Here is a 144,179-nt window from a genome sequence, read left to right as displayed (position 1 = left end):
GGAGATGTGAAGAGAAACTGATAGGTAAATTCCATTTAGTCTTTAAAAGACATGCTGAGTGGGTGAGTGACTTAAACATGAACTAGAAACATCATTGTTTTAGTGCTTATTCGAACTGCATGAAACTGGTGCAAGTTTACTGATTTTGAAAGGAAGCCAATTTGAGTTTTAAATAAAAAGATATATGTTCCTCAGTTTAATCTATGTTACAAGCAGTCACACTGGTCTTGCAGAAAGTTGACCTGTTAGGGTTTCTGGAAGCCCCCTTCTAGAGATCTTTCATCACTAAACAGGAATCCTGTTGGGCTAGAAAACAGGTTTTCATTAAGCTCTTCCAGCTCCCTTGTTTGTTCCTCCTGTCTTGTGCCACGGCCACAGTGAAAGCAGTGCATCTGAGTATTTTAAAAATGCTCAGTATTAGTCCAGATCCACTCTGCCTGTGATTAGTAAAAAAATCTTACTGCTGATTTCAGAGTGAGCTGATTTAGGCTAGTAGATTGAAAAGAAAAAGTTATGATTTTTTGCCAGTGAAGTTTGGGGCTGAGCAAGAACTGAGGCACACAGTCGTTAATTATCTAAGCTAATCAACCAAGCTGTAGTACAGTGACCACTTTCTGCATCCATCCATGGAATATCACGCACACAGAGTTTAGTTGGGACTTGGATTTGAAAGGAAGGTTTTTCAAATCCCCCTAAGTGGCCTCAAAACAGAAATAGAAACATGAAAGGCTGAGGATTCTGAAACCCTGAGCTCTGAAGAGGAGATACATACAAAGGATTATGATAAATGAAATAATGAATGATATAGAGAATGTAAATCGGTCTATCTCTTTGTCCTTTCTCCTAGTAAATGAGCATTTTTACAAAATGTAGAGATATAGCAGAATGCATTGCCATAAGACATTGAGGCCAAGAGCTCAGCAGGATCCCAAGAAAGAAATAGGCATTTACATGGATAATGAAAAAATCTACAGTTTCAGTGTTTCTTTAAATAAAGTATACAATTCTTCATATTTCACAGCATTAGCCAACTACTGAGAATGGGAAAAAACTTCCCCTATGGCCAAGTTATTTTTTAATTATCCACTCTGGGATTTCTCATACTTTCCTCTAAGGCATCTTTTACTAGCCTCTCCCATTGCCAGTGCCACCAAAAGTGCTCTTTTTAACAACATGGCTGCCTCCAGAGGTAGGTTCTCTGAATGCCAATTGGGATTACTCTCTACATGTTCAGGTGTCTTATTTATTCAGACAGGGTTGGATTTAGCAATCTTTATTACAACTAAAACGCCCAACTTTTAAATTTACAATCAGTAAGACATTTTTATCAATGTGAAATAACAGTTGCATCAGAACTTCAGTTCTTTGTTTTATATTTAAGGGTGTTTTCTTGTTTTTTTATCTTCTTTCAGAATGCTGACCTGAGCAAAAATAGCTATGGTTGTCTTTTTCAATGCTGGTAGGTCTGAAAGATGTGAGAAACATTTTCTTAGCTCTTCATGTCTTATATATGTATACAAAATATAGATAATTGCAGCATCTGATTCTTGAAAAAAATAATTCAATGCTTGTTTCTCACAAGACATCAGAGAAGTTCAGTGCCAGTATTCAGACCTTCATGAGCAACCTCTTGGTAGCAAACCCATTTGTGAGATAACTTTCCATAAAAGGAAAGAGAGAGTTTCAGAACAAAAATGTTTTCAGTTTGCAGCTTTCACAAGACATTAAAAACAAAGGGGGGGAAAAAGTGATTTCTAAATACTTTGTCAATATCTTAATATGTATTCTTTAAAGAAATGTAATGGAAATTTTAAACTATATGTACATTTTACAAACATTTAAATTAATGTCTGTGTCTAATCTCAAGTGCATTTGATTAAAAAATAGGACAATTTTGATGTTCCATGTTCAATTATTAAGCAAAAATATTCAGTTATCAGATAGTTAATTAAGTGGAACTGACTGTATTCATTAAAATATTTGTTCCAAACAAATGTATTTAACATTCAGATATTATGCAGAATAGGTGACAATTGCATATCTCCATGGAGATCAATAATGGGATTCAGATCATTGTGTAAAGAGTCTGCAAGTTTAATGCAGAGAGAATGTCATTATTATTTCTCTCTTAATGATGGTCATTATGCGCAAACACTGATTGAATTCCATTTGTTACCTGCATTTGAGCTGAGAGGAATAATTACAATTTAAGTGTCTCCATTAAAATTCATAAAAGAATATGAATGCAAAAATTATACTTGAAACTGACAAAATATACTTTGAGGATATAAATTGTGTTTTCTGATAGGCCTCTTAAAAGTATTAAAAATAGCTTCATTTTAATAAGATGGCATATAAAGATCATGCATTATCATCACCTTTATGTTAATTCTCATAATACATGACTAATACTAAAAAGTGAAGAAATTAACTTTTAAAAGTAGAAATTAATGAAACAATGGACTACTTGTCACACAGCCCATTGGAATGGATACTTCTATATTTGGGTTATAGTCACCCGTCTTCATAATACCCAGTTAACTCATCAGCTGCTGTATATTGTGGAGATTACCCTGCCACGTTTTCTGTGACATGTTTCAATATGTTTTTTTGCTAATTAAATGGGATATTATTAGTGCAACCATTTATTCAAGAAAACCTTTTACATGTGCTATGATTTACTGCATTTCACTGACTGCTCATTGTACCGTGAGAGTGATTCAAGTGCATACTACAAGTACTGAAGGGCCTGATCCAGGATGGTGCTCAGCCTTTCAACAGTTCTTTGTGCCTCTTGACTTCTCACTGAGGTGTTTAGTCCTTTATAGGATTGGATCCTTAAGCTATAATTATTAATAGCAGCAATACTCCTGCGGAACTGCCTGATGACATATCTCCTGAAACAGTAAATGATACCAGAAGACACTTCTTGCCATCTTTGTGTACCGTCTAAGAGATGACAGACTGGCTGGTGGGAGTAAGGTCTCTTCATTGAGGGTATGTTAGTATGAAACACTTTTACCCATTACATTTTCCTGAGTAAATATGTAGGATCTTTCTGATGGGACCTTGAAATGGTTGTTTTCATTTTTACCAAATTTTTTTTTGAGTACAAGCATAGCTATTTTAGGTAAGTTTATTGAGTATATCCAGGCGAGTTGTTCTGGGTGGTCTTTTCATATGCGCAGTTCACTTTCTGGGATGAGCATGTGACCTCTGGCTGTTGGTATTAGAACTGAATTTTGTCTTCTTTTGCTGGGGGTGGTTGTGGTGGGGACTCAAGATGCCTTTTGGCAGGGCACATACATTTTATCACATTATTATTATTTAGGTTGACAGCAGAAATCTGTTAATTAGATTTCACGTGGATGTTCTGTCTTCCTGATTATTTGTCCCAGTTAAAAGATGAAGTCTTAAAAATAGTTGAAAAAGCTTTACAATGACAAAATACTCTGCTCAACCAGAACAAAAAATGAAACCAAAGAAAAATCCATGATATTTACAGCATTTCGACTTGTATTTTTTCCCTCTAATCTTTATCTGACACTTCACTATGAAAATTAAAAAAGAGTCTAGAATTTTATAACTATTTAACACTTGGTTAAACACTATTTAAGTATTTGTCACCAGGCAAATGTTTCCCTATTAAACAAAATTTATGCTAAAATGGTTCTGATTAAGCAGTAGTCATTGCCATTTACAGTTGGTAGACTAAACAGTTTCCCTGGAAGATATCTCAATTAAGTGGCTGTCCAAATGAAACGTGTCACTATTAAATGGTATTTGCTACACTATTATACTTTACTCTTCTGAATGATGTGATTTAAAATATAACTCAGTAACTAAACCGTAAGAACTGCTTCACATGTATATCACATTCACATTGGAAAAGACATGAACAAATCGTGTATACCACCTGGTTTAAAATAAAAGTCAGGGTTTAGCATTAATCGGTAACAACTGAATATGCATGATTATTGGCAGAGCAAGTTTGTAAAATTGGCTCTGTTGAACTGGGATGAGAGACACAGAGGTGACAGTGCACACAAAGTAAGGAGCGAGCAGTTTCATGTAAATAAGCTTTCTGTGTCCAAGCTAGAATCTGCAACCATGGAAAAATTGGATTCTGCAAACCGGTGAGTTCTTGCTGAATCAGTGGGCAGAGCTTCAGACATCCATATCCTCTCTGCAATGCCTCTTTCTCTGGACAGAATCCTAAAATGATTTTACAAGCATCCATTACTACTCAAAATCCTCACACCTTTGCTGTAACTTTATTAGCTTTTAAAGCACTTGCGATATAGCTAAAAAACATGCTATAAGAGTTACTAGAACTTTGATAGATATAATAAGCAATTATTATGGGACTGACATTCTAAATGGGAAAAAAGACCTCTGTCCCTTTTAAGGAGATGTAGAATACTTACCTTACAGGAGTATAACTGTGCTTCACAGTCTAATATGTGAATTTGACCTAAGCTTTTGATTCTCTCAGCAGCTACTAATGGCAGTTCAGATCAACTGGTATTAAATCACAAGTATAAAAAAGCATGGGGAAAATAGCCACCAATTGAATTTCTTAACTAGTTACTCCTGATTGACCTCACATTCTCCTGCTTGAACTGCTGTTTCTCAGGTATGCAAATCTCTCCTTGATTGTATACTTATGGATAGGCTACTTCCTAAATCCTTAGGGGAGTAAAAATCCTTTTTCACAAACGTTCAAGCTAATCAAACACTACCTTCTCCCATGTCTTATTTCTTGTTACTCTGACATGGCAAGAGAAGTTCAAGGCAACAATAATTGCCCTTATAATGCTTTTGGAACAATTCAATGCATGTAGGTCAGGCAATGAGAAGTGGACTGTTTCAGAAATGAAAAATCATACTTAATTGCTTTTTAAAAAAGAATTGAAAATGACTTTGTTAAACTGAAGTCATACGGTGCTGCTAGAAGACGTTTTCTTTCAGTGACATTATTTGATAGTCTTGTGGTTCAGTTAATAAAAACTTGAGAAATATAAGCAGTATACATTACAAATGAATGCAGCAAAATACCCCCCAAAAATTACAGAGTGAGATCACCCTCTCCCCAGCCACTGCTCTTTTCCATGTTAAGCAAACTTTAAAACAAAAAAATGTTCACTTTGCATGAGCACTGATGCGTCTGTGTCAAAAACTGAGGGCCCTCCCCTACACAGACCTTTAGAAAATAAACACAGTGGGATATACAAGTAACCAAATGGATTTAAAAAAAAAAAAATTTAAATTCCCAGTAATTCTGATGGCAAGGAAATCTGAAGTAACACAAGAGTATGGATTCCATACATTCTTTCTATTAAAAGCAAAATATTCTGCTGCAGAGGAAGAGTGAGTCCATACAATCCTTTTCCCTTGTTCCCAGTATTTGTAGAGGCAGTTGAGGCAGAATCAAGAATGCAGAATCGAGCTTGCTCTAATTTAATGCTGTGCACACCCAATATTTATCTTTACAGTTCTTAAGTATCATAGAGCAGCTCTGCATCACATTATATACCCTGGTTTGCTTGTAGTAACTCAGTTATAAAACTAGAGGAAAACAGCATAGAATACAAGAACTACTCTGCTCCTTGTCAGGTCTATGCTTACACAATCTCACAATAATGTTTTATCTATATGCATTGAGAATCACATCCACCATCCAGTGAAGTTTTTATGTAAGTCAGATGGTATAATTTGTATTTTCGCATCTTTTGTATTGATATCAGGTAAAGAGACTTTCTTATACTGCCTTTCTATTACTGATAGCTTTTTCTAGATGTAGTACTGCTTTTGTTTGGGGGTTCTTTGCCTTTTCCAACTGAAAAGAAAAGAATCGATCTGAACATTTACTACAAGCAAAATACTCCCCTACCTTGCCAAATCAGAGCAGAACATTTCTATATTGCATTTTACCCAGAGGCATCTGATTACAAAATAAATGACCAAATATTTCAATCCTTGTTGGAGCTTCTTCTAGTAATGCTATGCTCCTTTTCTGACTAGCTTTGTGGCATTCATGCACGTGTTTAACATTATGTCCAATTTACACAGCATGTTAATGATTGATCCCGTGTTAGGCCTAGGAACTCCATACTTCTGCATTAGGAAATTGAGGCTCCATTCCAGCCGTGGCTCTTGTACCTATGCATAAAATACATTAATTACGCTGATTAGGCTTTTAAACCCCAGCATAACCAAATAGCGAGCAGGAGTTGCACAAGCACCTGCATGTTTAGGTACCCCATTGCTAGGACGTGTTGTCTGTCAACAATTTATCAGTTGTAGGCATTTAACTTACACTCACTTGAGCAGAATTAAGAGTGTTTACTTTCCTCATAAAAGGGCAGTCAGATATGTACCAATTTTGTTTTAACTGTGGAGAGCAGGGAGCTGGGAGCGGAGCGGGGAAGGGATCCAGGAAGGCCTAATCAATCACTGACAGATTACAGCTAAAGCCACTTCCATACCCATTAAAGCAGGACAAATGCAGAATTGCAACTGAACAACTTCTAGTTTTAAGCCAACAGTGGGACTTCCTAGTTATTTATCAAAGTCATTGCTGGTAAGCAGCATGCCTCACTGCTCGATTGTACTTCACAGCAGACAGAGCTGACTGAAGCTTCAGCCATGAAAGAAGTGTTTATGCCCTCAGCTGTGGTGCTGTCAGCCCTCTGGAATTTACTGTAAATCACACAGCTTTTATTGCAAGATTTAGTAGCTGATCCTCTGTGGGCTCTATTCACTGCAAGCTTGTTACTATTTGGATGTTAGCCTCAGTCCATAAAGGGACTTGCTACACATCATCAAACAGCAGCGGAAAACCAAAGGTTTCATTTTTCAATTTTCTAAACCCTAAACTCCTCAACAGTCATTGAATTTCATTGCAGAAAGTGGAAGTCTACTTTATTATGGTACTCAATTTCCCCAATGGAGTTATACACTTATAACATTACTTTTATTTCCAATGACAGGATCTGGCCATCTGTCCTGGCTGTAATTTCATAACACACTCACTAGTTTTTATTTTAAGGGAATTTCTGGATATTACATCGAGCTTGTGACAAAATTGTAATGTAGATATAAAGGCCACAATAATGATAACTACATTCAGTGCTGCCTAACATCTTAACAAAGTAATTTTTTTTTTTTTCTATTCCAAGTATAGAGGCATCTGGATAAGCTTCTAACACAATTCAACTGACAAATAGAAAAAAAAAAGTTTTGAAAAGCTGAAAAATACAAAAGGATAAGGACTTTCAAGAGTGAGCCTCAGACAGGACAACGTTATTCCACAGGCAGTATGTATTTTATCAAAAACGATACCATGCATCAGTTTTATCAGCGTCATTCCTATTAAGATCAAACGAGGGAATAAAGGGGAATGCTGAAATGTTTCTTTGTAATCAGTGTCGTTATTCCCTGCGAGGCAGAGGGACCTGACAAGGCATTTAATTGTGTTTGTCACGCGGTTTGCAGGGAAGGCCAGGCCTGCGCCTTCCACCCTGCTCCGGGGGAAGGGCAGCCCAAGCCTCTGCCTTGTGGCAGAGGAGCCCAAGCACCGGGACCAGACAGGCTACGTAACCCTCTGTGGCTTTGCCCTTCACATCACTAAGAATGCAGGGTTCCTGCTTTTCCGTCACCAGATGGGCATCCTGCCGTCCCAGGCAGATTCCTCCCGAGGGGCCTGCGGCACAGGTGCGAGGCCTCCCTGTCCTGTGGCGTGGCACAGAGGACTGCCTTCTCCTGGGTGCTGGAGTAAAGCCAGCGGGTGATGAGGGGAGTGAAAGCAGTGCTCGTGCTGTTATTTCTCTCTTGGCTGAATGAAATAATTCATAGATCAACTTCTCAAGTAAGCGTTTCAGTGAGGTCCAGCTTGCCTCAAGTCAGAGCAAGTTTTGTTATTGGTTTCAGTTGAACAATGTTTCTTGCACTCTGTTCACTTTCAAAATTGCACTGTTTGTGCTTAATTTCATCAAAGTTACACGGAGTTATTTTTTTAACCATCAGTTAAACCTGCTCTGGTTCCTATGCTAAGAAAAATGTTACAGTGACCTTGCTCAGAAGAATACAGCAAGAGATTTACATCTGTCCCTTCTTTCTTCAAAACTCTTAGAAGTGTCAGGATTCACTTTCAGATTTAGGATCACTATTTCAATAAAGAAAATAAATAGCAAAGGCATGTATTAAAAAGATCATTCTATTTTTACCCAGTCTTCTAGTAATTTTTGCTTTATTATTGCTCTGGTTTCACAGAGAAAAATGTTTGTATAACTTTTAAATCTTAATCCCAGCAAATGAGCCAAAATGGATGGTTTATTTCCATTCAATGTACTATGTATCAGGTGATTTAAGCAGATTATCTTTTCCTTTTATACGCAAGGATCAGGCCTCAGTGTCATTAGCAGAAACCTATCAAAGGCCACAAAAAGACCTGTGTGGCTGTATATACTATGTGTAAACTGTCCTGTGCATACAATTAGAGATTATGTTTTAGTCTTAAAGCAAAAATTATTTTGCCAAAGTATTAATTTGCTTGTACTTCAAGGTCATGATCTCTGCTTCTTCTTCAAGATCATGAGTAGTGAAGCACTTGGTTTCTCCTTCTTCAGTGATATACCATGTTTTTAAACCCTCAGCATTTCTAGTCACCTCTCCTGTTACCAGACCTCCTCCCTCTGTGGGTTTTTTTTGTAATTTCAGAAAATATTCTTTTGTGATTGCTGAACTCTTGCAGTTAACCCAGTAATCTTTACTGCCAAATTCATTCAAGTGTTATGTTGGTGCATTTTAGTAAAAATTTCAGCCAAAGCTGCTGGCAGAAGAAAGTGTGCCTCGTAAATCAGTCCGAGGCAGAAAAATAAGTGCATTTCCTACCTGATTGTGTGCAGCTGCAGTGTTAAGGCAGAGTAAGAAATGTTCTCAGTTAGTACGTTCATGGGACCCAGGATATATATACTGCTGGGTGAATACCACTTGGAGACTCCCTGGGGTGCCATGTTGTGCTGGAGCAAATGGAAGAGCTCTTTTCACCAGAGCTGTGAGTGGGGTGTTGTGGTAGAAACTCGAACCAGAGAGGCACAGGCCTCTCCATAATAGTAGCATCTCCATCTGAAATAGCAAGTTCTTTTCAGGATACTCTGAAGGTATGAAATAATCTTCACTAAAGTCACTCTGTCTGTTTAATCTAAATTCTTGCCCAATACAGAGAGGTGATCTCTTTCATACGTTGCACATACACTAAATTGATTTGCTTCCAACATATTTAGGGCCTGAAGCTGAGCTGTTTCACAGAGGAAGGACTCAGTAACCTGCACACAAGATGCATATGGGGAGCTGCTGTACTGTCAAGAGCTTTTCTGTTTTTAAAAATAATTATATTCCCACTAAAGAATGTGAAGGGTCTTTTTTATTATTTGTATTGCTAAGTTGGGTTTTCCTTACACTGAGCTATCTTTACCTCCCTAACATCCCTTCTTTTCTTCTTTTTATTTTGGTCCCTCTTTTGCCCCTCCTGTGTTCATGAGTTTTGATACAGTTTTGATTACAGCTTTGATAACTTCTTTCTCTTTGCTACCATTTCTAGATACTGCAGAGGATGCTTCATAGACCTGGGATTTCCTCTGCAGAAAGATGGAAAGATTGGTCAGGCTAGAGAAAACAGTGAGTATGGTATGGGAACGCTGTTAATAACAGAGATTTGTCCAGTCTTCACTGCATATTTAGGGCCACACCATCTTTTCTGTGAAGGTAGTTCCTAAAGACCTAGGAATTATATATCAATATAGCAAATTGTGAACAGGCTCCTCTGTGAGGCCGTGGGTGTTTGGTGGGTGAGGTATAGATAAGAGGACCACCGTGACTACAGGGGGTTCCCATGTGCAGGGGCTTTGTGTTTTGAAGGTGACCACTAAGAGCCCTGGTACATCCAGAAACACCTGAGCCAAGAAGAATAATCAGCTCATGATAAGCCAATAAAAGGAGACCTGGTTTCAGAGAAAATGCTACTGATTTACAGAAAAGTGAGAATGCAATCAAGTTTGTATATGGGCTATGTGTATTGTGACTTGGATATTTTTCACATCACAGTAATCTGCTTCATAGTTCCTTTCCTCATGACCTCCATCTTATGACCATTAATTCTTTCCTCTTAAATCTAACTAGACTAATTCTCCTTATGATAATAATTACCTAATAGGTTTGTAAAAGAAATGGCTCAGTAGTTTGTTCCAAAATTGACAAAGATACTAAGTGAATGAAAATTATTGTATCCTAAATTATCAAGCTCAGAGTCCACAATAGAAGAATAATTTACCAATGTTGAAAGAATAGCCAATTTACTTTGACAACTTATCCCAAGCAATTCGGATGTGTGGGGAGCAAGAATGGATACATAGTAATTACTGTGGATGAAATTTAGAAAAACATATTCTCATCATTTTTTTGTTTCTCTGAAAAAAAATCGCTGGCATTTTAAAGTGAGTTGATTCTTGGCAGTCCCAATTTATCAGTGCTTGAAACTCACATTTCCATAGATTGGACAGACAGCTTTAACTCTTCTCAGTGTTTAGGAATTGTATGTGGGAGATCCCGTGGGATTTACTCATGCTGTAAAGCACATTGTGATCACATTTTGTGAGTTCTCTGTTCACTAAAGCCCCTCCAGCCTGTTTGCTGCTTTGCTGTGCGTTGGTCCTAAGGGATGTAATCTCAAATAAAGGGTAGTCTTGAAATATAAAGGTATTTTTAGCTTAGAGGAGAAATAAAACTGTTTATGTAAGGGCCAAATTCACTGTTGTTGCAAGTGGATCCACAGTCATTCACTTCAGTGGATTTGTGCCTGCTTCTGCAAGTGGATCAGTGTGTTTGGCTCTAGATGTGTACAATAAACAGCAGAAAGCATTTTAGAATAATGTTTGTATGAAATATAGGTATACAGGGGGAGTCTAACTTGCATTCTCTCCCTTCCATGGGGTTTTATACCATTCCCATAACTATGGATTTTCTTTCTCAGTACAACAAAAGCTCTGCTTCCCAGGAGATACACCTTTTCTAAGTATATATAGCAATAAATACTTCAAACAGTGAAGTTTCAGAAAAAGTATTCTAAACATCACCCTACTTAACCTTTAAAATGACAAATATACCAGTTCAGGTCACTTTCACAAGTAAACCTGGACAAGCATGCTAATACAAAAAAACCAGGATGTTGGCCTTAGAAGTGGGCACAATGACTAATTGTAATTGAAAAGCTTAATATACATAATTAGGTGCAGAATAAAGAACAAATATGTAACTGTGTAGATAAGAGTACAAATAATGTAGGGAAGAAAGTACCATTTTATACAGGAGACCTGAGTTAAGCAAAGAAACAGCAGTGAAAGAATCTCCTTTTAAATTAATTTTTCTGAAATCCTTCTTAGTTCTGTGACAGGAAAACAGGTTACTCTTCTGGTCAGGAATATCTCCACTGATTTCAATGTAATTGCTTCTGATTCCAATTTGGCCTTAGATTTCTCCTTTCTTGGCTTCAGGGCAATAATCATTAGTCTTATAACCATTAAAGATGACATTTTTTAGAAATATGAAGCAGTTGACATCCTTTTTGTCTGTTGTATGTCATTACATTTTGATCCTTCTGGAAGAGGACGGCTGTGCAGCAGAGAGAAAGCCACCACCTCTGTCCTGTCCTGCTTGCTGCAGGGAGCTGGGGATTTCCTGTCAGGGGAGAGGATGTGCCTCACTGAAGGGTAACTGACTGATTTCTGTAATGAGGGGATAAGGTGGGAGGAAAACCCAGCAAGCAGGACTTTATCAACAGGGGAGACTGCTGAGAGAGGCAGGGAGAGAACATCCAGGCAGTCCTTGGAGTCTGACAAAAAGGAGACTTTTTGTGCCCAGAGGGGACAAACACTGTAGAGTTTGCAGCTGAAAAGTTCCTGGCCTGAGCCCAAGCCTGGAGGAGAAGCCTCGTGTCACAAGGCTATGGCATACAGATGAGGATACTCCCCCTATGAGAAGGAGGTTGCTTTTAGTCTTTCTTAGCCAGTAGGGTTTACTCCCAGCCTTCTCACGTCCTAGGCTGGTGATCCTGCCCCTTCCAGGGCTCTCATCATCTTTCTGGTGCTTTTTGGGGTGCTGACTTCAATAACAAACTGAGGCAAGTCCACCTAAAAACTCAAGCTGATTCAAGGACTCATCACAGAGGGTAGCAAAGATGTTCACTATGTTATGAGTGCAGAGTTGATCAAATTATTCAGGTGTGAATAAACTACTTCCTGGTTATCAAGTGTTTGTGAAATTACTTGTTTGACTTTCATTTGTAAATTGGAAGGATTTTTCAACTAGCTTACAAAACTATTTTGTATTGATTTGCCATAAACCCTTGGTTCAGCTGTAAACTATTGTCTGTGATCATAAACTGTCTCTAAATCTGTTAGTACAGCATGATAGGTTACTTAATTCATGTCATGAGTTTTCCTTTATTTTTTTCTTAAAATGTGAGAATCTGTGTCCAGATCCTCATGCATACGGGTGCTGGCCAATAAACGTCCTTTAATCATTCAGTCAACTATTAGCAGACTTTTTCACGTTTACACTCATTTTAAGATCTTTTTACATTGGGGTTACATTTGTTTAAATGAGTTTGTGGCCACAAGCACCTGTGCATATACCATAAATAAAAGGGGGCACATAGATTAAATCACACAAACACCAGAGAAATTGCATGTACTTTGCTGAACTGAGCTCCCTCATATTTGAGCAGGTTTTGACTCTCTGTAAGTGCAAGATCGTGTTCACATGGCTGCCACGAGGCCAGTTTGCCTATTGCACCACTGGTGAATGGCATTTGCTTTAGCATTTCATATCAGTAAAATTGGCAAGCTATTTGCAATCAATGCTAAGCAATCTGACACAGCTTCTAATTGAGCAGCCTGCTAGCTGCAATAGAGAAAAAAAGATTTTTAGATTTATTCTTGTAATGATACTCTCCATATTTCCCTCTCATGTGTTTTATCCTCTCCAATATAGTAATTAGTTTTGACTATGTAAAGACTTCTGCCCAAATCAAAATCAGTGGGAATATACCACCGAGCAGGACATAAGTGAAAAAGTTAATACAGTATCAATGTTTGAGATACAGACAGTACATCCATCTTTGGTGCTCAGAATATCTTGTAAATAAATATTCCCCCCTTTTATTTTTTGTTTCCTCATAAGAAACTGAAAACAGTAGTACTTTTTCTAGAAACATGGTTTTGATTGTTATTTTCAATCCAAGCCTTTCTGTATTCTTTAACAGCTGCTTCCATGCCTTGAGACCTACCAGATACAGTATGTCCCTCTTCTCTCTCCCCCTTGGTCAGTCTCAGGTCATTACTTCTCTGTCAGTGGCATCCCTTAATCCAACAGCTCTCAGGTTGGGCCCTATGTTGTAGTTCTGTGAGTACCAATCAATGACTACTCTTGCAGGTCCAGGCATGGGCCCTCCTTTATCTTTTGAAGCCTGGAACAGTAGCTCTCATTAAAATGACCCCCAAGCAACTTTTCAGCATACCAAAGTAAAAAGCAAGGGGCCTACACCCACATCCACATACCAAAGTTTCCATGTTTATTCACAGTTCATTCAGCACCACCTTGTTCTTTACATGTAAGCCAGGAGGAACAACTTGCTTTGCTTTACAGGCTGTTCTGACTGCTGCTGAGTTTTCCAGGCTGACAGCTTTTTCTCACTCTGGACAGCTTTTTCTACTTCACCCCAAAACCCCTTCCTGTCTGTAGAACAGGGTCTTTTAACAGAACAGTGTTTTCTGATCTTCCTCTTCTCAGGCTTAGACACAAGAAGTCCCTCTTTCTAGCTAAAAACCCTGTGCCAGTGTTTTGAGGGATGTTCCTTATCTGGGCCATTCTTTCATCTTTCCTGCCCAGTTCTTTAACAAACCTTTTGCAGCTTCCTTTGATTGAACTCAGTTCATTCATGTTAAGCTGCAATAGAAAACTGAACAGGAAAAAGCCTCAATTAATATTCATATATTAAGTATATTTTTCCAGTTTGGCACCCATTTCTTTCAAAAATGGCCAACTTGCTAGTTGTTGATGCAACAGGCATGTGTTTATTTGCTTTATACTGTTTCAGATATGTTGTCATATTTCATGCATAAAACAGTGATAATCCAGGCATATTTATTATCTGTTTTGATTACATGAGGCCTCAGGTTCAGCAGGAGAGCTACCTGTTCCTCAGAAATGTACGCTAAAGATGTGGATACACAGATGCACACATGCAGAGTGGGACGCTGGCAATAGACTTAGTTCAGGACTATCAATCGAATAGCTGCTTATTACTGAGATGTCAGGAGATTGTATGAAATTCACTGGAAAAGAGCAAATTGTATCAAGTCTTAAAGATAATACAGAAAACAAGTAGTAGAAACATGTACGTACAAATTAGGAGTGATAAGTTTCTCCTTCTAGCTTTATTGTGCCCTGATGCTGATGATGTTGCATAAGATTTGTGTAAGCCTTTGTGATTATGTATGTTGCTGATGCCGATCTCTCCCTTTTGTGTAAACGTCTGAGTGTCACCATTTTCAAACATATTTGACTACCTTTGCTGCCTTCTGCATGCTTCTTCATAGTGTTTGGTTGGCATCCATGAAGCAGCTGTGCCTTGAAGGTTAAGAAATCCTTATGTGTGGCTCAGTTCACACATTCCCACTGCTGCCCCCGCACCACTCTGTGAGAATCTGTGGCATGGCCACAGCATTGCTGTACTCTCTCTTTTTGAAAGCTGAGTAACTTCTCTTACACTGCAGAACTAGCTGGGTTGATTTGTACTGTTACGGATGATACTACTCTAATTACTGTTGAGGGCAGCTCAGGGTTGGTCTTGGGAAATACGAAATCAGGCTGGGGGTTTGTGTGAGTGGGCACAGCAGACTCCATGGATGGATCTTGACCTAGGGAAGACACAGTGTCACCTCTGGACCTTGAGTTAATGGAAGCAGGCTCCAAGCAAATGGGACTGCAGCTGGCAGAGGTCTCCACACTCCCACTGGAGGTATTTGTCCCTTTATGTTAAAAAAGAGAAGATTTTGCCAGACTAAGTGGATTTTTGGTAGTAGTAAGAATTAATACATTGCTCAAAATGCTAAATTTTATGTGTGTAAGGCAGGCTGTTTCAAACGGCTTGAAAATTGCAAGTCCTTTTTTTTTTATGCTTTCTTGAAAGAAAAGTGGAGGAGGTGATTTAAAAATAAAATCTCCTTTAATTTACTTTGATTACTGGACTTAGACTGTCATGCTGACTTCTCTGTGATAGTTTCTTTTTGCTTTTCCCCTGTTACAATAGCTTGGCAACTGCAGTGAAATGAACCTAAAGTGACAGCTTGAGACAAGGAGGAAAGCTAATATACACTGTGGAGAGTGGGGACCGGCCGAGCTGGTGACGTCACTCGGAGGGGCACCATCTGAGTGTCAGAACTGCCACAATTCATTCTCCGCATATCAAATCTGCTCTGCTTTCTTGTGGAGCAGGAGCTTATTACCTTAGGTACTCGCATCATATATCCCTTTCATTTGTTTGTATTTACTCAAGTGTGTTTTGAGGAGGCTGAAACGAACTATGTAGCCACCAGTCATCAGCTAGGCTGCATGTGCTGGGCTGTGTGACCCAGCAATATGAGTGGCTGTCAAATGTTTGATCTTCTAATATGCACTCTTTTTTGCCTCTCCTGAACTGCTAGTCTTTGTGAGCGTCCACTCTACTTGTCAGTTGAAATAAGGGTACAAAGCCTGCATCGTGTATACAACAGTCTTTGGTAGTCAGACACATCTTCTCCTTTAGGCCATTGTCTTTTCAGCCTGACTGAAGCCTCCTGCTACCACACACACGATCAGGAGAAACCCTGCTTCTTTCTTTTTTCTCTTCTGACTATTTTTCTCTTTTGTTGAGTTCAGAGAGAATTCAGTGTTAGATGAGTGATAACATGTAGTGAAATGCTGTTAAATATATGGGATTCCAAACATTAAAATAACTCTCCTTCCTTGAATTATCTTTCATCGCAGGTTGTCTGAAAACCCAGAGAATTTAGCAATACAATGTCTGGGCAGGATACTTCTGTGGACTGAGATATAATCAGAACTCATTAGGGAAGAGCCACCAAAAGGACAAGGTGGGGGCTGCAGCATCACAACTATGTTAAAAGCTCGATCTACTCATACAAGGAGTAGTGGAAAGTATCAGAGAGGAAATTTCACAGTTATCATTCTCACTGTTTGACTGCTGTCACTTTGAGCTGATGCTGGTGTCCACACTCGACTGCGATGCACAAGGGCACAGCGATGTTGGTGTCTTCAAAATTGCCAGGTATAGTGTAGCCTGGTGAACCTGAGTATTGTGTCTTGTCCTGTTTCCTTTTTTCTAATAGCTTTGTATGACCTTTTCTGGGGTTGTGAGCAATCCAGGGTCCATGATTAGTTATGAGGCTGTCCTGGTTGCTTGCAGGGGGAAAAGCTGGGACCTACTTGCTCTAACAGTTAATCTAAAGAAGGTTCTTCCCTCCTCTTCCGAGCCAGTTCCTTGTTTGCGTACATGAAGCCATGAAAGCCCAGCTGTTGTTGTAGGCTGAACCTTTTGGACAGTAGAGGGCACTAATTATTCCTGTACCCTAAAGCATTGTTTCATTCTGAAAAAAGAATTGTCTGTGGGGCAGATACTCTTTTAAGTCATCTGGAACAGTGACGGGTGGGCCAGTGTATGTTTTTCTGCTACATACAGCTATATGTTTATCAGGACAGGGTCTTGATATGTAAAGGGAACACAGCCTGCCTTCTTATGTGGGATTCTGGTACTTTATCTCCTTCTTGTAGCTGTTTTAGGCCATGGCTACTTGCTCGTTAGCGGGGAACAGCTCTATCATATAATCAGCTATTGCAAAGCTGCAATGTTTTTTACAAATATTAATGTATTTCTTTGCCAGATTTACCCAAGGGTATCCTATTCCCTGCTCATATATGCAAGACATTCATGCTTTTCACAGTTATGTAAATTTCCAAATAAAATGGGAAATGTATTTGTGAGAATAATAAGATATCAACAAAGAACCAGAATTACACCCAGGCCTGTCCTGGCTTCCACAGCACAGTGAAGGCTCCTGTAGCAGCAGCTCTCAGCAGGAGCTCAGAAAGTACCACAACTGCCCTGCCTTTGGGATTTAGACAAAGGAAGAGGGAGGAAAGGGAGAGAGAAGAGGAGCAGTGACTGATATAAGCAAGTGTTGCTGATGGGGCAGAGGAAGGTTTAATTCATTCGTCCTCACTAAGAGCCCTTCACTGCTGCAAGCACTCTGATGCAGATTTTGCCAAGTAGTACCCATCCCAAGTTCATTTTTTCACCAATGCTTTTCTAATTTCTCAATCAGTTTCAGTTCAACCAAATCCAAATATACTAGAATAAGCTTTTTTTAAACTTCATTAACGTGAAATGTGTTGACATTTTAAATTCAATCCTACTGTCATATTTAAGGAACATATGGAAAACAGTCTGTACAGACTAATCTGAGGAGCATTTTAATGTGGGTTTCCTTGAGTGAGCTGGTTAAATTATGGTTAATTATGGTTAGATATGTCCTAACTTAAGAAGTGTTGAAACTGCATGCAAGTACTTTCAGACAAATTGATGTCAAATAGCAGAATACAATCATATATTCTGGATCTTGACCACAAAGGGGAATGTGATACAGTGCCTAACTAGTCTCTTATATGCTTGCATTCTTGTAGTGTGTATACTTACGAAAAAATAGCAAGATATATAGTGGCGCAAGCCAGATCACTCATATATATGGCCTGAAAGAGTTGACGAGTTTTCACAGAAATATTCAGCAGAAGAAAGGGAAGAGTTTCAAGGGAGAAGGTAAATGAAGGAATTGAGAGGTTTACAAAGATGGTCATCCCAACTCTAAAGAGGAATCATACAGGAAAAAATTACGTGAACTGACTGTTTCACCTCAGTATTGAACCTGGTAGTTCTAGATTGTTGCTAGTGAAAACCACAGCAGTACCTCTTTATAGAGCTTTTATGAGGATCCACTTTCTGTTCCTGATTAGGAAAGAATGAAAAGACCATCTCCCAAAAATCGATATTGGTGTTTGCATTAATACAGACTGGGACAAGAATTTGAAAGTCGTCTTTAAAGTTATCAAGCCATGCAGGCAGTATAGCTATGTTTTCTATAAAGCCATGGCTCTGTTGCCTGCCTTAATTCAGACTCTCTACAGATTAAATTAAAAAGCTTCCTGTTACCAGGAACACTGTATGCTTTATGCCCATGGATAAGTAAAGCATGCCAACACTGGAAGAATGAACAAATTAACAGACAGCCTGGAGCAACAAGTAACTCAAACTGTCTTGACAATAAAAAAAACTGTGAAAGGAAGTTAAAGTGCAATTCTTATCTATTGACTAAGCCTGGGAAAGATAATAAATTCATAAATTCTTAAATTCTAGGTGGACCTCTTAGAAAAACAGATAAGGAAGACACACAGTATACAAATCCTGGGAATCCCAGAGGGGGAGGAAGGTAAGAAGCTACCATATATCCTACATTATGCTACAAAGAACAACTCACTGTATATTGAGAGCTTATCATGTAGCTGTGAAAAGGGCACCATAGGAGACCAGCAACTGCAGAACTGCTCTCCTGAAGTTAATGGACTTGGAGGGTCAAGGGGAGAGTATTTTTGTCTGCACAAAGCATCAAGTACATTTAGTTTAATAAGTGGCAAATTTTGATTTTTTTTTTTCCCCAATGCTGGGCTCTGCACTCAGCAAAATTGTGCTCTTCAGTGCCCAGAAAACACGCTTTCCAAGAAAATAAGTGCTATCAGTTAGTGTAGTCTGGCTAAGTTGTGAGTCAAATAGCTTGGAAAATGTACTTATTCTAGATGCAGTTGAAGGCAAAATGTATGTGTATGAGACAGAAAGAGAAGATTCTTCAGCTGAAGGCTGCATAGTTGTATACAAATTATTACTTCAATGGGCTTTATTGTACTTTAATCATGATTTTACATTCAGCTGGTATCATGTTGTAAATAGTAACTGAATTCTATAAGCAAATGGCCATCCTGAAGCAGGCTATGATGACAAAGTGAAGGGGATGGATCTCTTTTTAGGATGCTAGAAAATCTATTTCAAGTTCTATTATTAGTTTAGTTTATCTCCCTGATGCCCATTTTTAAGAAAATATTTAATACCAGCAGCTTTTTAGCTGGAACTGAATATTTACCTGAGTTTTTGGGAGGGTTTTTATTTGCAAGTGTACATTTACATTGGAAAGTATGTTCCAGGCTGGGTGATGTGATGGTTTGATGTGGTACTCATTATTTTTCTTTCTTTGTTTTCGGGTAGCTGAGTCTGCTCTGTTTAGCCAGGTATAGTTCATTCTTGGGTTTATGCTAATGGATTCAATGGCACTGTAGAGCAAACATTTTTAATTTAAGCATAGGGGGTTTACTATAGTTTGAGAGTCATTGAAAAATGTGAATCACAATTTATTTAGTAATAAACAATTCAATAACAAACATAGACAGTAATAATGGAAGTAATGATGGTGTTGATCTAACCTGTACTCCCAATTATATCTAGACCATTCTTTGGTTCTTTCTTGTTCCTTTGCTGATCTGAACTACTCCACTTGCCACTTGGATGCTTTCTAATCATATTTGCCTGTTTGGTCCTGTATTGTCAAAGATTTCCCAATACTCTCAGCTTCCAGTGACACATCTTCAAATATACTGTTACCTTGCTATAGGAAGGAAATCCCATCTGCATTTGCAAAAGTGTCTTTAAGACTTTAAAAATCCGCTTTAAAACTTTCCTTTGCAAGGAAGCCTACAAAAAACAGATCTTTGGGTCACAAAACCAACTTATACTAGTGATACTGCTGATGAACATTGTCATGTCATAATTCTCCTTAAGTCCACACCCTTCCACTGCCTTTTGTTTAGTCCTTAGACCGAAGGGCATTCAATCAGGGATCATCTTTTTGTTCTGTGTTTGGACAACCCCTATCACAATGAAATCCTGCTCTGTGACTAACAGTCCTAGGTTATATGGTAATAAAAATAAACTAATAAATGTAAGCATAGTCTTACTGTGGGGCAAACTGTCAGTTATTACATCATTACTTCTAATTTGTTTATTATGTGATCAATAAAACACAAGGCTGTTCTGAATTTTGTTTGATGAACAATGGAAGGCATCAGTCACAGTCTGCAGCATGTGTCTTCTAAGTCAGTTTTCAGCTACTGTTTTTCTCCTTTATAGTTAGAAGTCCAAATCAGTGCCAGATATTCCTAAACAGGGACATCTGTAATGGGCTTCTTGTCCTTTACATGCCTCCTGCCCACATTCCATCATCACTCTTCTTCTTTCTGTGTTTTTAAATGATTGCATTTCTCATATTAGGCAAATCCTGTCCCTTACCTGGATGATGTCATTAATCTTCTTTTACACCATGATGTATTACTAAGTGACATACTGCATTGTATATGTATTGTTACCCCACTCACATGCTTAGTGAAGACATTGCTGGCATGTGGAATCCAAACGTCAAGTCAGCTGTGAAAAAGTTCTTTTTAAAAATCATGGAAAGTATGTGTGCCAGCAGGACAGACTGCCCTTTTTACTGCAGATTAAGACACAAAAGGATGAATTTTAAGAGAAGCAGGAACACTTGCCAGGATTATGATGATCAAATTGCTTGTGCATGATGCTTTATATTCCAGCCTGAGAAATTACTACAGGAGGAATGTGACTCTTCTGGCTCATTTTCAAATACTAATTTTAAAATTACAAATTTATTGGCTGCAAAGAGTTAATTCATTTTGCCCCTTGGTATTAAACTTGCAGTTCTAAAAGAGTTGGTCTTATTTATTGTTTAGGAAGCACAAAAGTCTCTTGACAGGCTCTAAGTGTAGTGAAACTCCTTTTTGTAACCAACAGAAGGGTGCAAGCAAAAACAAAAGCTATAATTTTGAGGACTAACTGGTATAAAGCAGAAGGGAAATGATAAAATATTCAGTTCAGTGGAATTTTTCTTGTTGCCAGCAAGATATTACTAGCTCTTGAATAAGACATGCCATTTCATTCAAAAAAATGGGGACCAACACACACTTTTTGGCATTCAGATAGCAAAGGATTTCATAAATTGAAATGCTTTTTGAAAGGTTGCAAACTGACCTCCCAGCATTGGCTTGGAGACTGTATTCTAAACAGCTAAATCCACCCAGCATAAATGAAGCATAATGTAGCCATCAATCCTCTTTCCAGTGGTGTCTTACACTGCCTCTGGCCTCTCTATCATGCTACATTTTTGCTCAGGATTAAGGTATCCCTGAACCATTGGGGAACATCCATCCCATACCCTTCCTCTCTTGGAGACTGTAATCTGAGCATTAGTAAAATGCTAATTAAGGGATTGAAGCATATAAATAGTTTGTAGAGAAGATCATAATGGGGACAGAATATTTTTAGTCTTATCATTAGTTGTCTCTACTGGATCATGTTTTCATAAACTTTTAGCCCACAACTGGCTCAGTTTTTAAACCATTGCTTATGTTTGATCTTTGTTAGAGCCAAATACTGCATTAAGAAACTCGATGACAACTGAGATGGAAAGCTCCTGCTCTAGAGGCCTTTTTTTGTTTGAGTTCAAGAGAGGAAAACAACTCAGTGCAGTTTAATGATGTTCTGGTAGATAGAAAGTGAAAATATTTTTATTGCTTTGGAGAACAATAGAGTTGGTCTAATTCGAAATACCACTTTCAAGTACTGAAATTCCATTTCATTTGTTAAAGCTCTAAATGTGCCTTTGATTACTTTCTTATTACCTATTGACATTGTAAAAATAAATCTATTATGTATTGTTTATTTTCATGAATATTTAAGCATATCCTCACATTTTATCATAAAAATATTTTTACGTAATTTCTGAATAATAAATTATGAACTATGATCCTCACTGTGCATAGCAAATGTTAAATGTTGTACTGTTTGCAGACATTAAGCCGTCAGTGTTATCTGAGATGTTGCAAAATCATGACCCCTTTAGAAGAAAGACAGCACTAAAGCATTCCTTCCATAGCAACTATATTCATAGCAGCAACGTACCAGAGTCACTCAAACTAAATAAACCTTCAGGAATTCCATGCTGGCGATAGGTCGTTGGGGTTTCCATTGTCAGGTTTTGTCTGAAGTCACAATACAGATAAGTGAAGTGTAATTTTTTCACTAGTGCAAGGCTTCTGATCGATACTACAGTTCCTTTTCTGTAAAGAGGAACATTAGTGTGGGTAGTGGTGCCAAATTTTCCTTTAAAATGCTGCTATGGAAATCAAATTTATTTTTTTTTTTCAACAGAAGCTGACAAGAAGCAGATTTTTTTTTTTTTTTCCTTTTTTCTTCCTTGCCTCAACTACATACTGTCAGTTAGGAAGCCCACAACTCTGTACTGAGTTGTGATTTCCAGTTTGTCTTCTGTGCTGGGATCAAACTGGAATGCATAGCATGTCACCATAGCGGCGTGTCTGATGGCATCATGCATGACAGAGAAGGCCTGCTTCCCATGAAAGTATTCTCTGAAGTGGGACATTCAAAGACAAAACTTTGTTAGTTCACAAACTCTAATTTTTAATATTTTTGATAAGTATTACTAGAAATTTTTATTTTAAACTAATAGAAAGCTCTGAAAGAAAAAAAAATATTCAGAACAGCTCATGAGAAAACCCTTTCTTGATTTCTTTGAGTCTTTTTTGGAAGAAACACAACACCCCTGAGGAGTGCCAGGAAAGTAGAATGTAAAGGCTTCAAACTAAAAGTTAAGTTTTATCTTTCCCTTTTAATATATTTAAGGGAGGAAAGATAAACGTCCTAAATTTTAATTTTCAAACTATTAGTCTGTTGTTACATAGCAAGGAGAGAAAAGGTTTTGTTTACTGCATTCTTATAATCATGGCACTGAAATCTAAATGAGCTTTTTAATTTCATTAATACAGCATATAATTCAAGTAACTGACTTTTAACTTGTGAAAGACGCCACTGGTTTTAAAGTGCTACTGAGGACATGGGTACATGAACAAAGTTACTGTAAGATAAGCCAGTGTGCACATTCACTTTGTCCTAGTGTGCATAACATTGTCTCTGTGTGCTCTCTCACTTCATTCTGTGTGATACTTCACTTCTAACAAGGGGCAATATTTTCTGCTTCTTTGTATATAAACATCTTAACATCAGAGATATGTGATTCCCCAACCAGTTTCTTCTCCTAATTGAAATAATTTACATGACCTTGTGTCTGGCTAGCTACTTCACATCCAAAGCAGTACATAGTGACTTACTTGTAACTAGTGAGATGAGCATGATATATTTTAGAAAATATTAAGTTCTATGACAACTGTTGCTAGCTGAGGCTGAAATTATTTTATTTTCAATAGGAAACAGAATACTGGAACAGAGAGGAATTTATACCATCTCTTGCTTTGGAAGGTCCACAAAAACTATACCTTTTTAGTAAATAGATGCCTCTAAAGACTTATATGTCTTTATGTTAACTAATTACCTTTCCTATTTCATCCAATCTTTACTAGGTACTATTCTCAGATAGGTGTAACAGGTAACAGACTGAAACACTCTAAGTGAAGGCTGCAAATCACAGAGTTATGGATTAATGCAACCAAAGATAAGGGAGAAGTCATCCCAATATGTCACACCAACCTTCCATTACAGGAATCTGAGATGATAGTGAATGCAAACTGGACAATAAAACTCAAAAGCCATAGACCAACAAAGACATGGTCCATAATAGGAGAGTGTAGGAATTTCATCTCCACCTTAATGCAATAAAAACCCCTGGTAGTATATACAGGTAACTCGCTGTTCTAGATGAGGTATTTTCTTTGAAGACATAAAATGGCCACAATTTTGATTTTGTCTGTGACCCTAAGGATGACTCCCTGTTACTGATGGGGAGTTTGTTTGCTCATTTGTTTGTTTGTTGTTATTTTGCACATCGCTCTAGAGAAGTAGATACTTAGCAAGAAAAATTAAACTGTCTTGCTTAATTTTTTACTTCTGCAGTGTTGCTATTGTTATTCCATAGAGTTCTACTATCTTCTCGTGCAGAAGCACATTGTAACTTTTAGATTTCATTTTTTCAGAGGAATGGTTACATTAAAAAACAGTAATTCTGTTTCCTGCTGACATTAAGAAAAATTGTGGAACTTCTCATTAGATTCTATATGAAATATAAAAGTTTACCCTTCAGGACAAAGAGAGGGGTATCACCAGAACATCCTTCTCCTGCTCTCACTCAAGGGAAAGAAAACTTCTTTATTTTGTGTTTTAGTATAGTCCTATTTTAAGAATTAGTCCATGGAATAAGAGTTTAATGTCATTGCTTGCAATGCAAAGGGAAACTGGAATATGAAAACAAGCACAAGCAAAGAAATAATATTTTGGCAGTGGAGCATTTTGGAGTTAATTTTCAACAAGGAACAAATAATCTTCTATAGATAGAATCATTCCATGATTCTTTGAAAAAAGAGCAAATAATTTTGTTCCCCCCACAAAATCTTGATAAAAACTAACTAGCACCCAGAAAAATAAGCAATAACTCAGATAGGGAAAAAACATCCAACCCTAGTTCCTGCCTTACTAGGGCCTGCTCCAGGGCCTACTTATTGAAAAAGCAAAACTCCCACCGAAGTAAATATCAGGAAGCAGTTCAGCAGAGCAGCACTGCAGCCTGGTGTCCAACATGACCATCCTTCTCCCCAACTCCTCTTGAAAGTTTGGAGTGAACAACAAGAAGGCAGTGTCTCCTCAAAGAACTGTTTTCCAGGGACTGACTGCAAGATTTCAAGTAATTTGTTGTACAAACTTGATTGTGAATGAGGTACACCTTTCCAACTGCAAACACTGAGTCTTGTGAAGAACTCTATTGTTGTCCTATGAGCAGAGTGACTACCAGTCTTCCGGAAGGGGCTCCAAAGCAGAGAAGAAAGTAAAAAACAGCATTATGTTAAAGTATATATCCCTCTTACAAAACTGGAAAAAAAACACTAAATAAGCCTGCTTTCCACTTTTCTTCCTTGTGGAGGAATTGGTAAATTTTTTCTCTCTGTGCAATGAATAAGTTGCTGTTATTCCCGGTGTTGTTTGTCTGGAACCGTTCACAGACATCCTCTCTCTGTTTATCTGAGGACTCCAAACATATCTCTTAAAAATGTTACATTCATTGGCAGTGCAGTGATCCAAGTTTTAACATGTGTCAGTGATCCCAGAAACAGACTGAATTATCATCATTCTATTCAGTCACCAACATCTGCACAATTCACATTATTCAAATATAGGCCAATATCATATATTGTACACTAAAATGAGCCCTTTGATTTTTTTCAATAAAAAGGTACATGTTGATTTTAAAAAAAAAAAATCATACAATACAGATTTATGCCCACCTGAAGATCTCAGTTCCCTGACATAATTTTCCTAAATATATATAACATTCTTCAGAGAATAGAAAATAAATTCCTGAAAAGAGGAAAGAAACCCCTCCAGAGCAAACAATGGAGCCTCTTCATTTCAGAGACCATTTCTGTTCCCAAAGGCAATAGGGATTTGATGGACCTGGCAGACTTAATTCCCAAGCCAAATTCCTCTTACAGACAAAACCCTGCTGGCTAAGCCATTCTTTCACACTCAACAAGCTTCAGCACAGCCTCTGTTCCAAAGCTAGCAGTTTGACACAGGAAAAGAAGTGATTTCTCAGGCAAATACATTGCAAACCATGTCTTCTCTCTAAGCCTCTAGATTTTTTCTCACACACTGAGCAAGAGGAGTAGCATTGGTCCCTGTGGTATCTTCTCTGTGCAGGGGAGCAATGACTCATCATTATCTTCTGAGTTTTCACAGAAGAGAAGGAATGGAGCCACTCAGGAGGTATTCTCTGTTGCTGGTAACTACATATATCTCAACAATATATCAGAATCAGATGTCTCAAAGGATAGTGGTTAACCAAAAATAATTTGCATTGTAATTTCCCTTTGATCCATAGCCTGGGCTGCTGCATACCCTGGTTTATAATGTGAGTTACCAGGCTGACAGAAATATAAAAGCCTTAAGTAATTGGAGTGTCTTGCTGTGTTTTTTTAGTGCATTTGCGGGGGCGGGGGGGGGGGGGGGGGGGGGGAGTTTATTAGTTCACAGCAATCAAGGAAATCAGCACATAAAGTATTTTTGCTCCTCAGCTCATTGTTTATCTGCACTGATAGATATTCTATTCAGCAGCAGCAATGTATCTTGCCAGCTTTTACCAAGGATGTGATGGTACCTCACTGGTTTTAAACTAAAAAGTGATCCTATGGAAGGTTGTCATAAAGACCAGCTGAAATGCAGGCAAAAATGTATTTGCCCTATGAGATACCATTTGTTTGTATAAGAATGTACAGCTTTGAGATATCTAAGCAATCTGATTTGAAAGTTCCTCACAGCAATCACAAACTAATTCAGCTTTCAAATGAGTGGAGGCAAGTAGGATACATGAAGTTTTCAGTTTTCACAAACTGTACTGTCATTGGGATTTTTCAGATATTAACATGGAGCCATGGTCTACCTTTGACACACAACTTGTCCTTGGATGGATTCTGAGCATTCTCCAGCAACTGATGGCCTGTCCCATCCACACATGGGCCTACAGCACAGGGCACCTGAACTCCTGCAGTGAGAAGGTCCATGGGTCCATCCCTTCTCTACAATCATCACTGGCCAGTGTTTTAACAAGTTCCAAACATGGCTTAGTAATTCCTCATTATCATCCTTTCCAATTTCAATGCCTGTCTTAGCTTGGACTTCTAATGTCTTTTTTAGTGATTTGTTCTCATAGCTATTTTTATGACTATGTGTTTTGTATAAATCCACAATATCATCCCTTTTGCTTTCTACTTTTCATCAGACAGTAAGAGAATATTTTCTGGTGCTTCTAGAAGGTTTCCTCACAGCATTCCTTCTTTCCATGTCATAGTAAAATTAAGGCTGATTTCCCTTGACCCATTCTAGTCTTCTGAAGGAAGCTTTCCAGTCCCTCTGTATTGTGTCTGATTGGCCATCACAGCTTGTACTTCTCATAAGGTCACTTCAAGTTCAAATGATGAAGTTATGATTTGATGAGGTATTAGTTCCAGGGAAATGGTGATACTGAATCTGTGTTTGTCCACCACATATTTATTAGGACAAAGTCAGTCACAGTTTTTTAATTGCCATTTGGTGCTTCCTGGGTTTATATTTGGAGTTGGTTTAGGGGTTTTTTTGGGGTGTATGTAAAAAGGGAGCTACTGAATATAACCAGAGGTTTTAAACCAAAGACAAATGGAAATGAAAATTTGCCGCAAAATGGCACTTAAGAAATTGGACAACTTCTCAATCCCTTATGCCAGTAGTTTGCCTAAGAACTGAGTAAAGACCTTCAAATTTAACCCAACATGATGAATTGGTCTAATGCCTAGCCTTCCCCCAGTAACATCTTACTTCTACAAACCAGTAATTGGCCCCCTGAATTACTAGCAGTAATTACCAAGGAATGCTAAGCAGTGAATTAATAAGTATCTGTTGATCAAAACTTTATTTCTGAGCAAATAGAATGCTCAAAAATCAAGGGCCAAATATCATTGACTTGAAAAAAGGCATAATGCAGGCAGATGCTGCACAAGTTTCCCACAACATCTCTGCCAATGAATCTCACTCCTGACCTCTGTACCCCATGCTATTCCAGTTCTGGGCATCTGTTGAGCACAGTGTGTCAACCATGCTGTGGTGACTGCTTTGGTTTTCTGATGGGAACAAATAGGTACTAGGTGGAAACCCTCAAAATCATATTCCTTGAGACTAAGAAAAAATAGCAGTGTCTTGAGGCATTCATTCAAATTATGGATCAGCTTCTATTTTATAGGTATGTTATACCATGCATATTTAAAAGCAACTCCTAAACAAAAAGTCCTTTACAGAAAGCCAGGTCTACAAAGACAATATATTTTGGTCTGGGTTTTTTATGTGTTATAGGTATCTTTTAATCTTTTGCAGACATATATTGACATATATAAGAGGTATAAAATGGAGACAAGGAGAAAACTTCACCATGAGGACAGCCGGGCACTGAAACAGGTAGCCAGAGAGGCTGTGCAGACTCCATTGTTGGGGTTTTTCAAGACTAGACTGACAAACACTCTGAGCAACCTGGTCTGATCTCATAGCTGATCCTGCTTTGGGCAGGGGATTGGACTAGAGACCTCCTGAGGTCCCTTCACATCTGAATTGTTCTACAATCCTTTTGTGACTTTGTTGATTAGAAAGAATTGTTGATGGAAATATCTTAATATTTGGGATGGATTTGCTGGCCCACATGCTGTTGTGATTGTTAAGAGATACCACAGTGGTTATGGGAGAACTTTAAAAGGTGTTTTATTACAACTAACCCACTCATACCACCAAGTTTCTGCTTAGCTCCATTTCTTGTTAGCAATACTAGAAGGACTTAACAAGTCCTAGAGCTGACTGGGAATTTCTGATAAAACTTTTTTGTAGCAAAATACAGGAGTGTGTCACTTTCAGTTACATTTTTATTGAGCTATTATAGCACTACAATTACCTAGAGTTAGAAAATAATTTTCTCTCCTAATCATGATTTTCCCAACAAGGTCTTAGTTTCATTCTGTAGAAGTACAAAAGCAAATGAGGAACCATTTTAAATTTTAATGAAGAGAAATGCCCTTCTTCCTAGGAGTTCATCTGCTTCTATACCTGATGTGTCAGTTAAGTGGTCAGAGTTTCATCCTGTATTACACTACTGTCATCATCAGAAGGTTCACAAGCTTCTACTGGTCCCAGTCAGAACAGGCAGTTACACTGCAAGTTTCTCGAGGAATTTTCTGCAGTTGAGTTGCAGGGCTAGTTACTATTGGCTCTAGTTTCTGTGGATGGACCATGGTTTACTACAGTGACATCTTGCACTCGATAAAATTATACTCCATGTACATTCCTGCAGATTGATAGCTATAAAACTCACACAAAGAACATCTATGACCACAGGACCTTGTACCTGATGTTATGTGGTTATGATCTTTGCCACATAACCTGTTCTGGAGTGCTGTTCTGGAGTACTGGTTCATTAATAGTAACTTCACAGCTTTTTTTGGTCAATGTTGTGTGCATTGGTTTTAGGCTGAAAGATGTTATAGTGAATAATATCTGAGACCAATAATGTGAATCACTAAGGCATTCTGAAGTACGTGCAGAGCATAATTATTTAATCTTATACTTTTTGATAGCATCTGTTTAGTGTGTCACAGAAACAAGTTACTTGCTCATAATGAGCAACTCATGAGTTACTAAATTTTAGTTATGTCTCACAAACACACGTCTGATACCATAAAACTCAAAGTCAACACTGTGCAGCTGAATTGAGCACCTCTACATCTCTTTTCTTGTTATGATTTCCTGAGGGAACACTTAGTAGTAAAAAGACAACTAATATGTCAAACTAGACAGTAAATTGATTTGTCATGTCAAGCTAATTTAAACCAACTTTTCTACTACAATATTCATGCAATTTTGTGCATTTTTTATACCTGAATCGTCATAATGCTGAATTTACAGGTATATTGGCTAGCTATGCATCAGGTTACATACTCATTGAAGCCGAGGTCCCTGTTCCATGGAATTCAACACCAGCAGAATTCAATCCTAACTTACTTCAAACCGTTTTCAAAAACTAAAAAGCATTTGGAAGGTCCATAGAAGTGGATACTTATGTGATGCAACCTATTATCAATCAAGTTTTGTCAGGATACAGCAGAGTAGTTGGTTCTGAACTCTGAGCATATCATTTGAGCAAACATTAAATTTGCTGCATGTACATATTCCCTCCCACTGTCCACACACAAATTATTGAAAAAAATGTGTTATGTTTTAGAGCAGAGTTATATCTATTGTGTGATTTTATCCATAGTTGCATCCTAATACAAATAACTATTTTGATTTCATACCCCTAGGCAAATGCATTTAACTGCAGTTGCACTGGCTGAGAGCTCTGTTACATGTTCTGTATTAGGATATAAGGTTTTTAAGAATATACAAAGTGTTCACTTGTGGATTCAATCATGGCAGTGTGCCTGGGAGCAGCATTGCAGCCTCTCCAGAGCAAACTTAAATGATTTAGTGTAAAATTTAGACTATAGCACAAATGAAAACTAAGAGAAAGATGTCAATAAAATTGCAAGGGAGAAGTAAAGACCCTTATAGCACTTTGAAACATTAGCAATCTTATTCAGAAGAAATTGCAGTATATGCACACTTCTGCAGCATGAAAGGTCATGAATCTCCCTTCCACACTCAGCTGAGCTATTATATTAAATAAGAAAATTCACCCTGGCTGCAGTTGTACTTGTGTACATCCCTGTATGCTTCCCCAAGGGAATACTGGGAGAGTGGATGGCTGTAATACATTCTTCCTCACCCATGTACCCTGGCTAATCGCAGCCCTTATTTGCCAAGAAAACAAAGTTGTATTCTTCCATAATATCAGAAGTATTTTGAAAATGTCAAAAGTAATGCCAAACTGAGCTGAAGTTGCAGCTACATACTCCCTTCAACCAGGATGCAAATTTATAGGCACTCATAGCTGGATAGGTATCTGGGCCCTAATACTCAAACTCAGTGCACGTACTAGTTCTCTGGCATGCCTACGCTAATGCCCATCTGCTAGAGTGGCATTGTGCCACTCGCAAGGTAATAACACAATTTCAACTGGAGATAGTTGCCAAGCACAAACAGGTTTGAAAGTGTTTGGAAGATTGAGCCTTCAAAACACAGTGCTGTGAAAGATCTTTTCTTGCAAGATTCTCTTTGGAAAACACCCACCATATTATGCCAATATGCATGCATTTGAGTACTCTACGTCACGACTTTTGACATCAAGTATAAGGTACACGCCATGGAATGCTATTGTTATCCCAAAACATGCAACATTTATTCTAGGCAGTTGGTGAGACTGAAAAGACAAGCCATAGAATTTCAGCAGCAGTTAAGGTGACAGTAAAAATAATAATACAGAAATAATAATTAGTGGTAGTAGCATTACAATTACTGCATTGCTAGTTGCTCTTGAATACAAAGAAAGTTACATTGCATGTGAAGGACTTAAAAAAACCTGGACAGTCATTCTCAGTTGATCTTGTATCTATTGAATTTGACTGTAATGAATCTTGAATAGTAATAGGGAAAATTCAGTAATTTATGGCCAAATTTACAGACTGCCTGAAGTTGGAAGGCACCTCTGGAGATTACCTAGCCCAATCTCAGGACAGTCAGCTAGAGCCAGTTGTTAAGAGCCATATCAAGATGGGTTTTGAGTATCTCCAAGGATGGAGACTCCACAGCCTCTCTGTACAACCTGCTTCAGTATTTGACTACCTTCAAAGTAAAAAAGTGAGGGGTTTTTTTTTGTTTGTTTGGTTGTTTTTTTAAATGAAATTTCCTGTATTTCAGTGTGTGCTCATTGCCTCTTGTTCTTCCACCAAATACTACGGACTCCACCTTCTTCTTTCTCCTCCTTAAGGTATTTATAGAGACTGATAAGACCTCCCTGAGCATTTTTTTCTCCAGGCTGAACATCCCCAGCTCTCTCAGTTTCTCCTCATGTGAAAGATGTTCCAGTGCCTTAATTAGCTTCTTCACTCTTTGCTGGACTAGCTTCAGTAAGTCCATACTCTTCTTGTACTGGGAAGACCAGGAATTCACTCAGCACACCAGATGTTTCTCAGCAGCTCTGAGCAGAGTTGAAGGATCACCTCTCTCAACATGGTGGCACACTTTTCCTAATGCAGGCTGTTGGTGTTCTTTGCCATAAGGGCACATTTCTGGCTCATGTTCAACTCGTGCACCAGGGCTCCCGAAGTCCCTTTCTGCAGAACTGCTTTCCAGATGGTTGGCCCCTAGCATGTACCAGTGCATGGAATTATACCTCCCCAGATGCAGGACTTCACATTTCTCATTGTTGAACTTCATGGGGATCCTGTTCATCCACTTCTCCAGCCTGTTGAGATCCCTCTGAATGGCAGCAGAATCATCTGGTGTATCAGCAATTCCTTCCAGGTTTTTACCCTCTGTAAACTTGCTGAGGGTACACTCTGTCCCATCATTCTGAAGTCAAGATAAACAATAGGTATTGCTCTTCTATCACCCACTCAGCTATTCATTTCACCGTAGAATGCTATTGAGTTTGTCAGGCATGATATTTCCTTTGAAAATGCATTCTGTTTACTCCAAATCACCTTGTTCTTAACATGTCTGGAAATGGTTTCTGGGATTATTTGTTCCATCATTTTCCCAGGGACCAAGGTGAGGCTGACTGCCCCGTAGTTCTCCAAATCCTCCTTCTTGAAGATATGTGACATTTGCTTTCTTCTAACCCTCAGGAACCTCCCTTGACCCTTCAGCACTTGTGGGGACATTCGATCAGGTCCTATGGACTTATGTATGTCCGTTAGTTTAAATGTTCCCTAACATGATCCTCTGCTATACAGAGTAAGTTTTCATTTCTCCAGATGTTCTGACTGGTTCTAGTCTTATCTGGGGGAAGCATATTTGGCTTGGTTGCATCAGAGACTATCATTGGAGTTTGGTTGGAGTTTGCAGAGGGTATTCAACTTACTGGAAATACGATGGATGATGAAATAGTAAAATATTTTCACAGTTCAAAAATATTACCAAGCCCAAGATTATGAGAGAGACCTCATTCTCACTTCCAGTTTTAGGATTTATTTTTTTTTCTCAGAATTTATTTTAAAATACAGTCCAGTAAGTATTGTTGAAAGTATGTTACATTGCAGCATTCCTATTTTAGACTGAAAAAATTACTATAAATGTTGGCAAGATTATATAAAATATTTATAATATTATAAATATAAATGTGTCAAAAGTTATGAAAACAAAAGTGCCTTAACTAGTAGATAATCAGCTAGCTAGTTGATTTTTAGATATAGTCACATGCTTAGCCCTTCCTTGCACTTGCTCCTGTGGTTGATTGTGGTTGATGTGGTTGAAAGTTAAAGGTTACTAGTAAAAAGTAAGGGGAAAAAAGAGAAGTAGAAGCTCTATTATGTCGAGTGCTGAATGTATAATAAATGCTAAAAACAATGAGAAGTAAGTAGTTCTGTTTTTTTCAGGATCAAGTTCTGTCTGCCACAATCTGATATTTCTCAACCATCCTTATCGCTCGTGGTTGTAATATTCTTTTATCCTATATAAATTTCAGACTTTCAAAACAAACTCAATGAGGCACAGGAGGCTATGATGAAATGAGCTATGCTATTCATGAGTTGAGAGACTGAACGTTCTTGTCTACTTGTTTGGGATCTAACCCAGTGGTTTCAAGTTTGTGAATGTTATCCTGTCAATAAGTCTTCTCCAAAGCTAGTTTTAGCAAGCTGATACATGCCTTTAAAATTTCTGTTTTGCTTAATTTAAGTGAAAATTAAAGATAAATGTGTATTTAAACCTTGGTAACCTTGGACCACGAAAAGGCGTTATAAATTTGTACATGTGTATGTGTCTCCCTCACTAAAATTCAAGCCACAGACCATTTAGTAACACTGCATTCTTGACTTTTTTCTTCATGAAGACATTTTATTTTTTGAGAGAAGACAGAGGTTATGCATATCTTCCCTGCATAATGTTTAATGACATTTTTAAACAGCAAGTTTCTTTCAGATACTGACAAGCAAAAGCAGAATTCAAGACTTTTCTACAGTTTTGTTCAAGGAAACATCGTTGTTTGTTCATGGCTCCATCACACAAAAATTGGAAAAAAAGCCCATAAATTTTAAGGAAAAAAAAAAAATCTGGGAAGGAGACGGCTGGCCTGAACTAAAGGCTGAGCAGGGTTTGGGAGCAGGAGCCACTCATCATATGCAATAACTGTCTCTCCAGAGCTGGAGAAGGCAAGACCTTTGCATTTTTTTGTGGGGAACTTGGTACATACCCATGATCCAGTGATTATGAAAAGAGGCTATTGAACACATTTCTGATAGTGGCAACTTTAGATCCTTTCAAAGCAAGTGAAAAATAATTATTTTCAAATAAGAAAGAAAAATAACAGATTCTTTTGTTTCTGTATATAAAATTTTATGACATTCCAAGATTATCTTTTATATTAAATTTCTTTAAATGAAGGAGAGCGGATACATTTGGAGTAAATGATATAGAAAGGAAGGGATTTGTCCAGCTTCTTGGATATGTAGGCCTGGTCTAACCCAGATGATATCGCACATTTCTTTGTCTAACTTGGGTAAAAAGGTATTATTTCTATATTCTGTAACCTATTTAGAAGGAAAATTAGAAAGAAGATTGTGAAGATTTTGGATTAATTCAAACTACCATGTCAAATCATTAAACAGTGACTAGTTGGCAAGGGTCCAAAACAAGGAATTCTGCAAAATTCTCACTAGTACTTAAAATGGAAGAAAGGCATTAACAGAGAGGAAATTAGTCTGGGATAAAAGGAAAGGGGGGGGGGGGGGGGGGCAGAATGATGGAAAGGTTAAAAGAAAGGGAAAAATGTGATGGAAAATTATTTTGTTTAAAAGCTGGCATTTGGTATTTTCAAAGGGCAAAATGTATTTTTTGTTTTATGACAAATGAATGTAAAAATGTGCATGCCTTGTGGCCTAGAGGACAAAACAGTAGGATCAATGTTCTTTTTGTACTCTATGAAGCTTGAGATTAAAGTCCCCACTGATAAACTGAACATTCTTTAAAAGTGACCAGAAGCAAACAGTGTCTGTTTGCTGCTACTTTATTAGAAAGATACCACTGAGAATAGCTAAGAATACTATTTGATCTTAAACAGGTTGACCAAATTATTGCAGTTGGCTCCAGTACATGAGATGCTTTCTGCAAATTATTGTTTCTGGTTATAAACCTTTATAATATCTCAGAATGAATTATGTATGTATTTCATGTTTTCTTTTCTTTTATCAGCCTTGATGTTCTCATTTCAAGTTTCACCCTAGCCTCCTAATAATGCAATATTGAGGCCATTCAGACACTAATTATGCCTCCATGGCTTTCTTGAAATGACTAAATCAGCATCAGTTCTATAATTATCATTAGCAAGTTTGTATCTGTGCCTCACATCACACGAAAAGCACAACTTTAAATGATTTATGAATATATGCATCTATAACATCGAATGTGCACTCTCTAGTAGTATATGTACAAGAGGCATAGAGATACTTCAGGCATGTGCACACCTGTATATATGTTCTCATCTTATTTTCACTGAACTCTGCTGTGTATCATACACAAACATAGCCTGATTGTATAAAAGCTAATATAATATTGTTTTCTTAATAGAGATGTACGTATGAGATACCCTTAAGAATTGTATATTTCAGCATCTTGACCGTTTAAATAGTACAAAATGTAAGCAAGTGTTCATCAGGACTAGCCTTCAGACTTGATGATTTCCTGATTTTCTTTATGTTTATCCAAAAGCCTAGCAAGAACGACTGACAGGGCAGAAAGAAGTATATAAATGCAATTCCTCTATATTTTCATTGTTTTTCCCTTTGAATTATTGATGTTGTCAGTAGTCATTTGTCAAGAAAACTAATCAAGATACATACACTGTACTGTTGCACTTCTGTATGTTTGTAAACTGTTTGCTCTGCATAATGCTTATATTTCAAGCAAAAGCAAAACCAGGAGAATAATATAAAATAAATAATTTTCCTAATATTTTAATAATACAGACATGAAGAATAATGAATGTGCAGCATAAAAATAGTACAGAAACAGAGCTTTCTGTAGACATCTTTGAGCCAGTTATACCCTAGAGAATCATCTGCGCACTTGGGAGCAGAGAAACATAAGTAGACATATGCAACACAGCATCCTGTGAGGTGCTACAGTACCTCACAGGCCAGTCTGATCTCTGATAACAACCAATTTCTGAATTTCTCTCCTCCCTACCAATACAGATTCTTTGTTTTGTAGGAAAACTTCTGCTGATCACTGGTATTTTATGACCTACATTATTACCCTCTAGGTAGCAGAATGATAGTGCCAAACTAATTATTACATTGTCTAATTTTAAATCCAGGTCTAGCGAGATTAACAACTTGCACATTAATTCTGAGCATCAACAGTGCACCTAACATAATGCAGTTTTAAATGAAAGAAGCCTGCTCTGAAAACTTTTATATACTTCCGTCTGGATCATCAACTAATGTAAATTACTACAGCTCCATTGACTTCAGTGGTTATGCCAATCTTCCCAACTGGATGATTTGGCCTTATTTTAATTCAGGAAATGTTTCTGGTCTGAGACATGTGAATGTCAGAGGGGAAAACACTGATTTCACTTATAAATGTAAGAACTCATCTATGAAGCCCAGAACATGTCTGTTCAACTCAATGGATTAATTCCAGATTTTCATCCCTGTAAATGAGACCAGAATTGGCTTGGAATGTGCTTTTGGTTTCTCAACATTACCCTCCCCCAATACAAACACTCCCAGTATAGAGAAGGATTTTTCAGTTCTTCTTAATTAAAAAAAAAAAAAAAATATAGAGAAAGAGGGACATTCACAGTCATGGGAAGTGTGAAAACTACTTTGTAGATAGGTAGAAAACCAGACTTGGCAGTGTCCTTACTTGCTGTTTCACCCTGCTAATTTTTGTGAAGAAACTTATGTGTTGGAAAAACATAGAAGCTCCCTATATCTGAATACTGTCAACAGCTAGGCAAATTTAGATCTAAATTGTAGCTTCTGATTCTAAAAAAATATTAATTTCATATTATTGAAGAGAGAAATGGGTCCTGGAGAAGTGCTGAACCATGTCCATTTAGCCAGAAAATTAAATAATGAAGTGTGTAGCACAGTGGGTATAAAGTTTCATTTTAGATTGAAAGCTGCATCTGAATTGAAAAGATTCTTAGACTATTTTTCTGTCCTTTCAGTTGCATGAAAAGAATAAATGTCATCAACAATCCCCCTTCCCACCTCTTCAACATAATAACTGGCAGAAAACATTCAATAAAAACATTTAATTCAGAGTATTAGATCCCCAGAATCAGAATCCTACATACCCAAGCTTGTGGTACTAACAGCATCCTCTGCATGGCTGCTGAAGGGCTGTGTTGACCCCCATGATAATATTGTATGGTACTTTGACTCATGTTTAATTCTGATTAAGTTGTGCAATTGTACCAATTTAAGGTCAAGGTCTTGAATAAATTCTTTTGTGTGAACTATTAGCAGGTCTTTTAAAATTAAAAAGACCCATGTGTCTAATGGTCTTATGAGAATAGAATTACAAACGATGATCTTTAAAATAAATTGTAATTTTATGGATACTTATTAAGAGAATTTATTGTATTGGTAATTTGCTATATCATAAGTACTGCTGCCAGTTTAGTGACTTGTAACAGAAGAAAAGAATGCAGCAGCTACTCATTGCCGTATTTTCGTCCTTGCCTTTGATACTGTTGAAGTGGGGAGGAGGTTTCTACAGGATATTTAAGGCTTGTGATCTCTTACTGTGCAGTAAGGATGACCTGCAAGTTGTCATGCTCTGGCCCTGATCCAGCAAAGCACTTAAGTGTGTGCTTAACTTTGTGCATTCATGTCCCATTTACTGTAATGTGATTATTCACGTGCACAAAATTAAGCACATACTTAAGTGCCTTGTTGATTGCAGCAGTGCTGTGCATTTAGCAAATCTGAGCTTTCTAAGTTAGAAGAAGAAAGTATAAGTTAGCAAGATTTAGTTATTATATTACAGGCAGTGGGGAAGGATGCTCTCATTAATAGCACCAAACTCAACTGTATTAATTTACTTTATTAACTTCTTTGTTTCTTAAGTGAGATAATATATTTCTTGTAGCGGAAGAATGTCGTATGTAGAACAGTTGTGTTGCTCAGATTATCTGAAGTGAGATATTTGAAGTGTGAATGGTTTTTTTCTTCAAAAATGTAAGATATACTTGTCTGATACGTTGGTGCTTTTGCATGTTGGAAAGGTATTTTATTTTGGACATTTGAATAAGGGTAATAAACACAACATTCCTAAAGATTAATCCCTAGCAAGAATAGTTAAAAATGTTTCTCTCATTTTAAAAGCTTTAGAGAATTAAAAGCTTTAGAGATGATTGCACAGATAGATTGATAATGTTGTTCATGGCTTAAATACACCCACATCAACACTAAAGACAATGTTTAAAACAATAACAGTCATAAACATTGTTTTAATCTTACTATAAAAATAATTTTATTCTGTGAAGATCGATAACATGGTGTAGGATTCTTATTTAGAGTAAGATATTTGTCTAAGAGTAAAGGAACTTTTACTCATCAAAAGAGAAAAAGTGGGTAAAAGTCTGCTCCTAAAGCAACAGCAAAGAAAGCTCTATGGGTATTTTATCAGATATTTAGATCCTATAGCATGTAATCTATTAGTTAAACTTTTTTACTGTGCATATATGTGACTGCAAGCAATTTGGGTGTTCTGCTAAATGTTTTTCTTTTGGTTAATTCCTAATTCATTTCATTTGTAGGGTAAATGAGAGATTTTATAATGTGCATATGGAGATGAGATAGAAAATGTTTCTGATAAGAACTTACAAAGTGCTTGAAAAAAGCACTTGGGAAAAAAATTGTGATTTTGGAAGCATACTATTGTTTAATTTTCACCATTCCACAGCCCCTCCAAAATAAAGTGATTTTTTCTTTCCAGGCACTGACTAAATTAAGTCATTAAGTATTAAGCATTAAGTAAAATACATTTCTGTTATTGGTAATCATTAATTTTGGGCTCTTACAGTGGGATACTTAAAGTCAAGGTTTCATTGTAAGAACCTTTTTCCAAGTGCTTGTAACTTTGTCAAACATAAACCACTGGGCAGCAATTTTCATGCCAAATATCTGCTGTGGGCAATTTTTTCAAAACTTTCAGCAAATATGGTCAGCTGTTTCTCAGAACGCATTGAGGGAAAATCTGTTTTCCTCATGTTAAGATATTTTTGAAATATTTTATGGACTACTTGCTTGTAGTGGGACTCAGAGCTTGGGAAGGGATATTCCTCTTTCACCAGCCTATGAAGGTCTTCCTCAGCCTGGAGATATCTGATCTTCTGTAAAATTATTTGCATATTTCATTTACCAGCTTCTTCAAAGATTCTGTCTGCAGTGGATGTATTCGTTCCTAGGGCTTGCACATCTGAGCAAGACTTGCTCTCAGATTTCTCTTTTAAATTGCAGTGGTGCTAAATACAAAGAGGATAAAGATGTCTATCAGATGTTCTCAGCCTTCTTCCTGCAAGTCACCAGACAACATGGAATAAGAAGCAGCTTGACCAGAATGCAGAAAATGGAGACCATCAAGGAAAGGGGGAAAAAAAACACGGGAAAATGTGTTCAGGCCCAGGAAAAAGGCACAAGTCAAAGATCATAAAACATGACAATAGTTTAGGACAAGGACTTATGAGTGAGACAGGTACTAGATAGGGGGGTGAATGGGAAGGATTGCAGTTGAGATATGGAATCAGGGAGGGAATGAGAAAAATGTCGGCAAAGGCAAAGATAGTACTTGTAAAGGAAAAAAGGAGTTGGAGACAGGAAGAAGAGAAATAATGTGCTTGTAACTGTCATTCCTGTGCCTTGGTATTCCATTGTCCCTGTCAAATGTCTCTGAATCCTACTGGCCTCACATGGGTACCTCATCCTCCTCTAATTCAAATGAGAGGCTATTTTAAATTAGAAAAAGTTATTAATGTATTCATTAAGGCAAATTACAGGGATTAGTGTGGTTCTTACCCAGTTAATGAACAACATAGCAAAAAAGAAGACAGAGAACAAAAACCCTAAAAACATTCATCTCCTTCCTACAGTTCCCCAACAGAGACTTTATGTATTAAATTTTGTTTTTAAAATTGGAAAAAATGTATTAAAAATGCATTTGCTACCAAAGTAAAAATATTAATCACTCAAAATTCAAGAAATGTGAGAAGGCATAGGTCTTGTCAGATGTCTATATATTGTTCTGTTATACAGGGCACTTGCTAAATGAACATTTTTGTTGGATATTGTGAACAATTTCTCCTAAAGGACTTAAGTGGAAAATGGAAGTGACTTCAGAGACCAATAGTTTAGTGATGCCAAAAGCATCAAATATTCAGCAAGATTGTAGAGAATGACCAATAAAGGATTTGGCTAGAAATCTCACTGCAATCAAGGTGACCCAGTCCCTATTCCACAGAAGAGGAAATGAACAAACAAGAGAACAAAAATACTGGAAAAGCTATCTCTTCAAAACCCCAGAATCTAACCCAAAGTGGTTACAGAGTTGTAAAAGTAATAACTTTTTACTTCAGCACATCAAAGATGCAAAAAGTACCTCTATGGACAGATGTACTCTATATAAAGTTCTTCTTTCTGACGCAGTCAGGAATTACATTAAATATGGCCTATGGTCAAGTGATGTTTTGTGATATTAGGTACTGCCCTGTACCTCAGCCAGCATGCTGTGTGCTAAAGGAGTCCAGGAAGACATTACGTGTTCCTGGCTTAGTCACTGACCTAGGGCTTGGACACTTTTGAAGCTTCAGTCAAACTGTGCAGAACAGCAGTATGGCTAGAAGGGAGGATTTCATCCCCTGCGATCTCCTGGGAAGAGCCTTGAAGCAACATGTAACATTAATATTTGGAATGCATTCCTCCTCTGTGTTTAACCATTACCCTGTTGTTTGCTATGGGGCTTAAGGCATTAACTCAGCTAAACGTTAGTTGCCCAGATGCAAGAAAGAGACAACTATTTCTGATCTGTATTTATCAATACTTTAAGGCCCACACAGGTGTCATTGCCTCTTGGAGTCTCAGCTCCAGCAAGCTGAGGCAGCCATTGTACTCCTGCTGACACACAAAAAGGTGGCTCTAAAAGGCAGTAAGTGAACCCTTAGCTAAAGAGACTGAGGTTTCTGTGACTGACTGTTCTAGTCAGAGAGAGAAGAGGTAGCATTTTCCACCTGATAAGGGAGGCCTGTGAAGGTCTCTCCTGCCACACATGTTCTGGAAATGTCCCAGCGCATGGGATCTGGAGCCACCTCAGCTGCTCAGTGGGGATCCAGGTGATATAAATATCTGATTTGAATTGCCTGAACTCTTGAACAGGTTGTGCTCCTAGCAAAGGAAGAAAATAGTCTATGTATTCACTAACGACCACAATTCAGAAAAAGAGTACTTGCAGGCCATTTATTGCAGCACATCCTAGCAGGCAATTATAGCTGCAGCTGCCCCACGTGAGGTCTGAGAGTGGGAGACTAAAGGGATTCCCCAGCACCGAGGGAGGAAGGCAAGCAGGAGGCCCTGCCCTGGAGGTCTGCATGGCCAGTACACAAGGGGAGCACAGATGCTGCCAAACTGTCAGCATTAAAAGAACTCTGGCATTGTGTGCCACTTCGAAAACTTGCTCTCATTGACAAATTAAATCTATGTAATTAATGTGAAGGCACTAAAGGCTGTTTCACAGAACACTGCTGTTTTTATTATAGCTCTTGAAAACCTTTACTAGATATACTAAGTAGTAACTACAAAGTCTGCATGCATCATAGTAGCATCCCTGCGAGAACCGATGCAGTAGCACAGTTAGATGTTCTTGTTCTTTGTTTTCTGGGGGTTTTTTTTGTTTCTTTTGTTTTGTTTTCACAATTTGAATGGTTTAAATGTTATTAATCTAGATTTGCTGAAAAGGTCTGTGAACCTTTCAAGGCGCCTGGTCTGAGTTTGGAGTTTGTAACAAAACCCGAAACCAGGCAAGTTTCATGTGGTTTTGAATTTCATTGTGAACGTTTCACCTAGATGTTGAAATAGTCTCAAAGTAACATTCCCAGTTTGAAAGTCTGTGAGAATTTCCCATTCAGAAGGAACAGAACTATTTGGTGGCATTTTAAACAAAGAATAGAATTCATCCATGTACAGATGAGCTGAACAAGGCCTTCACTTCAGCCTAATTCAGACCTCAAAATAAGGTCTTAATGCAGTACGTAAGCCTTATGCTGACCTGCACAGAGATGAATGTCGACCCATACAAACATACACTGCATGGCTACTGTTTCAACTCAGGCTATTTTAATGTGGCATGAGAAGCCTGAAGGGAAGAAAAATATAGGTATATAAAATGAAAATACTGAGGTTAATGCAATACTAAGATTGATAAATATATTCTTCACTAGTCAGAAAATTTCAAAAGCACTGGTGCTCATCTAATAATGCCTTATGATAGTTGCCATTGTTTTCTTACAGCTACAAGTCATGAAGCTGTGTAATTGTGCAAGAAACTCACCTTTCACTTGAAAGAAAAAGTGCATCGTGCCATGGTTTTGGAATAAAAAAAAAAAAGGGGAAATGAATCCAGATGTATAAAATAGCAAAGACAGAAATAATCATTTTTATGTTTAATGATATGGTTTTTAGACCAACCTTATGACTTTGGGATCATGGCTTCTTATTTTCAGTGCTTGGTGCTGGCAACATGAGCAGAGGCAATATGCTGTGCTGCCAGTTTCAGCATCAGAGACTACTAAGTGTAACATGTATAGTTTGGTCTAATGAGTGAATGCAGGAGGCTACTGATGTCCTACCTGCATTTGGAACAGTTGTCTGCTTGTGTTAATGACAAAGCTGCCACTTAATACCCACGAGCCATTGTAGGAGGGACAATGGGTGGCTGTCTGCACAGGTAATGGGCTGATCCAGGCTATGGGCCCATCGCTCGCTCACCCAGCGCTGAGGGCAGGGAAGAGGTGCCAGAAGAGCCCACTGCAGACGGCCACAGCAGGTGTGGTGGGGTTTCTTGCTGGCTGCTCAGGGCAGCTGTCTAAAAGCGATTTCTACAGACTTCTGTTGCTATAGCTATGTTGCGAGTTCTAAAAATAGCTCTCTATATCCCAACATTCAGTTAAACTGAATTTTCACATGTATATTTTGTTTTAGTTGGGACATAATGGGAAGCAAAAGCAGTTTTGCTAGTATAAGCTGTATCTGCTCTAGAAGCAGCTCCTTGCTTCGAAACACCTTGTTATTCCACTAGCAGTGCTCTCCTCGTGTAGCAGTGCTAGCATTTTCCCTAGCTGTCCAAGTGAGCCAGGAACACCTTCCATATCTTTTAATAAGCAGAAGTTTGTCTAGCTGTTTTTCTCTGTCCCTTTATTTCCAGTCTCTAGGCACAGCTTTGTCACCTGGGGGGCTCAGGCCTTCCAAAAATCTTCAGCTGGTGAAAATCATCTTGGGTTGACTGAATCACTTCATGGGCTGAATCACGTCAATCAGACAGGCCTTCCCATCCCCGCTTTCCCTCTTCCGTTACCTGGTACGATAGGGACTGGCTGACAGCTCACAGCAGCTTCTGCTGGCAACTACTTCTGAGTTTTATTTAGGCCTACTATAATAGTGGAAAGGAAAGCAGCCCATTCCCACTCCTATAGATGCTAATCCCCTGGGACTGGTCTCCTTGGCCTCCTCCTGAGCCCACACACCCACTGCACCTTCCTTTTTTTACTAAGAAAATTTAACCTGTCTCTTGCACATTCAGGACAAATAAACAACACTCTCAAACCAACTCAACTCCTCAGCAGGACCAGGAAGAGAGGAAGTGAAACCGCTCCAGGAGGACCCAAAGCCAGAACCCAGGAACAGCATCCGGACACTGTGGCTTCTTCCCCGTTAGAAGGTAAAAACGCTCCGATAGCCCCATGAGGTGTAAAGCCGGGAACGTAGATCAGCCTGGGGAGAAGCCCTCACTCCCCTTTCCGCACCTGCGCTGGCAGACGCGCGCAGCGGAGGGATGGTGCGGCGGGAGCAGGGTGCCCGTGAGCACCGGGCAGGGCGGGTCGGCCACGCCGGAGAAAGACCCGCTTGCGAGAGACAGCGTACCCGGTGTATGCGAGGGAGGGCCCAATTTGTGCTGTGTGGCCACTTTACGCCTTCCCTGCCGGCATAAAGAGGCTGTAAAGCCCGTCTAACGGCCCCCCGGGGAATCCCTCTTATGCAAGGGGAGTCCCCGGCAGCTGTGGGCCGGGGTAGCTGGCTCCCTGCCATCCCCCGCCGAGCCGAGCCGAGCCGGGGCTGGGGAAGCGCGGGCAGAGGGAGGTGTGGCTGCCGGGGCCCCTCAGCCATTGCCGGCTACCGGGAATGCCTCGCCGCGGCTGCTAGCGGCCGGGCTCCAGCGGGCAGCTGCTGGGGCTCCCCGGGAGCAGCGCGGGGCCGGGGCACGTCTGCGCGGCGCTGGCCGCCGCCCGGGCCGGGACGAGCCCGCCGGCGCGCGGGGCACTTCCACCCCGGCCATTTTCCTCAGGCGGGAGGCGGCGGCGGGCAGTGAGCCCCGGCACCGGCCGCCCGGGGACGCGGCGCCGAAGCCGGCCGGCGAGGGCACGGCCGCGCAGGCCGCCGCTGCCCGAGCCGGGACGCCCCCCCCGGCCCCAGGCGGGGAGGCGCGGGGCGGCCGCGGCGGAGCGGCAGCGGCCGGCGGAACCTCTGCCGCCGGCTCCCGGCCCGCCTGCCCCGCGGGCGCGGGCCGCCGCTAGGCCCCAGCCCTTCCCCCCCGCCACTCCGCGGAGCGCCGCCGCGCCCGGGGGGAGCCCCGCCGCCGCCGCGGAGGGAGCCCGCTGCCCCCCGTCCCGCCGCCCCGGGGAGCGGGAGCGGGACCGCGGCGCGGGTGCCCCGCCGCCCCCCGCGGGAAGCGGCGGCCCCGGCACGCAGGGCCGCGGAGCGCCCCCGCCCCCCGCGCCGCTCCCCCTTTGAAAACTGATCTTTGGCTCTTCGCGTGAAAGTGATTTGAATTTGGCTCGGCGGCGCTCTGCGCAGGCGTCCAGCTGCTGGCATGCTGGCTCCTTGCAAAGCAGCTGTTTTGGGTTTGAAATTCCAACATGGCAGAGGCTGCAGTCAGTCTTCCCTTCAAAAACTTGGAATGATTTCAAATCATAGGCACCTTCACTTAACCCGAGCCCCCATTCATCAGCAAACACATCGGATCGATGCTACTCTAACCTATCGGGTTCTTGTACCAAATCTCCAGGTAAGAGGAATTTTTTTTTCTCCTAGTCTTCCTACCACCGTTTTAATTTTTATTTAATCTTAAAGCTCTCCGAGACTGCCGCGTATTTTTTTAATCGCTTGCTCGTGCCCTAAATATTTTGCCTAATTTGCAGTCGTTTTCTGATACTAAACACTCCGGTCTGCTTTCCTAATCGTAGTCTGGAAAGTACAGATATACAATCGCAGTGCATGGTTTTTCCTCCTTGATCATTGCCAACAATAGTAGGCAGATTAAGAGTTCGCGATTGCAAGCTCCCTCCCCACCTCCTCCTCCTCCTAATTGGATTTATTTTTAAGTTGCATTGAAAATAATAAACCGCAGGTAACGCGGGGCTGGACTTTGAGGCAACTAACTTCTGAGCAAATAAGTGCAAATAAGAATCTCGCAAAACAAAAGTTAGGTTTAAATTGCTGTGTCTCGGCTGGGGGGGGGGGGGGGCACGAATATGTCAGAGGAGCTGTTGCAGTAAAATGTAAGCACATCATCTTGGAGGGGGTACAGCGTGGTGGGCGTATTGTTGGCTCGGAAGGGAGAGAAAGATGTATAATTTAATGGTATATACAATCCACTGATCCTATTACTATCCTCCCTGGAGCTCTTGTTAGTTTCAATGGGAGTGAGTGAAATTGACATGGACTTGCATTCCTGGTCATGTGCTTTTTTTTCCCCCTTTCTTTCTTCTCTTGTGATCTGAGATCCCCTTTTTGTTGATGTTGCTTTCCCACTTAATTATATGCATGTAGGTTAAATGAATACCTGACGAAAGGGCCCACGTTTCAAGGCAGTGACATTTGATAGCTGAGAGGAAAAGTGGCTTTAATGAAAAGCAACCTTTGGAATTCCTGCTTGTGAAAAATCCAATTCAGCTTTTTGTGCTGCCAGCAAGAAATGATCAGTAGCACCAGTGTTTATGGTATGTCCGTTTTGGGATCTACTTCCTTTGCATCTAAATAGCAAAGACAAATTTAAATAGCATGATAACACACCGAGGACTCTGCATGCAAATATTTTGTAATAAATACCTAATGTTTGATAGTATATTTTAATTTCTGTATATATAAGCATTTTTTTCTCTTGCTATCATTTGTTTATCATTTTTGCTTCGATTATAGCATTAGTTTTGTCCATTGTATTGATCTCAGTTGTAAAACCTAAAGTTGCATGTTACTAGCAGTGCACTATATACACCACTGAACTCCAATGGTATGTAAATTAGTAAAACTCGGTGACTGGAGAAGGCGAAAATGCGTAGCAATGAATATATACACCTATACGTCTATATACTCATATGTGCGTGCCTAAAATGCATATTTTTCTTTTGCAAACTAATAATGATTGAGTATTTATTTGAACTTCAGCTGCTTTTCCCTCTTTTACTTTCAGTGTAATCATCTGCTAGAGGCTTTAACTGATGTGGGGTGAGGGACTGGTTTGCATGTAAACAAACAAAATTACTGTTGTGGTCGAATGTCTAATACTGTTTAATAAGTGGTATTTTAAGCTTAGTTTGAAAGTGTCTGGTTCCTACTGCTCTGTTCTCAATGTGTAACAGAATGAAATAATCAGGTGTTGAAACTGGCTTCATTTTAACGGTCACTCTCCAGCCCCCCATGCCACCCCTTCCTCCAAAAAAGTCAGATAAAATGGAGCGTGGGGAATTTCAATAGGTGTTGTGGTGCAGTAGGTGCACCTCTAGGTATGCAATTAAGGCTAAGGAACTAACAACGGAAGTGACTATTTAGTCTGTTTTGTGCAACCAAAAAGAGGGTACGTTCACTTTTAATTGCGTGTGGTAGCAACAAATAAGGATGGAGGAAGACCCTAGGAGAGAGACTGAGTGTGTGTGTGTGTGTGTGTGTTTGGGATAAGGGGGAGGTCTGGCATGTGTGGCTGATGATCTCTCGTAATAACATATCTGAATGCAAGAAAGAAATTGAGAGAGCAGTTGCACAATGTACACTCCTATTTTGGTGCTGTAGGTGACTATATTGCTAAACATATCCCGGGTGCTATATGATGGGAATGATTTGATTGCATTTTGCATTTAGAACTTGTTGACTTTGAAGCGATCAATAAGGCAACTGTTTATTTTAGATGCACATAATTTGCCCTGAGAAATGTTTTAAGGAGGAGAGTGAGTGAGCGAGAACGGAACATTTTTTTTTTTTTTCTTCCTAGAGCTGTTGGAGCGAATGTGATTGCCAGATGGGAGATTTCCCTCTGTGATGTTAAAGCTGTAATATATATTCAGAGCAGATTGGACTGCTGCTTGTGATGAGGAGGATATTACATTTATAAATTTTAAATCGGGAATCGGACAGTATGCTGAGAGCTGAAATTGGATGGTGTGGACGGTTTGGACTGTTAAATGCGATTCCCAGATAATAATAATAATTATAGTACCAGTAATATATATATATATATGTGTGTAATAAACATGATACTATTAGGCAGCTATATATATTCTATGGTACTTAAGTATATATTTCCAAATATGATTTCTCTTCTTTTCTTCCCTTTCCATAAAATGTTAGGGATTGAAGGTAGTTGGGAGGGGGGTTTAAAAGCCCACTGTTAGGAGAAATCATATGTAATCAGGTTCCTGTTCGAAGAAAAGTTTTGCTACAATTCTTGTTGAGGATGCACCTCTTTCTGAGTTTTTGTTTTGCCCATGTATGTGGCCTGACAGTGCCACAATCCTGAAAGGCTGGAAAGTGGGAACTAGTCACACTCGAGCAGCTCTGCTGTTGCAAATTAAAAGTGTGTTGTGGTCAGGAAATGAAAGCTACAATGTCTCTTTTGAACAAGTCGTTTATCAAGAGAAACATCTATCAAGCAGTGACTTGTCACATTGATCCTCTAAAAGTTAGGTCCGAAGTGGAAGCTGCTTTGATGTTTTTGATCCCAAATTTCTAAAATTGAAAAAGCTGGAGAGAGTAGGACCGATTTACACTTTAAAATGACTCTGCTCTGGGCGTGACAAAATCATCAAGTATCTGTGATACAGAGCTGGTAAACCAAGGAGGTATCGGATCTTCTGCCTAATTTTTATTTTCATGTTGAAACTTTAGCTTTGCCACACAGGCATCTCTTTTCATATTTTTAAAGATCGTCTCTGTATGTCAGTGCATTATTTCATCAGTGATATTTTCTTGCTTGTGAATACATCTGTTGCTTCCAAATTGAACCTTTTTCCATTGTTTTTGTGATGGTATTTATAGAGTTCAGTTTAAGAAGGCAATTTCAGGTTTTCTTGTTCTCATCTCAGTCTTGTTTCTTCTTATGTATTTGTAATCTCAGTTTCCACCTCTCCTCCCCGTGAAGCAAAGTTTCTTTTACTGCCAACGCAATGTTTATTGCAAGTAAGGTACATTTGAAGATATCTGTTTGTACAGCTTAAAACATGTTAAGAGTTCTGTTAAGTGTGTCTTCCCCTTCTCATCCTTTTTTTTTGTTTCCATTTTGACATAGGAACCACACGTTCTTTCTTAACAGAAGCAGTGTATTTCAAATCGAATGTAAAATTGAGGTTTTGAGTAAAAAAAACCAAACCAAAACTAAACTGATCTTTTATCTCTACTTATTTTCAACCATTTGAATTGCTTAGCAACTTTTTAGAAAAGTTTTTAATTTTGCATGAAGTTTGTGTTTGGATTATCAAGGAATCCCTTTGATGAAAGAGGATTTTCATGTGTGTTTGTTGCTGGGGTTTTGTTTTGTTTTCTTTTCTTTTCTTTTTGGCTAAGGTATGAGCGAAATCTTCCTTAAAGCAGGATGCTTTGACTTCTTTTCTTCAGTGTCATAAATGAGACTAATACAGCTTATGGATACTTGATAGAGACCCATTTGCAAATAGGCAGCAAACAGCAGCGTGGTGGGAGTTTTGGTGAGTGTTATACTTGCTAATTAATCATGTTTGAAATGAAGGAATCATAGCATGGTAATAAAGGCTCATTGTTGTTTGATGTTTGTAACAGGATGTGACTCCTACACGAATCTGGTGGGTTTGGGGGTTTTGTTGTTATTTCCCCCCCTTCATAATAACATATCTTCAGTACTCAATCAAATTGTTTTTATTTATTGCAACATCTGTGAAAGCACAGGGATGGTTGCTTCTCTTATTCTAGCAGTATTTTTAAAATACTACAGTTGGATTGTTATTGATATCTTCATCATACAATTCATGGTAAAAAATGACAGCCTCATGTCATTAGCTGTTAAGACTTTTTTTTTGTTTAAGCAGAGCCAAAAAAAAAATCTTTGTTTTGCTTCGTTATTTCTTTTTTTCTTCATATAAAAAACCTATTACTCTTTTTCTTATAACTGATGAAATGGCACTTCATAAACTTCTGTGTCCTACTTGCTTATGCGTATGTAGTAAGGGATAGCAATTGAAAATATATTCCAGAATAGTTTGTATACTAGCCCTTTGAACTGTAAAACACTTGGATGATGTTTTTGTTTCTTTGTTTTGATTTTTAATATGGCTCTTATCAGATGTGTCATCTTTAGGCTTTATTGTTCACCTTTCAATTAATGACTACTATATATGATGGAGAGAGGTGTGATAATCTTTTTCAGACTGCAAAGCTTTAGTTTCAAAATTTAATTAATTAAGGCTATTTTATGCTGCATGAACAAGGTTTGAAATCTGCTTCTGTTTAGATGCTCTCCTTCTTTTTAAAAAATATAATTCCTAGAGGAAAATGATTCTGTACGGTTCCTGTCAATATGTTTGTTCAATGAATGCGTACAAGGAGCATCGAATATGACTGATCTTCCTGTAGTCTTAATCATCAATTAATAGGCTTATCTGCTTGTTAGGAGTGGGTTTAATGGTACAGAATCAGCATGAGATCTGTGTATACGAAACATTTGTATGTTGTTTATAACAGACTTGAGTTTTGATCTAGCATTCCCAGATCTAATAATAGAAATATCTGGCTCTTTGCCCTCAATCAATATATCCCTTAAGAGAACAAACTTCACATAATACTTTCATAAAGTGCCAGATGTATTGATACTGAGTTGATAAATTTAATTACCGGGGTTTTACATTGATTCATTGATCTTATGATTGGAATAAATTGTTCTGCAGGCATTTCTGAAGTATTGAGGAGTACTGTATGTATGTCAGTAAAGCTTGATTAATTGATCAATCAGCACTTTTTTCACCTCCTGAGTCATTGATAAGCAAAGGCATAAAAAGTAAGTGTAAAAAGAATTTGGGATAAACCAATTAAAAATTCTCATGTGTTATTAACAGAGCAGCTGAGAAGCAAAGCACTATGCAGGTGAAAAAAAAAAAAAAAATCAACTTTGGAGTTGTGCACATTGGGCCCGATCCTTAGCTGCTATAAAATAGTTTAGCTTTAAAGAGCTACAGTAATTTACAGCTCCCAGAATCTGGCCCACTGTGTTGGAGGTTTTTTTGGTAGCTTTTTTTTTTTTTTTTTTTTTAGTACTGTTCTTTGGGTTGTTGGAGGCTGTTTTAAATCAGATATTATGGCTACCAAAATATATGGAATTTTAGATAAGCATCTGATCCAAAATGAACAGTATAGCTATAAAAGTAATTTGAAGAGCTGTAAATTCAGGATGGTGTATCCCTGATATTGTTGCAGAGTATTAAACTCTTGCTGCTAGAGATGCTATCCTCTAAGTGAAAACTTATCTTCCTTATGGGAAAGATCACTACAGGGAACTCTAGGCTGGGAAAAGGCCTGACGTTTTTTTTGTTGCTAAAATAATAATAAAAAATTTCCAATACGCAGATTTAGTTATAGGGATATTTTCCAGGTGAAAAACCTTACTGGAGTACTTGGCTCCATTTCTGTGAGGCATGCGACCTTTTCACCCTATGCCAATGATATTTTTATAGAGTGTGTGAGAAATGCAAGCATCAAGAAAATTCCTTAAGATCATTCAATTTTTCTTTTTTCTTAAAAAAAAAAAAGAAAAGAAAAATCTCTGAATCTCAAAAGAACGTATACATCTCTCATAGTGAAACTGGATTCCTTTAAAGTATGATAGCTAACACAGAAGAACAGAGAAAATCCACTTGCAATATGTTACCATAGGTTCGACAAATACAATCTTATCCTTCAAGGAGCAGAGAGTCCTAGACTGTAATGGAGGTCAAAGGAAATCTAAGGCTTTCAGTCCTTTAATAATTGTACCTGCCACCCCCCTGATCAGCATGTTAAAGAGAATGCATGTAATACATATTATGTTTCTTAGAAGATAATTTGTATTTGCAGCAACCTACTAAATACAAGTGGACTTCACTACTATTCCTTCTAAATACCTGTTGATGTTGGTCTCACTTTGTGACAGGTGAGGGTAAAATGTAAAGAGAAGTAGTTGGTCAGTCTTGGTTACCAAAGTCTTGAGAATCTGGGGGGAATATTGGGCTTTGACAGGTCAGTTTGAGAATGGGAAGAATACTAGAAAGTGTAACCCGCAGAAAGCACCGCTGATTAAGAGCATACTGAGATGTCTGCACTGATGAAAATGCGGAGTCTGTGCTTCCTTTTTGCTGAGTTATATTGCTATGAGGTATCGGCACACACAGTATGGTAATAACAATATTGTATGTCTGCTCCTATAGTGCTAGTAACAGTACCTGTCAAACATATCATAATACTGAACTATCTGTTTAATCATATAAGCAACACTCCTTACTACAATGGCTATTGTATTTATACAATAAAAAGAACAGCTATGCATTACTATATTTAAATAATGGAATAAAACTTTGTTCTTTAAACTGTTTTTCTGCATATGGAAAAAAGTTTTATCTTTTTCTCAGCTAAAATTAAAAATAACACAACTACAGATGACTCTCACGTCACTAATTTTTAAAAATTTTTTTATAATACTGTATTAAACGTGTAGTCTGATGTGCCATGAAACACTGAAATAGCAATTACCAGTCATATTATTTAACCATCACTGAGAAACTATTTTCTCATTTCTTTTAAAGTATAGTGCAGCTACTGCTAGTACATTGTTAGTTAAATTTTAAATATCCTGAAAGTGATGTGGACAAAAATGCTGAAATTATTTTGATGTGATAGCACACTTTGATGCAAGTCCATTTTTGCTCCAGGTTCCTTGAAATCATGTATTGCTTGGATTTTTTGTTATCTGTTTTTAACCCTTTTGTATTCTACTTTTAATGTGTCACGTAGTCTTTGTTGAAGCATATGGTTCATTTTCTGTATATGAATTGTTCAACGCATGAAGAAGTATGCCACAATTTATTTTGTGTGATATTTTTGAATGTGTGCATGTGTCAAGCTGGTTATAGATTGGTGATGATAAATTGGTCTCAGTAATCTGTATCTTATTTGCATTAATACTGTAGCAGTAAGAGCATACTGTGGTCAAACTTCATGATCTAAGATAGCTGTCTCACATCTAATTAAGCAGGGTCTGAATGAATGATTCTTCAGTATGGGTCATAATTAAACTTTTTGTTTCCCATCTTCAGTGTGATAAAATACTTAAGGGACACATTAATGCATATTTGCCTAACTCCTGCTAATCTGAATGGAATTTGAAAATGAATATTGTGAAGACAATGGAGAAGGGGCTGGACCTGGTAGGTTGCAGGGGTTTGTGGCAGGAATGTATCTTCATCCTCATTCAAGGGTTTTTTTTGCCTGATTTAGAACAACTGCTGTTTGCCTTTTAATATGTTGGAAATAACATCTCTGTTCTGAGAAGTTTCTCCTCTTCTGTCTCCTCCATTCTAGCATACAAGTCATTAATAAAAAAGCACTTATACAGTGAGCTTGAATTATCACTTAATAAAACTATGAGAACTGTACTACTGCAAAAATATTCCTAGTCGGTACAACAGATGTTACCGTGTGTACGTTTCTTCTGGAGACATGGTGAGGGGAAGAACCAACAAGTACTTTATATTGCTGAGTGACAGCAGAGGGTGGATGGGAATGATAAAGTTATATGCAGATATTATTAATCCCTGATAATAGTATCAATATTGACTTTTAAAATATTACAAAATGGTAGCCCTGCTATACAAACTTCTGTAATAGCTGTAGTTTTAGATGAAAAGTAGCTATTTATGTAACTTACAGCTCAGTGTAGTCATGTTGAAAGTATGAACTTACTCATCACAGATTCTGAGAAAGTGCAGGTTAATGTCCTCTGTCTTCTTTAGACCTATCTGATTATTTCAGTCTCTTGTGTTGACACAGAAACAGCTGGCTCCTATGCTGGAAGAATAAAGTTTGCAAGCACTGACTGATATAAGGTATCCCATTGTGATACCTAAACCAAAATTTTTAAAAATCAAGCATCCTTTTCAAGTAAAACTTGAGAAACATAGAAAGGAACAGCAAAGATGTATCTGAACATACTTGAAGGCGCACCATTTACTTTCAAAAGAGATCTTTCCCGTCACTCGTGGATAGCTCCACCATGAAGAGCGATATCAAAAGATCTCAGAAAAGTAACTATTCTTTTATGTCTTTGGGAACTCAGATGCTTACAAGATTGTTTCTGAGAAGGAAAAGAATTGATTCTATTTTCAGTCCCTTGTTGTTGGCATTTGTGGACCACATCAGTATATACAGTACTGTAGAAATGCACTCGGTATATGAACACAATTCTGTTTCCTCTTGCAGCTCTAAAACAATAGTGCAGTGTTGCTGTATGCAAACTCAGTTTGGACAATATGTTTTTATGAATCCTTTCCTGCACTCTATAAAATTGTTTTCTTTAAAATACTTACGGAGTTTGCTGAAGATCTTTAACTGATAGGTCATCTGCATGATTAAAATAGAGAAATTCAAATATGTGTTTCTTATGAAAGTAATATAGGCTTAAAGTCACCTGTGATAATTTGTGAACTGGATTTCCCCATTCAGTCAGAAAATTGCTGGGTTTAATCTAGCAAGATTCGGTTATTTTTAATATCAAAGGAGACTGTGAATTTTGCTAACTCTTCAGCCGAATGTACACTTAATTTACAAAAATAAGTGTTTTTGTGTTTACTAGTGCTAGATCTGCATCTTTATGTTAACTACATATCCATGCTGATGCTGTATTGAACATACTATAAATAGGCAGATATTCTATTTTAAAGATAGTAATTTTCCGTGTCTCTATAGAATTTCTGATAATTCTTTATTTCTTACTCTTTGCCTTCGATAAGGGCTGAAATAAATATATTTTGGAAACTGTTCATGCATCGGTTAACCTTTTTTAATCATTGATTTTCATTTTCTTGTTTGACTTTAATTCATTTCATTTCATACTCCTGTGTAGGCATTCTTTATGCTACAAGACTGGTGTATTTTTCTGCTTTCAGTTTAAAAACTTTAGCAGTAACATTAATTTAGATGATACTATGGTAGTTTTATTGAGAAATTTAATCTATTATTCAGATTAATGTTAGTGTTGGTAGAGAGCTGAAGCTGGTAGTAAATCCTATGTAACGGGGGTATGAAGCACTTCTCGTTATTTGGCCCCTAGCATATGTCAGTGCATCAGTTATATATCAAAGGCACACCTTAATATGCAGAGAACGTCTTTGTTGAGACACATAGTTAAGTAAGTTTGAGAAGCCTTTGTTTCAAGCTTTTCAAAGATTTTATTTTAAAGTTAGATGTAGGTAAAATATATCTCATTATGTGCTTGTAGAGACTGCAAATAACCAGCGCCTTAATGAATGACACTTTAAAGTTTTCACTAGTTAGAAATGTTTGGAGTTATAATGGGATATTTTTTCTGTCATTGATCAGATTATCCATATGGTACAGAATAACAGACAAACAGACACTAGTATTCATTTGGCGTAATAATTTTCACCACTAATTAAGGAAAGATGTTTTGTCACTGTGTAATTAGCAAACACACTTCTTTCTCCCACCCCCAAGATGTCAGCTGTTTAGAGATAGTAGAAGTCGTTACTTTCATTCATGACAGGCAAGTCGTTTTTGGCTAAAGTTACTGTTCCTTTCTGTTTCAGAGCTGCTACAACAGCTGCAGCTTGAGCTTGAAGGCTCTGAGTGGCTGAGATAACATCACGAATAGTATTGCATCTCAGCAAGTGCAATTCAGGTTTCCACTTTTGGGTGCTCATTTATCAGAGGCGTAAAGTCCCTGCAATTTGTATTGACTTTGGATATGCATATGTGCAACAAATCTTAGAAGCCAGGTTATGGGTGTTATAAGGAATTTCCCCAGAAAATGGAAGGCATTAGCTTTATTTGTACTTAAATACTTCAATCTCCCTCTTGAGGTATCAATGCAGTATGATAGAGTAAATAGGGCTTCTGATTTTTTTTCTGGTGGTTGTAAGAACACATTTTATATTCGTTAGGACAAAAATACTTGTGTTACGTAAAGGTATAATGAGTGACTCATTTGTGATTTTGGATGGAGGAAACTTCAAACTCAGTTTGTTACTGTGTTAAGTGTTTCAAGGAATAAAACACAGAGTGGATGGTGTTCTTCTAATTGCAAAATCTCCCTTAGTTACCTTCTTCCTCCTCCTCTTCTCCCTTCACCCACCCCACCCTGGCTTTTTTAAACAATTATGGGCATTGTGCTCCTTAATGGTCTATAGCTACTATAAAGATAGATGTCCTCAAATAATGAGTTTCTAATAATAATCAGAAGGAGTTAGATTAAACTGGTTTTGTATAGAAATCTTACAGTGTGAAAAAGTACACCTAAAATCCCAATATATATTTACAGGAGATAAACCTTTTTACAGGGGACTAAACTGATTTTGTATCTGTGCATGTCTGTTGGGAGGAGGGAGTAGAGGCTTATGCATGTGCCTACATTTTTGTTCACCAGTGCAGTATACCAGTACAGATTTCTATTTTGTCTTCTGATAACAGAATTTTAAAAATCACAACATACTAATTAGTTCCTGTGTTTACACTAGAAAACTTGCATCCCTTCAAATGACTTCTAGCTGTGTTCCTCTTTCTCCGTTGCTTTCCCCCCAACCTTTGCTTTTTTTTTTTTTTTTCCTCTGTGAGCTTTATAACATTAGATTTGATGTTTTCTTCCTTGTTCAAAAGTTCTGAAGGGAAGTAAATGCAAGTGCCAAGTACAGTAACAGATAATTGTTACTTTAAAGAGTTTTCACTATATTGGCTAGGAAAAGTATTTTTCATAACAGGTACTGGATCAGTAAGGCTATACAATAAATAGAGCAAAATAGCTTAAGTTATGGTTTAGAAATATATATGCCATTTAAATGGAAACAAACCCCCAAATCTCCCACATACCTTTTGGGGTTTGGTGAACAAAAGCTCACTTGTATGCTCCAAATTCCCCTGGGCCTCAATTTACAATACCATTATTTAAGCCTGGCTGATATAAACCCATAGCAGAGAAATAGAAGCTCTTCTTCCTGGCTTTTCAGTCATTTTGTGGCCTACTCTGCCTGCCTGCCTGCACCCCCCAGCCCTCCTGTCCCGTTCTCAGCCTCTTGGTCTTACCCTGGCACTGTGAAACTGTATTTGAAATATAGTAAATGTAGAGATACTGTGCTTCTAAAAAACCAGGAAAGTCCATTTTGCGTAGTCTTACTGACATCTCTACCAACACACATGTAATTCTATCTTCTGACTAAGATCAGGGCTATAATCACTTTAATATCTGTTGTGTCCTCTACCAGGTGACCTACAGTCTTTCATTGTAAAGATAAGAGACTCTGATATAATAAGTTATTTCTTCTCTAAGTCTGATCTTATAGAAAATACTAACCATAAACTGATGAGAAACTTGTGCCCACTTAATATGCTCCTGGGGTGCCAGGCTCTCTGGATATCTGCTTGTGGGTACAGTACTGGCATTGTTGGATGCTCAGCTGGAAGCTGTTCTGGAGCAGAACTGGGTTTGGGTGTAATACCCAACAGCTAACAGCAAACACAGGAATCACTGTAGCTTGATGCAGCATTGAGTACTATAACTGTATGTTTTGCTGCTAATAAAATGGCAGTCTAGTTTGTCATTAAGAAGCTTGTATTTTTGAAATAGCAATTGAGGTACAGTTCTGAGCTTTTGAGTTAGTACCTGTTAGTGGGAAGCGCTAAGAAATAGATGAGCTGCATTCCCGAATGTGGGCGGAAGGATGGTGAGTAATACTTGCCTTGGCATGGCATCTGCCAGAAGCTGGGTTTTTTTGGTTGTTTTTGTTTTTTTTTTCCTGCTCTAGTTTTGAAAGGTGTAAGGTATTCTGATAAGCATTGGGGAAAAAACAAAAGGGAAAAATACTTCCAAGCAAATCATTATAGCGTATCTCAATGACTGTGCTCCACACTTAGATTTAATTAGAAGGCAACTGCACTGGAAAACTGGTCATTTTAGTCATAGTTAACGACTGGTTCTTTCCTACCCCCAATCAGAACCGATTATATGCTGTGCTGTATAATGTAATTTCCACAAGAAAATTAAGTATGAATAGGCACGATAGTATTGTGTAGTTGCAATAATGAGGTTTTCATTAATGATGTTAATTTATCATTTAACTATCTTTTTAGAGGTGAAAATAACTATTTTCCTTGTGATCTTTCCTTTTACTATATATACCAACCAGTATCAAATTGGAGTATTTTGTAAATATTTTAAGCAAAAGACTGTGACTGGATAGCTATTAATATGTTCATTATGTGGTAAAAAGGCACTGAAAGAAGTGAAACCTTGTATATCTATGTTTCTTATAGGATAACTGTTTTCAGGAGGGATTTCTCTTACATTGTAATATAATTTACTAGTGTATGGTTTCTAAAGTGTCATGGATAGTTCAATGCTGGATTTCAGGCAAGCAAGTTTGTTTCCTAGTTAGCTGTAATAAGACTTACTTGCTGCAGTTGTAAGATAATAAGGATAAAAATCACGTATGATTTAAGAAAAAAAAAATCTATCCATTTGCGTTAGTGCACCAAATTCCACTTGCTGATATGATTGTTGGGCTGAGCTATTAAGTGCTAATCAACTAGTGCATGATTGACTAGGTATATTTTACCTACTGCCAATGCAAAATTTGACTCTGGTTTTACCCTGAGATATTTTTGCCTTTAAAAAGATCCACATTTTATGAGTACACAGGTGGGTGGTAAGAAAATTTATCGTTGTTATTTGTAGGGTGTGGCTCCATGTTAGAGTAACCTCAATCTGAACTGATGCTGAAGAGATTATTTTTTAAATTTTGATTCCAAAGCCCAACTGTGGGAATTGATATAACATCTTAAAATTTCAAATCTACATTTTATGCACTGTGCCAAAGCACCCATGAGCTCATTAAGCAAAGACTTTTTCAATTATATCTTGTGTTTATGCATGTATTTATACTTGACAGGAATCCTATAGAGGTTTGGTTTGCTTAATACTTACAGTGTCTCACAGTACATAAAATATGCTTTAAAAAAATAAAAAGAGTAAGCACTGCTTACAGATCTAGTTCTGGTAGCTTCCTCTATTTTAGTAGCTGCTTTGGCCAGACATCCAGCCTCTAGAGGGCACACCAATAACCTCCTCTGCCAGATCCTCACCTGCACAGCCATCTGCATAAGTTTTTAATGCTGGCACCTACAGAGAGAATACCATTTGCATTGCATAATAAAATATCTGTGTGTATTCCTCGTTGTTCCTGGAGTTTTGCTACAGTAAGGGGTTTGCTTTCCTTTTCTTTGCCTTTTTTTTAACAGAGGGGAAGGCTTTTGTATTTATTATGCTGTTATCTTTTTTTTTCTCTTCCCTCTAGTGGTGATCTTTATTAAAATAAATACTCAGATCCACTATGGTATAATCATGGGACTCACAGTTATTTCTTCACCTGGTAGAAATCTTTCTTTAGGTATACACTGCTCTTTACTGTAGTAAAGGCTATAGAAGTGCACAATATTTGAGACTTGCAAAATTAAGTACTAAAATTTATTATGTACTAAAATCTAGATAATAAATAATTCAGGTGGGATTAAACCCAGTTAACCCTACTCCAGTTGCCTAGGTTCAATTGCTTGACCCTTTTCTCTCAGGAAACGCCATATTACAGCTTTTTGTCCTCCTATGGACTATTGTTACTAACACTGATATTCATGTAAAGTCATACTTGTTCTCCAGTTAAAATGTTTGACTATAGTTCTCTACGCCAGTATATCACCATTAGAAATCAGCAGGTTTCCAATAATTCAAATTAATCTGATAGCCTGTTTCAAATTTTCCATAGGTCTACTGATGTAGGACAAAAGATCAAGTATTCTTGGATCTTTTTCCATAAATTAAGTCATGCCTCAATTCATAGTTTAGTTTTGGTCTAAGAATGTGAGTATGTTGAGGGTTTTAAGAGAATTTTGTCACATGGGGTGTGATTAACCAAATATAAAACTTTTCCTGAAAGTATGCTAGTTTAACTTGGCACTTTCTGCTTGAGCATTTTTAAATATAATTTTGCCAGTTTGAATTGAAATGTGGTTGGAGCATGACACTTTAGAAGGAGGAAAAGTATCTCCCGCTGATGACTTCATTAAATCCTCTGTATAGTTGAGCAGATAGGCCGTTACTCTGGGCAAACTTTGTTTTTTAATTGCAAGAATGTAGCATTCTAGCTGCACATTTATTGTTGAGCCATGAAGCTTAACTGCATTGCTGAGTTTCTACATTTTAGTACAACATAAGGAAAAACTGAGAAAGAATCCAACAAAAGTTAAAGGGATTGGGTTTTGTTATTTTGTAGGTCACCTGGCCTATAATTAGGAGATCTATGCTCAATTCCCATTTAGCTTTCCAACCTTTTTCTTTAAAAGTAATTTAAAAAAAAAAAGGCAGAAACAAAACCAAAAACCTGTTTGGTTTATGAAGTGTATGGTATCTGTTTTACAGATAATACTGGACCAGATTTTGTTGGGGGAGTTTTACAATAACCCATGAACAGTTTGGAAGATTTATTATGTTTCTAGGCTGATGCAAACCCATCTGCAAAATTTTCCATTGCCTCAGAATGTCAGAGTTTTTGTTGGTCTAAGGATAATTGCAGTTTATGGAGATGCAGGGGGAAAAAAATTTCCAAGACAGATCATGATCTGTGAAAGTGCTAGGTCATACTTTTTATGTCTTGATCACCTGTGGCCAATGGATAGTTAACTTACTGGAGAAGTAATGGTGACGTTGTTTTGTGATTCATCTAATCCACTTTTTCCCAAGGGGCTGAGACAGTCACTAGTGTGTCCCTTCAACCTTGGCATACACCCAGGTTGCAAACTTGTTCCTTCCTTCAGTGTTGCATGTTGGAGCTGTGCAGTAAACTGCCCAACATAACAGAAACCTCAATAAAAAAGGATGTGTAACACCTGGAGGGCAGCATGATTAACCCCTTTACAGACTTAATCTCTGCAGGGTTAGGGGTACTCTTAGAATAAGCTTTAGCTGTCATGGAAAAGGGTTGGAAATATAGTTAGGGTATCTGGTCAGTCTTAAATAACCAAGTTTTTTGATGACAGAGTTGTTTACAGTCAGAGACTGTCCTTGCTGTTCTGCCTGGGAGAGAGTAGTCTTTTTCTCTTAACTGCCAGTAGAGGATTGGTATCATCCAAGCATAGCCCTTACTCTTGTCCTCCAAACCCCAATATCCTGGGCCTTTATCTTCCTGTCGAGTGGGTGGCTTTTACAGCTTGTTCTGATAGCCAAAAAATTCAGGCTGTGTTGAAGTGGGTGGAGGGAGCCAAGTCTTAGAGCCAGAAATGTCCCTGTGAAGGACATGGTGCCTGTGGTCCCTTCTGGGTGCTGGTAAGGTGCCTACTGGAGGGCCTCAGCCAACATCACCCATGGCATCATGGTGGCAGGCAGAGCTAACCAATTCTCAGATGAATCAAAATAGCAGGGACAAGTGAATGTGTTGTAAATGGACCGGTACAGTTTACAGGATTTTTTTTTTAAAAAAAGTGGTTATGTGGGAAAAATAATCCAAAATTAATTTTGATGGAAAGTATTAAAACACCGAGCAACTCAAATATAAGCTGAATGGATGGTCTCCAGTTTTTGTTGCTGGAAGGGTAAGTGTCATGTCTCTGGTCTGAATTTAGAAAAGTGTGAATTTTGTCCTTGCAGCGGAACATTGTACCTGATAAACCTAGGAGAGGGGAAAAAAACTGTAAAGGATTTTTTTTTCTTTTTTTCCTCCTGAACAAATGAAAGCAAGAGCAAGGCCATCTTTATTTTAGAATTCAGCCTCCAAATTTCTCTTTAAACCATTTTTACTAGAAATAGTAAGTTATAAATCACCTAAGCAATTACCTGAACACAGGAGTGGGGCCCAGCCTGAGCTTCAGCCCCAGATGTTTCTGGACTACAATAATGGCCCAGCCCAGATATTTACAGCTTAATTTCTGTTCATGTGCACTTGTCCATAAATGGTTCCTTTTCCATTTCCAGTTGAACAACTGATCCACTTATCGTAGAGGGTGATTTAAACTTGAATGATGGCAAAATGTGAATAGAGACAATTTACCTTTGGAAACTTTAAAGTCCATTTCCAATATTTAAAATGTAAGGTAACTCCTGAACAGAGAATGATTGATCAGTAAGTATCCCCTTTTAAATGTATAATAATTTCTTTATCTATATGTATAAAATCTGATTTTTTTACCTTTTTTTTTTTTTTTTTTGCTCAGCTTTGCTGCAGTTCAGAGCAGAGACTTTTTTTTTTTTTTCTCCTTTTAATGCTATGCCATCTAGCACTGCTTGCATTGCAAGCCAGTGTGTCTAACCTTGCTCCCTCCTCTCCCCCTTCGTGTCCTCCTCACTGCTCCTCCCAACCAGCCCCATTGCTGGAAACTAAACAAATTGAAAATAATGATTGGTAACCATCTGCTGTGCTGAAATTCCACGTACAGCAGTTAACTCCATTTTACAAAACAACTTCAATCTAGTGAATTACAGTGCAGTTCTTCATGGCAGCAGATAGCAACAAGCAGTTTTGAGTTCCTCTAGACAAAGCAGTTCATGTAGGGAGCATTATGCAGAGTCACTTGGTGGTGGTGGGCTGGGGTGAGGGGGATACTTTCGCTGTCAAACAGTTCAGTGTAATGCATTTGAAACTAGAGAGAGTGTAACCATGGCCTAATTGTTTCATCTGATTAAAAGAGGCCGGTCCATAAAACTGCAGACAGGCGATCTTACAAACCTGCGCCCTTCAGTTTGGTTTTCTGTTTTTGCAGCTGTAGCACAATGCAATGAGTAGCAAGTTCGGCTTTCAGTCACTTTCATGTGACTTTTGGAGTGCCCAACAAAAACCTCAACCAAAAATTAGATTGTGTAGCTGTTCAAAGTGTACTGAAGAACAATAATTATTCATAGAGTTTCTATTGAAGAAACTCTTTTATTGATGCAGAACTGTAACAAGAACCACTCTAAATAGTGATGGACTGCTGAACAGCGGATATTCAAATAGTGACAGACTATGATGTAATATTAAAATAGGTACCATTATCATTGATGTTTTTAACTCAATTTCAGTTATTTGAGCTTAGGTTTTGATCACGTATAAAGAAAGTTGCTTAAAATGGGCAGTATATTGAGTTCAAAGGACCCATACAGTTCATAAATTCTCCGGTGTCTACTGGATTTTTCATCAGGGAGACTTCCAATAAAAATGATCTATTTTAGAAATAATATTGTTTAGTAGGTTGAAATGTAGTGTAATAAAATTAGACCTTCAGTCTTCTAAAGTTACTACTTAGATGGCACCCTTGGGATGGTAAAATGGCTGTATAAGCAGATGAATCAGACAGTTTCACTGATGGATACATTTGTCAGTCTCTGTTACAGATATAATATATTCTTATATCTGTAATCCTGACACTGTTACATCCAAATGAAATCAACATGAGGTTGTCATCTTTAAGCAAATATGTTAAGTGTTGTCTTTTGTGCTTTGGATTTGAAAGAAAGGGGCCCAAGGGAGCCAGCATCATGCAAATGGAACAAATCCCATTTCTTCTGAGCTGTGCTGTTTCCCCCTTCATGGCAGCTGGCTGTGTTATCTTTGTGTGTTTCTCTGAGTGCTGACAATTCTTTCAGTGATCTAAGTTAGGGCACATTAGAAAGTGGAAGCAGCTGTCTGTCGTTATACTGAGAGACGTGTTTGCTCTACTGCAAAGATGAAGGACCATGAATCCTTGACACACTCTCTCCCCCCTCCCCCTTTACTTTCCAACATGATCAACATTCAGACGCACAGATTGTCTGCTTGGACAGTTTTTTGTTCTGACTGACAGCATCTGGCATAGACAAATTTAAAAATACATAGCATGCCATGCTTGGAATTGGAACATCCCTTCTTTATTAATCTTCTCATTTAAACCATTCATTTACATTTCAAGAAAGGTTACAGCTTGATATGGTTAAAACATTTATTTAAAATGAATAACCTAATGAAATATCTTGAATGAGCACCAAACAGTCAGTGTTCATTAAAAATTACACCTGATTAGTATGGCCTTGGAACTGTTGTGAAGACATAAGATTTCCCCATTGTCTCAATCCATAATAATAAAAAAAATGTTTAGCATGTGTGTGTGTAATTTTTTTTAACCACAGAGCTAAATGAGAATGGTGTTTTTTCACTTGCAACCCCTCATCATTTTAAAGAGTACCATGTTATAAAGCAGTAGCCTTTAAAATGCTATTTGTCTAATTAAATCTGGTTTTGCTGAAACAATACATTTGAAGGAAATGCCTAAATAGTGTTGTGTTGTGTTTTGTTCTGCTAAGGCATTTATGATTTGAGAGACAAGATGCTTTATGATTTATGTAATCTGAAATCCTATTTATATTTTTTTTTTCTGCTGAGAAGTATTCACATGTTTGTATACAATGCTAGTAAAATAGAACTGAAATGGTGGACCACCCACTAAAATGTTTATGCACGCGCACATGCACATATGCACACGTACATTCTGTGCACTCTCATCTTCATGATCCAGGTTAGCAACGCAGACATGCTTGTCTAGCATTTATGTAAAAATAATATGAAAATTGGCTGTACCAGTCAGAATATGGACTTTGAGTCCAGGAAGGGAGGAGGAAAAACCTCTTCTTGTACTAGGCATTTTAGATGCTTTATATCACTGTGGATTGCAGCTTTAACTACTCGCAGTACAGAAAAAAAAAAAAAAAATCTTCCAGAAGGCGGGGGGAACCCCCAGTATTATAATAAAATAGAGGACTGTTCAAGTGCTTGGCAGTAAATATGTAAAACAAGTATCCTGGCTTATTTGGAGAGGAAAGAGATGCTGTAGCAGACAGGCTCAATTAACAATTGTAAGCAGGAGAGGACTTGTATTCCTTCGGTAAATGTAGGAGAGGTCATTTGCTTTAGGATAAATTCTGACAAATTTCAGATATAGACATAAAGGCTGGAATAAATACGACAAAAGATTTTCAGTTGCACATCAAGCATTTTGTATTTGCAATGGCCATTTACATTTTTTCTCAGTGAATAGATTTCTTTTTTATTAATGTTTTCCTGAATAATATATTTTTAAATTAATTGACTGTGAAACAAGCATTTTGGGACAATAGGAATTTTAATACAGGCTTGAAATATCATTTATGCTTTTTAAAAAATTCTCTTAGTAATGCCTTATCTATTTTTCTTTTTCTGGAGGAAGCACTAAGATGATAAGTTTTCAGCACAGGTTTTACTATGCCAGTTATGTGCAATCATAAAAGTGAAATAAAATTTTATTTTAAATGAAATCACTTTTTTTCCCCCCACAAAATGTTCCATTTATGCAATAAACTTCTATTTTTTTTTTGTTTTGTTTTTTTGTTTTTTAAATGACTAGTTAGGAAAGCTTGTACAGATATGCATCTGTAAGCAAACTGGGAATAGGTTAGAGAACACAATTCCCTGGTGTAAAAAGCAAGGTTTAACAGTAATGCTTTTAATCTGGACTTGTAGAGGATTCGGGAGCATCCATAGATCTGCTTCAGTAATTACCATACCCCAAGTGGCACTGGAAGAGACATTTGCCTAAAAACTTGATGTCTTCATTACACTGTTTACATTTTAATTAGAAACATGAAAATTAGTGATTCATATGGACAACTATAGTTTAAGTAGGTTTGCTCACCATCCAATAAATCATAGAGGGGGGAAAAAAAAGGGGGGGGGGAGGGGGAGGAAGAAAAAAAAAAGGCAACCCCACAAGGTACATCTGCAAGCAACAAACCGTCTCAAACCTTACAGCTGTAATAGTTTACTAGGAATCATTCATGGGAATAATGTCTTGGTATTAGAAGCTGGTTAAAATGTGGGTTTTATTTTATCGGAGATGAAATTTCCATGTAAATTAGCAATTTTAAAGATAAAGCTACATACATGCAGTACTACATGTATGCGAATGACGTGTATAGGGTATGTATATGTAGCCTCTGTGTGTGCACAGATGTGAAATCGTAGCTCTGTTAAGAAGAATTGGTGTAGGAACATTTTGGCAGTGCTGAGCACTACATGTGGCTGCAGAGAAGCCAGTTTAGCCTGTTTCAGTGTTTCTTCATAAATACATGTAAACATTTGTATAGCTGCACGCAGAGATGTATATATACAAATGCACATGTGTGTGCACACAGAGACAAGTAAGGATATGCTGATAATTTGCCCCTGAATGTTGCATGTACCTGTCAGCACTAGCGGCCTAAACCCACTCTGTCCAGGAGTGCTGGGGAGAAGCAGCGGTGCCTGTCAGTGTCCCTGCCTGAGTCAGCAGCATGTCCAGTGCCTGCACCGGGCGACAGTCACTCATCCAGCCTTGCCCTCCCCGGGGGCCACCGGCCTCCTCCGCACCGAGGAGAATGACCCCTCTGTCTGGCACACTCAGGATCCCGAATCACACCGCATCGGTGTGCGAGTTCAAATCCCTACTCCTAAAGGCAGAGCTGGGATTCCAGCTAATGACTCAGAGATACAGAGGGTCAATGCACTGGTGATCTGGAGTACTGAGCCATCGCGCCAGCTTAGCTGTACTTTCCCCCCACGCCCCCCTCCATAACTCACTGTCTTACCCGCCGCATTTCTGCCCCCATTCCCTTATGATAAAAGTAATAATATGCAAAATTGCATTTCTTGTCCTAAGAATACTGTGTGGGTTGTATTCCTTCGGATTTCAGTTTGATCCACCCAATTAAAAAAAAAAATAAAATAATGTTTTGCTTGGGGGGACATGGGGGAATTGTTTTCTACACTATTAACTTCATGTTATGTTAGTTCCATATATAGGCTGTTTTGGGCATTACGCAAATAATACATGGATAACCGGTGTCTTTGAATGGGAGAGTGGACCTTGGTAGCAATACGTAAAAACTTGTTGGTTTAATATTAATGTCTTTTTCTTTAACCAAAAATAAGGAAGTTTCCTTCTCCCTTGTTTTTTATTGGATTTCTTTTTCTTGGAGTCCTTAAGATTTGCTGGATAATCTCTTTCCAGAATAATCATTCTGCATTCTGTTGTTTTCTTTATATATATATATATGAAAATATACACATATAATTCTTCCTGTGTACCTCAGATTTTTAGACAGTACATGATATACATCAGCATAAGCATTTTCTAAAGACGTTTCACATTTGCCAATATGAATCATCTTTTTGTTCTTTCATTATTCAAGTAGTATTTCTGAGCCACAGAATAAGTAAACCCAGGTATATCTTGTGGCTATTTTAATGCTTTATGTAAGCATTTCACATGTCAAAAATATACAATAATGTCTCTTTTTTGCATTTGTTTTAATGTTAAAATATGTTTCAGTTTGTCAAACACTTTAACCTGAAGATTTGTTTTCCTTTTTCTTAATATTTTTTTATCAACAGTTACTAGTTACTGTCTGTAATTTCTGGTAATTTGGCAGCACAGCAATGAAGTAACTTGGGTGCACACTTTGTAGTGCGAATGACTTAAGTGACAGTACTCTGTCTTCATTTGTTCTGGTTTTTCTTTTTTTTTTTTTTTAAACTGTCTTTTTGGGTCTAGGCATGTTATAAATGCGACTAAACAGAACTGTCTATATCTGCAAAGACAGAAACATGCTGCTTGCTTGTACGTACTGCAAAATTCTAATAGTTTTGTGCTATCTGTTAAATTCAGTGTGCTTTTTGCATTGTGGCACGAAACAGTTGTGCTGTGAGGGAAGCTGGCTGCCTGCCAGCCATCGACTATGAAATCCCGGGTACCTGAGAGCTTATCAGTTCTTTTGCTTTGTAAAAGAAAAAGTGATGAAAATGTTGGTAAACTGCCATGAAGGTTTAAGGCTGCTGGAATAAGGAGCCGTGTAATCAGATTGGAAAATGGAGCTTGAGATTCTCTGCATGGGAAGCAGTCGCCTGTGGACCTACCGAGATGCTGTGCAAGTGCCCGAGCTGACCACTTTGTTAGCAAATCAGCTTGTTTGCTGCAGCAGCAGGGTGGAATAGGCTAGTCCTTGTGATGGTATGTAACGCAAGTAATATCTCTTGCTTTGCACAATGTAATCAGCTTGCAATTAGCTCACTCTACATTAACCTTCTTGATATTTTTCCCTTTTGTAAGACTGTGCACTTTAAACAATTAGCTATAGAAAGTAATCCTTCAAGCAAATCAAAGCAATCCTTTAATTTTATCACCCTGCTGAAAAAGTATCAGGTGGTCAACTGGTCTTCATCAGCTGCTGGAAATTCTCAGGCTCACTGTAGCGTGGAGAGGTTCTTTAACCCATTCACATTTAGAAAAATGTCAAGATTTTATATTTCTCACATAATATAATGCTGCATCATGAAGCTGCAACTGGAATTATTTTAATGAAAAGTCTTGGGAGAGTCCTTTCCTATACAGACAGCTTTTACGCTTCTGTTTGTTTAGGCATTTCCATACACTACCTCTCAGAAAGCTTTGATGACACAGCCACTTGTACTGATAATTCCACTGCTTCACCTCCAGTGAACTTGATTCACTAAGGTTGGAGAGAACAAGGCTATCGTTGCTGATCTTGTGCATTGCTTTTTAATCCTCTGAAATAAAAGCCGGATAACGGGAAAATTTGTGTGGTAGGCAAACTTCTTTTTAGATAGGAGAGTAAAAGTTTTAATGCCAGTTGTGGAAATGTAGAAGATTGAAGTTTAGCTAAGGAAAACAAAACTTAATTCAGATTAGGAGTGCAGAACATGATCTGTCTTGCTGCTATTTGAATGGCTTACCCACCCAAAAGTTCCTTTTTCTCTTTGATAGTTTTGGGGTTTATTACAGGCCTGAATTTTCCAGAGTTATCCTGTAAAATGTGATTATTTATACCCTGGTAGGATAATATAATAGGAATATGCCTGGTATTTCTTATAAAAGTTTGCTTCTATTTAAATAATTGTTGCCATACCTTGCTGATTTCTAAACGTAAAGCACTCAACAGCTATGTTCATAGGGATAAGAGCAGTGAAATTAGTGTGACAAAAATGTTTACAAATAATAATGCTGTGCATAAGCCTTATTCATATTACATTCATTATATATATATTAAAAAAAAAAAAAAAGTATTGTGGGTTATTTAAGGCTTTAATGAGCAAAATGATCTGAAACTCCTGTCCAGATATTTTTTTTAGAAGATGTTGAAAATGGTCAGCAGCTGCTTTGCTACCACCCACAAAAAGTAATTTCATTCATTTCATTCAATTCCAGTAGATCAGAGCAATAAACTGAATTTACAATATGTGATCAGCTTTTACCAATGATATCTGTGAAAGCAGTATTGACTGGCTGTGTTAAAGTAATCTTTTATCTCTCTTTGTAGAGTGTGAACATGTTTTGAAAATACAAAGCCGGATCCTACTCATCATGCTACATTTATCATATTTTAATGTTGGCTTTGGCTTAGTTTTGATATGTGTAAAAATTCTGGAATTTACGTGCACATCTGTTTTCTGTGTGCCCCAATTTTAAAAAAAAAAAAAAAAAGGCAAAAAATAAATAAAAAAATAACCTGCATACATCTTATGCTGCAAAGATCTACTTTATATTCTTTTAGAGGACAAACTCCATTAGATATGCACTTACTGTACATTGGATTGTAAATCTTACAATTTAATGGTAATTCAGTGAGCAGTTATTGCTTCTGTGGCCTTTTTTCTTTCTTTTTTGTCCCATCTCACTTGTGAAATAGGGTTACCCTTTACAAGTGTCACATCCATAGATTCATCTTTTGTACTCTATAGTTGTTCCTAGTGCATCATTCTAAGTGAAAAGAAAAATAGGAAGCCAAAGCTACAGGAGGGGCACTGGGGGAGGGGGTCTATACATAGAAATACAGCGTATAGCAGCAGAAAGACCAAGGCAGTTTAGCATCAACCTAACAGATTAAAATTTTGCTGTAAAGGTACATTTTCTTTAACCTCATTCTCATTCATTTTTCCATACCACTGTAGCTGATGTTTGAATTCCCAGGAAGCAGAAATTGTGTCTTAATGATACGAGCCTTTTTGCCTTGCTTACACTGTTAATACTCTTATCCCTTTTCTGATATGAAATACTTTTTGTAGAAACAATATACACATTTGTAAAGAAATTATAAAAGGATTCTCCTTTTGAAGATAATGAGTTCTCTTCAGGAACTGCAGGTTACGTGGAACACAAATGAGCTCTAAGTGGAGGGATTTAAAGTCCTGCTACAGCATTTAATTTCTTGAGGAAAGGAGTTCAGTTCAAGGTTAGCCTGTTATTGTGGCACTGGCAACTACTTCTCTCATTCCTGTTCTTCTGCCAGCAGTACCGCACAAAAGGCAGTCATTTTTATTTAATACGTAGGGAGGTATTAATCACTGCAGTGTTTTCTTGCAAAAATTTGTCTTATCAAATTCACTGTTTCACCACTCATGACAATAATAGGTGTTTAATTACTCAATAAGAGCAGTTTATAGATTCTATTTTTCCTGTTTGCTGGGCAAATGGTATTGATTTTGTACTTTGATGCAACGTGAAACTGTATTAAACACAATTAGAATTCTAAGGCTGGCAATGTGTATCAGTTATGGTAACTGAGCTCCTTGCTAAAGAAACTGCATCTTCCAAATTTTCACTACATTTAAATTCCCAGGAGAAGAAAAGATCTTTAAGGACACTCCTTTTATTACATGAGTTCTTGGTGTATTTTTACTTGTTTTTCACTAGCATTTATGATTGCTACAAATTTAATATATTAAAGACAAATAGTTTATGTAATATTTTTTTCAGGTAATAATCCCTTTACAGTGGTTCTAAGTCATGCACATTCCAACCTCCTCAACAATTTTGCCATTGTCTCATCATGCCTTCATGCCATTCTTACGAACAAGATTATCTTGTGTGAAAAATAAAAATGATGTGCCCCAAGCTTGAGTTTGGACAGTAAAAATTTATGAGACTAGGAAAGACAGCAGACTTCTTTTTCTTTTTTTCCTAGAGCTTTCAGTTTTCTTCAAAGGGTGACTATTAAGCCACATGTGGGGTTTTATTTTTCTTTCTTTTTTCTCTTTCTTTTTTTTATTTTTAGTGATAGTTATTATTCTACTGTCATTCATGGGATGTTACTGATATATCAGTATCTGCATAGGCTTGAGCCTTTTCTTCAGGTAGGATTTTAAGCTGGTCTGCAAAAGTTGCACTGACAAAATAATTGTTCAATGCTTCCTTTGTGGGTCAGTACATTTTTTTATTACAGTTCTTTTCTCCTACTCGTGTTTTTGTAACAATTCCCAATTGGGAGTGTTTAATGTTTTCTTATTTCGTGTTTGTTTTTGTTTCCAAAGAGTCAAAATTAAAAAGCATGAACTGAAGGTGATACTCAAGTATCTGTATGTGAATCAAGAAAAGAAGATTCCTGTCAATGTGCATTCCACTGTATAAACTTGTTTAAATAACCAAATCTTAATGATATTTTGATGCTTGTTGGATTCAAGCTACTAAGTAAATAAATTAGATAAAATCTTCAGTGTAAAATTCCTACTTTTTGTTCTTAGTAATTTTATTTCTAGGTTTTGCTTAGAGCCTATGTTTTTCCTCATTTAGCTCAGTTTGGGTATTTCTTGAAAATACAGACAGAATTTATGAAAAATGTACCTTGATTGAACAATATTTTTGAAGAAAACATGTCACAGAGAATTATCTGTGTTAATTTTTCCTGCACCTAAATGCTTTCAACGTACAATTGAAACAGAGAAAGTAAATGCAAGTATTTGAAGTATCCTTTGAATTGAATATGTAGGTGTGGTGTGTGCTTGTTGGGGAACATGATTAATATAAAAAAAATCCATTATTTAATCACCTGTTTCTAAAGGAAGCAGTATTTTTGCTCCCTTCTTAGGGAACATATTTATGAATATTACAGAACATATAACAGAATTTCACAGTATGCGTATTAACACACGTTCATGGCGTTGTTATAATTTTTTCAAATCTTTTACAGAGTATTCCCCAAACACTGAAAAGCTGATTCCTTATTTAAGCTTACTTTAAGAGCTTCAGTGGGACTACTCAAACTTAAGGACATGCTTAAGTGCTTTGCTGGGTCAGACTTTATACTGGGTGGACCTTCTTGTTTCTCCTTTCAGACAAATTATTTATTCTTTCCTATGTGTTCTGAATAACTTTGACATCAATGGCTCGTTCCCCTGTTTGTGTTTTAGGCGGTGGGTTAGGTGTTCTTCACTTTATGAAAATCTATACAAATCTCAATTACATGAATAGCAGGTAAGACATTAAAATTAAAAGGATGTAGGAAGCACATTCTAATCTGTGGTGATGTCTCAGCTATCCAGATGTTATGGGAAAATTGAATAAATGTAAGTGGGATTCTGAATAATTGAATATATTGTTCTTATTTATTTGGACTACTGTAGCACTTAGAGGTCTCAACCAAGATGGTGACCTTGTTGTGCTGGTATTGTAAAAACATGTAGTGAGAGACTGTTCTGCATCAGAGAGGTTACATTCTAAATAGCTGAGATGCACAAAGGTTAATAGGGACACAAAGAGGCGCTGAAATGTGAAGAGACTTGCCCAAGGTCATATAGCAGGTCAGTAGCAGAGCTGTGAGTTAAGCCTACATCTCTGGACTCCTATTGCAGTGTCCTATACACTAGATTGCCTCCCCAATGATTAAACTATCTGCCTTTAATAGCTATTGAGGGAAGTAATTGTCTTTGATTTAGCAGGGAATTTTGGACAGTGACATTTGACTGAGTTTCTACTCGGTTCTTACGTGTCGTAGAAAATGCAGAGATATATTTTGGTAATATGGGAAGGAACATTAAAGCATGACTTATTTTTCCCTGCTTATTGCAAATTTAGTAACTACTTTATGAGAGGTGGGTGCTGTTTCATAAAACATGAGCTACAACTGCTGGTGTTTCTTGCTTTTTTTTTATGCATGTATTTTTGCTTTTCAGGTGTAGCATACAAAATCAGTGGCAGGGCTAACCACCTTGATTGTCTCTGGGGAATAATGTTTTAATTACTTTGGCCAAGCCATCCTGAAGCCTGTATCCTCCTTATGACAGTTCACTTCAGAAGCTACACTGCTTCATTTCAGTAACTTTATTACCATTTGGCTCAGAGATTGCTATTTCGCCTTGGCCACAGATTTCATCAGTTGCCCGGTTCACCTTTGTCCACACTATACTTGTGAAATGACCTGCTCCTTTAGTGCTTGTCAATAGTAAATTGCTGCATCCTCAGTGTCCAGGCAGAAGCACAGTAAAGAACACAACTCTTTATTAAATTACTGGATTTTACACTTAATTTTTTTGGATTAAACCTGAATGTGAAAAGTCTTAATTACCATTTAATGCCAAGTAATTAAAGCACTGGCCAGGGTCAACTATATAAAGCACATCAGTTTGAACTGCCACCTGATTAATAGGCTTGGTGATATAAAAAGTTCAGCACAAAAGCATGCTCTGCCAGGGTCACTGCTTTAATAGCGGTGGAAGGTGCAGTTTTTGCTGTAATTCTGCTCTAACAATTGGATCAAAATAATAATTTGTGGGATGTTCATGGTTGGCTTCTCCAGCATGACGTCAGGTGAATTATTTGAATTTGACGTCATTTAAATTGGTTTTGTGGACTATATTGATGAGTAAACCGGTTTGGCTCAGATCTTTTCTTAATTTCATTTACAATCTTCAATGCGAACCATCAAGTATAATTTTTTTCCAGTCTTCTCTTCCAGAAGAGAGTTAAGGGAAGGACAGAAGATGTAATATGCATCATGTGTCTATATTTTCATCTGTTTACATATATACAAATCATTGATTTATTGTAGCTCAGGTGCTGTATGCACTTAGGTGTGTGTTTGTGAGTGTGTGCACACAGAGTTATACTGAATAGCTGGCTTAATAGCTGGTTTTATATCCCTGTGTGTGTATATAATATATAATCTATATCTCCCTGTACTGTATTGTGTTATGAATGCTTTTCCTGTACCATGCTTAGCCCCAGAGACTCTGGTCTGCAGGATCATTTGAAAATTGTGCTGTGTTCACATTTAATATAGTGGGGTTCTGTTTTGTTTTTTAAAGTCTTAACAGTTTATTGATAGGGCCTGGGCAAACTGCTGCACCTTCAGAGGACTCAATTAGCTTTTGCCAGGCTTTCAGTGCGTGCAGCCGGCAGCCCATGCATTAGCAATTGCAAGATGGGAGCCATAATGATTTTCACCTACTGACAGCTCTGTGAGCATTAATTTTGACAACACCCTACAAAGTAGGTAAGTGTGGTTATTCCCACTTTATTCCTGAGGCCTCAAAAGGAAGGATTAAAGCCTTGATCCCACTGATAAGTGTGCGTGTGCATAGCTCTAAACATGTAGGCAGACTTATGTATTTGAGTGGGAGAGCCTTTTTTAGCAAAGTTAAGGACATACGTTTTAAGCAAATTTTCTAAGTGAGCAGATTTCCATGTCAGAGCTAGGTTTTGGGTCTGGAATATTTGGTTCTGGCATTGTTCTTCATACTTGAGCACCACTTCTGAATGAACTTGCAAATACTGTTTTTTATTATTTACTACAGTGGTTACTTAATATATAATCGCAAGGGTGTCAGCTCTCATATTTCCAGTGAAGATTGCTGACAGTTATGTGAGTTATTTCCTGTGAATTTACTTCAGTTTTGATGTCAGTGTGGATCAGGTGTTTTACTTTGCTTTTTTGTTATTATTTTTGAATGCAAATTTTGCTTTTACTTATGCTCAGTATAGTTATAGAACACAAGGTTCTTTGGTACAGAGAGACCCAAATCTCAGATGCTCCACTTCTCTGCAAGAGCATGTGCACAGAGGATGCAGTTAAAGGCAACAGAGATGAAGTCAGGAGAAACAGTTCTCTTGACTTTTATTACAGGCTTGTTTGAAAACCATGGCTCCGACAGCTTGCCCAGCCATGGAAGAGGCCAGTGTGCTTTTCTTCCAGCCAGGCTAGAGGTGAACCCCCCCACCCCTCTAGGCAAACCAAAATTTTCTTGAGGGCACTTCTTGGCAGAGCAGCCCTTGGGCTCTCTCTCTGCCTCCTGCTCCAGTACTCTTTCGCGCACTGGCTGCTGGTACTGGGCGCTGCATGGGGGTTTTGGGGGGGAGCTGGAATTCGTTTCATCCCTTTCTCCGGCCTGAGCCACAGGAGTTGGTTTGCATCCAGCTCTACAAATGGAGCGCTGCATGGGTAGTGCAGGACCATATTGCAAATGGTGCCATGTGGGGCTGGCACAGTTGCTGCTGAGCCCTAGTTCCTTTCTCTCCGGATGCTCGTAAAGCTCTCCTTTAATTTGACAGTTGCGGAGTGCACATTTTAAATAATAAATGGGAAATTCGACTTCTACTCTTTTCTTTCGGCATTTGCTCATGATCTGCTTCTGTTAAGGATGAATATCTCCTGCTAGATGGGAATAAACACACTGATGTATGTTCACAGGCTCCGAGATATTGTTCAGAGCAGCTACAGGTTGTTTTATCAACCATATGCCTTTCAGTTTTACTCTTAAAACAGGACCAACACAGCAATAAATTGAAACTTCAATTGTCAGAGTATTTCAGGCTCTAATAAATAGACACAGCAAGCCTAGCTATTTTTTAATATTCCTGCTATGATGAAATAAGTTTAGCTGAATGATTCTGGAGATGAACGATTTCAGCATATTGAGCAAGGAAAAGGGAACCTTGCGGTGCTAAGTAAGTGATTCACTGATTAAACTATAGAAATTATGCCTCAGACTGTGCTGTAGTTGGAACTTCCTATAAGACTGTGTTCTTTTCATAATATAGCTGATAGACACAAGGCAATATCAAAATGTCAGTCGTTCAAATTCAGGCATTCATAAACACATTTCCAAAAGTGTTGCCTTATTTTGCAGGTGGTAAAATAGAGGCTGAGAAAAGTTGCTTGAGAAGCACTGTGATCTAGCAGTGACTCTTGTAGTAGTTAGATGGGATTACTGAAGCTCCAAGGTTAACTTCTAAAAGGGTTAAATTTTGAAAAGGTAGTGGGACCAAAAAGGAAAGGATTTATTAGTGTATTCGAACTTGTTTTCAGTTCAGTCAGTAGCAGATTGATGATGATAACACCAGCTTTCTTTTCTGAACTGGATCTAGGCTTCCGAAGCATTTTCATATCCTCTGGTAGATATGTTGGAAACCTGTCCACAGGACTCCAGATCATCACGGCTGAAAAACCTGGACTGCAAAGATCAGTGTGATGATAAAAAGAACCCATTGTTTTCCAAGTCTCTTGTTCCACGACTTAGTTTGACAAATTCAAAACAGCCTTCTTGCAAATACATGACAGAACTCTGACAAAATTAGAGCCTCAAGTCCTGTGTCTTTAAATATGCTGGTTCTTTATTCTCAGAAATTAAAAAAAATAGACACTAGTTTAAAATTGCTCACTAACCCATAGAGAACACTTTTGATAGGAGCATGTGCATGAAAATGCTCTGTAGACCCTCCCCCCACTAAACAGAAACAAATAAACAGCAGCAGGGTGGGTTTTGGTTTTGTTTTTTTATGTTCTGGAAAACTCGCCTGTGGACAGACTAACCACATGACATTTTAGCCTGTTGTGAGGAGGCAAAGGTTAGTAACTGGAAGGAAAAAAAGAGAATTATGATAAAAATTGATACCCAATCTAAATAAATATTTGAATGCTCTTTAACAATTACAGACTATTGAATTTTTCAATGTACAAACCTATTCCATACTAAGGAAGGTGCTGAGTGCAGACATATTTCCACTGTGTGAAGTGAGTACATCTCAATTCTGATACCTGCCTGACACAGTTTAAAAAAAAAAAAAAAAAAAAAAGTTTGGTGAACAAAACATAGAATTGTTTTGTTCTGTTAAGAAATGTCATAATTTATCTAAGTAGAACTATTAAGCCATAACCTGTATCTTTTCTTTCACCTTGGTGTATGTCTAGGCTAAAGGTTCAAACCAATTCTTTTCATGTACATAATCATGGGCTGCAATTAATTTCATTCTAGTTCTTTTAAAAAGAATCCATTAAGAAATCATACCAGATGAACACCCACTAAAGTAGAAAATCTGATGCATTAAGAGTTACAGGCTTGTCATGTAAACTTTGTGCTGCATTTAACAACACTTAGAAGAACATTAAGAGTAACTTATGTGTTATGGCAGTATTCACAGAAATGAAAATTAGAGGAAGAAACCAACATACAACTAAACCAAGCCTGTGTCCTTCTCAGTAGGAGAGAACATTGATTGTAACCGTGCAGTAAGAAAGCCTTTGCATGATCTTATGACAAAATGTATGTTAAAGTAATGGTTTACTAACTAGAAAGTGACCACACAATTCTGCAAACCAGTTATTAATGTGAAAAAAAAGTTTGTCTTCCATTAAAAGAATACAAAATAAACAGAAAAAAAAAAAAAAGTCATTTGCTGTCCTGGAGAGAGATAACTTATTTAGAAACAGTTTATCTGAGTTCTTGCATAGCATTGCAGTTGCTACAAAGCAGCCCTGGTAGCCTGCTCACTAAAGTGTTGGGCCATTGAGGCATATCAGCCATTTCAGGTACCTAAACAGTGGGTGCACCAACCAGGAATCTGGTATCTGGAGGACCTCAGTGAGGTAGGAATGTATATCTGAAATAAAAAACTATCTTGATGACCGTAACAAGAAACATGCAAGTTTAGATTGAAGACCTGCCTAACTATCTGTCTCTTGGCAGAGGTCAACAGTGAATGGTAGAGAAGAGCATGAGATCTCACAAGTGCAGAGTTATGGAGGAGCTGCAGGCACTGTGGCAGGAGGAGCGTGCAGCAGCCACACCACGATGGGCACTGTGGCACAGGACCACAATGCTCAGCAGGGTGTTTAGTTTCCAGAGTAACTCAGTTTGCACTGTGTAAAGCTACTGAATGAGAAATAAAGTTTTAACTGATTGCTATAATGTCTAGCCACTGAAGAAGATTTAGGGTGGGCTTTTTTTATACAGTGGACAATTGTTATGTTATTAGCTGGAAATATGCTAATGAATCTAATAGGAATAAAATAAGAAATGATTCCACAGAAATTGCTCAAACTATCACATTTAATAGTCAGTGATAATCCTTCTGTAGTTTTTTTTAATCACTCTATCAACTTCTAGAGAAATAATATTTTTTCTCTGTCAAATTTCATAGATTGGAAATGTCTTAAAATTCTAATTTCCAGTAAATTTATGTAGAGTTTTTCATAGGAATACATAGGCTGCTGTGGGTACTGAATTGGAAAGTTTTTAAAAGGAAATAATTATAAAAATAGAACCTTCCAAGACACATTTTTCAAGAAATCAGTCAGTAAGAAGTTTCTTACTTGTGGTACCTCCAAAAAGTTCTGCCAGAAAGAAATATGGTATTTAAGACAGAGATAAGAGAATAGTAGATTTAATATTTGAAAAAAAAAAAGATATTTTTTGACAGTCTCACAAAGTACAGCTGGTGTAGTGAAAGGGGAGAGAACTACTGTATCCTAGCAATTAATTAATTACAGTTAAGGACGGCTGAGGAACATAGGCACAGGTTTTGCAATAGTTGTCCTTGGTCTGATAGGCCCTGTGGGTCTGCTCATGAGGTGCTTGTCAGGGAGCCAGATCCTGGGGTTATGTTTCTGGAGCTGTAGGAGAGTGGCTGTGGGATGCTGTGGTTGTCTGCAACTTCTGGAGGTTCACCTCTGTATCGTCCTCACTCTGTCATCAGACTCTTCTACGCCTTTTACTGTGTAATGGTGGTGGTGCTTGTGGTCAACTTCTGGAGGCAGAGAGGCAGAAAATGCAGTTCTGTTTTGCTTATAAGAGTTGTGCCTCTGCAAAGTCAACAGTCGTTGGAGAGAGAACTGGAAAAAATGTACAACTAGGGGAAACTACCATGAGTTTTAAGTTGCTTTTGTATCATTTGTAGGATAGCTTTTCAGTAGCAATCTTTGTGTTGCTTATATGCTAAAAGCCTCTTTCATGAAAACCATATTTAGGTATGATTTTAATTAAGTACATAAATATGCTTCAACTTTTTCGTTGAGGTGCTGCCCTAGATGGAGCCTAGCAATGTTAATAATTCATTTTTAACATCTGTGGTGTAGAGTACTTTGGGAAAGCTTTTTAGGGATTTTTTTTTTCTTTACTTACTAGACCAAGTCATGCAGGTAGGAAAAAGCAGACAAGTTTTCAGCACTGTAAGCCTTCATTAAGGTAAACACATCAAGTTATTTTAAATCTCTCTTCTTAAAGTGAAAGTATTTGTGTCACCTGTGAAGTCCAGTGCTTTGAAAGTCATTAGAATGTGAAATAATAAACTTACATGTAAAACTACTAATGAGAAACAAAACATTTTCAGTAGCACTAAAATGTATTATGGAAATGTCAAAGAATACTCCCTAATATCATGTTGCTGTGCCTTACATTTCCAGGTACGCTATAATCATTAAATCCTGAGAATTGACTCCAAATACAAAAAAAGAGGAACCCCTTTGTACGACTTTCATGTTCAACTCTTCTTACAAGTTGGTAATTAGAGTATTTAACCTTACTCTCCTTCCATTTATTAGAAAATGCTATTTTTTTAACAATTACAAAAATACTAAAGCAGACCAAGCGGTTATTTTGACGAACAGCTTGAAACATTCTTGCCTAAATTCCACAAATAAAAAAGCCAACTAAATAATCACCCTGAGCAGATTTTCACAGAGACCTCAGTCAACCTTTATAAAGGATAATTACGCTGGTGTTTTAACATGGGGCAAAGGAAATTATAAAATTAGGGCATAAGAGACACTATTCCTATTTTGAGAAGGTAGCAGAATAATTGGTAAGTGATTTTTATTGCCATTTTATTATACAGAGGTGGGGTTTTTTTACTTTCGTGTAGTTGAATATTTTTTTCCAGACTCTTTAAGCCTCATTTTTTGTGGCTTGAATCTGAGCAGAGTGGGTAAAAAAACTGCATTCATTGAGATCTCCCAATGTTTTAATAGTACATTTTTGAAGTTGTGGATGTTTATGTGTGCGTGTTAACTCTGCAGCTTCTGTCACTTCCCCACTCACTAACTCTCTCTCCCTATGCCTTTTGTCTGGTAGATGAAGAATGCCCATTTAAATGCTGCCAGCACTTTACCAGTTACTTCATTAAATTAAGGACTGTGAACCTTTGGCTGGGGTAGGTCCATTGCTAGCTGACATCTTTTGGGACACTGGAGTGAAATACAGGGTTTTAGGGCTCTTCTGATGTACCAAGATCAGAATCAGCCCCATGAATCACATGGGCTAAATTGTCTACACAAAGTACATTGCCCCATATCATCTACATAATGCTGTGTAGTAGGAGTAAAAGTACATTTGGCATTTCATCCTTTCTTCTTCTTTTATATATCTGTAACACAGGGTAAAACTAAATTTTTCCATTTTGTACTGCCTTAATTTGACTGTTTCTATTGAGTAAACTTGCAGAACTAAAACAGCAGTCTACAAACATCTTACAGTCCTGAAATTCTTTCCAAGAATTGCTGTAATACTTGTGTTCTGTACTGGGCCATTATTTCCTGAGATCTAAAGATAGGGTTGCAGCAGCAAGGGCAAATATTACTACAGTTGGTACAGAATCGGCATTTTAAAACAAAGTAACATTCATTATGCTACACTTGGTAATTTTAATTTTTTCTAAAGATTTTTTTTTTTTTAATTTGATTGCTTTCAATAGGTTTTGTTTTCTTGGCTTTCTTGTACATTTTGCAAACTGAGATGAAGAAGGAACTTAACTCTTCTAGATCCAATGTCTGTCCCAGTAATAGTGTAAACCTACGTGCTAAAGCAGAATTTCACTGTTAGGGAATAACTGCATAAACAAAAAATATGCAAGTAAGGGAATAACTCTACAGGACATTTAGCTATTGCCTTATCTTCTTTGCCAAAGGATATTTAAAAAAAAAAAACAAACCAACCAAACTTAAAAAATAAAATGTATTTTAATCTTGCTTGCCCTTTTCCAGGCCCACTGTGATTAATTTAAAGCACTTAGAAATTATTTTGAAAGGAGTCATTCTGTGCAAAATATAGGCATGAATTCATAGTTTTGTTTTGCCTTTTTTTCAGGATTTGTTTGACAGAATTTCACCTAACGCTCTATCCAAACCAGCAAGCTTCACTTAGTTTCAGCCCCAAATTACATTGTTCGACCCCAGTAGAAGTTTCCTCCATTTCAACAAATCGAGCCCAAGTTTGTGTGACAGTGGATAGATGAGGTGAGCTGATGAGGGTCTGGGAGGCATTGCAATCAAAGTGGCAGGTGAGGCAGCTCTCAGTGAATGGATTTGAAGGACTAAATGTAAGGGTTTAGAAACGTAGGAATTGCCATAGTGGATTACAGCCAAAGTCCATCATGAAAATATCTTGAGTTTGTCAGTAGCTATCAGAAAACACATTAGAAAAAGGTGTATGAAAATTGTAGTAACAATCAAAACCAAGACAAGTGGGAGGAATTGTATCAATTAAGTCTAGATCTGTTTTACAAAATCTGTTCTTCCTAAAGGTTTCCTTTGGTAATCTTAATCCAAGGCAGTTTATCTTGGCATAATTGAATTGCACACACATCATCAGACTGGTATGAGTTTTCTTCCCCCCCCACCTCCCCCCATCTGTGGATTAATGCAGTTATACATCTTGTTCCCTGTGAACTGCGAGTTATCAGCCTGTAGATACTGAGACTAAGATGAAGAGCAACGACTATTTTTATTGGTAATCAAACATTTTAATTGAGTTTGGCACATTTGTTTTGGATTAGATAGTGGCAGAATAAAATTGTAGGGAAGGCTGAACCTGCCTGTACTAAAATTTGCTCTCAGTGTGGATGCTCTTACAAGAACTGGATGGCTACAGAGGACTCACTTACATGTTACAAATACACATGATTCATTTCAATTGGTCTTTTAAGTTTTTTAAATTATATTTGTCCTCCTGCTGCACTGTTTTTGCCAGTGTAAAGATCATAGGTTTTATTTGATTATATTTTGGTAATCTGTTAAATGAGACTGGGTCACCTTGCACCATGCAACATTTCACTTCACTGCTAAAACTTAATGCCATCTTTTTATCTTTCACTGAGTGGATGTCAGAGGACATAACATTAATGTAAGACAGGCATCTCTAATATTTCATGAATGGCCTTTAAAAAAAAAAACTCAAAAAGCAAACCTAGGAATTAAAAATTGTCACTAAACTAGTGAATTTAGTCACCTTTCTCAGATGTTGAATGGTTTTCCATTTATGTATCTCATCTATTATAAGACCCATTCTTTGTCCAGCAAGGCAATTAAAAAGCACAAGTGGCTTCCTCAGATTGAATATACTGTTTTTCTCTTGGGGTGGGAGGATGGAGAGATTTCCATGAAAAAGTGGTCAAGAACCGAAGATAATACCCCAAAATAAGGCTGGTAGCTTTTCAGTGGGTTAAAGTTCATTATTATGAACTGTGAGACCTGGGATTTTGTGATTCTTTGTCATTTTTTTTGTTTACCTCACTTTCTGTGCCTTAAAAATTAGTCTATACTTTCCAGCTTTATAGGTATGACAGGTAGGTTAAATCAAGATCTTATAAAGTGTTCTGAAAAAAGTGCATACTATTAGTAAATTATGGGGTCTTTGCCTCCATTTTTTTATATGCTGCATTTATCAAATGTACTATTCCAAAATCATGGGGCAATAGATACAGATGTGGATAGCTATGAATGCTTTTTTTTTTTTTTTTTTTTTTTTTTATGTCTACAGATTTATTTAGCGATATCATAATGTTGGGTTAGATACAGCTCTTTGTAGCAATATCCCTGCATGCTAATTTCTATATATGGTAGAAGATACATAATGCTCACTGCTAAAACATGCAAGGATGATGTATTTTTTGCATTCTCTCATACCTAAGGGTAGGAGAACTCTATTTAAACTTCTGGACATTAGAAATTCCAATGTCTAATCTTCATTGGACTAATTGTGGCATTAGATTAAAGCATAAGAGAGAGAGAGGGTGGCTATGGTGGTGTGCAGGATTTATCCATGAACTGAAATAATCATGAAACGTTACAGTGTGGTAGAGGATGTATTCATGTACAAAACTGGATTAAGCTATCAGTGGTATCTAATTTATATATAGTAGTTTCGTCAAAAAAGAGTGGAAGAGACCTGTAAGATCATCAGTAGAGTCAACTGATACTGTAGATACCATGTCAAATAATCTCTTCCCAAAATTTACTGAGTTCCATAAATATATGTTTGGTATTAATTATCTCTGCAAAATTGATATTTTATTTGGCAAAAATCAGTGTTAACAAATTCACCTGTATTGGCATAGTAGAATTTTAGAAATTACTTGCTAGACATACTGGCCTGATAAACAGTTCGATAGTTAATTCAGTCCTAGTTTCTAGAGTAAGTGTGCAAAGAACTGTGAGCAGACTCTTCCTTCCCCACAGTTCTGCTGTCTTTTAAGTACAGAACAAATGCACATCTGCCCTCAGTGTTGGCATCCCCCCTGGATTTAGGTGGTTTTAAGAGTGCTCAATTTCTTTATAAAATGTTGGCTAAGATACGTGGCTTTCCAGAGAGATTTTGTGAACTAATAGTGACCTTTATCACAACCAAATTGCACTGTTAAATTTCCTCAGCCCTTTAGACTCAATAACTATGTTTTGTTTGTTTTGGTTATTAATGTGGGTTCTTTTTAATTCGCATATGCAAATGTAAAAATCTATCACTGTATGACAATATGTAGATTTGTGGCAATCCCAAGAGGACCTTGGGTCCATAAACCAGTGGCTTTATTATGTAATGCTGCATAAATGTTGTATTTTCATCTATGACAGATATAATCTTGAACCTGTATTTTTCATGTTACTTAACTGTTTCAGAACATCATGTGTGAGAGAACGCATCAAAATGGAAATTGCTTCTACAGAGGCAGCAATAAATATTGGTTGGGTATATTGCATTGTTGGGCTCCATGTGTTTTAGGATGTTCTCAATTCTCTTGCCCTAATCAACACTGTAAATACATGCTGCATTTCCTGGTCATCTATTTGTTGGATTAACAATTTGGACCTTGTGGTTTCTACCATACATTTTGATTCTTTACTATATATAGTCATGGTTATTTAAGAGTATCCTCTAATAAAATGACTCTAAAACCTCCTGGCTTTTCCAGCTATTCAAAGAAAGGCAAATTATGAAAATTCTGTGCATTATATGTGGCGTTAACTAGCAGTTATTTGAAGATTAACTAGTTAAAAGCTGAGAAAAATCTTTACATTCAAGCAAAAATCTGTATCCCTGTGACACACCAAAATTTGCCGCCTTCTCATTTAAATATAGGGAGGGGTTGTGTTTTGTTTTGTTTTTAAAAAAAGGTACTTACTGTGTAACCTCCAGCAGAGATTAAAATAGTTTATAGTGCATTATTGAAATACATCAATATTTGCAGTGATACGTCATGTAAAAAAAAAGAAAAGCAAAGGGCAAATAAGTCTGATTCTGACAATTTTGTGCAGGAGGTTTTAGACACAGTTGTTGGCATATTGCTTCTATTGAATATTCCCTTAAAGGATTTTGCTTAAGTCATTTCTCCTTTAAAGTCTTTATAAACATGTAGTTCATGTCCCATTTTTTATCTACTATCTGCTTTATGCTGTTGAGTTAGAATAGAATCAATCATAGTTCCCCACCTTGTCTTTCAAGTGAGCATAGTACTGTGATGGCCACATACCTTATTTAGTTTTAGGGCCCTTTATTGTGTCAGTGATACCACTGTGTTTCCTGTGGAGCCTGAGTACTCTTATGAATGACTTTCCAGTACCAGATGTAGTATATACCAATTTTCTATTGTATACTTTCCTCTGTGGATCAATATGTTTTTTAATTAACATCCTAACAAAATTATAGTTATGCTCAAAGGTCTCTCTCTCCTTGTATCTTGCCAGGAACTTGGTCTTTGGCAAGTTCCTATCATACTAGACGTTGTCAAGAACAGACATAATTTAAATCCCTTTTCATTTATCTGGAGGCAAAGACACTTTTCTTTCTTTCCTCTTCAGTAGATATGCACAGAAGTTTGCTAACTGGGGGGATGGAGCTGCAAGCCTACTATAAACATCAAAGGTGACTTGATACAGAGATTCTTGGAAGAAGTTTCCACCATACTTGGAGTGTCGTGACACTGTTTCATTCAAATGCTTTTCCACATTGCATTACATTAATAACCTCCTTGCAGGTTTCTTGGCAGATGAGGAGAAAGGGAGGCCTTCAGTAGAAAGTTGGATGATGATTTTGAATGAATGAGGATGAAGATGAACTGTTAGCCTTAAAGCTTGTATGAGGTAGTAAGAACCGAAGAGCTGTGAAGTAGGTCAGTACTTTCGTCTTCTTTTTACATCAGTTCTGCAGAACTGCATTTACAAATGTTTAGCTTATATTCACACATAGCCCAATATTTCTGTGTCTCCTCCCTGACTGTACTCTATGCTAGATTATTTTCTGTTGTTTTATCCCTTCTGTCATGTAGCTTTTGAAATCTCTTGTGCTAATAAGCATCTGATAGATCTCACCAGGAGTCTTGGCTTCATCTTTAGTCTTCCTTCATTCTAACAATTCTGCCTACAGTACATACTGTTCACAGGGTAGATGTCGCATATTGCTGTTCAGCTGCCAGGCTTTCGAGTAATAAGCCCTGCATTTCATTTCTGAATTAATGTAAATTATGATTTTAGGAGTGTTCTTCCCCTGACAGGAGACAGAGTCCAGTGCCACATCCTTGACCATGGCTGAAGAGTGCACAGCAGTCTAGGAAATAAGTTTGTCGCTGATCACTCAGTTTCTTAGGATGCTTGCAAAAAATATACTTCATCTTTTTGAAGTGGAAGAGCTTTCTAGTACTCTGTCTGGTTCTTTTCTATGGAATTTAGAAACTTGGCCATTTAGTCCACAATGCCATTTCTTTCCAAGGTTCTGTAACAGTATTGCTAAAAAACCAAGTTAGTCTGAAACTGTGTTGAATGCTAACAGTGAATTTAATTACTCCATCCAGTTAGAATTTGAGATGTTTTGCACTGTTATTTAGATTTAAGAAGTTGAATCCAATTTTAATCAAAGCCAGAAAGCCTATTTTCTCAGGCTAGATTGTGTTTTGATGTTCAGTTGTCTGAATAGTGTACTATTGTTAATTGTCTAAGGTTCCTTTAGGCCAAAAGGTAAATTCGATGTCTCTTATCTTTTTCCTTTCTGAAACTGAAATAGGGTGCCCTATTCCTCCCATGTTATAGTAATCAGCAACCCCAGGATGATCACTTGCATCCTTTAAGGCTTGCAACTAACATTTTCCACTGTGAACACACAGACGTAACACTACATGCAGTGGCAATGGGAAAGAACCCCAAATATTGTTAATATCATATATATAGTATCTGTTAATTTCTTTCTATGTATCTTCTCTGGTAGGACTTTAAAAATTACCGCCACTTGCTCACATTAATTAATGATACTGCTGTGTTATAACATGTATTGGAATCTACCTAGGCACCTTTTTCAGTATCTGCATTATTATTATCTGTTAAATCCATTAAACTTGAGGATAAACCTTTTAGATCACTCCATTATATATACTTTATATATATATATATATATACACACTTATACTTTTGCTTAATAAGTTGTACTTTATCAGATATTAGTCAGCTGTGCTGTATCTAGTACAAATACTGCATATACACCATCACCAGCTTAGATGTCATTTTAGTAGGAGCTGCTATCTCAGCAAAATGAGAATATTAATCTAAAATAAGTGTATTTTTTTTCGAAGCAACATAAACAAATCTTTCCTACTTAGAGCTGTAATGTCAATATTTTGTACTGCCTGTGTTGACTTATTCATTGTGGTTTTTGGCATATGGGATGCCTCTGAAGATTCAATTTCTGGCCTAAAATGAAAGGTTGAGTGGTATTTCTGGCCCTTACCTTAGATATTTTTTCAATCTGTGAATAATTTTTATATACACTTAAATGTACATTCTTAAATACTTTAGAAATTCCTGTATATTTAAACATAGTCCCATGTTGCACTTAAAATTCACAACCTTGGTGATTTAGTGGAGTACCTAGTCCCTATGTTTGTTTCATTTTGGACAAAAGCTTTAGTAATTAATGTTTGTCCACTCTTCTAGAGAGTGTCTAGAACTGCTGAAACTTTCTGAGTTTTGACCTCAGCTTACAGATCTTCTACTGATTGCTGAAAAAGGAAAAAACCTCTATCTGTCTGGGAAGGAAGGAAGGAAGAAATCTTTGCTGAGCATTTTTAGCAAAGGACAGGGATAGTTTAAGACCTGATCTAGTCAGTGCTGGGTTCCTTTCAATACCAAAATGTCTCAAAGACTTATTCAGTGGGTACTTTTTAGGTTTATAAGTGCTCAGGATATTTGTACGATCACTATGCCAGAATATTCTCACTCACAAAAATATAAAGGGTTTCTGATTCAAATCCTAACAAAGAGATGAAACATTGACTGACTTGTTAAAGATTTTCATTAGAAATGCTTTGCTCAGGTGTAAATCAGCAACTGGTTTAGATGTAAAGTTCTTTACGTATGTTCTTCATTCCAAAGCATCATTATACTTTTTGTTTATCTGGTAGAGCTGGGCAATTATAGCCTCACCATGAAATCAGCTTTTGCATTTAGCTTCTTGCCTAGATTTGTTGCTTCCACTCTCTAGAACATACATGTTTGCTTAGCTTTAGCCTTCAAAAATTCTGGTTCTTGCTCAGAACTTTCTGGCCATGCTCTCTTGCTTTTCACTCCACTCCAGTTCAAAATGGTATTACCCAAGTAAACATCTTTGTATCTTTTATGTCATCAAAATTGTCTGGTTGAAGAAAGTGCCAAATATTACTCTTTTACAAAGGTGTTCACTGCTGCTGTGAATAATTCTTTTTCCTAGTGACACTACTGTCATTTTTTTTTTTTTGTCCCTACTACACATGCTATGTGGGTTCTTGCTGATTGTCTGCAAAATTGTTCAATTGTTGCTTTTTTTTCCTCTGTATGTTAATCTGTATATTTCCACATGATAGTTGTGAAAGCAGGTACAACTCCAAGAGCTGTTCTTGTTAAATTCCAGCTTGAAATCTGTATACTGTTCTGGACAATGCTTCTTGTAATATTTTGATTTTTTTGTTAACGTTGAAAGGCTATTGGCTTCTCTAAGTATCCATCCTTCCCATCAGACAATTCTTGCCTTCAATAATGTCCACTAAACTGCATGGTTGCCTCTTTCAATCCAAGATCAATTCTAAATCCACTTCTCTCTGGTTTCAGTTTGAACGGTTATGTCACTTGTTTTTCTTTATCACACAAGTGTAGAGAAGAGCATTCTTCAAATTCTGGAATAACTTCATAGCCACCTTCAAGTGCAATTATTGAAAGCTGATATGTGTGTCCTGTGCTTCAGAGACAGTTGTTATCTAAAGCACCTGACTACCTTTCTCTTTTGCTGTCACCTTTGTCCTGCAGCTATAGAATTTCACTTCCTTATTCACTGTTTTGGGAAGTAAAAGTTCTTTGGGCACCACATTTGCTCTATTTATTTTTGGGGGACATTTTACTTATCTTCCTTTCACTTCAGTATGACAAAGTGTACAGTGAGACTTCATCACCTGACATGCACATGAGATCTCTACTTTATTCTGTATCTTTATCCAAAGTGAGAGCTCCTCAGCACTCCTGTAGATAACCTGTTTGAAAGGACATATTAAGGGCACAAGGAAGGACAGCACAAAGATGTATGCCATGGTATCACCATTTACCCATAGTCTTGTCACCTCTTGTAAGTATTATCATTGCCTCCATAGTCCAGTGGCAACCTTGGCATGCGAGGGAAAGTTTCCATTAGTTTCTGTCTTTCCCTAATGGTAGCCTGCCACAGTAGCAGCAAAAGTTATTTTCCTAGCTTAGCTTCACCCAAATGTCTTTGCTTTAATTAGATTGCTCAACTGTCACTTTTTCTGTAGACTTTAAGCCAGAATTATCTGGCAAAATGTGGCCTGAAGGATGCCTGGATCTATGTCCAAGCATGGTGAATATTATTGTGTACAATCCTGCTGTTACTTAGTATGGTCCCAACACCCATGCTTGTGTGGTGAGGTATAGGATCTTTCTTCAGCTGGTCTGGAATCAAAACATTAAATTGGATCCGAGTACTGAGGTTAATACTTTGTTAATCAAAATCCCTCAGTTTATGGAGAAATCATCTGCAAAATTTCATATATGAATCAAATTAGTAATTGTAATACTAGAGAATGTTTCTTGAATACATGTTTTTAATTTTCAGTTAAAAATCCTCAAGTGCACTACTTTGGATGTGGTTTTTAGCAGGTTTGTCTCAAAAGATCTCCCCTTTGCCCTAATCACAATTTTTCTGATACCCGTTTTCCTTGCCAGCCTGAAGTGAATTGGGAGGCTTTGCATGATGCACAAATGCCCAGAGTTCTCTTGGCCCAATGAGGAAAGTGGTTTGGAATGGGACATCCATCACTAATAAATAGCAGAAAAAAGGGTTATATATCAAAGTTGCCCATGTGAGTCACTCCGAATCTACTTCTTGGCAAACATACTGAGTTTTTGGGGTCTTTTTGGTTTGTTTGTTTTTTTTTTTTTTTTTTTTTCCTTCTAAGGCTCACAGTTATAGCCTGAGAATTACTTAAACTGTTTTACAAATACCTTGGTGAACAGGAACAAGTATGGGGTTTTCCCAAAGAAGATACTAATACTTTAGAAATTATATATCACAATGGAGAGACATATTACTTATGGAGGGACAACAGCTTAATCTCACAATGCAGTAGTTACAGAAGTTGATTCATGTAACCTTTGAAAATTAAGAGAGAGGAGGCTGTTGAAGAGAGTAAGTCTAGGCAGCTCTCTAGTCTAGTTCTAAGATATTCTAGAATTTTAGAATAATATTTTTAGGAAGAACACTTTTATTTCTCAGGTTCATAGAAAGTCAGAAAGCAAACCTAAAATATCACACAAATCTGTGATGATCTTGATAATTAGCATTTATACATCCAAGTGCAAAGGCAGCCAGTTCTAAAGTGAGCCCCACTAAGGCAGACTCCTCACAGGATTAGTTTTAGTTCTTGAATTTTCTCTCTTTTGTACCGATTGCTTCAAATGATTGCAGAAATTTGAAACATTTTTGTTATTCTTTAGCCAGCCATTCTCTCATTCTTAGAAGAAATAGAAACGGTAACTGAATATTTACCAGGACGGTTACCAAAATAAAATTATTAATATAATAGTCTTTGGGTCAATGGGGATTAAAGGGACAAATATTTCTGTTAATGAAATAAATTAAACTTAAGACTGATACGTGTCTCATTTATGAAAATACATATTCATATATTTGTACAATCAAAACATAAATGGTAGTGAAATAACAAAAACTCTGTAGCTGTTATTTCCATTCACAAAGATACTACCAACAGAAGAGACAGAGGCAAACTTCAACATAACTGTCCTCCCCTCTCAAACTTTAGATCTAACATGCTCTTCTCTTGGTGTCATTTTTAGGTTGCTTTTTGTGGTGTCCTTTTCTAGGAATTCTGGAGCTTGTTCTTTATGCAAATATTTAAGAAAAAAAATACTTAGATCATGTTTAAAGAAAAAAAAATCTTGTATAGACTGTAGAGAAGATTTATTTAATATTAAATGCTAGAGCTATAGAGAGTTTTAACATTCTTTGTCCATACTAGAATTAGACCAGGAAAAGTTTACAGATCTTATTTTTAAAATCTGGCTTTCTTTTCCTTGCAAAAGTTTTTGCCTCTTTTAGGTCAAGTTGGAGCCATCTAGGAAGGTCCTGCCCTCAACCATTTGTTATTTATCTCAATTGGAAGCTGAAGAAGAGTACCACAGATGAAATAAAGGGAATTTTAACCTGAATTGTTTTGCTTTGTACTGAAGCAGACCAAAATTGTTCCTGTCTCAGGTGGGGCAATTTGTCTCCAATGGGTGGGCAGGTACTAGGAGCTGAGTGTAGTAAATTTTTGAAACAGTTGGATCTTCAGCTCTGCTCATGTTCCTACTTTTAGGCAAGCTCTCTTAGTAAGGCTGTATATTTTTTCCAAAGTGAGAATGCAATAGGAGTTCATAATTTACAGAAGTTAGTTATCATGGTGTTACTGATGTGAAGTTATAAATCACAGATTGGGAGCTACACTATAAGTGGTTCCCTTGACTGTTAACAGACACAACATATGTCTTCACCAGGGTTCTACTCAGCTTAGTTATTGCATCTTTTCTAGCACATGAGAATAAATTTTATTTCATAGTGATGACTTTCCATTATAATTTTTGTTCATTATTGTTTAACCAGAACAGAGAAAATTAAATGCAGTGGCTTACCTGCATGTCTGTATGTGTCTGTGTATATATATCTGTATATACATATATATACACTTGTATATTTACATACATGTATGCACATATATACATGAATCATGTATGTGTACACATCTGTGTATGTCAGAGTATCAAAAGTATAACTAAAAATCCATACAGTAGGGAATGCATGAAACCTTTAAATTACAATGTATTACTGATTTTAAAAAAGCTTTTTTAGTGTTAAAACCAAAATCTACTATCAACATTCAGTATCACTATTCCTCTCCCTTACCCATGAATTTAGTACTTAATGTGATTCTTTTGGCTTTAAAATTGAAGAATTTTATTAGTTGTTAAAGCTATTCAGTAAGAGGGTATTTCAAAAAGAAACGTAAATTGTAAAATTCAGCTGGGACACTTACTGAACTGTTGGTATTGTTTTGTCAAAAACTGATTTAAAATGAACTAGAAAATTGCCGAACCATCAAAGTATGGGATGTGGGAAAGTTAATATATTAAAGAAACACTATCATGAGAAGAAGAAGTGCCATTTTAAAAATGGTATTTTAAGAAATTCACTTATATCAAGAATAGGGCAAAATCATAATCTTTTATGAGCCCAATAAAGACTGCCTAGCTACTGCCTCTTGATACAATACCTTTCTTATTGAACTTGGAAAAAATCTACTATGGAGGGCTTTTTTTGTGCAATATAGGTTTAGTTGGCATTTTAACTTAAAATGGAAGAATGGTGATACTGTGAGAAGTGTGCTTTGGACTGTCCAGGCTGGTGCACAATACCCTGAACCAGCAGGTGCACGCAGTAGTGTACATATGAGCAGGGCTATTGCCCCTGCAGCCTGGGTGCTTTGGTTTGATGTGCTCTTATTGCACTGGCTATACTGGCAGTCTATGTGGCTTGGTCATGGACTTATAGTAGTGCTGTTTAAAAGACAGAAATATGCTTTCCTCTCTTCAGCAAGACTTGGGGATGCTATTTTTGCTTTAGAGACAGGCTGTGCAGGTAGCTGAACAGGAAGTAAATACTTCTTTATTTAATGTGTCTTCTTGTGACTAGCTTACTGTATAGGATGTTCATGTGGCATTTTGGAAGATCAAAAAACAAGATGTCATTTTACTTTAGCTCACTTGTTGATGTTTGTTTAAATAGCTAACTCAGGCATGTACAGACAAAAGATAAGAACCATTAGTATTTGTACTTTTCTTTATATTTGTGTAGCTGGTGGTTCCCCTGAAAACCACCTGGTGATAGTAAGACAAGATAAAATATTTGCATTTCCTAGTCCTCTTACCACATGACTCCATTCTACTTCAGTCTATTCTTACATGTCCTTATTTGTGGTGTGTAAGTCACTGCAAAGGTGTGGGCTGTTTAATTCCTGGTAATCTACCAAGCTGTAAAAAACTTATTATGGTGTGTTGTAAATATGTTTTTTCATGAAAAGTTCAAATGCAAGAGAATATTGCTCTTGTTTTATAAGGAAACCTGCCCTTAAAAGGAAAACCAGGTTGAAAAGACTTTCACCTGAAATTGTAATCTAAAATTATTTCAAGCACCATCTAGGATTATTGCATCTGAAGCATAACAATGAGGCTTTTTGAAGTCTGTTGGCTTTGTCCATGTGACAGTCTTTTAGAGAAAATCCAAGTCCTGTCAGTGTTGAGTAGCAAAATTCCGTTGACTTCAGTGGACTCTGAGTTCATCTCCTATTAAACAACTCTTCTCAGTGGTCTGTGGCTGCTCAGTGGTGCTTCCCTTCCCATGTAGTGCCATGCTATCTTGGGCTTTCCACTTCTCACGAGGGAGTTTGCATGCAAATCCCATGCAGCATAGGAGGGAGTTTGCTGGAAACACCTGCACTGAGTCTGAGCCAGCCTCAGAGGAGCGTGCAGAACTAGAAGGAATGGAAAGACCAGAAGATGTTTGATTGTATCCTCTACACATCTACAGTATTGAAAAAACATCTCTCTCAAACTATTTTAAGATGAAATTATCCATTTCAAAATATATTGCTTACCTTTTTAATTGAATTTTGCCTATGCCGTCATCTTCAGCAAGTGTTAAATAACTTGAAAAATCTTCCAGTCTGTGCTCGCTTATAACATAGTGGCTGTAGTTAGAAATTAGTTACAATACTCTTCCTGAAGCACAGCCTGTCTCCCACTCAGGAAAGCCCTTGTTTGCTTATAAAGAGCCTCTTTGCTGCTATAACACTTTCAAAAACATACTCCCTACAAGACATTTAAGAATCAGCAAAGGGTTCGGATGTGTTTCCTTCCTTGGGAGCCTGAGTCTACCTTTCACCCATTTCTGCATCCTGCCCTCCTCACCACTTGGAGAAGGATGTCTGAAACCAGTTGTCGTCTTAGCATGTCCTCCCACCTGCTCAGCTCCTCTGTACCCAAGTGCCTCCCACAAGCAGCAGAAGGCTTCTCTGGGGAGGGTAAGTCCAGCTGTTTTGGCAGCGTGCTGCTTTAACAGCTGAGATCCATCTCTCTCCTTTGGCACAGACAAAGCAGTCTTAATGCCTCTCATCAAAATAAGTTCACTGTGCTAAGCATGGGAAAATGAGCCAATGGGAATGCAATATGAATAACTTGAGAAACTGCAATTATGATTAACGCTTCAAGTGCTATTTACTTTAACATTTGACCAAGATAATGCTGCTAATTTTTTTTAGCTCAATGTGAAATTTAGAGTCTGATTGTTCTAATTGGCAGAAAAGGGAAAGCTGCCAAAAGCACGCACTGATTTACCTCCCCCTTGATTCTGTTGACAAGGCTGAAGTTGCACAGGATACTAATTGTTAAAGAAAGTTAGTTTCGGGCTTCAGCTTCTTTCTGCAAACATCCGTCTCTGATCCAAAAGCTCAGAATTTAAAATCCTCCAAGTTAAAGCTATGAAACAGACGAGATGAAAAAAAATCCATTAGCTCATCTTTTGCAGCTCTGCAGTGTCCTGTGACTTTGGGGACAGTGGCTGAATTGATCTTTACAAATTAAAATCACAGATGAGCCAACCACTAGAAAACAGCAGGAATGGCTAAAGGAAAAGTCATATGTGAATTTGATATGGACCATTTAAGTATCATAGCCTATAGAAAGCATTTGGAGAAAGTAGTTCAGCTCTACCACTGAACATCTTCAAGCTCAGACACTTATGAAGATTGTATGCTGACATGAGAGTGGACTGGTCTAATCTAAAATCCATTAGGCTACCAGATCTATCAAAGAGGTGGTGAAATCCACCTCTTTGGTCCATAGACTGGTGTGATGCATGAGTGGCAGGGTGATGTGGGGGAACCTCTTACTGCCATGAAGATATTTATCACTGTAATAGAGAACAAACTGAAGGCCTTCATGTAACATGCAGCAGAGAAAACAGCCTTGATGTTCCCGTCCCCTAAATCTTTTTCAAGAAAAGGATATTGCAAGTACTCTTGGAAACAGCAGGAGCAAGGGGAATGGCTTTTTTCCCCCTTTGTCCCTCCCAAGAATATACCAATCTCTTTGTAAAGAATTTTATTATGTCTCCTTTCACCGAAACCTTTGCAGTCTTTAATTTCCAAAATTCCTCTCTGTTTCAGATAGTACTTTTGTAATAAGTGGTATAGGTTATACATTGCCAAGTATGAGGTTCTAAAGATACTTGCATTCATCATACTTTATTTCAGCATCTTTTCCTGAGTAGACATGAAAAAAGCAGCGAACTTTTAGAAAGAAAAAAAGCCCTCCTGATGTTAGAAAGGGTGTGAAAATACTTGGAGAGCATTTTTTTGGGGAAAAAAAAAAAACCAAAACAAAAACCAGAAGAAATTAAATACCTCCCACATACACACTCTATTAGGACAAGTTTTTCACAATATCTCATTAACAATCACCCCACTCAAAGTGTATTCTAGTGCAGACTGTTGAATTATGTGTGTAAGCAGCAGGATTGCAAGATCCAGGAAAATATTTAATAACCTTTCAAAGAGAAGCATAGTTTGAGTCAGGCAGATTCCTAATGTCAGAATTTTGTATATCTAAATCCAGTGCAGTGGTGCTGGTTAGTGACACTGGTGACATTGGCTGGGATTATGGGCTGCTGCCTGGAGGCAAAGGGACAGAAGTAATGGTAAGAGACCGTGTATTTTCTGTCAATTAAAGTCTAGCTGCATTTTTCGAATGCTTAGAAAGAAAGAGAGAATTTTTGGTATGGGCTTGGTCCATGTGAAGATCAAGACCTCTTAAAAATGATGTATCTGGAGTTAGCCAGCTGCCTGTTGACATTATTTCCTTCACACTATCAGAAATAATACAGTATTGGATAGCAAAAACAATTAAAAGTTTGCTGATTGTTTATGCCATATATGTTGCTTAACACATTAACTGGTTTTGATATGACCTGTGTTCAGTAAGGTTGAATTGTAGTGAGTTCTTATTTCTGTGTGCTTACATATTTCTTATGTTATTAAATATCAAAGTTTCAACATCATTTTCCCTTTCAGGTTTATTACAAGTGGCCTATCTGAAACCTTTATGGCTTATTCATCTGCTATACAATGGTATCTACTGTGTACTATTTAAGCCCAACAGGCATGTGAGGTAATATGGCTTAGTCCTTTTTCATTTCAATTTGTGTTGTCTTGTTTAGGCTCTGGGCGAAGAAGGGACATGTGGACAATGACCCTGGCTTAACTTGTTAAGCTGAGCTAATTTGATTGTGTGGCTGAGTCTTATCAAGGCCAATCAGCGCAATAGTTTTGGAGAGAAGATCTATCAAAGGACGGACATCCTTGAAGTAACTTTCTAGTATTCTCCAAGCTTTTTTTCTCCCCCCCCCCCCTTTTTTTTTTTTTTTTTTTTACTTATTTTTGCATATTTTAGGACTTGCATGGCAATGCTTTGGTAGATCCAGAGATCTGTCTTTTGAGGAAAATGAAGGAAGAGTGTAGAGAATGCCTCTTGTTTCCAGGGGCTCCTTTTTCTGTATCAGTCTCCAACCTTCTTTGCCTCCCTCGTGTGGTATTGTCACCCTATACAGAACCCACGGCTGGTGCTATTGCATACTGCACAGCAGAAAGGGCTTGTTTTATTCCTGCTTAGCACTGTGGATTCACACTCTACAAGACTTCTAGTTGAAATCCGGCCTTGGAGAGCTGGCCTTCTCAGTTGGGGTGACAGGGAAGGCTAACAGTTTCCTTGGCTGGAAGGCATCAAATTGGATAAACAGAAAACGGGGGCCTGGAGAGTGGGAAAGCTCTTGATGGTGATTAGTTGTCATCCTGCTTGTCAGAACAAATGAAGAAGAGGAGCACAATGTTTGCACTGTTTGAACAAGCCTCAGAGAGCAAATTAGATGGTAAATGTGATCATAATTTGCCTGCCTTTCGTGAAACTCCCATGGTGCTATTAGTGTTTTCCTTCTTTCAGGTAAAAAAGCTTTAACAAATACATACTTCTGTGGAAACTGAAGTGCACTGGGGTTGTTTACAGACATGATGTGCAAAGATTTCTGTGGTTTAAGTTTATAGTATCTACATACTGCAGACTGGTGCAAGGTGTGTAATGCCATTGGAAAAGATAACATTTCAATATCACACATGATGTGGAAAAAATAATACGTAGGTAGCTGTGTATACATATTTAGATAGGTAGGCATATATAAAATAAATTTATGGCTGAAGTTTATATTGCACTTGGTTATTATTGATAAGCTAATTCTGGTATTTTTTGGAAAGGAATCTGGAATGTAAATTCTTCTGTCCTATTATCCTGTGATAATGTGCAGTGGCTGGCTGTGCCCCTCACTGAACTGCTGGCACACCTAAGGTGACCACAACTGTTACTAAATAAGTAAATCAGCACTTCTGTGTTTTGTGTATATAGAAACGTGGAGTAACCTGAAGCATTTCGATAATGAGTTTGGGGTAGAAATGGAGAAATGCTACTTACAGTTTATTTTACACATGAAAGTATTTCACACATAGCAGAAATCGTTAGTGTAAACAAGTATCAATTAAGAGAACAAGTATGAGTATTGTTGGAGAATAAGGTAAAAGCTGTGATGTGAAAGGCTCTCTCGGGCAAAGACAGATGATTGACAGTGAAAAGATTTACAGTATTTTGATTGCATGCAATGAAATCTGAACCTGAGAAAACTAACAAAAATTGACTGATCTTAATGAGAGACCTACAGGAAGCAAAAAACCTTGTTTAAAAACCAAGTGCTTGAACTGTTGTATCTCGTGATTTGTAGTTACCCAGCTAGATAGAAGAACATCAGACTGCATCCAAAGTCAGAAATTTCTTCAATATATTGTAAAAATAAATAAAGAAAATAAATAGTAACAATAATTGTGGATTCACTATATCACTGATATAAAGGGTAGTGACAGGAGAATGTAAAGAGGAGCATGTTTATTGTTATCTCTTTATATCATTGTAGTATATCAGGCAGCTCAGACTGGTCTTGCTGCTCTCTATCAAATTGCATTTGCCTATTCATCTCTCTTCTTTATCTTTTATCCATCTTGGTAGGGACCCAATGGTAAAGAACCCTGCTGTAGGGCCAAGGCCAGAGTGTCAACATTACCCAACATGAAAAAGAGAAATTATGTCCTAAAGAAGAGAAGTGCAGTTCTTGTGTACTGGCTCTGGCTGGCTGTGGTGCACAGAGCTTTAGGTATTACAGTGGCTCTTGGAGTTTCCTTTAGAAATGCCTTCTGTTCCGCATCATCTCCAGCAAAGCTCTGTGATAGACATAGATATTCTCTATCGATCTGCTGGGCCTACTTCAGACAGAAACATGTACAGGTTTTTGTTCCTGTGTATTTTGGCTGAGCTCAGAGCAGAGCAGTAGAATAAATGAAAAGTGTTCTGCTTCAGTCAGTCACCAAATGGTGCCAGATATTGTATTGTGCAAATACAAGCTGGTAAGTGTACACTTTGGTGGCTGATGCAGTTTTTACCAATATTTTAATATACTAAGTTCCAATGAATCAAATTATGTATATAATACAGCTGGCAACATACTAGTGTATTCCATATTAGTAATGCACAGCGACAAGCAATTACATTTCATTTTTCTTTATCGACTATTTGAGGCTTTAAAATATTTATTTGGCAAGTTTGTGTCTGCTTTTTGTTATTTTTAAAGATATGAGTACTTAGCAGGCTCATACACTAATGATTTTTAAGCTGTAATAGAAAGCACATAGGATATGAACAGTGATGTGAAATAGATTAATTAAAATCAATGTTATTTCAATGAATACTAATTGAATTATTAATGCTTGGATCAGGGTTTTTCCCTGTTTTGTGATTATTCAGCTTGTTGGCTGATGTATGCATTTCTGTTGATGAAAGCCATTTCTCCATCTTCCTTGGTTGTTTTGTTTTGTTTGATTTTTTTTTTTCTTCTTCTCTCCTGCCCCTCATTAAAGGAATATTTTATTGATACCAAATATTAGATGGGGACTTGCTCATAGCCCATTTACTTTTTTCAGTTGTCTCTGTCATCTTTTCCAATCCTGACTACGATAACACACAGTCTGTTGCAAAAGTAGCCTAAAAGCTCTTCAAAAGCCCTATGACTGAAAGCAGTGTTGGTTGGCATCAGGAGGGCAGGGGTATGCATCCGTAGCTGTAGCTGGGGTGGGCAGTCAGAAACCACCAAGTCCTAATGCCCAACACGACCTCTGTGAGCCCACTACTACTAGGCTTCCCACCCTGCTGGCCCCATGCGCTCGGGTGGATGGTGGAGAAGAGCTGCAGAGAATCTGCTGCCTAGCTCTGGGTTGAGGAAAGTTGTTATCCTATCCTCTTTGCCCTGACTGCTATTAATATCCCTTCCCCCAGGCTACTGGATCATATGTTTTCACCTGAAATAGATTAAAAGTTCTTCTGTTTTGGTGCCAACAATAATGTGGTAAATTTGTTTGCCGGTTCCCTGGGGGTTTTGTTTTTGTAACTTGAAGGGATAAGCTCAGGGTCCAAGGGAAAGATTGTTACCCCATTGAATTTGGAGAGTGAGTTCCCCCACCCCCCCACTATTTTAACAAGTGTATTATTGGAAAATAGCCTATTAAATATATGTAATTCACCTCTTAATTACTTACTGCAAACAGAACAGTTTTATGTTTGTGTATGCTTGCACAGAGCAGAGGAGACAGTGTCTCTTGGGGTTTTTTGGCCTGTTTTCACTAAGTCGTCAACTGGCTAAGATAGCCGTTTTTGCAACAATAGTGTGGGTAAAAGAAAACATCTTTTTTTCCCTCTGGTTAACAAATGTTGTCCAGAAAGTGCAAAACAGTTTGCAAGGATTCCTGGAGTAGAGGATTGTCAACAGGCCCTTTGCAAATGAGCAGTAATTTTGGGGACTGCTGTTGAAGAGATACAGTTCATACCATTGAGATTTTTGGGGAAAGTGTCTATGGCACAAGCTTCCAGTATGCTACAAAGTACAAGAACTGTTACAATACCTGTAGCACATAAACAGGGAAGGACAACTTGGTATATTATGGATCTCCAGAGAAGCAAATGCTTTTGAACAACATTTGTTTAAATATTATTTGTTGGATTACAATACGATATCATGGATTCTCAGACACAAATGAGCTGTAATTCTATTCTTTTCTGGCCAGCTAGGATTTGGTCTTCAGTTGAAGGCATTGTACATCTCAACAGTAAAGTGTAATTCCTCAGCAGTGTCTTTAGTTCTGTCAGCCAGGTGCAGTAAGGCTTTTCCCCCTTCACTGTCAATCATCAGTACATATTCCCCATAGAATTCTCATAGAAAAACTGGCTGCCCATGGCCTGGATGAGTGAACGGTCTGCTGGGTCAAGCACTGTCTGGATGGACGGTCCCAGAGAGTGGTGGTCAATGGAGCTAAACCCAGCTGGCGGCCGGTCACAAGTGGTGTTCCTCAGACCTCGGTGTTGGGACCATTTCTGTTCAACATCTTTATTGATGATCTTGATAAGGACATAGAGTGTATCATCAGTAAGCTTGCAGATGACACCAAGTTAAGCAGGTGTGTCGATCTACATGAGGATAGGGAGGCTCTACATAGAGACTTGGACAGATTGGATCAGTGAGCCAACGTCAACGGGATGAGCTTCAACAAGGCCAAGCGCCAGGTCCTGCACTTGGGCCACAACAACCCCATGCATCGCTACAGGCTTGGGGAGGTGTGGCTGGAGCTGTCTGGAAGAGAAGGATCTGGGGGTTCTAACTGGCAGGCAGCTGAACATGTGCCCGGGGGGCCGAGAAAGCCAACGGCATCCTGGCTTGTATTAGAAATAGTGTGACCAGCAGAAGTAGGGAGGTGACAGTCCCCCTGTACTCTGCACTGGTGAGGCCACACCTGAAGTATTGTGTCTGGGTTTGGGCACCTCAATACGAGAGAGAAATCGAGGTGCTGGAGTGAGTGCAGAGGAGGGCAACGAAGCTGGTGAAGGGCCTGGAGAACAAATCCTCTGAGGAGAGATTGAAGGAGCTGGGACTGTTCAGTTTGAGGAGGAGAAGGCTGAGGGGAGACCTCGTCACTCTCTACAGCTACCTGAAAGGACGTTGTAGAGAGGTTGGTGCTGGTCTCTTCTCACAGGTAATTAGTGAGAGAACAGTAGGGAATGGCTCTAAACTCCAACAGGGGAGGTTTAGGCTGGACACTAGCAAAAAAATTTTCACAGGGAGAATGGTTAGACAGATTCCACCACCAGGGAGGTGGTGGAGTCACCATCCCTGTATGTGTTTAAGGGTCGTTTGGATGAGATGTTGGGGGATACGGTGTAGGGGAGAACTTTGTAGAGTAGGGCTGATGGTGTGACTCGATGATCCCAAGGGTCTTTTCCAACATGAATGATTCTGTGATTATTTCAGTTGTTTATTATGACTGATACTTACAGAAACTGCATTAACCAGTAGTACAATTTTGATTTTTGTAATGCGTTCTGTAGCACTCTGATACTTTGCAAAGTTGTTATAAAACATGGCTTAGATTGGAAAACATTTGGGGCAGTAACCAAGAAAATGAAATGGTTGTTGAAAGGCAGATCTGTTGCCATCAAGATTCTGAGTGGAGAAATTGAGACTAAGTCATTTGTCCAGTGCCTGTGTCATAGCACTTCAGCCTGCTAACAATGGACACAAAAGATCTTTTACGTATATTTCTTCACATAGCCTTTCTTTTAATTGTCATGTCTGCCTGATGGGACACTTAAAATCCTCTGGACATGCTTAAGGTTCTGCTGACAAGCAAGAAAGGGTTCATGAAAGGGCTTTATTCATGTATTTTTCTTTTTCACTTTTTCATTTCTCTTTTCCCTTATTTTCTGTCTCCGCTGATCTCCATATCTCTGTCGGTTGATCTGAATGAGATTTCTGATATGTCGTGTAACAAGATTTTGGTGATATCTAGCCATTCACCTGAGTAGTTTTTCAACACTGCTAGCAATTGAAGGAGGAAGGAATGTAACTTTTCATCACATCAAAGAAAATATTCTTACTTTGTTTGGCAATAGCACTGGGAACAGCTTGGTGCACTTATAAAGTATCTTGCAGCTTGCTACTGCTGTAGTGGAATGGGATTAATCAGTCATCCAGAGGAAAGAATGAAATGACTCATATGTGGGATTTGGCATAATACAGTGTCCAAGTCCCAGATCTTTCCTGCTATAAAACCTCAATTCCCCACAGACCTTCCACGTCATTTCTCTGTAGATATTAGCTAAATACTGTCATTCTAGACTTTCATCCAAGCCTAAGAGTCCCAAAGAACTTGTTGTTTAAATGGGTCATCCGTATTTGAATATGACCACTTTACAAACACTTAGACAAAGAGTATGAGTTGCTACAAAAGATTTACCCTACTGCTTCTCAGTTAGATAAGGCAAGTTGTTTAGGCATATCAAGGGTTCAAAATTCCTTTGTTTGAGTCTCTGATCTACAGCATTCCTCAGATTATGTTCTGATAAAAGCAAGAGAGAAGAGGTTGTTTGGATTTGACTTCTTGACTAGCTGCTATAAAACTAACTTTCAGCTCAACCTCAAACCATTTTCTCTCTTCTCTTGAATTTTCTTTTGCTGAAAGATACATTTTAATGGGTGGGAGTAACTTGTATCCATCTAACTATGGATTCTTCTTCCAAGCTTCATCTTAAGAAGGATGGAATTGAGGAAGAGACACTAAAGGATTCATCTTGGGGTAAGGGAACTTATTTTTTTCCTCCTTCAGAGTTACCTCTCTCAACTTAGAAGCTACTGTTCCCATTTTAATACATATGAGATTCTTGAGATTTAAATTTGATGTGTTTAATAGAATTTTAAAAGAGAGGAAGAAGAAGGTGTCCTAGATCTTCTTCATTTGAAGTTAACAATAGACAGGAACTATTTCATGTGAAATGTCTGGATTGTATTTCGAGACATATCTTTATAATCTTATTTTTGCTCTTTATGCCAAAGGAAAATTTTCTTTTCATTATCCTTTTCAGTTGGGATGATAACTGTTTCAGGCAGTACTTTCTGGCCTCTTCAGTGTCTTGTGCTGAGCCTCCACAAAAAGGCAAGCCTTTGAAACTTGTTGGTTCATTGGTACAGTAATTCATAATTCAGGTCTGCAGATTGTCCAGTAAAGACTCTTGGACTTGGGACTTATTCCATCAGATACATTCTTTCATCACAAAGATAAAAACATAGAATGATTGAACAGTATAAAGCAAAGTAATTTCAGTGCACGCTTTTACTAGGCTCTGCAAGAGAAAAGCTTTAAGATCCATCAACATGCTATTTGGATTGCTTATTCTTCCATCTTTACTGGTCTCCTGTAAATGAAGTGATTTCTGTTTAAAGTATTTTATTAAATGTTCTTACTCTGGTGATTATTCCTTTCCCTCTCTTCTTTGTTGGAAATACTTGTTAGTGTTTTTACTTCTTCCTGTCTGTGTTGAGTTGACAAGACATGGGGTAGCCGTGCAAGAGAAGATAGAACTGATTTCTTTGCCTGTATTTTTATCATTTCCAGGCTTGGGGATTGGCTCCATATAATTCACCTTGTGTTTATCTAGAAGATTCTTTATGCCTTATAGGCTTGTAAAGTTTAAAAAATAGTATTTTTTTATTACTAATGCAGGGCTAAATAAATGGGAAAACACCAGGTTTTGAAATAATTGTTGATGGGAAAAAAAAAATAATGGAGAGAGGAGACTTATAAATTCTTCTTGGATTTTTTCTGAGAAATAATTTTTCTAAAGTAATTTTTGGTCTTTTATGTCTCTTCAGCTATGGCAGAATGCCTGAGCTTTAAATTGCCTGCGGTAATGAAAGGTGACATCAGGTGAAACCAGAATTCAGCAGTGGGACTAATGGGATATTTCATGGGAGTCTGGTGTCTGTATACAGACAGAAAGAGTAGGAAACAAGTCTATTATGAAAGGTTAAAAGAATGGCATGTGTCCATGTTAAAATTATAGGTAAAGAAACTAAATTTGTCTTTCAAAGAAGGATATTAAAGGGATGCCTAGTGTTATTTTGCAGATGAGAACACATTGTAAAGCGTGATCTGATCACGATCCAAAAAGCCTGTTTAGACTTTATACTTTGTTGATTTGTTTCTATTTTTTTTTTACTTTTTGTCTTCCCGGCATGATGTGGCTACTGTAGAGAGTTGATGAAAGAAGTTGAAGGTGTTTAGTCATATTACGAGAGTGAATGAATGTAAGTAATAATATAGTTTTATGGTTTAGTTACTGATTATAACTGAATGGCATCTTTCACAGTAGTGAATCAATACTCTGGGTCAGAGACTGCAAAATGATTGACTCCCAGTGTGATTCCAGAGCTGAGGTGGCCAACAGAGGAGGGGAAGAGGCTGTAATACGCAGGGGAAAAATAGGAAGTCAATGAGTAAAGGAAAAGATGTTCAATAGATGTTTCTTTTGGTGACCTGGTTCCCTTTTAGAAATACTCTACACATATGCAGCTGCCAAGTGGAGACTAGCTGATTAAGATAGGGTAGGTTTCTGTCTAGTTCAGTAGGAAATACTGTCTTTTATAAAGGTGACAGAAATTGTGCAAGCATTTCCTACATCAGGAGTCTGGACAGATGAAATTATGGCTCCTGATGATTCAGCATCAGCAGCTTTCTGAACTCTAAGTCACTGAGATCATTTTGTCTTTTCTTGGAATAATTTTATATGTTAAACTTTTGTTCCAGTTTCTCTACTTCAGTTTGCTTGGTGATGATTTACTGTCTATTCCCTTTGTCTCATATTTTGTCTGTGAAATTCTTAACTGCAGATTGTCCTTGGCAATAGCTGGCATTTGTCTTAGTTTTTGCCCACGGGTGTCAGTCCAAATGCTTGTAGGAGTTTACTGATACCATAAACATTTCTGCTCAGTCACCAAAATCCTTACTGGATGTTGGCAGATAACGCTGTCTCTGCCATCATGCTTTCTCCATCACCTCAATTTTAGATAGCTTTAGTAAGTTTTCTTTTAGGGACCAGAAGATGAGATAAGCATGTTTATCCTCTTTGAAAGAGGGAGCAGGAAATACAGTAAAATCTTACTCCCTCCCCAGTCCTAGTGGCTCCCAATATTCAGATACCCAGCAAAAGCCAAAAATTTTAAAGTGTACTAATGTGGCACACCTGCTTTAATGTGGCAAAAGGCTGACAATATGGTCAGTTATGATCATATTTACTCTGTAGCTTTTCTCCTCTGGTTGTCAAAAACTTCTGCTGCTTCCCTGTCAGGGTGGCTTCTTTTGACAGACTTTATTACCAGAATATATTTTATTCTTATATCAGGATTGGCTTCCTTGATAGCTCTAGTATTGTGCCATTGTTAACTATTCCTCTCAAGTTCTTCAATCCCTACTTAATGTTGCCAAAGACACTATGGTTCTGGTGAAAGCATTGCAAAATTTTCAGCAAAGGTAGCATCTGTTGGGTCTGGAGAAGTATCCAGCTGCTTTCATCCAGTTCCTGTCAAGGCAAGTTGGAAGCACTGCTGTTGCCAGCAAGCTTTTTTGTACAGACCTGTATCCTTCTGGAGCAGGGGACAGAAGAATGGCACCAGGTTCACTTACCAACTCATCACACTGCCCTTGAGCAACTATTACAGCTCAACAGATTAATCAGATAGATTAATACTCCCACTCTCTGGTGATTACCAGAGGTCTGTTTTGATGGCTCTCATTCTGGCACTTTTCCCACTGAAACCTTTTTCCATGTTAAAGTGGAACTAATTAATTCTAGGGCAATACTGAATGGTTTCTTTCAGGTTAACAGCTCAGCCAGTTTATGTCTGGATGCTCTGAAGTCCCACTGAGATACTTAAACCAATCCTCCAGACAGTGTAGTAAGGTTACCTTGCTACTGAATATACAAGTTTTTGAATAAGTGAGATCATAAGTAGCTGTAGTCTTAAACATTTATGGTTTTGACTTGTATGGTTTGTTTTTTCTGTCCTGAAGATGCTATGTTTGTCTTTTAGTGAAGATCACCTGCATTTCTTCAGTGGTACTTTCAGATAGACAGCATTCTTTTGCACAGAGATCATAATCTGCCATGTGTTAATAGCACATGTCACTCTACTCCAGAAGTGGCTGCGTCGTGGTGACCGCCTTTAAGACAGAGTATCTATCATATGATAGCAGCTGAGAGGCATGATGGTTGACATACAACAATGAAGATGATACTATGGGAATTATGTGCAATCTTTAGCCAGGCTTCCTGAGATTTTGTAGCAGAGGCAGTAATATATGCTACATTTGTAGCACAGTAAAAAATAAACCTGCCTGCTTCCATGGTTATCAAAACTTATGATTGTCAGATAATCAAAATAATCACTACATTCTCAGCCACAAAACTTTAACATTTTTTTTTCTTCCTGAGTGGATAAGATTTAGGAGTTGAATGACATATGACAGTGTTTCCTTTCTAAATAACTTTAATTTTAAAACTGAATTCCTTGTCTAGACATGTTCAAAAAATTTTAAACAATGGTAGAAGAAATACAAATATTGATCTCCTTTTGAGAGCCTATAATCTGCTCATTTTTTGGTGTATTTGTTGAAAATACTTTCCAATGTTATATTATTCTGACAGCCTAGCCTAAAGTTCTAGAAATTAATTGTATCTCTACAACATTTGAAAATCAGCTTTTTAAAACATGATTATGAAAAATGTTATCCTTTAATTAGTTGCAGAGGAAATGTAATTGTGGAAGACTACCAATGTGAATCTTCTCTAAGGAAAAGTATTTTAAAAGAGCCAGTTCGGCAAGCTGCTGTCTTGATTACTAAATGCCAATTCAAGAAATTCTGATTTGACTTTAGGGTAGGCACGTTCCTACTGGAAAACACACAAGGTTTTGCAGTGATTTATGTACTTATTTTGCCAACTCAGTGCTGTGATGCTCAATATCTTGAAGAATGAACTCTCTAGAATTAGGCACTTGGTAGCCTTGGGCACCTCTTTGTTCTCTCAGGTTTTGTGCTTAATTGATTTGCTACTTATTTTTGAGTGGGATTTTTATTTTTATTGTGCTGCCATTTTTAGTTTTATTTCTTATTCTTTTCCTTTTTATTGGAGCATACTACATGTGACTTGGAGCTCTTAGCATATTTATTCTGTATTAGATACTAGACTAGCAAAAGCCAACCCCAAAGGGACTCTGCCATTTCCAGTTGTGTCTAAAATAATCTCTCTGCTGCTGGGAGGAAGGACTGTCCCCAAAAGCACTGAGTTGATCCTTATGTTGGGGAAACAGTATTACATTCATATGATGATTCGCCATAACTGAGTAGGAAAAGGGCAGGAAGGTCTTCAGGAAGGTGAAGTATATGATACTCCGATTCAGTCTGCAAAAATAAGAATATTCTTGAGAAAATTTAGGCAAAGGAGTGAAAACTCAGCAAGTTCTAATCTCCACTGGATTGACAGCAGTATTTCTAGGTTATGTATCAACTGTCTAAGACAGACTCCATTTTTGCCCTCAATGTTGGGAGACAACAATATATACGTACTTAATCCCTTCTTAAAACCAGCTGAAACCTGTATTCCAGAAAGAGCTGTGATCATTTGGCAAAGGTGGTGACACTATACTCGGCTTTGCTGGCCGTTATCCTTCCGGAATTTTCCAAAACAATGGATAGTTCCATGTTTTACCCTAATTCAGGTGATATGATGTACTAATGGTTGTCTTATATGTTCCCTTGAAACTGTCTCCCCGTTCCAGTGTGATCCATCCATCTTCTTTGTTCTCGCAATCTGTAAAAATGGCTACAGTCCAAAAGAAGTTGAATAATCTCCTAAATCTCCTGGCAGTACTTCCGGGAGAAGAGGTCCAGCTTTTGTACTTCTTGCGTCTGGTATCAGGCTGTAAGGGAAATAACAGCACAGCACAAGATCTAATGGGGAATTCAGCACACAACTAATTTGAGGTACTATGCTGTATTTCTGGGATGATCAAAAAATCTTAACTGATTCACAGAGAGTAAGTTGGGTTAGAGGGGACCTCTGGAGGTCATCTAGCCCAGCCTTTTGCTCACAGCAGGGTTAATTAGATCAGGTCAGTCAGGGCCTTGTCCTGTTGAGGTTTGACAGTCTCCAGGTGTGGAGATTCCCCAGCCTCCCTGGGCAGCCCGTCCCAGGGATCAGCAGTTTTGAGAGTGGTATCTGTACTATGCCCTTCCCTTCAGCGTGGCCACTGAAACACACACTGATTTTTATATTGATAGATTTGCAGCATGGTGCATTTCACCGTAGGCAACAGAACAGTAGACAACGGCTGAGATATGGTTTGCAATGTATAATCCTCAAAAGTACCTTTTTGACAGGGTGCAGGAAGCACACGTATGTAACTATCATAACACGCAGTAGTGAAAATTAGACACTTCTAACTCTAAGAGGATCACTTTGGTTGTTCCTTCTGGAATTGTCACTAAAGAAAAGGTGGGAAAAAAATGGTGCATAAGGAATAGTTAGTTTCAGAAGGCAAATGACGGTAGTGAAACATACTTATATAGCAAAGAGATTGCCAAGGGAAGACATTGTTTATTTGAGGTTCTTGAAAGGTATAGACATCAAGGAAGAAGATAAATTCTTCAGAGGGGGACATGGGAGTGTAACTAATGGATTGGGAGAATTAATGGGATAATAAAATAATTAAGAAAGGAAAAATTTCACCTGAGGATGTCAAATTTGACATAATTGATAGGAGATGAAATTTCCTAGGTTATACTTGAAGAGTTAATTCAAGAAGTGTCAATTGGCATATAAATAATTTCAGTTGGAATTGCAGAAGGTTTGTATCTTCCAAAAGAAAATTCTGTTTGTTTTTGTATGTCAAAAGATAACCGTATAGTATGCCAAACTCTGTATAAATGTTGGCAGCCAAGAATCTCTGAACAAAGACTGTTTCATCACTTTAAGCACAGGCATCTTGTGGATTACTGTGCAGTGAGAGTTTTATTTGTTTTTCAGTTGTTTTCTCTCTAATTTTAAAATCAGTTTTCCAAATGTTCTGTTTCTCTTCTTTATTATTTCCTCAAATTCTTAATTTTTCACAAGCTAAAATCAGAAATAATGTGAATACTTAGGTAAGAGCTTTGAGGGAGTCTCTCTTATTTCTGGACATCTGCTTTCCCTTGTATTTTATCTTTCTTCTTCCCACTTAGATTTGTGTCAGACCAAAAAAGTCAAATTATATGGGATATGGGTTGGCTCTTGTCCTCTGATTTTTTTAGATGTTTTCTCCCTTCAAAAGGGTTGCAGTTGGTTTCACTTTTTTTCTGCTTTTTCAGATGAGAAACCACCCCAGAACATATCTGCAAGAGCAATCACTGTATTTTTGTGGTGTGTGTGATATTCTGCAGCACAGATAATGCTATAAATACAATGCTACATCTACCAGTGAACTAAGATTTTTGCCATTTTAGTTTCTTGCATGCATAGTTTTCCTGCAGTTTCTGTTACAGTCCCAGACTTGTGACAAGGGGAGGGGTGAGTTTGCCACTGAAGTGGATCAAATCACTCGTTTGGTTAGGAGGAAAGGTAATTTCCAGGCTTTTTTTTACTTGATATTTTTACTTATGTCAGTCTGTAGCAATCAAAGAGCCTGCTGGATTTTGTGGAGACTGCTGTATTTACAGTCAGTGTCAGGGTTACCAGTAAGTAGCCAACAAGCCCACTGTGGAATGGGAGTGACATTATCAGTCATCTTTTCTCCTGTCTAGACTTGCAAGCAAGGGGAAGTACATTCACTTGTCTGAGCTAGTGTAGGAGGTTGTATGTGTACATAGATAAGAAATTACCTTTATTTATGGGAAGAAATCCTTCTTCCGTTTTGAACTGCCAGGCTGAGCAAAATGGTTACAGTTCTTCTTCAAGTAAATGTCAGATTGATGCTAGTCTTGCCTCAATCAAACCTTAAAACAGTTATTATTGCAAGACAGGGCGATTTCAGTTCCACTGGCTGGTTGGCCCTCTTGGACATGTCTTCAGCCATTCCTTTGAAATTCCCATTGAAATTTGTTGAGTTTAACATGACTCAGCATTTTAGAAATACTGATTTTGCAATTGCCCATTGTATTGGTAAGGTATGTCAAGTATTGGTTAAATGTCTTGTAGCAATAGTTTACTTTTCATTTCCTTGCTGTACAGTACGATCTGTGCTCTTCTGTGGCATTCTCTTCTACTTGAAAAGCTTGACACTAAGTGGATATATATTTTTAAATATAGACAGGAAAGCTATTATTTTTTATTTAGCTTTTACTGTGTAATGGAATTTGTGACAAGGTTATTTGCTTCAATATAATTTTGTGTACTGATTAGTGTTCTTTGGAAAGGGCCTTGAGGCGTGTTGCACGAAAGACGCTATATAAGTAGGGAATGGAAGGGTAAACGACCTTCATTTAAATGCAGTCAAGTAATCATTATCAAAGTTTTAAGCAATTTGAACTGCCTAACAGGAGGTATGATGACAATAATTGCCAATGTCCTTAAAGGACAGCTGTACCCATTTGATCACTGCCACATGCTTAAAGTTCATAAAGGAAAACCACTTTTAATGATCTCTAAGCAGTATCTGAAGATATCTATTAAAAAACCCTAACAAAGCAAACAAAAAAACCCCAACAAAGAAACAAACAAACAAACAAAACCACAACAAAAAAAAACCAACAGAAAAGCACATATTACAAAAGGGATATTTTGGAGGTCTCTGCATGTAGCCCAACATAATTTTATTGTACAGCAGCGTAGGTGCCAATGCCAGAGGGTATGAATGAATTATTAGTAATTATTAGTTAAAATAAATTTAATTTAAAAAAAAAAAGTGTATTAGTATTTAAATAGGTTTTGCCATGCGAATGAAAGAAATGCTGGACTGCACAATGCTGTTCTGAACTTAACCTTTAGGTAACTGGGAACAAGGAGGTGAGTTATGCTGAAGAACTGAACAGAAATTTATTATTATTTCTATTTACTCCTTTCCCTACCCAAAATAATCTTGAAATATACCCACATATAGACATGCACAAGCAGAAATGGACTTTACCCATTCTCTGTGGTGCATATAGAGAGGCTGGTCCCAGATTGGAAGCAATAGTTCATTACTTAGTGTGGCTCTGCGCCAAGTTAATATTTCCCGTCTTTCTCTTAATGTCCTCCTCCCTGGCCTAGTCCCACCAGCTTTCCACAGGCCAAGAAGAGCTCTGTAACCCTTCTGAGACGGGTATATAAAATACAAAGGGGCCTAGGGAATCTTGAAGTCCAGTCCCCTACTGTCACTATATATTCTAATATAAAATGATAAAGCTGTGTCTTAACATGAACTAATTATTTTTGTCCTTCAGGACTCTGGTTGGCTGTTCAATAATGTTACTGCCCTGGGAGTTACAAATCTTCTAATTTGCAGCATAAATTTATTTATGGCTGGTTTATACTTATTTGTTCTTGTGCCAATGTTGTCTTTTTGACTTAAATAGTTCATCTCCAGTGTATATGCTTTGCTGATTATCTTTTTACAGAGAAATCATATTCCTATTCAGTCTTGGCAGGGTAGAGCAAGCCAACATCTTTTATTCTCTGTGAATGTACACTCTCATTCCCAGTGTCATCCCTATAGCCTTTCCCTGTTCTTCTTCCAGTTTAAATTAATCTTCCTTGAAGAAAATAATAAATACAGTTCTGGTGAGGTTTCAGTGTGTAATGACATTAATACTTTCTGGAAAAAAAAAAATTGCCTGGTTGTATTTTACAACTGCATAGCTTGTTTCCATATTTACATCAAATTGGTGGAAGTCCATCTTCCAATCAGTTTATACATTTGGTTTTTCTCTTTCCCTTTTCTTTGTGATTGTTTCAACTTGTAGCTTTTTTTTCCACTACTAACTCATACTTCATACTACTACTTTCTGTTCATTACCTGTGTTTATGTGGAACACGATATTTTACCTGTATGATACTTTGATTTTTTTCTTTGTACTGGTGGTGCCTCCTAATTTCATGTAATCTGCAGGTTGCCTACTTATTATGTCATATTCCTATTCAGTAATGAATTTAAGGGAGTTTTGCAAACAGATCTCCGAGGAGCTTTGTTACCAAGCTTCCTCTAGTTCAGCAGATGCCCTTTTAATATTCAGTGTCATTATACCTCTTTTAGTATTTCCTTAACTAGTTTACAGTCCTTTCACTAATTCCTGTCTTTCCAGCTGTTAATGCATAAAGTAACTTAGCATATATATATATGTAGATGTGCAGTTAGATGATTCAGTAATTTCCTTTTCTTAAATTCAGCCATATTATCAAAGAAATTAGCTTGGCATTAATTCCTTTTGATAAACCCATTGTTGACTGCATCCCATTTTTCTGCAACATATATGCATTTAAACCTTGAACTAATAGAACTATTGCCTGGATTAGCTCACCTCTTCTATCTCCTTAAATATCCTCCCTTCACATTCCCTCCAAATCCAGATACAATCTGGGAGTTTTAATGCATAATTTCAAGGACTGTTCCAGCACACTTAATATTTTATTTTTCTATGTCTTTTATTTTGACATAACCAGAGTGTTTTATCCAACATATCCCTTTTTGTACCTTCACAGTCAATAATGTCATCAGACACCATTTTCCATCTTTTTTTTTTTTTTTTCCTAAAGAACAAGTGCATTTTGGTATCTGTGTTCCAGCTCTGACTGCTGTTTCAATGTATTTTGCTTTTCTGCAATAGCCCATTCTACATCCTGCAGCACTTCAAACTTTTCCATTTTGTTTAAGAACACAAGGAGTCAGAGCAACAAACCTTAAAAGTACTTCTTACTGATTGGATCCTGTTCCCTAATTAGTCTATTCATGAACCATGCCATCTAACTGATGATTATTTGCATCAAAATTAGTATTTTCTTCTAGATATCCATCGTATTTCCCTCTCTGTTCTTTAAGCCATTATTGTATCCATGTTTTCTTAATTTCCCCCTTCCTTTGGATCAAATCCAGATGTGGAAAATATGTGCCTCTCCCAACAGTCATCTTTACTTATTTAGTTTACAGCTAAGATACGTGTAGATGTACACTCATTAATGAAGGAAGAAGAGAGATCTCAAGAGAAGTTTAGGAAAATACTTAGTAGATGTAAATTGTATTGCAAAAATAAAACTCAAGATTTGCCTTTCTGAAAGAGGATCATCCTCTGTTTTTTTGATAGATCTTTCTTTCTCTGTTTTGGATGTGATTTTTTTTTTTTTTTTAAAATATAAAAAGTTCCAGTGAAGACTTCTGGAAAACTTGGAATATGTCACACTGTGTTTTAAATTGACCTACCATGTATCTTACACATGAAAAAATATATGTCTAATAGATAGGAAGTTGGCATAGATACTGTCATTACTAAGTATCTTAGTGTCAGTGACATTCTTCAGAGTTTTGCTGTTCCTCTGGACTCTCCCAGGCTACATCATGTAAACTAAATGGAACGAGGACATATACTCAAGTGTGGACTCAAGACCACTAACCTCCATACTGTGCCACTTGTCCTCAAGGCTGGAGACTGGGACCTGGCCCACTTTATTTATTAGTATAATAAATTATTTCTGGAGAGAGATAATATTTGCCAAGAAAGTTCTCATCTGTACTTCTCGCAGGAAGTATTTTCCCCCCACAGTAAGAAGTGAGAAATGTTTGTTTTCTTCTTAATTATTAAGAATGACTGATAGTAATCATGGCAAGTGGGAAGGGTTTGGGAATGAAGATTTATGCCTCAGCTGTTAAATTTCCCAGGCTTCAACCTGCTTTGGAATTGATTGCCCTGAGTTACTGTGTAGAATGGGGAGGAGGAAGGAAAGTATTTTGCTTTATCTAAAGTGAATCACTGTCCCAGACTCTGTGTGAGAACTGGAGTACTTTAGAACTAGGAATGTCGCTCCTGCATCCCTGATTAAAACATACTGTCCTAGTTTTTGTTCTTTCTACATGCTCACAGTTATTCTCCACAAATTGTTCATACTGAAGTCATCCTCTTTGTACCTTATAGGCTTTACTATGAGAAAAAGTGCTGCTGTCCTCTCTTCATCTTCAGGATGCCCTCTTCTCTGTCCTCTTGAGATGTAAAACCAGCCTGTTCTGAATGAAAAACTTTTGCATGGAGAGGGAGGGAAAAGGGAAATAGGTTTCAGTAGAAAAGTGTCGAATTTTTTAGGATGCAGTTTTGAACCAAACAGATTTTACTTGAACCTCCTGAGATTTTTCTCACCGCTGTTAACCAGTGAAACTGTATTTGTAAGATTATTTTAGCATCAAAACACCACTGCGTTTAATTCCACTGGATCACACTTGTGTTACTTTGAGCAGACGCTGATGTGTGTATTAACTGTGCAGAGTTCTGAAAGAGATTTAGGAAACAAATATCATGAAACAAACATGTCAAAATAAAAATGCAATTAGAAGTCAAAGTCTCTTGTGATTTAGGTTGAAGGAAGAAAGGGAAAGCTAATGAAAGAAGAACATATGTATATTTTTAGCCACAAAAGGAATTTATTCATTTTTCTATGCCACAGTGCTACATTATGCATAGAACAGGTGAAGAAAGAAATACTGAGGAGAATAACTTTTAGAAGGACATTTTTTGCATTTAACTAATTAACAAAGAGAGTTCAGATGCTTACAGTGCTAACACAGATATTTTAAATAAGAAAATTGCAGAAGAGCACCAAATAACTAGAGTAATGATGAAATTCTTTTACTCCACTGGGGATATCTTTCTCAAAAAGAAAATAGCCTAAGTCAAAAGGTTGAAAACTGTGGAAATGGAAAACAAAATTTTAAAATAACAGATGTCACTACAACATACTTTTTCTTTTGAGTCCCTGTATTTGGGGAGATGCATTTTAGATTGAGGAAGTTTCTACTGTGTCATTTACTAGTTTTGCATCTTCTGATATACTTAGCTACACTGCAGATAGAGATCAGATAACTATAATTAATTTTATTTTTTTTTCATAATACGTATTGTTACAACATGACTGTTACCTTTGCTTCACTGTACGCTACCTATGAGAATGACCTTGCTCAAAGTGAAAACTTCCCCCTAATTTCAAGATGAGTAACAGTCGAAGTTTTTCAGTGGGAAGCTGGTGATGATCTCGAGGAAAATTGTTGACCATGACAGGAATTGCAATTGCTTGTTATTTCCTTAATTTGTACTTGCCCTGGGAAAGTACTTCCTCTGAAATATTTGTATTGTCACACTTAGATTTGATGGCATTGGGCATAATTTTGCCTTTCTAGATGGCACCAAAAGTGCTGAACAGATAAATATACTTCATTTAAATCATAAGTTACTCTGTTGAAACTGAGAGTGTCTGTGTTGTTCTTTTCCTGGAGGTACAGCTCTGTGGTAAGAGTGAAAAGAAATCTGATCCTTAATTTCCATGTTGGCAAAATTTTTTCAAAGACTCAGTTGTAGTGTGAATAAGGTAAGTAGTACTTTAAATTGATGTAGTTTTCCTCACTAGGGAGGTGAAAGTGAAATTAAGCACAGTACTTTTCCTGTATAAATGGCTCCTTATGCTACAGTCACAAGCTAGATGTCATGAATCAGCAGACAAATAAGTCTGTAGAGTTGCTATGCATGAAGCAAGTTATCTTATTTAGCCAGGTGTTGAGACTAACTCCATTTCTTCCTTGCATGTGATATTTGAGCTAAGCAGTAACTTGATTTGAATACACAAAGCAGTAAGCTGCTATCCCTTGGAATCAATTTTACAGAGACATTTAGTCAATGCTGTTTGGAAAGAATAAGTTCAATATATTCTGTCATACATTAATAACATCTAAGTTGGTTTCTGGTCCAAATATGTCGAAGTGTTAGTGTATGTTTCTTTTACTGAAATATCTATGAACATTTTCCTTTAGACTATATATGATCATTTTTGTGATAGGCTAGCTTTTATGTGTGAGTGGGTACATTTTATATTACTTAGAATAAACAAGGTTACATCTTAATAATGCTTTAATAGGGGTTTCATTGATTATGTGTCACTCCTGTTAGTTCATAGGAGTTTCTATTAAGCATTTACCTGGGTGCACTTTCTGTGATTATGGCACACTTTCAATGGTTGCAGCTCGTTCATTGGCTGTGTTTAGCATTATCTCTTTTATTTTCATTCATCTGTAAGATTCTGTGCTATTTCTCATGGAAGTTTACAAAGCTGATGGGAATACTGCATAAAAAAATGGCAGGAAATTTGTGCCCTGTTACAGATTATAGTAATATGCGTGCCTGTTTATTTGAGGGAATATTAATTTTTTTTCTTAGGCATCCATAGTCATTTCAAAATACAGCATGAAGTTCTATTGGATACTTTATGTAATGTCATCACATAAGCCTCTCAAGGCATAAATCTTCAATGCACAGGAGTTATTTTATATTCCAGGCTTTCTAAACACTATACTAACTATACAGACAGTATCAATCTGATAGTTTGGGACCAGAATTATAGAACACAGAAGTGCAGGGCTGTGTGAAAGGTGAGATCTCTGTATTTGAATTTTGCTTGAATTGATCCATAAAGTTATTTTTAGAAGTTACATTCTCATAACATCTACATAACCTGGTTTACTCTAATCTGATTTTTCCAAGCTTTTTAAGCAGTGCTGAAAATTACTTTAGGGAATAGATTTGCTTTCAAACTGAGTTTTCAGAATAAAGTTCGGGTCATTGTGTTCCTTAAGAAATTGGCTGAATGCCACTAATAGTATGTTGTGACTGTTTTTAAATCTGACAGTTGGCTACAATACACTTGAGTAACTTCCAGCTTTATTGTCAAGCCAAGGTATGGTTTCAGTAGAGATGCTATCTGGCATCCACAGAAGATATTATCATCAGTTAGAAGGAAGATGCACTTCATCATTTTTTGCAGGTTTAGTCATTATGTTGTGCCCTGTGTTTGAATTCAGTTTGCAAAAAAAAATTTATTTTAAAATGTAATATTGTAGTTCAGTAGCCTTTGAGGTTTGACATGAATATCAATAAATAAACAAAGCTTATGGATCACATTTAGTATCTCAGTTTAGACAGTGCTTTACCATATGATTTCAGATTAAAATAATTACATTTCAGAATTAGTCTCATTGATCTGAGAAAAGCCAGATTTGTAGATGTAGATAATATCCTTTATTAGACTAGTGGCTATAGCTGGAACTGTTGAAGTGTTAATTTAACTATTCCATCTGGTTTATGAAAAGAATATTCATTATCATTACTTTTTGTGTAATATGGATAGAGTCAAAGTGAAATTCTGCACCATCATGTTCCTGGTCGCTGAGAGATGCTAAGTGAAGAACACTACCAATATGGCAAGTATCACTTCCAAATGTACTTTTTTAAACACCTCTAGGGGATCATGTCACTGCACAGACAAGAATCCTTTGAGATCTCACCTTCTCAAGCAGTTCTTTTGCTGCCCACTTTATCTTACATTAGCAGGACAATAATTAACAGGATAACTTTTTTAATGATGTATTACTTCTAAGACTTTAACAGTTGCTTAACTGTGGGGTGTTGAGCCTCTTTTTTTTTAATCTGTTTTTTGCTTTTCAATTAATTTGCCATTCCAAACTACAAAAGTCAACATTGCTTCAAGCATATACTTTTATTTTTCTGTCCTATAAAGGTTAGTTATTATAGAGTAAGAGGTTAGGATGGTGTATCTATATGAATACGTATGCACATCAAACTCAATTCTCTCTTGACGTGTCTATTCATTTGAAGGCAATAGTGGTGGAAGACAATTAGACTGATAGTTGAGTCTAATAGCAAACTACCATGCCCTGCACTGTGATTTTAATCTTATGAATTTGAGCTGTACCATTTAGGTCTTCAAAGAATTAACCATTTGTGAACCAGTTTATTTAGGCTCGTGAACATCAGAAGGCAAACTTTTAAAGGTATTCAGGCACCAAAAGATGCAAATTTGGATCCCTAATGAGGTTTTGAAAATCACTAGTTTGTGTTTTGAGGTTGCATGTCTGATCTTGAGTCTTCAGCAGCTGTGAGTCAGTCCTTGGATGCAGGCTTCACATACGTATCAGACCGATGATTTATCAAATGGGATCTTTTATTCTAAAGGGCAGCCAACTTCATAATGCCTGCAGCTGGAGTTAAGGGAGAGAAACAGAATGGTGGGACTGGCCATGTCCCTGACTTGAGTTTGATTCTGCCCAGCTCATGGCATTGGCACAGCTAGGATATGAAGGACAGCAGGCTGAGGGGTGTGACCTCTGAGTGACAGGGGCAGTGTGGCTGGCAGATGAATAATGTGAAATAATTTGCAAGTCTGACTTGCTTTTCTTGCAGAGTGGAAGTTGTTGGGATGCAGTTTCTGACGTGAAGTGAATTAACGGTAGAGATGAGGGCATTTGTACACAAATCCAGATACAGCTCTGCAAGCCCATCTCTGGCTACCGTGTATCGCAGCAACAGCAAAGATGGTCACACCTCCCATGTAACAGAAATATATTAAAATTTATAGCTTTTATTTGTAAACTCACAGATCATGTGCCACACTATGTAAAGTGTGATTTTTTTTTTTTTTCTTCTGGTTTAATGTTCAGAGTTAGTGTCATCCTAATTAGTTTCCACTGACAGAATAAATATTGTTCCATCTGTGCACTATTACAGTCAGTGACTGAAGGTTTGAAACACTTGAGCAGTGGATGTCAAGTAGTCTATAAAGGGACTGGAAAGCAACTCATTTTGGATTATTTTGCATATATCACCATTCAGAGGGAGGTTATGGGAGCAATTCTCATCTGTACTGCTATCATCCCAAACTTATGCCAAAATTTTGTTCCCTTTTTTTCAACAGAATTTACTTGATAATGATGAATACTAAAATGAAAGGATTTCATGCATTATGACAACATAAAAACATTAAGCTTTTTTTTTTTTTTTTTTTTTACAAGATTGAAAATGTGTTTTAAAAGGGAAATATTTATTCTCATCTTGCTGAGAGTGGGCTAGATGAACTAATATCCTTATTTATTAGACAATCCTGAGACCAGAGGTAGAGCAACTTGTCAGGAATCTCCTTTCCTTTTCCACTGCACATGCCATGTAAAAGAAAAAACAAATTTATAAAAGGTGACTCTATTTAAGCCTTATTCCTGGAATTTTTTTTGGCTGTGGTAAAGGAAATTAAGTTAAAAAGCAAGTCAACACTGTATTTAGAGTTAATTTTGATCATGCTTTGGAGGGCTCTGAAAAGCTAGTCAGGCAAGAGAGACAGGGACATAGAGTTTTCTGTAAGAAGTATAGTTAGTTTCTGGCTGCAAGTCTGTCTGACATTGAAAATATTTCTTGTGAGTAATAATCCTTTACTTAATGTGATGGAATTTTTCCAGTTCAACTTCTTGTCCTTCTTGTAGCTTGATTAAACAAATTAATTTTTACATAATTGGAAATCAGTGCAGCTCTTCATGAAGATGTTGCTTGGTATTTAAAAAATAGTCTTAAAAGAACATTAACATCTCAACTATTTAAAAAGAGGCAAATCCCAGGCAGCGTCCTTAGGAAATGCTGTAGACTATATAAATCCGATTACCCAAATTCTTTCTTAGCTGAAACAGGATCATATCTGATGATATCTATGAAATGTATAGTGAATATCCCCATGTATCCAAAAATATTCAGTATCTGCATATTATATTAATGACTGAAATTGTCCAGTATATATCCCTTTAGATATCCATTATTTTTTTTAATTCTCAGCAACATTAAAATGGAGATAGATGTAAATATTTTGTTATATAATTATATAATAAGTACCTTTAATTTGCATAAAATTGTTATTTTTAAAGAGCATGCATTCAGATATAGAAAGCAGTTGGCTGACAACCTCATTTTCAAAGGTATAGAATCCTATGCAGAGTTGTTGGGTTTTGTTTTGTTTTTTGTTTTCCTGTGTGTTAAAATTATCACATGTAAAAGAAAAAAGATGCACTTGCTCTTCTGTGTTTCTTAACATGTTGACAAATAGTATGTTTCACTTTGAATATACTGGGTTTGCTCTTACAAACCAAACTATTGTAGACATAAGGAAGGAAAAAGCAACACTGGGAATTTAACAGTTCAGCCTTCTTTACTGGAAGTTTGTTATTCTTTCATAAAAATTTTGCTATAGAGATTAAAATATATGGCAATTTTAAGGAACTAAAACTCATAAAAGAAATCGCCATAGAGAAGTGTTATTCTACATCATTTTTAAATAATTAGACTTCTGTCTTATTGAAATATATGTTCTTTGGATTTAGAGAGAGATAAAAATATGAATATTAGCATGATTAGGAAATTACATTGTGTCATGGTGAGATTGATTGATAGGTAGTTGAATGAAAGTGAACTAAAAGGCTTGTAAAAATAAATGTGTATCGTCCTGCTGCTTAGAAAAACGTTGTTGTGTTTACCTGAGTCACAGGAGAGTTATGCAGGTGAGAAGAGGCATCTTTCCTCTCTGTGTTTGGTTTGTGCATGTCACCAATTTTTCTGTGAAATCAGTCATAAATGACCGAATAAATTCACAGTGAAACAGAGAGCACTTTAATAATTTCATTATTTCACTCTTGTTTTAACGTCATATTTACACCAGAAACAAACAAGTGAGTAAATGGAAACCCATCAAAATTAAATATGTACTGAAAGGTCACACTGGCCTTGAATGTTAGCTGTCTGGTAAGGACCTGTATTTATTTAAGGGTTTCGGGGTTTTTTAACCAGCTAAGCCAAAGCAATGCATATCTCAGAGAAAATTATCTAAGAGATAATTTAAAGGTTATAGTTAGAAAAATGCCTTTCTATTATTCTTAAACTATTTTATTGATTTTTTTTTTTCTCTCCCCCCTCCCCCTCCTTTTTTTTCTTTTTTTTTTTTTTTCATTTATTATCTGTCCCCTAAAGGCCTCCTACACATTGAAGTCCACAGTGGAACTCACTAGTGGGGATGAAGCAGAGAAACCACTGCAGGATTCCCTATTTCAAAGCTGAACCAATATTCACCATTGACACATTCATTCATCTGTGCAGGGTCATTGGAAATCCTCTTTCTCTAGTTTTTCCTTCCCTTCAGGGAGCAATGCTTAAAAGAGCAAACCCCTGGTGTGAAGAGATAGAAGAATTCTCAGCGTGGCCAGTGGTGCCAGGAATCGAATTAAAGTTGTCCATTTGCAGATGACTGTATACTCAGCTCCCAGCATATTCAGCTATGGGGCTTGCTGCTGAAATTTTATTTGAAATGCTGTTGGTGGCACTTAGATGTATTTAAAAAAAACATTGGGAAAAAAGTAATTTCTCAAAAATAAGAAAAAAATGCTGAATTTCAAAATACATGTGGTTCCTGCTCTTTCTTTTAGGTCTGGAGGTTGTTAAGGATCATGTGCCAGAGAGGTAAATAATTACAGAATTTACTTCTTTGGGTAATTTAACACTTGTCAACAATAGCAGAGTAAGTGACATCTCTATTTTGGCATAAATCAGATTTTGACATTACTAAACCTACAATTTTTTTTTTTTCTTTGCACACATTATCTCTTCCATGCGAAAGGCACTGGGAAGACACAGGCTGCCATGAAATCTGAAATGTCTGTAGTCAACACGAGAGCGCCTCTTTATTTCAGTTTCATTTCCTGTTAATAGAGATGAACTTGGTGAACACATTGGGGCATGTTTAGCAATTGTCAAACAGAGATTCTGTAAAAGGAGTTCTGAGAATTTAAAGAAGTCTCTGTCAGTTTGGAGTATGAAAGGATAAGCATAGTTAATCATTTGGTCACCTGCCCAAATTCCCATCCCGGCAACACAATCATACTCCTCCCACATGTGGGTGGTGAAGGGGTTGATGTGGTATAACCGAATTTTTGGTGACTGCTAGGAGGTTTAATTTCTGTCACTAATTTCAAAGACATTTCAGAGAAAGGGTATTTCTGTGAGTAACGGTGACATGATCTGCTGCCAACATAAATTGCAGTCTCTTCAAGGAGCATTGGAAAAGGGAAGTGGGAGAAAGAGTTGGAGCCTACAAATTATACCACTACCTAATTATGCTGTTTTATTCATATGACTGGTGAGATATCCACATGCATGTTAGCAACACAGAGGCCTAAATTACAGGCATTAATAACAACTTGAGGAAGGGAGCGGGGGAACCGTTCAAACAATTTAAATTCTCTGTCATAGTAATGTGTGGCTTTAGAGCTGTCCCAGAAATATAGATTAAATTTTCTTTTTCAACTAAATCACACAGGTGGTATCTTTATGCAGTGCATATAAAAGTAAGCTCATTGTTCATCCTGTAACCAGCACTTCTATACCCAAGTATGTGAGGTGTTATAAAGAGGTAACATTACAGTAAGATATTTTAAACTAGTTGAATGACCTTACACAAGGGGAAGAATTTTTCCAAGATGGGCAGATCAGTAATGAGGGTGAGGTGTGTCCTAAAATGGCCCAGAGCTCATTCTAGCTTATCAACTACTGCTACAATTCCTAATTTGTGGGGCACTAGAGCTTTTTCTGGGCAGTCTATCATTTAAAGTGCTGTGAGAGACAGTTTAATCATTTTAAGAGTATGCTGTGTAACTGATCTTGGAAGTGCCCAGTACTCGCCAGAGATTTATTGAAAAAACATTTGTAGCATGACTGTCTGTCCTTCTAAAATAGTCAAAATATTTAAAAAAGCAGTCATGCTCAGCAGCAGTTTTCATTGATGCATTTAGGGCATTCCTCCTCTTTAGCAATTCAGGACCTTTTTAAGAAATGTCATTTCTGATTATTCTTAATACAGAATGGCCCATCAAAGCTACCTTGGTGCAACCTTACCTCTTAAATATCAGCCCATGCCCTCCAACCATTTGTTACCGAGTACCTTTTCGTTCAGTCATGGCAAACTCTGTTTGATACATAGAATGAACAAGAAATGGATACAGCCCAAGGCGTTTCTCATTAAAACAAATATAGGATATTTATTTAAAATGTTTTGGATGTATTCTTGAGAATGTGGCACAAGATCTTCAAATCATGATGTGTCTAAACAATTATGTGCCTAAAGAAAACAATGTGAATTTTTTTAAAAAAAAGAATAAAAATACAAACAACTAACAAAAATTTTAAGTAAGGCCATAGACAAAAGTTAAGCCTTCCTCAACCTTAGAATACACTTAGCAAGTACTTGAGAATAAAGTTCTGCCCCACCTTCCTGTCTTTTCTGAAGTTCTCATAAATGTGATTCCCTTCTTCCTACTGTCTACTTTACTCTTTATTCTCAATACTAGATATCTTTTCAGAATAGCTAACCCCATATACTGGTGTACTGGGTTAGGTATTCACCTGCCACTCAGTGATTGAGTTGACATAGGAATTTCACAAGCCATTGGAGGTGAGCATGTTGAAGGACTGTGCTGTATCTGCAGAGTTAAATTCCTAAAGTGGGTGGCAATCAGACAACCTAGCCCTCAGTACTTGAAGAAACCAGAAACATGCTTCATAGGTGGTAGGAACAGGATGCTGCTTTGTTAACTTCAAAACCCTTTGCTGTCCTATTTTCTGACCACCCTTTAGCACTGCTGCTCTTGGTTAGGTGTAGCTTTAAGTTTGAGAGAAAGGATGGTGTAGAAATGCATGTAAAGAACTGGGGAAGGGGAGAAGGAGATTATATATGTTGCGTACAGGAGGAAAGATGCATCTGAAAAATCTGTGTCTGTTGCAGTAGGACTCCTGGCTTGCTGCCAGTGAATAAACTGCTAACGTTTATTGAGTGTGAAAAGCAATTAACTGAATGGTTTTTACCTTTTTATGAATAAAACTATGTCTTCTCTGGGCAAAAATAATCGTGCAGTACACTGCAGTGCAGCAGGATGGTTACTAAAAAAAAAAAAAAAAAAAAGAGTCACTTAAAATTTCTCAAAAGGACATATATTTGTGATTGCAGTTGATATAGTCTGTATTGGGATAGTCCAAAATATGTTCCTTCTGGTTGTGTACTTTTTCTGTCTGCTAGATTCCAGACTAGACACTGTGCCAATGCTGGAGACAAACATCATCCCTGCTCTGGGAAGGAAAATAAATATATGTGTACAGTTACACATACACATAGGTGTAGAGAAAGAGATTCTCTGAATGAAAGCTTTATATCATGTCTCTTTAAAAATCCATAGAAAATACAAAACAGAATCAAAATTGTAATAGTGAGGAACATATTTCCCATCTCATGCTTCAGGGCATAAGCTAATCTGCTGCTGAGATCAGGCAGGAACCCTTCTTCAACCCTGTGTTGTTTTTCATTACACAACTGGCTGTTTGCATTATGTTTTTTATTAGAACTTGATCGTTTAATGACAAAGATACAGAGTTATGCTAAAATAAATAGAAAGCTCTATCGTGGAAAAGCAGAAAATAGACTCTATGAAAAATAAAGTAAAAGTCAAGGACTGCTAGATTCTACTATGCTTACCCCAATCCCTCCAAAGCCAGTGGATGTTTTCCTCACTCACACATGCGTTTTCTTTATTAACCCCCATCCCCCAGATGAACCACAACTGTATTATATAGGACCTGGTGTTGTTCCTTTTACCTCCTTCATTTATAAGGAGATATTTCCATAGGAAGTTTCAGTCTTGTGTACTAGACTGCTCTGCTTTTAAAGAAAGACCTAATAGACTAGCCTGTGTGTTTAAGCCAATCTTAAGTGCAAGGAATATTGGAATATTTGTTGTCATAATACAAAGGATTCCACTTCTGTTGGACAAATGTTCTCATCTACTGCAACTCATCTATTATGTAGCTTTTGTAAATGTGTTCTAATAGAACAGTAACCTTGGGAGTCTGCAGAGGTGGTTTGTGTGCAGTCGTTCCAACAAGTGGTTGCTTCTGTTTGGAACAGTTAAGTTTGTTTTGGGGGACTTTGTTTTTTTAAAAAAGCCAACAAACAAACTGTAGAACACCAAGTGAAACAATTTTATATAGTATTTCATCCAAGCCATGCTCTACTCTGCAAAAAAAGTCTAAATAAAATTGCCATAAACAAGAGAACAGAGAAATCTGAGGTGTTCTGTACTCAGAGGCACCCTATGGGTTGTTTATGGTACCTTTTACTGAAGGGCAAACTGTGATTGATGCTGGGTCCTGACTGAGAGATGTTGGACCGTAATATTGGAAATTCACTGATGGAGAATAACATCAATGCTGCTGTAGAAGATGCAATAGATTTCACGTGGACTCCAGTTTCTGCTATTTATACTGCCTCTCAGTGGAGTTGTCCTGAGATGATCCACTCCAGGGCTCACCTTAGATTTTGGTAACAGCAAACATTACAACTAGAGCTGTCTCCTCCTGCTTGGCCATGCCCCTGTGGAGAGTCGTTACCCTCTGACACCACGGAGGCGCTGGCTGATGGCAGCACCTTAACTTCAACATGGGTCTTAAGGTTCTTCTTGCTGTCCTTTTGTTAGGATCCTATCGCTCCTTCTCACCAATTCAGTGTTTTAGGGCAAATTCTGCCTTGAGTTTAACCTGCCCCTGTAACTTCACCTCTTTCTTTGACTTCCTACACTTGGGCAATTTCTTCTGCTAGTCCATGCTCCTGTATGTGACACTCCATGCCAGAGTAGCAGCCTGTGAGTAGTGTAAAATTTGGTAGGTCCTAGTTCTTCAATAGAAAGCCCCCCAAGAGTCTATCATAAGGAAGACTTTTGTGATCAGGCTAAGCAGGCCTAGAGACACCAGAAGGAAGAGGCTCAATTTCTACTGAAAGTCAGGTGTTGTTTGAGGTCAGCATCTTAGGTGAGCAAACTGGTGTTTTCTAGGCTTGTTAAAATGCTGATGAATCTGAGGTGGAAAAGTGATTTTTTTTTTTTTTAATTTTTTTTTTTTAATTTCTTTTTTGGTGGTAGTGCTAGGATACAGAAGGAATGCACCAAAGGTTCCCCCTGCTTTAATTTTACATTAGCAGTAAGAAAGGACGGTAACCATAGTTTTATAATGATGCCTAAGATACCTCCTGTGGATGATACATTTCTGTCAACCTCAGTTTTAAACTACTAAAAATATCATAATGTATGATATTGAAGGACTTATTGATGAGCAATTGATGTTTCACAGTATCTGCGCTTAGTAAAACCAAAACATTACAAAATTCACATTATGTATCTTAGAGCATCGGGTTGTCACTCATAAATGATGTGAAGTTTATTGCATTACAGAATTGCGTCAGAAGTACAAGAGGAGGCAGTCCAAAGCAGCTATGGAGTCTCTGTTTCTTTATTTCATGTTTTTTTATGTTATGTTATTGTACAGAGAGCTAAGTGTGTGACTTGAAGGTGCAGAGTTTGGAATTGTGTGATAGGGTAAGCAGGAACACTAAAAATGTTGGATCTGAGCACAAATTCCTTTCAGATTTAAGAAACTGGAAGATATTTTGATCTGAAAATTACAAGAACCCACCTGGGAATGAGTTCTGGGTGCGGGGTTGGGGTTTTGGGTGTTTTTTTTTTTCCTTTTTCCACTTTGTAGTGCAAAGAAGTGCATACCACAAAATCAAATTAAGCTGGCGTTAATTTGGTAGTCTCAGTTCTCATAGTCCTATTGATTCAGAAAGCCGCAAACAGATATGGAGGCTTACAGACTGCATTTAGGATTACTGAAGTTTGGGGGCTAGCGTATACCAAAGATGTAATGAGAACACTCATTCAGTAAAGGAACTCTTCTTGACATCTTAACATGGAATTCTGATATAAAAATCTCGGTTCAAGAAAATTAGTTGTCTTCATTTTGTGGTGGTTTCACTACTGATTACTCAACTTTATGTGCTTCTTTCCAAAGTCTTGGCCACCAACACAACTCTTCTCCAGCAGAATCTCTAGTAAACAAAACACAATTTGTATCCCTATGTATTTATCCTAGTGGGAGACAAAAAAGTAGTCTTGGTCATTTCTTATTGATAACTTTAAATATTATGTCAGAGTTAAATCAATCTGGTGAGAGAACAGTGGCTGTTCCTCAAGATTCACTCTGGATATTTAATTAGCTAGAGCTTATACATGCAATTTATTTTCTTTTTTTGCCTCTTTCAGCATTTGTTAGGTAGTAGTATTGATATAACTAGTGCAGTGAGGTGTACGTCTAGTTAAATTGAACTTTCTATTGATGAAAACTTCTTGCTGATGGCTGTGTTTTATGAATAATATATGTCACAATGTTACATTTTCAGAGTTGTGGTGTTCTTTACCTTAGGAACTTGGGGGTTTTGGTACTAAGTAGGTACTACGAGTTTATGGTATGTGAAACGTGTAGGAAAAACAGCATTACTTGTATATGGGTGTGTATGCATAAATAATACATGTATATTTTACATCCATAATTTTATTTTGAAACCAACCAATTTGCTCTATTTTTTCTCAAGCATTTTCAGCTGTTACTGTGGAAGGAGAACTGACAAGTGTTTCTTCAAGTATCTCTTTTTATTGGCCATTTTTGTTCATTATCATTCAGCTGATGACAACAACATTTAGTATTTGTATATTAATGACTGGAAATTGTTAAGTGATGGAAGAGCAGTCAAACAAAGCTAGGTGGAATTAACTTTATGCACGCTTGGTAGATGATACCCGACTTACAGTACTCTCTGCGTTCCCCAAATACTCTGATTAAGTACCATTTACATAGCTAATCCAGTCTCGCACAGTCTTTTAAGCAGCTTTAAAATTTTCTCTGGAAATATTATTGAACCCCAAGTATTTTCAAATATATGGGGGGGGGGGCGGGGGGAGTCTATATTGCAGTAAATCTATCATCACAGCTACCAATTCCTTGAGCTTAATTATGACACTACTAAATGTGAAAATCTATTCAGCGCTAGGAACACTTTTCACATTACATTCACGCTAAAGATTGGCTGTTAAGAGCTCATTACTGGTAGTTTTCTAAAGAGCGGTTTATTAAACACTGTTACCTAATAAGCATCTTTGGTGGTGCAAATTGCTGAAAACAGTAATGAGTCTGATTAGACTTCATTTCAATTACGACAGCTTGTCTAGGAAAAAAAAATACCTCCTTGATGCTTTGGAATCTGGCTAGAAGGCATTAGATGGTTTAAAAGGAAAATGCCACCTCTGTGTTTCCTTTCCACAGTTCGTAGTGAATAGAGAGCTGTCCAAGTAGCCGTCCGATTTAACACATTGGAAAACTAGATGGGCAGCATTGGAAGCACAATCCTGTTTGCTTAAAAATTCTATAAAGGCTCTTCGGTTAATATAGCTAAATAGAGTCATATTTTAGGTTTCTTCTCTTCCCTTGTGTAACAATATAAAGCCATCAGAAGAGAGAAAATGAAAATGATCCATTTCTACCTGCTTTGCAGAGGTTATGCATTCCTCTGATTAGTGTAATGCACCTTTCAATTGTTATCTGTAAATCTTTTACTTGCAATCACAAAACTCTTACAGCTTTCTCAATACCTCATAATTCAACCTGGTTTTTTTAAACTTCTAAAAAAATTTTCCAAAGCATAAGCTAAGCTTAATAAATTTCTACCACTGGTATCAAATACTCCAGTGAATATTTGCTAGTTTATGAACTTCATTTTTGATGCTGAGTGTGTTTAACTGTATTAATGTCAAGCTTTCTTTCAAGTCATTCCTGTATGTTACACATTCTGGATGAAAAGAGAAGTGTTAATGGAAAAAAGAATTTAAGCTGATAGATGATGAATATTTAGTAAAATCCTAATGTTCCTGTTGATAATGTTTAGCATTTTTAATACTAAATTCATGTGGATGTACTTTTATATTGTTATTCAATACAAAATTGGATGGAGAGTTTTATAACTAAAACCTTGTCATAAATTATGTCTAGAGAAATTAAAGAAGCGGGACACACATGAAAGATACAGTGCTGCTGAAGGCAGTATGTTTGACTGGGGTTTCAGAATGTGGCTGAAATCAGACTTCAGTCCGTTTACAGCAAATTTTAGGAAAGTTCAGGATCGATAAAGTTTGAAAGCCACGTTATTAGACATAGCAAATAAATCATAAACTGAGCTAGTGCAGCAAATATCAGAATTCTCTGTGTAGATTTTAATGAAATATTTTCTGTTACGAGTTTTTACTAAACATGTGGCACAAACACCAAATGCTGGTGAACAAAGTATCTTTTGTGTAATTAACTGCTGAATAATTGTTGCCTAAAAAGAAAATCATAAGGTAAAAAGTGGGGCACATTTATCGCTTTCACAATAAATTGTAGACTTCAGTGGTTCTTGTGACTTCAAACCACAGAAGTGACAGGAGAATGAAGCCCATGAACCTCTGGGTCTAGGCATCTTGCATTGACACCAAAACCCCTTTTTTGGCTCTTTCTGTGACAATACCTTTCTACCTTGTCTTTGAAATTCATACATTTAGCTGTGGTATCTGTGTATATTTTGTGAGAGAAAGGACGTTATTTCATCAGTGTGCATCATCAAACATCAAGTAAAATAGTGCTTTTTTTTTTTGTTTTTTAGAACATCATACAAACACAAGTGCTATTATTCAGCTATACAAATGTGTGCCTGTAGTGTTCTTTGAGATGCTAATCAGTGGAGCTTGACTTCTGTACCCTGAAGCAAATTTTAAAACTATTTCATCATTAGGTGGCTACGTATATAATAACACTATGGACAAAATTACAGGAAAAATAACATAGTTTATTGTTATTTAAGCTATCAACAGTGCTCAACTAGTTATTGATATGATCATCACATGGTTTAGATTTTTGTTGTCTCTTGAAGGCTGGTTGCAGAAAAGGCTGGATTTGTGTGATAGCTGCAAAGGAATGTGACATTTTATCAGCTGGACTCTATAATTTCTTTCTGGTTTTAAAGCCAGCGCATTATTCTTTTCTGCCTCTTGAAATGCCTGTGCACCCTCTCAATGACATACTGTGTGTTTCAGGACACGGCTTAACTTTTCCTGTTGAAGGATGAACTTTGCTCTTTTTGAGAAAGGAGACCCATCATATAACATCAGGAGTTAAGGTTCTTTTCCTGCAAAAATGTCAGCATGCACAGAGTTAAACCTCTCTGGTGCCTGTATGTGTATAAAATATATAAATGTATATACATGTATCTAGAGAGAGATTTCTATATTTGTCTGTAGAAAATTCCCTGTTCCTCCTCCCCCTGCCCCTGGATAATTTGTCAAGCTAACTGAACAATTCATATAGTTCCTTTCAAACACGCAGGAAACAATACAGTTAGTCCCAAACCAAAAGCATGCAAAAAAATTGGCTATATTCCATTTTTCAGTAGTTAATTTGGATGCATTTTATTGAATAAGCAAGAAAAAAATCTTTGGAATTTGTAGAATACAATAATTGAAAGGTTTAAGTGGGGAAAAGATTTAGCTCAGCTTAGTGTTTCTAGGATGTCAGTTCTTTGGTTATGCTTCTGCTTTTAATCTTGTTTCTGTGCTTTGGGGGGAGCAGGAAGGAAAGGAAGGGTCAGCTGCTCGCGCAGCCAAGCCTGGGAAGGAGCCATGCTGGAGCTCTGTTTTCCCTAAGAGCATGATTAGTACAGTTCCAATGACTTAGCTAAGGTGTTCCCTACCATGGGGAGAAAATCTCCAGTTCCCTGTGATAACATCATCCCTTCTTACAACGTCATCTCTCGTGTTGTAATACAGACGTTGGTGAGGTTTGGGTTTGTTTTTTTTTTTTTAATGGAGAGACCAATTAAGTATTCGGATTGGTAATACAATCCTTTTACGTGGGATATTCTCTTTGGAAAGACAGTGTATACCAGCGCTAGCTGCTCTGATGCTTATAGTAGAGAGAAATGTGTGTGGTGTGTGTCTGTTACGATGGGAAAAAGGGAGAGAGTGGATGAGCTCTGCTAAGAGCTCCCTGCTCTTAATCCTGGGCCACGTCAGGAGCATTCTAAAGCAGTTTATCTTCATATGTCGTCTTGTATATAAGAAACAACACTAAACCCACCAAAACTCATTTCATATGTAGCTTTTTCTACAGCCTTCAGATCAAAGTTATTTTCTTCAGGCTGGACTAAATTATACGCAGGTCCCAGGAGTGAAGGACACTGAATTAATGCACTATGTCACCCAGTCCTGGCTATAGAATATTTTTATCGAAGTGTGAGACACAACATCTCTTTACTATTTCATTAAAAATTAATGTGCAGATTGCCAAAAAGCAAAATGCATAAATAACATAAACAAATTTTGTAAAAGCTTTGTATGCTGTGGAGTCATTTTAAGAAGGATTTTTTTGTGAGTATCAAATTACTTCTATATACACGTTTAGTCAGTATTTGTTCTCATTTAGCTAATTAGCAGATATATGCTAATCTCAGTAAAGCAACTGTTTATACCTTTCCTATGCTGGTAGGTTTTGGAATAAGTGCTTTAAAAGGAAAGCAGTAATCCTGGTTACAAGCTGGAGCATTGTGTTATTGGCCCATATAAATTTGCTTTTTCACTCTTGTTAGTTGACTGTAATGGGTCAAACCTGACTACAGTTATTTCTTTGCCTTCATATTTGTAAGGCAAATAGGGCTGGTTAGATAAATCTCAGGAATTAACCTTCTCTTGCTATACATAAAGCTATGAAATACATATATACATGTATTTTTTCTAAAGTATGATGACTGAAAAATATATAAAAAATATAAGGTAGTGGAATTTATACAGAGTGCTGCTGCTTTTAATTGGGGGGAAATATATTTTAAATAACTCTTGCTATGTAACTTGATCTTGTGTTTCAAAGCAAGATTATTTTCTAACATTGTGGAACAGCATGATATAAAAAATAATTTAACATCACTTAAATCTCTATTTATTGTGCACTCACTTTGTTCAAATAAAGTATGTCCCTTTATGGCAGTTTTAACCCCATTTATCCTCATGCACAAGTGCTCACCTGTTATTTACTCACATAAGAGGAGGTCGATACTGCAGAACAAGGGGAGTGCTCTGTTGTGACATAAAACATACATATTCATTAGCTCTGTCCCTATGGACACGTGTGGTATGGCCTGATGATCTTCATTTGGCAAAAGGAAGTGAGTTTAAGAAGGAAATTGTCTTAATGGATTTAAGATACCCAAAAAAAAGGTTTTTAAAATTATTTATTTACCGTGAAGATCCAAAGTAATAATTCTAAGTGTGAACAAAAAATATTTCTGTAAATGGAAACAATTTACTCTATCATGATTAGCAACAGAAATGGGGAAAAAAAAACCAGAATACAATATTTGAAAATTACAATTTTCAGATACTATTTTTTTCCTGGAAGAGTTTAGATCAGGATCTGAATGTTCTGTATGAGACTCCCTGGTGCTGCAAATTCATTCCTTTTGCCTCTCACTTACTTGCTAAAAAACAAGTTCAGGTTTCTGTGTTTCACCTGCTGTATTTGATTACATGAGAAACACAATAAAGCACTGAGTGTATTTTATCTGCTCTGCTTTTAAGGATTTGTGTTATGCTCTTTCAGGGTTAATGTGCCTCAAACTCCACTTCTGGAAGGGGAATGGAGGAAAAGGCTACTTCTGCTATTTTGTTGCTTAAAAAGAGAGTATGCATTTTGCTGCACTTCTAAAAGCCTCAGTTGGATTTATTGGAGACTTGAAGTGAGCACTTCAGTGGGAGCACAGTCACACTCCAGGTCTAAACTGTATTGCATTTGCAAATATGCATAAATACTTGTGCCAAGCGGCCAAACTCCATATTCTTCTATGACTATATTTTACCATGTGAATATTGTAATTCTCAGAATCACTACAGTTATCCTGCAGTAGTTATGTTGATTCTCATGTTTATATAGGCATAAATTGGAGATTTTGTGGTATATTAAATCTTTTTAAAATACATTATAGCCATAAGCGTGTGCTCAGTGGCTTACAAAAAGTGATATTTTTTTTAAGTTATGCTTACTTTTGTTTACAATTACTGTTCTTCTGAGTATTCTGTCAGAAGTTGTTATGCTCTTATTTGTATGGCATTGACAAAATATGCTACATCCTTTACAGGCATGGTACTCTTTGGAGGTACTTGACAGAAACAGCTCAAAAATATAAAGCCCAGGAAGAGGAAGCATCATAATAGGTTAAAAGAAAACTCATTCCAATCATTGTCTTTGTTTAGTGTGTTTTCTAGTTGGTTTAAAAAAGTGTTGTGAGCAGATGAGTACAGTGAGAGCAGACTGATATAGTAAAATATTTTAAAGATAAACTAATCACAAATATGACATTCTCTGTATAGAATGGGTCTGACATATGCAGGCATAAATGGTCTTACTTATGGTACATAATGATAGTACATCAATCTGATCACACCGCAAGGGTGAAGCCCTGGACTGAGAATGTTTTTGTGCGTAAGGACTGCTGCTGCAGATAAACTAATACCTCCGAGGTGGGCACCATCCTGGGAGGTCCCATGGAGTGCCTAAGTAACAGCTACAGTCCCTGTCATCCCCATCTGTGGGCTGCTGCTTAGTTGGCTTACGAATCCAACCTGCTTCTGCTGGCAAAATAGGATAGTGTCATTTCTGGACCTAGTTTGCCTTTGCTTGCTTGACTGTTATTTCTTTTTATTTCTGTTTCCTAAGGCCTTTGAAGCTGATGGATATGCTAAAGGCCGTTTATCCAGAAATGTCTTTGTGGCTGTCAAAGGCGATGCTTTATGTAAATGGAAAGGAGGGGGTTTGGAGTGAGAGAAGTCATTTGCTGTAAACTATTGCAATTTGCTGTTGTGAGGTGTGAAAGTGTGATTTTAAGGGAATAATCATTTGACAGTATTTAAATTAGATAATTGGGATGTATTAGTTTGTGATTCCATGTCTGGAATTTAATTTTTAACCAGTCCAGGGTCTCCTAAAATATTTTGCATTTTTCTTACTGCTTTTATCTTTAAATGCTGTTGACATATATGTGATGCTCAATATTACTCGTGATTTAAGTGTTCTGTTTTAAAGATTGAAATGTTTTCACTATCCCAGCTAGATAGGAATCATATTGTAAATACCCTGCCAACAGCTTGATCCCACTGATGTGTGTGGCATGCTATATATAATAAGAGGAAGAACAGACCCCCACCAAGAAAATGCTGAGAGCACTTTCCAGGCCTGTTTTCATGAGTTTGTGGCTGCCACATACTGAAAAAAGATTCCAAAGTTGGGCCCATGCAGCTGGGCAGCTCAGTCGGAGGCTCATCCTCCCACTGAATCCTTTGACGTCAAAGGAGTTCCTCATGGACTGGAGCAGAGGTCTTCACTGAGTAATTAGAAAATAAATGTGGGAATCATTTTCCTTCCTTTTTTTTTTTTTTTTTTTTTCCCCTGCAAAACATAATTAGCTCAATCCACTCTTCAAAATCCCTCCTGTTTCCAATTAAGAGAGATCAGTTGCACTATCTTCAAACAGCTGAAATTATGCTTATTAATAAAAAATGGAGTGTAAAAGAAATGTTTTATCTTGAATTAATTTTTATTATTATGGGACATATGACAGTATACAGTCTGACAAAATATTACCAGATTTAGTACAAACCTAGGGAGTTGTATGTCCTACATCTTGAACAGTGGTTATGGCATGACTCATTTATTCAGCTCTGTCCCATGCTTAAGAAGGATTTTAAAATGTGGATTTAGGGCCTGATCCTCAAGGTACTAACACCTTCAGCTCTCACTGAAGTATGAAGTTTGAGAGTCCTGGCACATTCCCAGTGAAGTACCTATTTAAGTTGATATCTGTTGTGTCATGTCCACAAGAAGCAATCCCATGGCTAAAATCATTATGGTCTCTTGTGCAAATACTCAGTGTCTTGGTTGGAGACAGGGCTGAGAGTAGCAGTTCAGTCGGTAGAGAGTTTTTGGAGTATTTGGCTAAATGTGTAAGCAATACAAAGTGATGAAGTTCACATCCACTTTCAAGACTAGAGGAATGAAGGTTGGAACTGAGCTGTGGTTTTGGAGTTGTTTCCTACCTTGCAACAGTGTGCTCTTACAAGTCTGTTATTGACAGTTATCAGAAGCATCTCATTTACTTGTTCACCCTTTGTACAGTCTACCCCTTTTCAACAGCGCTTTAAGTAGTTGCTCAGATCATATTTAACTGCATGCCTAAAGTTAACCTGCTTGAGCTACTGATGTTTATGAAGGAACCTGCAGACCTGTTCTAGGTAGGACCTAAGGCACTGCAGGGATGAACAGGGCAGGAATAGAGAGACCACAACAAAAGAAGAATTATTTTCTTTTGCCTCAGGTATCTTGAGGGAACAGTTGGAAGTCCTGCATCCAAAATGAAACTTTGGTAGCTGGTTGGGAAGGTTGGTGTGCTGCCCTGTTTGTAGTTCCTTGTGCACAGTAGCTCCGTGTCATTTAGGTTTTGTTCCCCACCATCTCTGGAAGCGCAGTGCAATCTCTGCTGGTATCTTTAGGAAACCACAATTGCATATGATTTAATTTTAGCTTGATTATTTTATTAGAGATGTGAACAGATGAGAGGTTTACTAAAGACCTAGTGTCCTCTGTCTAAAGCACATTGTTGCTAACCAAGTTGGTTACTTGGAAGGTAACAGTCGTTGTTTGGACTTGTCTGTAGGACACTGTAAATCCTCTGTTGTGTTTCCACCCAGCTAGTATTTCTGGACTTTTTCATGCCTGTTTTCAACGAAAACTTTTCTACTTAAATTGAAAGAAAGGGCTACTAGCTATTTTTGTTTATCTTCCGTAACAGATATAATCGTGTAAGGGACTGAGCAGCTTTGACTTGATAGTGAGGGCAGCAGAGGAGGGTTCTTTGTATGCACAAACTCATTTGAGCTCCCAGCAGAATCGGGCCCCGATGGACATCCAGCATATGTAGAATGCTTATTGTTTCTTTTTGCCTTCAGATTACCATGTTATTTTTTCCTAACTTTGGCATTCTTTGTTTTTTTTGTTTTGTGTAATTCTAAATCTGGATATCTGCCATGTGGAATTTATTGTATGTGAAAGTGATGAAGTATTATGTATTAGATTTCACATTTTCAGGCTAAGTGCACAAAATTAGAAGGGAAAAAATGGTCAAACACTTGGTTCAAAGTAATTGAATAATGAAATTGTTGACTATAATTACTTTAAATGTAATTCAGATAGATCCAACTGGAAGAATTATGGAGGAGGGATGTATAGCAGGGCTGTCAGGACAAGGAAAAATAGATACTGCTAAAATAGCCTACACTGCCTCTCCTATATAATGTATTAAATTTATCTTAAAGGCAATTCTCTGATAAGTACATACCTGTACTTAAAGAACAGAATCCTTTCCTTTTGCCTTTTACAGCCCATACCAGCACAGTTTACACAGTTCAAAAATGTCGATAGCCCACAGGATTCCAAAGTTAGCAAAGATTTTTCTGAAAAATACATTCAATCTTTCATTGCTTCTGGATTTTTAGTAAGTTATTAAGGAAATACACTATCTGCAGGACTGTGGTTTATGTGAGAGCTTAAATTACACACACACCAAAAAAAGCAACCTCTAAATATGCCCTTATTTACCTGATTTTAGATGTTTATACCAGCATTTGGATTCCTAACAAAAGAAATGTAGGAAGGTGTATCAGTTCAAGCGAAAAGCAACTAATAAAATACAATTCAAAATATAGAGGGGAGTAAGTGGCTGCAAACATTAAGCAATCAAGGGGGAAAAAAAAAGTATTTGCATAATTAAAATAAACTACAGCATTTTTTTCCCTCCCAAATCAGACATTTGACTTTTGTCAAACAATTATTGAACTATTAATAAATGGAGTCAAACCTAGCAAAAGTTTGCTGGTTTTTTCGATTAATATCAAATTGAGGAAATGACTCTTTGTGCCTCCCAGTCCAGACTATTCCAGTGGACTCCATGTAAATACAGATTTCTTCACTGCTTACTAATGCAAAAAATATGCTTATGGTTAACTATTAACCTATGCTTCCAAATAACACTAATGATTGCAGTGTGCTGGAATAAATGCTCATGTTTCATGGGATGAGAACAGTCCTCTCTTAAGCTTACCTAATCAAAGCCCAATCCTGCCTTTACAGCCTTTGTTAAATTCATTGGTATTTAATATGCATCAATAAATAAACTTTCAATTATTGTGCAGTGAGCATATCCAAAGATAGCACGACAATGTGAAACTACTGGTCTATCTAGCAATTATTCCAAATAAAGAATGCTGATGATGTGATTTTCCCCCCTCCTCTTATAACAGATAATTCAGATTTTCTGACATTCTTTTGCAGCCTCATAATAAGGAAAATAAATTAATCTAGACAAACAGAATGCAAAGAATTGAATTTTTACACTTTCTAAATGTATCTCCCCACTGTGAGTAGAAATAGGATTACTTTATTTTAAAAACATGTGATCCATTCTAAATGAAAAAGACTAATTGATGAAATTATTAAAGTATTTGTGAAAGGTATTTTGAAAAGCTTGCTATGTGGGTAGTGTATGATATATGTTGTTGTGCTTTGAGTTAGTGCATTGTTTTATCTCTTTAAATTGAATAGTCTTATTTTTACAAGCCATTAAAGACAATGTGCCAAAAGCATATTCATTAACTACAGTACAAGTACCAGCCCAGACAGATTCTCTGCTCCATCCGTGCCTATTTTACCTTCTTCAAAAGTTTCACTGCTGCTTTAGTGCATTCTTTGCGAAGAGTCTTTCTCATGGCATCCGTTCATTAGTATCTAATGAAACATCAATCTACTCAAGTTCTTCTGCATCTCTGCAACAGAAGCTTTCAGTGTTTTGTTAACCTTATAAGCCAAATATAGCAGAATGTGGATGGCTTTTGTTTGTTTTGTTTGGCTTTTTTTTTTTTTTTAAATAGGGGTAATAAACTCGTATGTCTGTTAGGCAGTTCTATGTTACAATAATATTAATATTATTTCCTTTAAAAAAAGCCTGAAGTAAATCTCATGACGCTAGAAGAATTTTAGATACTGATCAGTTGCAATTGGCTCTTGGTGATTTGCTCTTCAGATTTCCAGCTGATATTAACAAAGTGTGATTTCTGAAAAGCTTCTGATAGTTTCTCATTAAAATTACATTTTTTTTTAATATGAGCTTGATTTCTATAATTTCACCCAATTTCATGATATTTTTACTCCCTCTGAAAGGCAGTGGTTGAAACATCAGAAACAATTAGCAAAAAAAGATTATATTATCATTAAATGAAAGAAATAAATCTGCCAAAAACTGAGTCTCAAAGCTGCATTTGTCAAAAGCACTTATCTGAATTAATTTTTATAGGATAACTGTATAATTGTTAACAGACATTTTTCTCAAGTTGTCAAAGTGTTTGAAAAATGAGAGAGAAAGAGAACACTCAGGAAAAAAATCCACAAGTAATCAATGGCATGCTCACATGGACTGAGATTTGCAGTACTTGTACTAATAAAATATAAGGCTCAATTAGAGGTACTTTGCAGTTTTCAGGTTAAATTTAAATGATTTGGTGATTTGCAAATACATGAATCCAAAAATAAAAATGAAGAATCCAAATGCAAATGAGTGCAACTGCAATAAAATATAATTGCAAATGAATCTGTTGCTTTATTCATTTATTGTGTAATTACTGCAATCCTTCCCACCTTGTTTTCAGTATTTCTTAATCATTAAGTCGGAAGCATGACAGCAGTGCCAGCCCTGGCATGATTCTCTTTGACTAAAACCTTGTAAATTAACACAATTAGCACAGCATCATCCTGCTAATTAACTTCCAGTGTCTGGTGCAGTGGTTTTGCAAACAAGGAAGAGGGAGTCAGAAGGGAATAAACATGCCATTCTGTTACCAAACTGTGTGCTGTGTTAGGTTTAGCTCAGCGAGGCTAAGCTGGCCATGTCAGATGCCAGAGTCAGGCAATGAAGAGCTAAAGGGGTTGGGGAGAAAAACAGGAGGGGGTAGAAGCTGTCAAAATAGACTGCAGTAATTCAGAAGGGAGCTAGTGCCACAGATGCTTCATTTCGACTAGGCCGCCTCCTTATCAGGGAATCTGTGCCAGAGGGCACAAGACTGTTTGCAAAAATCACTTTTGGTAATACGAGAGAGATTAAGGAGGTCTATTTGATACAGCTGTACAAAAATCAGCAATGTGTCTACTATGCATAGGTACGAGTTGGAGTGGGTTATCTTAACGCTTGTAAATTGCTCTTCCTGCACGTGGCGAATTAGAAGGAGGGGGGATAATTCACATCGCATTATTTACAAGATTAATTGCTTTAAAATGTCATTTACATTTGTCTTTTTTTTTTTTTTTCTTTTTTCTTGATGGGATTTTTTTTTTATAGCCAGCTGTGGAAGTCACAGAACTTTTAGGGACTTGGCTTCATTTCTTTTTCCTTTTATTCTTTTTTTTTCTGTCTTTTTTTTTTTTTTAAACCCTCTTTCTTTGTACCCTGGAGGCTGTGAGGGGGGGGGGGGGGAGAGAGAGCAAGCAAGGAGACCGACAGACAAGTCATGCTTGTTTTTTTTTTCCAGAGCCTCAACAACAGAACTGAGAGGCAGAAAGGAGCCAGTTGTAATTCATACCGAGTTGTAGGCTTTGTGTGATGAAAGCGACGGAGCGCTGCCTGGGAGATTGCTTTGCTGCACTCCACGAAGCAGATTTGAAACTGTCGTGGACCACTTTAGATGAGAGTTGGATTATGGAATGACCTGCTATGTCTGTGTCATATTGTTCTGCGCAGGGTGCATTATACTGTGCTAACTAGGTGTTCAGTACCAAATAAGAGAGGTATCCTAGATGTGATCTGTCATCTGTGTCTCATATTTTTATATTGGTTAAAATATAAAACTGAAACAGTGATGAAAGAGGACAGAGCAGTTGGATGCCTTGTATGTTAACAATAAATCTGCACTCAGAATATTTAAAATGTATTGAGTCTTATTTAATTAATTTGAGAAATCTGGCATTACCTATATTTTTTTAAACCAACAAATAACCCCCTACTGAATCGGCAGAAGATGTGGCTCCCTGTGTATGTGCCTACAGTAAACCAAGTAGTTTATACTGCTTCATAAGGGCATTGCATTTTCTTTCCTTAAAGATTTGTGGTGTTAAGTACAGTGTTTCAGAGGGATGAAGAAGTTCACAGACAGTACATTTGAGAACTCATTTAAAAGCATCTGGAAAAGGCCAAGCTCACTGTTAACTTTGTTTTTTCCTACCGCCCTAGGCTTGAAGATGCAGTGGACGCCGGAGCATGCCCAGTGGCCAGAACAGCACTTTGATATCACTTCAACCACCCGGTCCCCTGCCCACAAGGTGGAAGCCTACCGGGGGCACCTGCAGCGTACGTACCAGTATGCCTGGGCCAACGACGACATCTCAGCTCTGACCGCCTCCAATCTTCTGAAAAAGTATGCAGAAAAGTACTCCGGTATTTTGGAAGGCCCAGCCGAGCGGCCCATTCTAAGCAATTACTCTGAAGCTCCCTCGGGGCTGGTGAACGGTCGGAAGAATGAAAGTGAGCCCTGGCAGCCATCGCTGAACTCAGAGAGCGTGTATCCCATGAACTGTGTCCCAGACGTTATCACCGCCAGCAAAGCTGGGGTAAGTGCAGCCCTCCCTCCCGCAGATGTCTCGGCCAGCATCGGGAGCTCTCCTGGGGTGGCCAGTAACCTGGCTGAACCCAGTTACTCCAGCAGCACCTGCGGAAGTCACACCGTTCCTAGTCTTCATTCAGGGCTCCCATCTCAGGAATATGCCGCAGGATACAATGGCTCGTACTTGCATACCAGTTACAGCAGCCAGCCAGCACCTGCACTTCCATCCCCTCATCCATCCCCTCTGCATAGCTCGGGACTTTTACAGCCACCACCACCGCCACCACCACCAGCCCTCGTCCCTGGCTACAACGGGACCTCTAACCTCTCCAGTTACAGCTACCCTTCTGCCAGCTATCCTCCTCAAACTGCCGTTGGCCCTGGGTACAGCCCTGGGGGTGCCCCACCACCCTCAGCGTACCTGCCTTCAGGAATCCCTGCTCCGACCCCTCTGCCCCCGACCACCGTCCCCAGCTACTCCTACCAGGGCCACGGTCTGACGCCCATCGCACCGTCTGCCCTGACAAACAGTTCAGCTAGCTCTCTCAAAAGGAAAGCTTTCTACATGGCAGGGCAAGGAGAAATGGACTCCAGTTATGGAAATTACAGCTATGGCCAACAGAGATCTACACAGAGTCCCATGTATCGAATGCCCGACAACAGCATTTCAAATGCAAACAGGGGGAATGGTTTTGACAGAAGTGCTGAAACATCATCCTTAGCATTTAAGCCAACAAAGCAGCTAATGTCCTCTGAACAGCAAAGGAAATTCAGCAGCCAGTCCAGTAGGGCTCTAACACCCCCATCCTATAGTACTGCTAAAAACTCACTGGGTTCGAGATCAAGTGACTCATTTGGGAAGTATACCTCCCCAGTAATGAATGAGCACGGTGACGAGCACAGGCAGCTCCTCCCTCACCCAATGCAAGGCCCGGGACTTCGTGCAGCTACCTCATCCAACCACTCTGTGGACGAGCAACTGAAGAATACTGACACACACCTCATTGACCTTGTTACCAACGAGATTATCAACCAAGGACCTCCTGTGGACTGGAGCGACATTGCTGGCCTAGATCTAGTAAAGGCCGTCATTAAGGAGGAGGTTTTATGGCCAGTATTGAGGTCAGATGCATTCAATGGACTGACTGCTCTACCTCGGAGCATCCTTTTATTTGGACCTCGGGGAACAGGCAAAACATTAATGGGCAGATGTATAGCTAGTCAGCTGGGGGCCACGTTTTTCAAAATCACTGGCTCTGGCCTTGTCACAAAGTGGTTAGGGGAAGGAGAAAAAATTGTCCATGCCTCCTTCCTTGTGGCAAGGTGTCGCCAACCCTCGGTGATTTTTGTTAGTGACATTGATATGCTCCTTTCCTCCCAAGTGAGCGAAGAACACAGTCCAGTAAGTCGGATGAGAACCGAGTTCCTTATGCAGCTGGACACTGTACTGACTTCTGCTGAGGACCAAATAGTAGTAATTTGCGCCACGAGTAAACCGGAAGAAATTGATGAATCTCTTCGAAGGTACTTCATGAAACGACTTTTAATCCCACTTCCTGACAGCACAGCGAGACACCAGATAATAGTACAACTGCTCTCACAGCACAATTACTGTCTCAATGACAAGGAGGTTGCACTGCTTGTCCAGCGCACAGAAGGCTTTTCTGGACTAGATGTGGCTCACTTGTGTCAGGAAGCCGTGGTGGGCCCACTCCACGCCATGCCAGCCACAGACCTTTCAGCCATTATGCCCAGCCAGTTGAGGCCAGTTACATATCAAGACTTTGAAAATGCTTTCTGCAAGATACAGCCTAGCATATCTCAAAAAGAGCTCGATACATATGTTGAATGGAACAAAATGTTTGGTTGCAGTCAGTGATACTACTTTAAAAAAAAAGTAATGAATGTTGGCACACACAGAACCTGCTACATAGGGTAGAGAACCCTTTTCAGTAGTGTTAAAATTGCAAAGGGTACTGGGAAGACTCCAATTTACCTTGCCTCTAAAGAGCCAGGGTAGACTTGAAGGAAAAGTGCATCAAACAAGAGCTGCTGATCTGAAAAAGCCACACATGACAGAAAGCGTATGTTGATGCTCAGTTCTGTTCAAGCTAGACAATACTCACCAAGGAGCAAGGTGCAAGTGGGTTGATTTCAGAAGGACATGAACCCTGTGTGTTGATTCCATTCTGCTGTTCTTGAGATTTAGTTGCTGTCAAGTGCCTGAAGTGGTGCTTTATTTTTTGTTTGCCTCACAATTACATTGGTGGCATGTGCTAATATAAAGAGCTTTAACTTCAAACATTATTGGACTAAAGAGATGAACGGTTGTGTTGCGACAGAGAACCAGATTTTTGCTATTCTAAGAGCAACAGTATTCCTCAATCCTGTCTGTTCTGCGGTGTTAAACTAAGAACAGGTAAAACAGGGTAATGGTAATCTGGACCTTAATTTCTGCAGTTCATTTCTTTTAATGTTCTGTCTGCAAAAACTCAGGAAAGTGATTGTGATTTGTACAGTACCTCAAAGGAATGTGTTGAAAGCACTATGTACTGCTGAGAGTTATAGGCTAGGCTTCAATGTTACTTTATATTAAATATGTATGTTTACCTCAACAATTGGAAAATGGCAAGGAAAATTACTTTGAATGTATCCAGGAAAAACTAAAGTGTGATATGACTGAAGCTTTACAGATTTTAAAATTAGAAACAGGAGGATTTCCCAGTGTTCAGAAATGGTTCTTTTGCCAATTTGTCAGATCAAACCAGAGCAGATAATGACTTTTCTTGTTGGTAAACTGTAAGAGTTTTCAGCATATTTCTCCTTGATAATTACGTGATACAGTCTTTAGAAGGTGCATAGATGAAAAAAGAGCCACTTAATCGGTTTACGTTAGCTTCCGAAACAGTCAAACGTAAGATTTGGTAGGACTCCGAGAGGCAAGTTACCTTAAGCTGTGACTGCTGGCCTTTGTTGTGCAGCTCTAGTCGTAGTTTTGAGGTTATTTTGGTGAAGCTGTAGGGAGTGGGATCAGTGTAGGTCGATGGCAGAGCTATGGGTTGCAGAGCTGTTTATAGCAATGCAGTGGACTGTGACCAAACAAACAGTACAAATAACAAAGCAAAACTGAACCCTAAAAATACATTTATTACCCTTCCCAAACTGTAAAGTTGAGTTTTTGTTGTGTACGTATGGCTCCATTGTCCTTAATGCAATCTTCATTTAGCATCCATTAGAAATCTTCCAGGCTGGAGTGTGCCCACCATTATTTCTACCTCAGTTTTGTTACGTTTCTCTTGGAAAGCAAAGTAAGAAATAGGGCAAAAAACAACACCAACACAAAAGTCAGATTACATTAGGAATGTGAACCTGCTAAACAAGTTTGAGAGCGCTGCTGTTTTTTCCCCTGAAGTCAAGTTTTTCTCTTATGTTAGTTCTCTTTTACCCCTCCTTTTTCCTCTCCCAAATATACATATTCTGGTGTCTTCCTTCTGGAAAGACTAGCTGGCATGTGTGGCATTTTGCTCAGTTCTCCCCCCCCCCCCCCCCCCCCCCCTTTCTTTTTATCCTTTAATGCTTTCTGTGCAACTCTTCTGGTGACAGCTGACTGATGTTGGGTAATGTCTCTGAGCAGGAGCAGTGCATGTTGCAGCTGCCCAAAGCCTCTGCTATCACATGAACAAAACAGCCTTGCTTTTTTGAATGTATTTTTTGTTTGTTTACTTTAAAGAGACAGTAACAAAACTGTTACAAAGCACTGGCATTTAATGTTTCTGTTAAGTAATGTACATTCAAAACCATTAAATAAATGCACTGAAAAGCCCCAAGAAGAAAGATACTAATCTGTTACTAGGTCATGTTTGTCTTCTCAAAAATTGTACAAACCTT

The 144,179-nt window shown here is 37.7% G+C and overlaps 1 protein-coding gene across 1 annotated transcript; it reads left to right on the top strand.

Annotated features, from left to right (window-relative positions):
• Positions 1-45,128: 45,128 nt before the first annotated feature.
• Positions 45,129-142,623, top strand: FIGN (fidgetin, microtubule severing factor). The gene is made up of 2 exons (XM_074910694.1): positions 45,129-45,199; positions 139,922-142,623. The coding sequence occupies exon 2, from the start codon at positions 139,930-139,932 to the stop codon at positions 142,168-142,170; it is 2,241 nt and encodes a 746-aa protein (XP_074766795.1). The 5' UTR covers positions 45,129-45,199; positions 139,922-139,929; the 3' UTR covers positions 142,171-142,623.
• The last annotated feature ends 1,556 nt before the right edge of the window (positions 142,624-144,179 follow it).

Source organism: Athene noctua, chromosome 7, assembly GCF_965140245.1.
Source record: "Athene noctua chromosome 7, bAthNoc1.hap1.1, whole genome shotgun sequence".
Taxonomy (NCBI): Eukaryota; Metazoa; Chordata; class Aves; order Strigiformes; family Strigidae; genus Athene; species Athene noctua.
Note: the sequence above shows the minus strand (reverse complement) of the source record. Positions and strands in the feature narration are given on the sequence as shown.

What these genes read in the sequence shown, in the direction of transcription:
- FIGN (XM_074910694.1), top strand. Translation starts at nt 139,930, where the DNA reads ATGCAGTGGACGCCGGAGCATGCCCAGTGGCCAGAACAGCACTTTGAT.